At 32.4% G+C, this 144179-nt stretch overlaps 6 protein-coding genes across 8 annotated transcripts in view; 1 reads left to right on the top strand and 5 right to left on the bottom strand.

The window, feature by feature from the left end:
* Positions 1-1007, bottom strand: part of LOC136269616 (uncharacterized) — a 10459-nt gene extending 9452 nt beyond the window's left edge. Inside the window, exon 1 of the mRNA XM_034476106.2 lies at positions 345-1007. Within this exon, the coding sequence (XP_034331997.2) occupies positions 345-638 (294 nt within the window). The 5' untranslated portion in view covers positions 639-1007. The remainder of the gene's footprint in view (positions 1-344) is intronic.
* A 15384-nt stretch (positions 1008-16391) lies between these two features.
* On the bottom strand, positions 16392-53597 carry LOC105334145 (uncharacterized). Of its 2 annotated transcripts, XM_066070820.1 has the most exons (13): positions 53210-53597; positions 52985-53069; positions 52036-52209; positions 50553-50703; positions 44772-44923; positions 44561-44671; positions 44309-44459; positions 43624-43775; positions 34292-34411; positions 34068-34218; positions 29137-29285; positions 19714-19836; positions 16392-17081 (listed from the first exon to the last, which is right to left on the bottom strand). In XM_066070820.1, exons 1-12 carry the CDS (start codon positions 53540-53542, stop codon positions 19727-19729), a joined length of 1839 nt encoding a protein of 612 aa, XP_065926892.1. In that variant the 5' UTR covers positions 53543-53597; the 3' UTR covers positions 16392-17081; positions 19714-19726. The 2 variants fall into 2 exon arrangements, with proteins under 2 accessions (XP_065926892.1, XP_065926891.1); XM_066070819.1 differs by lacking the exon at positions 16392-17081 and having other exon boundaries at positions 17696-19836.
* Positions 37587-39767, top strand: LOC136271245 (uncharacterized). The gene is made up of 3 exons (XM_066070823.1): positions 37587-38140; positions 38312-38430; positions 38542-39767. The coding sequence occupies exons 1-3, from the start codon at positions 37681-37683 to the stop codon at positions 39598-39600; spliced, it is 1638 nt and encodes a 545-aa protein (XP_065926895.1). The 5' UTR covers positions 37587-37680; the 3' UTR covers positions 39601-39767.
* On the bottom strand, positions 39862-42413 carry LOC117692991 (uncharacterized). 2 transcript variants are annotated; one of them, XM_066070822.1, is made up of 4 exons: positions 41960-42413; positions 41485-41587; positions 41213-41377; positions 39862-40898 (listed from the first exon to the last, which is right to left on the bottom strand). In XM_066070822.1, exons 1-4 carry the CDS (start codon positions 42381-42383, stop codon positions 39977-39979), a joined length of 1614 nt encoding a protein of 537 aa, XP_065926894.1. In that variant the 5' UTR covers positions 42384-42413; the 3' UTR covers positions 39862-39976. The 2 variants fall into 2 exon arrangements, with proteins under 2 accessions (XP_065926894.1, XP_065926893.1); XM_066070821.1 differs by having other exon boundaries at positions 39864-40898; positions 41485-41611; positions 41960-42411.
* Positions 53598-71010: 17413 nt separating the features above from the next.
* On the bottom strand, positions 71011-96276 carry LOC136271244 (uncharacterized). Its single transcript, XM_066070818.1, has 12 exons — positions 95886-96276; positions 95661-95745; positions 94710-94883; positions 89633-89783; positions 82829-82980; positions 82618-82722; positions 82366-82516; positions 81662-81816; positions 79814-79933; positions 79272-79422; positions 74833-74984; positions 71011-71392 (listed from the first exon to the last, which is right to left on the bottom strand). The coding sequence occupies exons 5-12, from the start codon at positions 82830-82832 to the stop codon at positions 71265-71267; spliced, it is 966 nt and encodes a 321-aa protein (XP_065926890.1). The 5' UTR covers positions 82833-82980; positions 89633-89783; positions 94710-94883; positions 95661-95745; positions 95886-96276; the 3' UTR covers positions 71011-71264.
* Positions 96277-113427: 17151 nt separating this feature from the next.
* LOC136271445 (uncharacterized) lies at positions 113428-142862 on the bottom strand. The gene is made up of 10 exons (XM_066071494.1): positions 142841-142862; positions 141413-141563; positions 135309-135460; positions 135085-135204; positions 134841-134991; positions 133960-134114; positions 130778-130897; positions 130554-130704; positions 119303-119451; positions 113428-113804 (listed from the first exon to the last, which is right to left on the bottom strand). The coding sequence occupies exons 1-10, from the start codon at positions 142860-142862 to the stop codon at positions 113695-113697; spliced, it is 1281 nt and encodes a 426-aa protein (XP_065927566.1). The 3' UTR covers positions 113428-113694.
* Between the last annotated feature and the right edge of the window lie 1317 nt (positions 142863-144179).

The following is a 144179-nucleotide window of genomic DNA, read 5'->3' as shown; positions in this document are numbered from 1 at the left end:
TTCTGCGGATCTTTATTTACTCAACAATGTGATAAATCGGAGAGAAACTCACACGCAAAATTAATTTGAGTGTCAATCTCAATACTTTTAAAACTAATTCTTAAGTGTTCCTTTTCCTTTAAAGGTAATTTATATCTATAAAGTTTGAAGATGAATACGCCTGCATATATTATAAACAATACTAATATCAAATATGAAAATTCATCTTCCGTACAATTATTTCAAATAAAAAAATATATTTTGAAATTTCTTTTCATAATTAATTCATAGTTAATTTAAACCACTATTGAATACAACTAACTGATTTTTTTTCAATGTATATTGAAATTAACAGAAACATATACTTGTGGTATTTGGTTCCTTCCCATGTAGATAAACTCAGAGTCTGAAGTCATGTTAGATGGATTTACTGTGACGTCACTATAGGACAACTCACACTCTAATCTTCCGCGGTGGAAATTAACAGAAGCGCAGGAAACCCTTTTCGAACATTCTCTAACACACATATCCATTCCAATCGGAGAAATTTTTTCCATGATGAATCCAGACAATCGTGACGCCGGCGTAAATAAGCTGTAGATCCCTGCTTCAGAAGCATGGATGGACAGGAGAACGAAAATGGCCGTAAACTTTGTCATCTTATGATAATTAATTTCCGTTAGGTTCTAAATTCACGAAAACCTTCAAACGGAAAGCAGCATAGGTCCTATATTTTATCGCATTATGAAGAAAATGCGTGCGTTAGTTAAGTCCTTGCAGCCAACTAATGATTGGTTCACGATCACAGAGGAGAGAAAAAGGTAGAATATGATGCAAAACCTGTCAATACTAAAACTAGCTGCGGATAGTTAATAGTCATTTGATACGGCATCAATTGTTCCTTGTAAGTCATGCTGTGTGTACAATCATGCATTAATCCAATACTCTTTTAAGTTTGATAAAGAGACTTGAGAAAAGTCCATTTAAATTCAAATTTAAACAAATAAACACGTCATGGTGAGGTAATATACAATACTCTTTTAAGTTTGATAAAGAGACTTGAGAAAAGTCCATTTAAATTCAAATTTAAACAAATAAACACGTCACGGTGAGGTAGTCTACAATAACAACCAAAAAGAAAAACGAAACAAAAGGGAAAATAAACATATGGAATCGTGTTAAAGAACAATAGCCCTTTAGATAGTTTGTCTGATGCGATATGTCAAATACAAAAATAATCAAACGATTCGACAGACCTTCAGGGAGTGCTTTGAAATTGACATATCCATATTTAACCGTTTTATATTGATTCCAGACTATTCATAATGGCACAGATCAATAACCAATATTGCATGTAGTGTAAACTTTCAGCTATTTAATTTTTTTTATGTAACTTTTTGGTAATTTCACGGTCCAGTTATCAGTGACTTTAAATTTCCATCTTCTTCATAACCTTTGTCATTACTTGGCATATATAAAAAGGAAATTCGCCATATCAACAACTCCTGTGTTCTAGATGAATATAATTGCAACGAAACACGATTTTTACTATGATTGTTTTTTTTACTATTGTGTTTTTACGACTCTCAGGGCAAATTAATCGTTTATTTTAAATGTATTTTTTGACATTCAATGTAAATAAACTTTGTACCGAATATACGCTGCTATCAGTTGAAGTAATTTTTTTGGTGCTAAAGAAAAAAAAATCACGTGCAATTAACGGACACAAATCTCACGTTTCCTTTCATGAAAGCTTTTAATTTTTTAGATGCCATGGCGCGTCATAAAATTTTGATTTGCGATTCCAACATTCGAATATACAAAGTTGTAAAATTTTAAAACATGAATCGTAAATAGATTGCTTAACAAGAGGCCAATGGGCCACATCGCTCACCTGAGGAACAATAGGTATGATAAAATCAGCTTAATTGACTCATTCAGTATACAATGTAATACAAACTATCTGGACAATGCCGTATAATACATATTGATCCTGTATAAATAAAAATTCATTTGTTCCCCCTGGATATTCTTAGCTTTATAATCAAGTCCCTTTTCTAACATGATGATTTTATAGTAATATCACATGTTGAGCATTACAGTTCTCAAAAATATCCTAAACAATTGTTTATATAGTTACATGTATGGGATATAAACATACATAAAACTCTGAACCCCTTGTGAGGCCCAAGAATCATTCAAGATCCAAAGTTATTTTTAAAGAATAGCCTTATTGTCCAATTTTAAAGAATCAGCAATATGTCAAAATGCTTCCATATAAGTAAACCCACATATCATAACATTTCAGTTTTTTTTAACATCCTTTGTATAATCGGATCCCCAATATGATCCCAACCTATTCCTCCAGATTTTGATTTGAACGAATTTGAATCTACATTATTTGAGGATGCTTTCACTAAAGTTACAGCTTTTTTCACCGTGCAAAATTCACTGTTTAATTATAACTTTATTTTGGACTTTTCTTTTAAAATTCAACATCTGTTTCGTAATATTTTCTCAAGGTTTTTTTCTTACAAAGTTACTTATTAATTTAGTAATTGACACTTTTCGGACTCTTAATGTGATTTCAAAGAGACAGAGTGTCATGTCTCAAGGACTGTTAATCTCTTAAAACAACATTGTGCAATGATCAGTTTTTCATTTCTTGGACATCAAAGACTCATTGAGTTTATTTAATTATTTTATATCTGTGAACCTTTCACTCAGCTTACTTATGTCATCACTTGTCAATTTATACTTATTGTTCAGGTTCTTATAAATAGTTATGTACAATTGTCAATCGGCAGTCTGGAATACGATGGCCAGCCTCGGCCACGTCCGACTCATCCAGAGTCTTGAGTCCGGAGGTCACTACTGGCCATATCCGACTTGTTTGTAATATGTCTGCCTGTTAAATTGTTATAATGTTGCCATCGTTGAGTCTCGACAAATAAAAAACGGAATCCTGCATCAATTGCCTGGATATGTGATATTCTCTGGAACTGTATACTGGTGGACCTTCGGGAATACGGCAAACCTACCCTTCGTTTTTACCTTACGGCCCACAACGCGCCACAACCTTATTCTTTATACCCTTTACGCCAACATTCCCTCACCCGGTTCGTACTGCACACGCCCTATGCAGATCCAGAAGAATTCTCTAGCACCGTACAATCTACGCTGTTACAATTGGTGGAGAATCCGGGTAATTACAACGCCCGGGCTGCTGCATATGTTTTGCAGTAGTCAGATCCTAAACCTCTTCAGCCAGCGAGTTTCCCGCATTGAACATCAACTCAGTCTCAACGTAACAACGATGGACAACAAAACTTCCAGCAGCCATGGACTATGCAGACAGTTTTCTCTGTTCATCACCAGGAAACAACGGTCAACTGTAGAAACTTCAGCTGTCCTCAAACGTCCGTCACCGGTGGAAGAAAATCAAAGAACAGAGGAAGAAATGTGATATTCCAATCAAAACACGAGGACGTGTTTTCCCCGGAGCGGTGGGAAAATATCACCGTGCAAAATTCACCGTTTAATTATAACTTTATTTTGGACTTTTCTTTTAAAATTCAACATCTGTTTCGTAATATTTTCTCACAATTTATTTCTTACAAAGTTACTTATTTATTTAGTAATTGACACTTTTCGGACTCTTAATGTGTTTCAAAGAGACAGAGTGTCATGTCTCAAGGACTGTTAATCTCTTAAAACAACATTGTGCAATGATCAGTTTTTCATTTCTTGGACATCAAAGACTCATTGAGTTTATTTAATTATTTTATATCTGTGAACCTTTCACTCAGCTTACTTATGTCATCACTTGTCAATTTATACTTATTGTTCAGATTCTTATAAATAGTTATGTACAATTGTCAATCGGCAGTCTGGAATACGATGGCCAGCCTCGGCCACGTCCGACTCATCCAGAGTCTTGAGTCCGGAGGTCACTACTGGCCATATCCGACTTGTTTGTAATATGTCTGCCTGTTAAATTGTTATAATGTTGCCATCGTTGAGTCTCGACAAATAAAAAACGGAATCCTGCATCAATTGCCTGTTTATTTCTCTGGAACTGTATACTAGTGGACCTTCGGGAATACGGCAAACCTACCCTTCGTTTTTACCTTACGGCCCACAACGCGCCACAACCTTATACCTTATACCCTTTACGCCAACATTCCCTCACCCGGTTCGTACTGCACACGGCCGATGCAGATCCAGAAGAATTCTCTAGCACCGTACAATCTACGCTGTTACACTTTTATCGGCAAATGGTTTTTAGAAGCTTTTAAAATATTTTTCTCTATTTATTTCTTTGTAAATGTTTGCCCCCCCCCCCCCCCGCCCCGTTGTGACCACATCCTCCTGATCGTCGGGGATGGTATCAACCTCTAATGATAAAACGCCGCCTAATGATACAAATATCATTAAGCGTTTCAATTGCAACCCCTAATGCGATATTTTTTTCTTGCATTAACAGTTGACAATATCAACCACTAATGATAAATCGCCGCCTAATGATACAATTTTATCATTAGGTGTCGCGAATGCAAAGCAGACCCAACGCTTAATGAAACTAATCTGCAATGGACGTCCGACTTGTTGTGAATGTCTTTAATGTCTATAGTGGTTATAATAGAATATAAGTAAACGTTATAAACACCTTTAAAACTCAATGAAAATCGTACTAAAGTCTTTTTTTTAAAATCATTTATAGAACTCCTCCCCACCTTATAATGCATTATGATGGTACTGTACATGACAACATACACGTGTATATGCGTCCTCTTTTGACTTAAACTAAAATCTTTAGTAAAGAGATATTAAACATAACATTCTTTTAAAACGATTACAATGGTACATGAATGTAATTAAACTGCGCTAGTCTGATTGAAACATTAATATTGAAAAATATTTGCACAGTATTTCCTTAAAAACAATAATTTATATAATATAACATCTTTACGTAGAGATAGGTTAAAGAAGTTTTTATTTATTTAATGCACCCTGGTTCTTAAAATAGCATTTGTTATCCCTAAGAGAATGATTAAAGATTTAATTATTTTATACCCGTTAAATGATAGCGTCAGTGATATATTCAAACCCAATATGTATGTTTTAAACCTCTTTATCTTAAAAATGCTGCTACAAGTTACTAAATAGCTATCTATGCTACGGAATAACAAATTTTCTTTGATCTCCAAAATTACAGTAGAAATGAGTGTCATATTCAGAGGTAAAATATTGTCCCCAAGCCCTTTAATTTGAAATGCATTATATCAACAGACTTACTTTGTAATAAATGGTTAAATTATATAAGTCTGACAAAGTCAGTTGGCATTCGATAATGCCATTCATGACTAAAATAATTATCTAAAAATAATTTTTTTGTCTTAGTTAGATATTCATTTGTATACATTTTAATCATATTGCAGCCAGAAAGCTCTGGATGTTGACAGTCATCATGAAACATTTATCTAATAATATTATAGCATGCAAATACTGGCTGCTGACATTCACCTTTAAACATTTTTTTTATTTTAATTAATTACAATGCTTTAGAAAAGATTTCTAATGATAAACTAAAATGTGAGTGTCAGTCGTACAGTTTTAAGCGAAATACAGAGCTCACAATTCTTTACTTGTAAACAAGGCAGATGCCATGTTTTAGTTGACATTGGTTCAATATACCGGTTTTTCAAGCTGAATTTACTCTCTCTCTCTCTCTCTCTCTCTCTCTCTCTCTCTCTCTCTCTCTCTCTCTCTCTCTCTCTCTCTCTCTCTCTCTCTCTCTCATAATTCGTTTTAAGCATCAAAATCGTTCATAGCGTTTATCACATTCAATTTAGGTCTAAAAATGTATTTTTCACTTCGAAGTCCAAACTTACATAATGTAAGCTTTGTTAACATGACACAAAGAATTGTGAGCTCCGTATTACGCTTATAACACGGCGACTGAAACTCAATTTTTGGTTGACTATTTTAAAAGATGTCTTTACTAAAGTATTGAAAATACATGTAATAAAACTCGGAAGAATAATTTTTTACCAAAATCGAGACCATTCGTGTAGCTTGCAATTAATAGCTATCGACATATCAAATAATATTTATGCATGTAGTACTGGCTGAAAAAATCCCCAATAAACATTTTGTTAAATATTGTAGCTTGCATATATTGGCTATTGATATATAGTAGCCGGTGAAAAATAGAAAAATGACCCCCGTAGAACAATGGCCGGGTGGTATTTTTTGATGTAGAATAATGACCCATTATGAATATTATTCTACGTAGAAAAATGGCCCTTTTGCCTGAAGAATAAGTGTCATGTTGATAAAAATGAGCACACTCTACATGAAAAAAAGTGACCCCTGTAGAATAATGACCCCGTATAGATTAAAGTTTTTCAGTATAATATTTTTATTATCTGTGAAATAGTCTTTACAATATTGTAATCTTTACTGCAGTTTACAGAAAGTACAGGAAAGAAGGGGGTATATCTAAGAAAACAAAATCCTTCCTTATAACAAGACACTGACGTATTGTATCGAGGAACCGGTGTGGTTGTCATCTTAACGATTTATATGTACATTTACATATATCTCATTATTACGAGCGATAACACATTAGAATTATTTCGAGATACAAAACACTATAAAACAAAATTTTGTTTATTGGCGATGAAAGAGTAGACTCGATATTGTTCATGAATTATACTTGCATTGACGGTTTTCCCCGACTACAAACTATTTGATATGAAATTGCATCACTAGAAAAAATGATGACAGCCAAATTATGAAAAGTTTACTCCATTGTTAGGCATAATAACCATGCTGAAGTTAGCAACCACTAACAGCATCCATTAAGCCAGAAGAAGCTAACGGCCAATAAGAAAAATCATCAAAGAACTGAGAGTAATTGAAGAGAAAATATATTATACTTTATCATCGGCATACTTTAATTACTATCAAGATGATTAATGCATCAATTATTTGTAGGAGCATTGACAACTTCGGAGGGAGTCAAGATCGCCTGGATTAAAATTGTAAATGCGTCTTGGGATCAAAACCAAGGGAGATATAAACCCCACGAATCCACCTGGTGGTATCCGTACAGCCCAAATTTGAAAACTGAAAATAATACACCTATAGGTCTCCTGCACTGCCCTGTAACTCGAGTGATGTACACTTTAAAGAAAAGAGAGATAACGGCCCACTATTCACCACAACATCGTTGTGAAAAGTTCTACGAAGGTCATTATTCTTCTTTACACGTGCATTATTGGCTGCAGTATATGCTCTCTAAATACGGTAAATAGATATTGTAAGAATAACCTCAAAAGCAAAGTCTTCAAGGAAGATCTTTCTTGAAATCATACGATGTGTATTTTGTATATATTATTTCATAATGCACGATTGTATCTAAAACAAAATGAATAAAGAATACCTAGAAGAAATTTATTTTGTACTCATTTATCCCTATGTAATTGACCATGAAAAATAAAATGTTTGCTCTTTATTTTCCATTCATAGTTCACCAAACTTCCTGACTATAATTTGACCTAATAAAAAGTAGTGATAGATTATACAAAACGCTTAGATAACATATCCAGTGGTAGCAACATTATTGTTGACAATCGACACGCACGATACACAAACGATCACGCACGATACACAAACGATCACACACGATACACAAACAATCACGCACGATACACAAACGATCACACGCAATACACAATTGACCACGCACGATACACAAACGATCACGCACGGTACACGGACGATCAATTACTAACTAAATTTTCACGATACACGAACAAAAACGATAAAAACACGCAACCAAACGATTATACACCATTAAACACGCAAAATCAAAATTAATTTGTAGGATTAGAATTAAGGAAAACGTATTGCTTTAATTTGTATTGCTTTGTGTTTGTGTTTTGTTGAAAAGCGGCATGTACTTTAGTCATGCACTGTTTTATATTTTACGAGTAAACAATGTTACACATTCATACACAAATTTATAGGATTCACACACTAATTTTTTTGTCTCCATAACGAATATTAACTTCTATCATAAGTTAAAGAAATTAAGTGTAAAAGAAATGAAGATAATGCATAAACTACACGAAATGATTTACATACGAATTGACTGGTTATGTAATCCAATTCCCTTACGAACGATTTAATTGTTTGGAATAGAGATAAATTTGTTACCTTGTTCTATAGAATTTCGATTTTTCACATCCAATTTTTTCATAATTTACAGTACATAATTGATTTATTTCTATATATTCTATATTTTAAAGCGTCTGAGTAAATTTCATTTAAAACAAATGTTTATACAATGTACCCGATAGGAATGCGAATCGTATTCTCATTTGAAAGAAAACGTTGAGAGTAATCGTTTAGTTTAAAACATGGAATCGGTAAGCTTGACCGTTTTCATTCAACGGGTCGCTCTTGCTAATGTGATTAAAATTCTATGATAAGACACAATGGATGCTGATTAAAAAAAAATTATGCAAAACTAACTCGAACGAACGAAGGATTGAATGAGCTATGAAATTACTTACTAAATGTATTTAACGACGAAGGAGAGAATGAATGTTAACAACTGTCAATGTTTGTCTATAAAAAAGTTTTAAATTCACATTGTTTTACAAAAACTACTTGTCGTTGTTTTGTGTATGAATCCTGGCATTCCGTAAAAAAGTAACAAAAAAAAAACCCCTCACGAACACGCACGAACACGCACGGTAAATAACGCAAACCAATTTTCCTAATACACGCACGATCCCGCACGTTACACGAACGATCACCCATGTTACACGAACTATTTAACACGATTGGTCTGTCAACAATAACGTTGTAACCACTGTAGAAACAAAGTAAACAAAATATCTAAGGTTATACAATTTTATATCAGCTGACCCGAAACCTCAAGTGAGTTTTTCTGATAAAAATTTGTCTGTTTTCTGTCGTAGTCATCGTCGTTGTTGTCTTTGTAAACTGTTCGAATTTACGTCTCCTCCTACACAATCACTAGGTCAATTTCAACCAACTTGGCACAGATCACTCTTGGGCCAAGGAAATTCAAGTGTGTACGAAAGAAGGACCACACTCTATTTCAAGAGAGATAAATAGGAAATAATGAAACTTTATATGCATTTTTGTATAAACATTAGGTCGTATCATGAGCATGGGGTAGGTTGGGGCCACGGATGTGGGGGAGGGGGTTAAACTGTTACATGGTAGTATATCGTGAAAATCTTCACAGGATGAATCTCTGTCATTTAGTCAACTGAATAATAACTGAATGGTCTGGAAAGGTCACTGAATGGTACACATATGCCATTCAGTCACATTTCAGTTACTTTTCAGTCACCTTTCAGATTCATCCTGTGCTTTAAAAAATCTTTTTACCAAGAACCGGTTGAAACATGTGTAAACATCTCTATGTAGTTTTATGTAGGGCCTCTAATTTGTTGATCTTGTGGTGTTTAACAAATGGTAAAAAGTGGTTGAAAAGGGTTTGGTTTCTTACATAAAATGTCTTTGAAAAATCAATTTTGTGCCTCAAAAATTTGTTATTCGATTAGCGAAATATATTAAAAAACATGCATAAAAAATAGAATTTTGAAGATAAAATATAACAGACTCTATATATTTATGATGCATATATTCAATCTGAAAGTGCATTAAACCCTCTGACATTGATAAGGAAATAAAAACAAGATACCTACGTTCATAAAGCACTGGCAAGAGCACGAAAATACACTGTTAAATAAAAGAATTATGTATACCATTCTATTTCAGCACATAATATGTGTTAAACTTCAAACACCTACCAAGAGGATTTAAAAAAAATTTAATATTTGCTATATTCATTTACAAAAAAGGATTTTTTAAACAAAGTTTAATTGAATTTGAATCATTTATCTCCTTTTGTATAAGTTTTGCAGTTATTTTACTTTTGGAAAAAAAATGGTATTAAACGTAAACAATTTAAATATTTGTATCCATAATGATCATTTTTACTAAATTTAAGGATATACAGGACACTGATAACGTGAATATCATTGTTTTGCTGCTTTGATTTGCTAACTCTTTTATAATTACATAACTGATTTTATTTTATTATGCTTTGATGTATTTTATGTATGACATCAAACATGATTTGTTAGATTCCCCTACCCCGTACTTTACGGCTCTTAAGAAGTCATTGTGACAATGTCTAAAATTTTTTTTTTTACATTGTACAAATTTAAGTCCTAAAACCTATACAATATATAATATCATACTTTAAGAAATATACTGTTTTAGAAAGACTGCCGGAATCTGGATTTATTTTATTTGCTCGTAACAGAGAAACATTTTTAAATTCTAAAAAAGGATAGGTGCACAACTTATAACAGTATCCCCCATTAACAAGGCCGGGTCTAATTTTTGGATGAAATTTTTTACATAAATTTCTACTGATAGATAAAGAGTATTACATGGCAATTTTTATATACCATCCTATATTAGCCCGAGGTCGCTGTATATTAGCCCAAGGGCCGTCAGGCTCGAGGGCTGATATACAGCGACCGAATGCTAATGCATGTCATAATTCATAAGATTTTTTATTTATTTATAAATCAATCTGATTAAAATCAGATCTTTGTAACGCTCCGAAATTCTGATAGTCGCTGAACAAAGTGTAGCGACATCAGAATTTGTCGGAGCGGATCAAAGATCTGGTCGCACGCCAGTATATGTATAGAATTTATCTCAGATAAAATGTTGTTGAATAATAAAGATTTTAACATAATGTACATTGCAGTTTATTTCCCCTTTTCTTGCAGCAGACATTTTTCTTAAACGTACAAATAAAAATTGACTTATCACAGACCCCCCCCCCCCCCCCGTTTAAAAAAAAATCAAATTTACGTATAAAAAAATTGTTGATCACATAGGAAAATGGATCCCCCGGGAGCATGTAATACCGTAAATAGTAGTGAAAATAAAGACACCTTTGAGCAGCTAAAGAGCTAAAGGCATACCACGCACTCCCCATTCCTCACCCCGATTAGAATTTTCCTGATTTTGAGAACTTTATTTTTCTTTTTGCTTGTAAAGATTTATCGAATGATGTTGCCACGCCCCATTTAAAAAACATCCCTGGAAATTACCGTAAATAAAGTGAATAAAATAAATGTAAGCATTCATCCAAATGAGAGCGAGTTACAGTTGTTTCCTGTCTCTGAAGAAATATCCCGATTCGTTAGCTCTGTAAGATTTTGAGAAGATTTTGGTATTTACATTTCAGCAGATTTACAATAACTACTTAGAGTCGTTTCCCCTTATTGTGACGTCAAAGTATGTAGTCTGTCTCTTTGAAAACACACTAGAAAAAACTACGCGAAAAATACTTTTGTTTACTTAAAAAGCATGATGTTCTGGAAATTTCACAATTTATCTGTTTCTCAAAAGTTTTACTTTGATTCTCGCGAGATGGTATCCAGTCTAGTGAGGTCGGCCGACATTGAGGAATTGCATTGTGGGTCGAAATTTACTGACGCCGAAAAATTCTGTCGGATCAATGTGTAAGAAATCCATTGTGACGTCACTCGAAAGGACGATAACTCCGTTAGTCTTAAAAGTAATGGAAATTGGCGTTGTGTTATTTACAATGCATTCATGTACTTATTTAGTGCCATTCCATTCATAAACTGTACTAATTTTTAGAAGTGTTTTATTATTTGTAATATCTTTACAATGAAGAAAATTTCAATCGTGGAGTAAAATTTTATGGGATTTTTCTTGATTTTTTTCAAAAAATATTCAGTGGCCATTAACTCAAAAAGTATGTCATTGTCCCACTTTTTTGAAAGTGAAAAATAACACTACAATCAAAGGTTTCTAACATACAATAGATGGTTTTTCATTATCATCAGTGGATTATTTTTTTTCATTCTGAGTAAACGTCATCCTTAACGAGGCCGAGTATAGATCGAGTACGCACGCTTTCGCGCAGCGTTTCATTTGTATCGTGACGTCATCTTTTTGCTTGGTTGACGCCATGGCGTGATATTTTCAATTGCAGATATTCAGCGAAATTTGTTGAAAATAGCTCGTTTGATGAGTAAAATTGATATTATATCGTGGAATAAACATAATTGTCTCGAAGTATAAGCTATATTTGGGCTCAGGTCGAAAACGTGAAGAGGGTTTAGCAAGCCTATCCCTCTGTCACGTTTTCTTATCCCGTCTAAATATAGCTTAACTCATATATTTCTAAAGTGTAACCTCGTATTTTATTTAACTGATCATTAATATGTGATGGTGTATATTTATTTATTTCTTAAATATGTGTGAATGTTTTAATTATACTTAAAAGATTGCCATATCCGCCTTTGTCAAATAATAAATAGGCAATATCTGACAAATCTGGAAAATTGGGCACACAAAAAATAACTTTTATAAGACCCCTGGAACAAACCAGGAGGTAAAAGGGTCTTTTTTATTTGACCATTTGAGGCCTTTTAGCAATAACTTTAATATGTAGAACAGAAAAAGAAATCCCTAGGGAAGACGTTTTTAAAAAATGTAAAAAATGTGCAAAATTGATACATTTCAAGCAAAATCCCATAAGGTCCTATGTTAAAAATTAACAAACTTTGACATGACCCCTTAAACAAAAGATGTGGTAAATTTCTTATATTTTAAATTTAAAATAATAATTATATCAGTAGAAATTCATGTAAAAAATTTCATTCAAAAATCTAGGGCAGAACAAAGTAGACCCGGCCTCGTTAAAAGAGGTCGTGAAGTTTATAGTTCACACCTTTGCAGTAAAAAAAGAGATATTTTTTTATGTTGCTTTTTATGAATTTAAGAGTCTAAAATGGTAATTTTGAAGTATGTGTTTTCATTAGTTTTTGGGCTCATCATAAATCAAAGCCAATGTTCTAGCTGATTTTAAGTATATTGCTATTTTTATTGAATTTTATAAGATATGACTTTAAAGTAAGTATATTCAGTTTTTAAACAGGAAAAAACTGATTGAGTAAAAAAAAAATCCCAATTTCAGTGAATCAAGATAAAAACGTGGCAATGAAATTAATATATTTTGCGAAGGACATTCTAGTGTCTTTAACTTTGAAAAGTAACAAATATATATAAAGTAATGAGTTCCACCTTCCTGTTCCTTCTAAGCTGAATTTGATCTAGTGGCTCTTAAGAAGAAAAATAAAACCCTGCATTATATCATATGAAACAATATTGTAGAATATGATATGATATTGCATTGAATCATGTGATGCGATATTGTAGAATATAAAATTTTATGGTATAATCTGATACAATATTGTATCATATGATACGATATTGTATACTTATATAAAATTTGATTTAGTAATGTATTATATAATGCAATATTGTATAATATGTATGATATATATCCCAAAATCTTATTTTTATCTCATATAATATGATATTGTATTATATTAATTATATGATATTGTAACATGATTTGATATTGTTATGTGTAATATGTTACATTACGGTATTGTTCCAAATGATACGACAATGTATCGCATAATATGTTATGATAAAATCTTCTTTCTGTATCTCTAATTTGCCTGCCATCCATCTTTGTCTTATTTTTTTTTAAATGGCGTGAGGTTGTACATTTTGGTTTGTTATTATATCATTAAGAGTGCAATTGCAACGCTTAATGATAAAAATGTTTGTATCATTAGGGATTGACCTTGTAGCTTTTTGCTTGTTTCATTAAGCGTTAGGTCTGCTTTGCATTCGCGACGCCTAATGATAAAATTGTATTATTAGGCGGCGATTTTTCATAAGTGGTTGATGTTGTCAACTGTTAATGCAAGAATTTATAGCATTAGGGGTTGCACTTGCAACGCTTAATGATATTTGTATCATTAGGCGGCGTTCTATCATTAGAGGTTGATACAGGGGATCATGATCATGATTTGAACAAACTAGAATAAAACTAACTGAGGATGTTTCCATACAAGTTTCAGCTCTCCAGGCTGATTAGTTTATAAGAAGACAATTTTTTAATGATTTACTTCCTATTTCAAAATTCGACCCCCCCCCTCAAATTGTGCCCCAACCCTACCCCCGTTGGTCATGATTTTTACAACTTTGAATCGACTCTACGTGAGGATGATTTCACAACAAGTTTCAGCTTTCCAGCCTGATTACTTTATTAGATGAAGATTTTTGATTATCTACTCAATATATTATATGCAAAAATTCAACCCCCGATTGTGGCCCAGACCTACCCCAGAGGATCATGATTTTCACAATTTTAATTCAAAACTACATGAGGGTGCTTCCACACAGGTGTCAGCTTTCCTGGCCAATTGGTTCACGAGAAGATTTTTGAATATTTACTCCTGCGATATATTCCAAGAAAAAAATGACCCCCTATTGTGACCCCACCCTACCCTTGTGGGTTCTATTTTCCACAACTTTGAATCGACACTACCTGAGGACAGTTTTCCCATCTTCGCTAGCCAAGGGTTTTCGGTCCACTTCGTTACCCATAAACCCTTGGCAGATCTCACTACAAAAAATCGGTGGTTCGGTGACGCTATGTAGCGAGCATCTTGAGGTGCGCCCCTTGTATATTTACCCTTAATCGAATGAAACAACGGGTTATATACACGCTATGGCATAAATACAACTTGAAAACACGTTGACTAGCGAAAAAAAGAATTAACGATGCTATTCAATAGGAATAAAAATATAACCTTGAGAAAGCAAGGAAGGTTTACTTATAGTGTTTGTAGGGACCTGTACATACCAAGAAAGGAAAATTCGCTATATATAAATCCATTCAAGCCATAAAACCAGGTATCGTTGTCGTTATTATTGGACAAAAGAAATTAAATAAAATACAGCCCATTGAACCTTTAAAAGCAATAACCATAAGCAGGGACGTATATACTGACGGTGTAGGCAACTTCTTCATTCGCCATGTTTAACTTTATTTCCCTTATATGATCACACGGGCCTTGACGAGTTTGTAAACATTTCTTCAATCCCATGCAGTAAAAAACATTACAGACGTAGTCTGGGGATATTAAGCATTTTTTTTTATCAGTTTATAGCAATTATTTTCAATATACGTTACTTCTGTTTCAATCAACACCAACATCAGCTTTAACAAACGTTTTAATACGGGCTTGGACTTTGGGTTGTTGTGTCAATCAGCAATGTGACGTAGCCTGTCTATCTGATTGCTGGCCACTCAGCCATGGCTTTTTTGAAATCAGCAAGATTTTTCTAGCTTTTGAGCTAGAACTACGCAATCTGTGCATATTTTCTTGAAATCAGTGCATTTTAAATCCATTTTAACAAATGTTTGGACTTTGGGTAGTTGTGTAAAACAAGCCATGGGGTTTTGAATTCCACAAGATTCGTCTTGCTTTTGAGCTAAGACTGCGCAATCTGTGTATTTTTTACTTGGAACCAGCGTCAAGAAAAGTTAATTAAACCCTCTGAAAGTCTAAAGTCTTGTCAAAATGGTTCTACATCTGTTTCAATCAACGTCATGTAGCATAAATCAAGATTTTTTCTCTCCCTATGTTGAATTCTATATGCAAAATATTTCTCTTGCATACATGTATTATTATGTCGCTTAAGTCAATCAAATTATCATCATGAAATTTAAGCGTTGTAATTTCATGCATCCCTTACATCCGATATTGTTGTTCCGGAAGTTTCGGATTGCATTGCCTTATCCTGGCTGTAAGTTAATGCTTACGAGTTTTTTAAAGGAGGACATGATCCATTTCCTTTCCAAATATCAAAGCTCATTGCTAAATTCATCAATTTTAAATATTTCGAGCCGAAAACTTCAGACATTATATATTGACAGAATAATAGAGTTTTGTTAGAACTTTTGCAGTGGACTTTTGGAAGCACAAAATTGATAACAACTACGATTTTTTTTTATATCAGTCATCCGAAAAATAAAAGTCATATCCAGTATGATTGTTACAATCAATTGGAAACCAATGAACATCAATGCATGAAAATATCAAGCTGCGATATTTTTAGCTATGATTTGATATATAATTAAACGAATAGGCAATCGAATTCTACTCATGTTCTGCAGTTTAATTAACAATACAATGTTGCTAGTTTTTAATTATTTTTTTTTGCACATACTGAGTAATATTCTTTCACCTTACCGGATTTTTTTCTATTTAAACAGCTACATAAACAACATGATAGAAAGATGAAATAGCTATTTATTATAAATTAGCTAGTTATAATACACATAATATTCTGTATATATATATATATATATATATATATATATATATATATATATATATATATATATATATATATATATATATATATATATATAACACAGGTGAGTGGAGATCCATGCGCGGATCCAGGGTTTGGATCAGAGAAATATTTAAATTTCACGGCCGGGGGTCCGTGGCAATTAAGGGTAATTTTACAATCTTTATTTGGGGCATTTCAATTTTCCGAAACCCCCCTTCTAGATCCGCGCATGAGATCAAGTTACCAGAATACATCAATTATAAAATCAAAATTAATAAATTTAATAAATTGATCTTCACACTGTATCCTACTACATTTATTTAAACAATAAAATGCTTTCTTGGGTGATCAAAAAAAAATACATAACCTGCGTTATCAGGTTATGTAAATTTTTTCTGCAATGATCACTACCTTCATAACCCGCATTAATCATCAAAAAAAGACTTTTATTGTTTATAATTATATCTTTCTTTTAACTAATTAACGAATTGATCAATAAAAGTTAGTACAGTTCACTAAATTACTGTTAATGTAGACAAGTACGTTAGCCAAAAGAAACAGCCAAATCGTCTCTTGTGAGACTTTGAGTCTCACATCATCATGATATTTTCGTGCAGTCCGAATTTTTTTTGGGGTCGCTGTAGGTTTCGACCAATCGATAAACAGGACGTGTCGGTTTCAATACTGTCAGTTTCCTGTTAGTATATGCCGCTGTAAATGTTGCCCGTTGACCAACGTGGCATGTAGATTTCAGTCTGGCTGTTACTATAGAACTATGAATTAACTATAAGTTTACATAAAAAATGGAGGGAATCATACTCAGTATATGTAAATATATTCAAATTAAACAATCCAATATTAAAAAATCTGTGAAAAAAGGTGGCAGACAAATGTTGCAGGAAGTTGTACAAAATCGAATACATTTTTCATCAATAAAAAGTATGTAAGCAAATTTACGTATTTAACATCACACACCAGAAAATTAAATTTACTCTACACCTTACCTCGGTAGGTCATGCATTTTCACAACTTTGAATCAACACTATCTGAGGATGCTTTCATAAAAGTGTCAGCTTTCCAGCCTGATTAGTTTTTTAGAAGAATATTTTTTAGATATTTACTCTATATATTCTTATGCAAAAATTCGATCCCCATTGTGGTCCCGATCTACCCCATGGGGTCACGATTTCACAACTTTGATTCAAAACTACTTGAGGATACTTCCACACAAATGTCCTTTTTCCAGGCCAATTGGCCCTTGAGAAGAAGATTTTTAAATATTCATTCCATATATTCCTATGTAAAATTTTGCAAAGTGTAAAAAGCAAAACACACGAAAGGCGCCAAAAATAGAGAACAAGTCAGAAGAAGAATGAAGCGCCCCCCCCCCCCCCCCCCAAAAAAAAATCACAGCTACAGACCGTCGTCCTCAGGCTGAGCAACTCGAGAAGCTCCGAGATCTGATCAAGAAAGAGGAAGTTGAAGAACATTTCCTTCAGATTGCTCTGCGCGAGGAAAACCCTACAGACAATTCCTCTGATGTACCGGAAGAAGAAAAATTTGTCGGTAATAAAATTATCTTAAGTAAGCTATGCGAACAATTATTTATTTAAAAAATTACGTTAATAACAAACCATTATTTTTTTGATATTCTGCTATTTAAATTCAATGTATTGTTTTCCTTATCTTATAATTTCGAAGTAATCAAATAGCAACTAAACGACATCGTTGTACAACATACCTACTACAAATAGTGATGATGACAGCTGTTATATTTTTGATGATTACTTTACTTTGACTTTTTTTTATCGATTGACAAGTCATACACATATTGTACATCACAATCACTGAACAAAATGACACCATAATTCTTAAATGCCCACAACCGTCAAAACCGTATGACACCTCGGCCCCTCCAAAAAGAGTAATATATACAAAACTATTAGAATTATGGACTCGACTTTTGTGCTTTAATAAAAAATCGGATAAGATCTGTCACTTGTTTTAGATATTAAAAACATTGCATCAATCTTAATTATACCGATCGGGACTTTTATGTTTTATTGCTGTTGAATAATTATCAACAAAGATTAGTCCTAAAATCACGAAATCAAATTCATTTCATCTTACTCAATTAAGGCTATGAATGCACAGGTTAAATCCTTTGGTTATATAAAAACTACAAGTTCTTTTAAAATTTACCAAGCAAACACATTCATTTAAACATATATTCTATCAAAAGCGGTTCTATACATAAGGGGAAAATTATGAAGTGTCTTTAACAATAAGAATCTTTCCTGGGTGGTTCATGGGCGTACAGAGACAGCACGTAATGCATATCAAGTCCAATACCTATCCCAACGCCTTTAGTGTGCAAAAAATTACATTAAGGAGACTGAATGCTAAACAAAATATCCATCTGATCTACCTTAAAATTCTAAATGTAAAGTTTAGCAAAACACTTTATTATCAAGTAAAGTATAATCGCAACATTTTAGGCTGTAATTTATATATTTGAATATACTCTAAACGTCCAAAATTAACATAGGCAGAGCATATTTTCTTGTTGTGTTCTGATATGTGTCAGTCACGCAAAGTGTATAAATTTACAGTAACTTACGCAAAAATATCAATATAATATTGTTTAATAAAATGGATATACTCTGTTCTGTGATTCATTTTTGATTTCCAAAATTATGATAATTTTTTTCGGGAAAAAATCCCGGTCGTCTTGAAATTACATGAATTTCAATTTGGGATTCATATTTCTGAGAGGGTTACTAAAAAAATCAGCATTTAAACATAATTTACTTACGTCTATGAACTTTTTGAGTGTAACTCTATCATTTAAAACTAAGCGTTCGGTATTTGAATTAATTTAGGGCCGAGTATAGGACTATCTTGGTTGAGTAATTTACCAGATTTACACAAGGAAAAGTAAAATACACGAAGATAGATTTGTATCATGCAATTATAACTAAACTATCAAAGCAATATGAGCTGTATTTTTTAGAATTTTATTTTGTTGCAAAAACCTCCTAGTATGCTAAGTCTACATGTCATTTTAACTTTTATGAAAAATAAGATTTGAATTTGAATCATTAATCATTAAAGGAATATATAGCAGTTCAATTTTTGTATGAGACGACAATAATTCAATTTTGCTTCAATTAAGGCTTCTTAACGGCCTTTTCCCACAAAAAAGGCTATGGGAAATTAAAAAAAAATGATATATTTTGTCTTTTTAGTAGAAAATAACATTTTGGTAAAAAAAAAATCAGCATGAAAATTGCAGCTCAGATTCTTTAAAACAAGTCACTACCGAAAGGTTTAAATGCGAACACCATTTTCTTCCCTCCCTATAAAATACTCTTAGTTATCATAGAGAAATGACGTATCACTTACACAAACATGATATCTAGACCACAGTATTTGTCCCGGGGATAGAAACTCCACACTGTAAATAACCGGTATATTCTTCTATCCATCCATACGAAAAAGTTTGGCCCACAATCGACCTGTAATAGCCTGTAAATAAAACATCGGGAAAGTCATCAGTTCATACTCATGTGCCGTAAAGGTTACGTTTTTAAGCCAGGCGATTGCTTTAGAGAGCAATTTCCTGGCCATAAAATCGATGGTACCAAATGGTGATGGTACGAAATCGCAATAAATGTATTTGATACACATACGTTACACATACTTTATAAATCCCATTACATTTGTTGAGAAAATATTGTACATATTTGTGCATTGAAATAATAACGCAACCCTATTATATCTTTTCCTCATTTTCAAATACAACATACACAATTTTCGAACATGCTGTAACATAACGTTTCCTTCTAAAATGCCTTCGACTGATTTTATATCTGGAAACCCTACTGAATTCAAAATCCACTGATATTCCCAAACATTGACTGACATTGTCTGACATCTACTGTATAACCACTGTACCCTACTGTAAATCCACTGTACACCCACTGTACAGAGCTACTGTACCACACTGTATCCCACTGTACCCCACTGTACAGAGTCACTGTATTCCACTGTCTCCACTGGACAGCACAGTACATACCCACTGACCAGCACTGTACCTCACTGTACACCACTGTACGGGGCACTGACCAGCACTGTACCCCACTGTACACCACTGTACAGGGTACTGACAAATACTGTACACCACTGTAACCCACTGTACCTAGTATGTTTTTATAAGTTATTATGTTTAAACAATGAATTGAATATTTACTTTATTTGAGACCAAAATCTGGATTTGTTTTGATTCTTTCCTATTGCTTACAAGAGAGAAAATGGGCTTCTATTTCTTGAAGTTCATATATAATTATATGCGCGGTCAGAATTCTTTCCAGAAAAAGGGCAGGGATACTTGTTTTCTGGGGGAGCTTAGACATATTTTGGATAGTTGTACATGTACTATGTAAGTTAAAAAAAATTTAAATCATCCTCTGACCCCCCCCTCCCCCCCAATCCTCCGATCCACGCATGTATTTATCTAAAAACGCGGAATCCAATTATCATACAAAATATAGCAACTTCTTCAATAAAAAGGGGAAAATATTTTTATAAATTTCAAAATCAATGTTTTAGTAACTAAATGTCTAGTTGGTTTTTTATTTACAATGAATGTCATTTAATCAATATTGTCAAATAAATATTAGTATATATGTTACATTAAAGTTTAAAAATTAAAAGAATTTAAAACTATGAATTACAATTTATAGATACATGTACAATGTAGTTTTAAATTATCTGAATTTTAAATCTTTAATGTAACATATATGTGGAGGAGGGACAACTTTTTTAACGATAAAAAAATTCCGCCATATTGCTCAACATACTGATTTTTTTTTTTCAAAAGAGAGAAGTTAACTGGTCTGGACTTTAAAATGTCTTTGAAGTTTTACTTCACAGGAAGATCAGCGAGTCAGTATCTGTGTATAGTATACATACTTTCAGTAGATCAAAAGGTGTGAATGTCCCAATATTCAACCTTGTAAATTGTCAGTCTGACACCTTGTTCAAGATATTACGTAATTCCCTTATAAGGGTATTTGTGGTCTTTAGATTATTAAATCCATTTGAAATATATTTTTTTAAAAACATAACATGCATTAAAAAACGAAATACTCTTTATTAAATATTATTAAATTATCAAATAGCATACACGTCTCAATCACACATTGAAATATATTTATTGAGAAATCTGGCAAAATTGAAAATTAAATCATCTTTAGAGCGTATAATGAAGTAGGCGTAAGTGTTCAATTATACCACAACAAGCATTCATTTCTCAACTTATTTTTATTGTTTATATTTAATTGAAAATGAATAAATAACTAAATATATAAATTTAAAAAAAAGTAAAATTAATAAAATTAGTACTACAATTGAAATCGTTTACTACCATATATTGGATATTTTTAAAATCTATATATACATGTACCTTAAATTAATTGAGGTTCGCTCCTCTCTTTTTTGGTAACTATTTTACATCACCACTTATCAAAAAATTGTGCATCATATATTGATGCTATTTGTATGTCTATATTTTACAGTGCCAAATAAACTGTATTGAATAAAATTGTTAAAAGAAAACTATATAGTTACAGAGTTTAGTAAGGGACTATTTTTGTGGCGAAAAGGTTTTCAAGACGAAAATGAACAATTTTCATAACTCAGTGGTTGTAGAGTACTCTTACTTTAGCCTCCTTATTTTCAGCGCAGACCAAACTTTCAGATAGTTTGTGTTTTACGATGTAGTTATGCTGTTGTGAAAAACATTTTTGAACAATATCATGATATTTCTATCGATATATTTTGGCATATTCTACTTATATTTCATAGAAATCAAGAAAAAATTAACTCCAATTTTTGCCCAAAATTAGCTTATTGCATTTCATTTCTCATTTTTTTTTTTTAGATGAGCCCCTACTATTTTTACTTATATATGAGACATTAAATGTATGTCTCTTTATATGCAAAGTTTTGGAAAGATGGCATTACTGTTGTTTTTATATTTGCGTTGTAATTTGATTCCTCCAAAAGAAGATGGGTGAATAAGGCTTGTAAACTGCCCATATGTGGATAGATAAGATATTATAAAATTAAAATATGGGCAAATCTTATAACTTCTTTCTAAATTATTGAAAACAATGTATAGTTACCATAACATCGATTAATTACCTTTAAACATGTTAAATATTTAGAATAAGTTGATTAAAACTGGAGTGTGCGTGTCAAAACCTTCAAATAGTGTCATTTTAAGAACTTCATTGCCTTTTCTTTTATAGAGTGGGTCTGGGATCCATATTTTTGTTATGGTCTATTTAAGCTTTAAAGGAAATCAAACCGATTCCAATCAACAAAAACGTAAAGAGATAACCCACTATACCTTAAAAATGCCATTTTGTATCCCAACAATTTAACGTTTTAGAGAAATTCGTTGAAGTTGCATTTAGCATTTCACAAAGAAGTATGTTGTGTCTGAAATGGCTCACTGGTTAGAGCACCAGACGTTAGGTAACATTATAGAGCTCATTTTCGCTAGCCAAGGGTTTTCTGTCCACTTTGCTCCCCATGAACCCTTGGCGGAGTTCATTACGAAAACTCGGTGACAAGTTCCGTTTTATGATTGGCTGCAGCTGCGAGTAGCTGATCCAATCGCAGTGCTGGTAAATATAAACTTTAAAAGAAAACATAAGTGTGATCTTTGGTCAAACAGTCGGTGCTTTTATCATAAAGGATATCCTATAGAAATTGGTTAAAGTACACGCGGTAAATAGATAACGTATGTTTATTTATGTTCATGGAGAAATGTGTTATTAAGTCCAGTGATGAGCCTGTTGATGCCGGGTCAGAAATCTAAATAAAACGCTTCTACTGACCACGGTGCGTCAGATCATTAGTATGCACTTAATCGCATTTACTTATAAGGTCCGGAGATTGGAGGTACAGTGTCCGTGCGTATAAAAAGGAGGTGTGGGGAAAGCGGCTCTCCAGTAGTCAACTGGAAGCTGTCTTTTGCCTCCTCTTTTTATACAGGTTAGATCATATTAAGATACTTAAAAGTTAACAAAAATGATTCAGAGGGTTCAAGTAAATATAATATCTTATTTTCAGAGTTTTTGTAATCAAAGTTTATTGTTATTAATTATACATTATATTATATTGTGGAATTTGATTGGAATGTTTTATTATTAAAATTGAATAAAAGAAGTAGTCAACTGGAAGCTGTCTTTTGCCTCCTCTTTTTATACAGGGAAAGGGCTACTCCGCAGGTCAACGAGGAGATAAATCTGGGTTATATAACGTGGCACAGGCAACGCCATGTGTCTGGTCAAGGACGAATAAGATCCCGAGGATCTAAATAACTGAAATATCGTATTTTGCGAAAGCCTAGTACGATACTTTTAACAAGTTGAGACACAAGTTCTCGAGTACAGTGCCTCCCAAACGATGGTCTAACCAGATCGCTTTAAAAAACCTGTATGTTTTGCTGAAAATGAACATAGTTCTACAAACTTGTCAAGGCTCGCTTGATAGCATGGTAAGTAAACATGGCGAATGTAGAAGTTGCCTATCCCGTTAGAATACGTTCCTGCTTATGGTTATTGCTTTTAAGTGTTCAATGAGCTGTGTTTTATTTAATTTCTTTGGTCCACGACAACGATACCTGCTAATTGCTAATTATGTTCCGAAATACGGTAGTCAATATGTTTTCAAGTTGTTTTAATGCAGTAGTGTGTATATAACCCATTGTTTAAAATGCAAATATGCAAAGGGGCGCGACTCAAGTTGCTCGCTAGATAGCGCCACCGCATCACCGAGTTTTTGTAATGAAATCCGCCAAGGGTTTATGGGGAGCAAAGTGGACCGAAAACCCTTGGCTAGCAAAGATGTATAGAGCTAGGGTTTTTAGGTTGTGGCTTAGGTACTACAAAAATTTTTAACTTTATTAAGGTCTTCCGTTTCCAACGGAAGACCTTATTGTTATTGCTTTGTTTCTTTTTCCCTTTTATTTTTTTTTTTCTTACGCTTTTTTGTACAAGCGATTTTTTGAAAACGACTTGACCGATTTTCGTGAAAATTTCAGATCTTGTAGATATTAATAAAAACCTTATATGTAATTTTTTATTTTAATGACGTCATTTCCGTTCGGGAGATATTGACGTTTTAGTGATTTTTAGAGGGTCATTTTGTCCTGCTATCTCCTCCTAAACGAAAAAAGATATTGAATTAACATTTTCAGGGATTGTAGACAAAAGATTGAAGATGTGTTTAAAGGCATTTGTGGTTGTCTGGCTTCAAAGGCGTCGAAGCTCGCCTGGACCCAAAAATCGAGTTTAAAAAAACGACGTAATTTTTAATGGTTTTCGTTCTTTATCTCCTTTCCTGAAAATATTTTATCATGACATATAGAGCAAATAAGGACAAATATTTTGAAAAGCAATATAGAATAAAAGATGCTTAGAATGATGTTTTAAACAATATTCAATCATAAAAGTTTCGTTATCTGGCCCCAATAAGGAGATTAGGGTCGGCCCCTATAATGTCCTACCCCAGATAGCTCAAAAACGGCAAAGAATTTCCAAACACTTGTTGAACAAAATATGTTTAATATCAAAAGAACTTTTGTATGATACCAAGAAAAAGGGGCTGGCCCTTCCAATTAGGGGCCAAAAAGGCTCTAAAGTCTGTCTTCCATAGCACTTTACTGAGAAATGTTTTGCAATATGTTTAAGAAGCAAAAATGTTCATCTTTTACTAATAAAACTATACATTATAAAATTTTTATTATGCGTTACGAAATTAGGGGTTTTAAGGGTCCAAAACTTCGATCGAATATATCTCAAAAAGGACAAATATTTTGAAAAAGCAATATAGAATAAAAGATGCTTAGAATGATGTTTAAAACAATATTCAATCATAAAAGTTTCGTTATCTGGCCCCAATAAGGAGATTAGGGGTCGGCCCCTAAAATGTCCTACCCCAGATAGCTAAAAAACGGCAAAGAATTTCTTAACACTTGTTGAACAAAATATGTTTAATATCAAAAGAACTTTTGTATGATACCAAGAAAAAGGGGCTGGCCCTTCAATTTAGGGGCCAAAAGGGCTCTAAAGTCTGTCTTCCATAGCACTTTACTGAGAAATGTTTTGTAATATGTTTAAGAAGCAAAAATGTTCATCTTTTACTAATAAAACTATACATTATAAAATTTTTATTATGCGTTACGTAATAAGGGGTTTTAAGGGTCCAAAACTTTGATCGAATATATCTCAAAAAGGACAAATATTTTGAAAAGCAATATAGAATAAAAGATGATAAGAATGATGTTTAAAACAATATTCAATCATAAAATTTTCGTTATCTAGCCCCAATAAGGAGATTAGGGGTCGGCCCCTAAAACGTCCTATCCCAGATAGCTCAAAAACGGCAAAGAATTTCTAAACACTTGTTGAACAAAATATGTTTAATATCAAAAGAACTTTCGTATGATGCCAAGAAAAAGGGGCTGGCCCTTCAATTTAGGGACCAAAAGGGCTCTAAAGTCTTTCTTCCATAGCACTTTACTGAGAAATATTTTGTTATATGTTTAGGAAGCAAAAATGTTCATCTCACATTTATTTAACAACATATTATAATTATTTTATCATGTGTTCTGTATTAAGGGGTTTTAATGGGTTTTAAGGGGCCAGAAGTACAAAACTTTGATAACATACCTCAAACAGAACAAATATTTTAAAAAGCATTATTTTTAAAATCAATATAGAATAAAATGCTGAGAATGAGGTTCCTAACAAAATTCAACCAACAATTTTTTTTGTTGCCCCAATAAGGAGATAAAGGGTCAAATATCAAAGTCAAGGTCATATAACCTTCAAAAAATCGCACGGAAGACCTCCTCGTTGCTCGCAACGAGATCGTGTCTAGTTTTTTTTTTCTTTTCGTTTGTTAAAATATTCAAAACTGAATATAGTTAGAAATTGTGCTTTTGTAAACTTGTAATATAACATCATCTAGTATATATGGTTGGAAAAAAGTTAATTTGAAATTGTTTTTTTACAATAAAACCAAATGGGCTTCCGTACACCGCAATGATTCGGATCGAATACATTTTTAACAATGAATGATAAATGAAACATGTACATGTAAATGTCAAGTTAATGTAGCCGGTGTCGGTAGAATAAAAATTGACGTACTTTTTAAACATAACTAGTAAACACATAGTTTTTAATGGTATATTACAAGAATATAAGTAAATAATAAGAAAATAAATTTTAAAACGTCACTTGAGTAGGGCCATATTTTAATTATTTAGTTGTATTTGCTGCTTAAAATAATATAAAAATTAATCCGAAAATAAATATGTGAGCTATAAAAAGATTATTATTATTTTGCATATACGGAATTATGCCAAACAATCGTTTGCAAGTTGTTTTAAAAGATAATTTATGAATTTCTTCCAAACTTACCACTATGTGCAAGATCCTCAATAAGTGTGTCCCTGAATATTTATCCCAGATTATTCCTTATACTAGGAGTAATGATTCTGCATATAGAACTATATATGTGTGTATTTTTCATTAATTTGCATGGCATTCTCCAATAATCATTTGTTCATAAATATATGGGAATGGAAATTATCAAACAATATCACACATGTATACAAAAAAGGTATTGAATGGATGCAGAGGCGGTAATGTAAAGTTTAAAACAGAAAAGTTATGTAATTAAATTACCCCCACCTTTAGATTTGTGGTACTTAATTACCTGCAATTACACCCCTTATTTTTCATAAAAACACAGGTAAATCTCAAGTGAAAGACGTGCTATAATTGTTATCACAACACAATTAATACCTCTTGTTCTGAACCTATATAATAAGGCTATTGCTTCAAAGGCTTCATAAAAAAACCCAACGAAACGAAAAACCTTATACAAACGGCGCGGTGCATACATAAATGCAAACACCGTTTCAATGTTTTGTACAACTTATTTCAATTTTTATATAGGTTATAATTAATTTCAAAGCAATAATAGCACGAGAAAAATATCTTAATACAGTGAGATGTTTCGCTTCGAGGGAGGTGCGAAACATCGAGGTGCGAATCATCTCAGCGCGAAACAGAATAGGTGCGAACCATCCCGGATTCATAATTTCGGTCGAAGCGTGCATATCAAATCTATCATAAAGCCCTTCAAGCTTTATTGGATTTCAACACGCACCAAATTTGAATAATGAACATAAATCTGCCAATGCAAGCGTTTAAAGATGTCGTATACATCGGTAAAAGGCGATTAGAATAGCAAATTTTAAAATCGTTTAAAAAGAAATCTGATTGTAACAAAATAAATACGGATACAACTTACTAATCTACGATACTTCAAATAACTAGATACTTCAAAACATCAGACCTATATCAATCATTTTTGCCGTAAAATCGAATTAATTTTGTATAGCTTTGTAAGGAAATTTTCCTCGTGTTGACCTCGTGACGTCACTGAAGCCTTGTTATCGCCTAATTTCATTTTCTCTTGATTAGATTTCTAAAAGCAGGTAAAAATAGGCACTTTAAAGAAGCGTAACCCCATTATTTTTGCACCGATGTCAGTCCGGTTTTCGCATTAAATTCTGGTAAATAAATTCTATGACATAAGTTCGACATTGGCTTGGCTGCAAGTACCATTTAATAAATTGGCATGCTCATTGTTAATAGCATTGACTTAACAATTTTTGGGAATTTTGCGCAGAAACCCATCGAAACAAATCTGTATATCCTGTATGGTATTTTTGGTGAAAATGCGTTGCTACATATATAGCAATTCCTAGATATTTTGTTTTTATCTATGTAGGAATTCTAGCAAAGACGATAAAGTAAGGTGTCTTTTGGAATTGTTACATCTGTTACCATGGTTACAGCAACAGCTGTGACAATATGTTCCTCCACTTTTATTTTTACGCCAGTTTTCTTCATTTACCATTTCGCCGTTTAACGCTGATCAATTAATCGGCGCATTTCGTCGTATGCCAATATGAAACAAATGAAGTAAGTCCCGTTTAATTTGTTTCCCAAAACATGGAATTTGTTACCACATATTGGATGAAATAGGTTATGACCGATTTAAAAAAACCGAAATTACGAATTAAAACTTTGAAATAACGAATTCAAGAATTTATTATTTCAAATTTAATTTGTTAAAACAGATTTCAAAATTTGAAATAACGAATTCAGCGAATTTGTTATAACAGATAAAATTCGTTATAACGAATTCCTAAAAATTGTTATAACAAATTTAATTCGTTATAACGGATTCAACAATTCGTTATAACGATTTAAATCCGTTTTAACAAATTCAAGAGTTCGTAATATCAAGTTCAAAAATATTTTTTGATAGGTCTTAAATGGGCTTCCTTATTAATCACAATTGCGAGCAATTTATTGCTTAAAAGTTTCAAATGTTCAATCAAAATGAAACTATATTTAGAGCATAAGTATAGTGATTGTACATGAACATATATATTAATTTTATAGAAAAAATGAAGAAAAAAATATTTGGTTTTTATTATCTGAGCATATAGACCTGTTTATTTCAATGCTTCTACGATGATTTTGGATTGTAATCTGCATGTTTCATTTCTAGGAAACTATTACATGTATTTCATTTTACCCCACCCTTGTGTGCATGCGTTCAAGTTAATGGTTGTGTTTCCTCTGAACAGAAATATACACCTTTATACGTCATAAGCTTCACAAAGGACGTTCATATTAAGAAAGTAAGTCTTTGCCCAATTTACTCTACCTCTAACATACGGTGATAAAGGGTACTCTCCTGCTACTGCATTAGCTTCAGTTCCGCCGACGAGTTCACAATGATCTTCGCCATACCCACCAGTGTCTCTTATGCTTTTGAACGTAGCCCCTAAGCTCGAACCGAGAAATAACTTGTACCTGGAATTAACAAAGCATTGACAGTTAAAGAGATGGGAGCGGTTAATAACATGTATGTAACATTTTTTTATGACGTGTTTTCCCTCTTTTAGATAATATACAAGTGTGTGGGTGGGTAGGTGTGGGTGTGTGTGCCTGTATCTCAAAAATAAAAAAAATAATAACAAAAGGAACTTGTTCAAGTATTTGTGAATTGACTTAACATGAATGTTGAGTTAATGATTCACCCAAACACTTACTGCATGTATTCTTTTCTTGTTATTCCAAGGGCTCAATGCAATGTACATGTGCTAAGCATTAAAAAATCTGACACGAGATAAAAAATTCTTTTACTCTTACGATGGCATTGGATAATTAAAAGGAGTGTTTAAGTTACATGTACAACATGTAAAAAGGTACAATTTAAAAAAAAAAAATAATGATAATAATTAAAAGAGATCAAAATATAAAGTGAATTCTTCAATATATTTACATTTTCCAGTGTCTTTGCCTGTGATAACACTACGTATCGATTGTGTACTATATAACCCATAATACAAATGACGCCAAATTGAGGCGCCAGCGGGGTTTGCTAATTTATATTTATATATTTAATCGTACGATGGCTTAAAATTATATAAATATAGGTAATAAGGAATCATTCTTTGAATATTATGCGGTGATAATTTCGGTCGGGGCGTGATCAACTCTATCATAAAGCCCTTCGGGCTTTATTGGATTTGATCACGCCCCGACCAAAATTATCATCTCATAATACTCAAAGAATGATTCCTTATTCCTTATGTAAATCTGCATATAATAAAGACTGGTTTAAAAACTGCATGAAACAACAAACACTTCAAAGGACAAACGAATTCATTCGTAGATACGGACAATTTTACATCGAGCGACCGAAGAGTCTTTCCCTGGTATTACTACAACAAAATTAAATAAATTTCAGATTTTGACATTTTTGTCTTCATGTTTATTTTGCATAGTGGTGCATCTCAGTACCATGTATGAAAAAACCTGTTTAGATAATACATGTATGTTAAACCGTGAATCAAATTTGTAACGATTATAGATAAGTAGTAAAACAATAGTTACAAACATTGATACTGTAGGTCACTGAAGGAACGTCATTAAACATTACTGCAAGGACAAGTGGGACAAGTGGGACATGAGGCCACATGATTAATATTTCTGGTTTTAAGGACCATTAAACATGTTTAACCGACAGTATAAATATCATATTTATATATTATCATATATCTTTGCCTATGATTTCGTTATTCAAAATTACTAGCTGTGTTTCCTGAGTAACACGACGTACATTTTTTACTTGCTACACTGTACACATTGGGCTTTTGCAATTTGCTAATTTTAGCGTAATAAATTGAATAATAAATGATGATCTATTTTGAATAATATTTGGTCACATTATCAAGGTTGTTATTAAAAGTATTGTTTGTCTATTATGTTACAATCAAATATCCATCATGTTACTTAATAAAACGAGAGGATCTTAATCAATAGTGTCTTAAATGAATATCATAAATTTAATTGTTCAAAAATAATAAATATTTGGGCTCACTTTCATCGAGAGCTGCCATTGGAGCCTTGAGTATTATTTTAAGAAATTATTTATAAACACATCTAAAGTCTCTGGTGTTACATACTGGTAGGGTGACATGACAGACAATATCATTACTGACATACATTTACGTCAAATTATTTGACAGAAAAAGATATACACTGGCTTTAGAGGACTGGTGGCTTTTACCCAATTAAAATTTCTTATATTTTGTCAATATGTTTTATTTATTTTTAAAAAATGACTGCCTTATATTTCTTCTCTAAAAGACACACATCTCTTTAAAAGATTTTATACATCGGTTAAAAAAATATGAAAAGATGATTTAAAAAAAATAAAATGTCTTATTGACATTTCTGGACATGATGTATTAGATATTAATACAATCAATTTATTCACACCAAATATTAAACTACACAGTGTGTTTCTTGCAACCAAAACAAATTTTCCACTTTCTCATTAAAAATACAAAAAAATTCGTATAAAGTAATTGAGATTATAATTATATCTCTCTTTGAAAAACAAAATCATGTTTTAGAAATGAAACCTTACCGACCTATAAAATAAAAAGAAGGGTTCCACGTTGAGAAACTAGGACGAGTGCAAATAAGGCGTGGTGGATGGACGGATGACTTCAGCACATGTGGCGGAAAATCTTAGTCCTTGACTGAGTTAATTTGAATAATAGTCAAGATCTAGTAAATGAAATATTGTGAAAATTTGAAATATGAGTTCTTCAATGATATCATTGAAGAAACTCATATTTCAAATTTTCGCCATCTTTCATTCATTGACTATTATTCACATTTACTCAAACCCGGTAGACCTTTAAACTAGGCTATTGTATGAAGCATTGATTCTTCATACAATAGCCTAGTTTAAAGGTCTACCGGGTTTGATTTTAATTAAAGCTATACACGCTGTAATTTGCGTCAACTTTGAATGACGGGGAAAATACACATTTTTGTTAACTTACCTTTGTTCTGTAAATAACAATGCTGAATTATAAAAAAGATAACAAAACTTAAATGATAAAAAAAAATTATATTTCGGCCAGGAAAGTAATGCCTCCTTTCAAATATAAATAGATCACGTGATATCGACGGCTTACATGTAGTTTAGACTATTATACAAAAATGAGTGGAGGGTCAACACCTTCATGATTTTTATACATTGTTTAAACAGTGAAAGACTATGATTTTTTCAACAAACTTTATGGGAGTACGTGACCAATAAGGGACTTACACATATACTCCTCTGTTACAATGAGGTTAATAGAATCATTCATTATTACGAGTGTGGGATAGTGAAATTCCACCGAGGGGACAAGATTCACTGTCTAGGACGAGGCTTTGCCGAGTCCTAGACCATGAATCTTGGCCCCGAGGTGGAATTTCACTATCCCACACGAGTATATAATGAATGATTATTTTTCTCGCATTATATTAGCTTAAAAAACGATGTTTGACAACTTTCTGTTATGACGTTCAAAAGATTACTTTCGGTTTATCCCTCCGCGTGCTTCAAATAGTGCAAGTTAAATGAAAGCATACGACAGTTTTTTCTTTTAAAATATGAAAAATTGTAATTGATTATGCAACACAATTACTTAATGGATAATCTCAATGCACCATGTTGCATTTCCCTACAGCAGACAACGTTTGTTTACGTTTTAAAACAGCGTAGTAATACACAGTGTAAGACAGAAAAATCTCACACTGCTGTCTCACACCAGACAAACCGATCTCACACTGGTGATAATGCGAGAAATATGTTTCCCCATTAAGGCTATTTTTAGTTTGCATGAGTGTAATTCTATTAAAGGAGACCGAGTTTAGTTTTCATTGCGCATGTTTTTACGCATACTAGTGAAATACAGTGTATTTATTGATTTTTTTCGATATCATTAATTAAATTGAACACAATACACAAAATACAGATATAAATATAGAGATTTTTTAAAGAAAATTTTATTTTTTTTAACAGTTTTTCCGTTGTATGGTAGGTGAGCGTTGCCTTTGTGCTATTATGACGTTATGATAAAATGAAGCTTTGTTTGAGTATGATATAAGAAATAACATTAAAAAAGTGAAAATTGTACGTCGTTGAAATTTTATACACAGAATAATGCTATCCTCGGGTTTATTTTTCTCAATTTTTGGATGAATCCATTGTACCAATCTACATTTGTAATGCTTCAAATCTATAGCAAAGTTTGGTGCATTTTGATAATTTAAGATGGCCCTTTACTAAAAGCCAGACAGTAGATTTTTTTTTTTACAGATAAAACAGAAAATGATATTCCTTATTGCATATTGCAGTTTGAAGAAAATCGCAAATCGCTATTGTAGTATTTTTTAAATCTGCTTCGAAGTGCAAAAAATGACACTTCCCTACATATTTCTATAGTGTCTGTACATGTATTTTGAGATGGTCCCAACAGAGAATTAGATTGTCGATTTTCTTTAAACTTAGCAAATATACTAGAGTTAGTGTAAATTACATATGGTTGAAAATGAAAGATTGTTGCTATTGTGGTTTTTCCGCAACCCCCCCCCCCCCAAAAATGGACTCCTTAAAACATGTTAAAGTAATGCTATCATGAATAACAGACCTAACACCCTCATACATGCATGATTGTTTTTCAAATCAACAACTCTTAAGCATATACAAAATCGTAACCTAACTTTCCACAGACGTGCGCAATGAGGTTGGTTTCGCTCTTTCTTCATCAATATTCATTAAAAGGCATTACTTTGCTGGCAGGAAAAAAATTAAAATTTTATTTCTCTGTAACGAGATGAAACTCAGCATTGTTATTTACAGAACAAAAATCACTTTTAAAGGTAAACACACAACATGCGATTTCAGGTGTAAATAAATTTGGTTTTGTTAATTTTTCATTTAAGTTCATAATGAATTTATTACTTTCTTTAATAATTAAATTATTAGTTTTTATCTCGGCCATACAAAATCCAAAAGAACTCTAAAACTTCTTTATCATTCTAAGCATTATATATGTGACAACATTTATTCTTAATAAGGTCTGTCACACAATAAGGTGACCATTATTTGAGAAAATCTTGAATTGCCATTGAGCAGACAAATAAAGAATATAGTCAAGAGTTTTTGCCATTGAATTTCAGTGTTATAACACAATTTTAACATAAACTCATTTTTTTTAAAGCAAAGGAAAAGACTTTAATAACCTGGTACTATTGCACAGCTGCACGGCGAGATAGGGAGCCGATGTGTAGTTGGTTCTCTTGACGAGTAGCTGTCCACCGGTACAAGGACTAAATGTGTTGTCTACTGACACGTTGAGGGCGTACCAACAAGGGGGCGTGGCGCTCATACAAGCTGTGAGAATAAGAAGGCATGACATTTGTTTCATCTTTTAATCCCTCTGTCTCTCTCGTTGAACATTACTAACCTGGTTCGTGAGGCCAAGGTATCTGCACCCCACACTCATACCACGGGTTACTATGATAACTAGTGCCCCCTGCAATGGCTTGTATGTTGAATTCATTGCCCACATGTAGTCTTGCATAACCTGAAACGAGAGACGACCTTTGGTTTGAATATGAATAATCGATTTCAACAAAAAATCGTTCCAGAAGGTCGTTTTACTTCTTATTTAGGTTTTGATTGTTTTTGAGAAGATTACATTTTTCACACACATTTTTGGCTTAAATTTTAATGGCAAAAACCAGTGAATACATGTATAATTCTTCATATTGACCCAAAATAGCGTAGACAGGACACATAGCTGAAAAACTGTTCATTGCAATTTCATTAGACTTATATGTTTTCTTCAATGACTATTTGGGAATTTGAAACATTCAAATCAGAACTTTATTTATTTCTTGAAAAGAATAAATAGTTAGAAACAACAAGTTTTGTAAGGCGGCGCAATAAACAACGTCGAAAATTTCCAGTCCAGTCCAGACGTTGTTGCTAGATCCTTCACATCATTTACGATAACATTTACGTTTTACTAAAATATCTTGAAAAGAATATTTTCTTTGAACATGTACTCTGACTGCACATTCAACATACAAATCTAACTTTGCCATGTATTATTTGTTGTCTTAACTTCGTCCTACTGAAATGTGTCGTTCAGCATTTTGACGTCCATTTCTAACGGTATGGGTTTCTTTTGTCACTTATTGGAATCATACGCTTCGAAATATATTCAATGTTGTTGGACTGATAATTCACATAATGCATTTCTAAGCGATTTTGTTAATATTTTTAAGTCGCTTGGGATTTGTTTTAAGGTCTTTACAAAATTAAACGCTGAAGTCGTCATTTTATGACGAGTTGTCAATTTCAACTTGTCACAAAATGCACTATAAAATCTTTAACGGTTATGTTATAGCCAAAATATTTTCTTAGAAAAAAAAATAGATTAACAAAAAAAATGTATTTTTTATTTGAAGTTTTTTATTTGAAAAGTCCGTTTTCTCGCAATTTTCACTTTAATTTATCATAATTTAACATAATAGGTTGAGTTTAACTTTTCGGTTTTGACATTGCGCCGCATGTCGAATTTATATAACATTCTTTTATTTCACTTATTTAATCTCAAACAATATTTGATATCAAAACATAATTTGAATGCAAATTACTTAAACCCTTTGTGACACAAGTTTCATCTTGCTGTGTCTTCGATTAACTGAGTAACGCCACTTGTCTACGCTATTTTGGGACAACCCTCGTAGATATCGATACGTGTACACATAGCCTGAATTAAGAGAAGTAAACGGTAACAGATGACTCATTTACATCATTGAAATAAGAAATTAATGTAATTCCGATGCTCTGCACTAAATGGCCTCAATCATTAAAAGCTTAGTTTTAAATGATAGATATACATTCTAGCAATACATATAGATAAGAAAAGATAGGAAAATACATATGTTTACATGCTATTTTTGTTTTGTTCTCAGATCGATATCTCAGACAGGTTTACCCCTTACAAAAATATTGATAATGATGAAAGTTGCCAGATGCCCGTTTTTCCTAAACAAAAGTAACCAATTTTGGGGAAATTCCAGCTGGATATACAAAATAGAGTGTAAGCATTAATTTAAACCATATCACATCATTATTTTTTGCGCAAATTGTTGCAAGTACATGTAAGTACGTTTTATTGACCTAATGTATACAAAATAATGCAATACATATACATCTTCCTCCACTTATATTGAAATTGCTTAATTTGAAATAGAAATAAATCCCCAGTTTGATATAACGGATATAATGAAATCGGTTATTTTAAAATATCGCTTATATTGAAGCCATTGATCGATCCCCATAGGTGATAATTAATTGTTTTTATAACGGTTATATTGAAGTACTCCCTGGCGGTTGGTGACAGTATTTATGCCAGACTGACCGGTTGATATACAGAGGTGTGAATTGATAAGTTCTCATCATGTGTGTTTTATACTTCTTTTAAAAAGTAAACTTTATTCACTGTTGAATTTTTTGTTTTTACGTATACGGATGTATTGAGGCTAGACGCAATATGGAAACCCCACGGAAAGACAAACCTTTTCTTCGGACACTAAATACGAACTAGTTATGGCTATTGATAAAAGGACAAAGCCTAAATTCGAAATAGCTAAGGGTGTTGAGATTATCGCGAGTACACTTACGATGATATACAAGCAGCATTTAGCAGTACTGATTTGAATCGTTTGAGTATTGTGATTTTTTCTCTAAAACGTAAAAGAATGCGATCGGAGATTATGATGATGTTTAAGTTAGTAAACAAAATGAAACTTACAAAACTTACGGATATAATTTTAATCAAACTTTCAAGGACTAATATTCCATGTAATCTGTTCACTGTATAATAAATTCATGATGACCAAATAATGTGTTCGGGTTTGGTTTTCTATGCTTTCATCAGGATTGAGCTTTAAAAAATTGCGGCTTCACGTCAGTCAATTTCGCTTATATTGAAATACGGATACATTGAAATAATTTGCATGGTCCCCTGAATTTCAATATATCCGGAGTACGCTGTATCATGTTTGGTCATTTCTAGGATGACCTAGACTCAACCTAAATCTAGGGTGATTTTTATATAAAATGACTTCTTTGCCTATGACCTATTTTTGTATTCTTATGAAGCAGAGTTTATTAAAAACTTGTACGTAAAAAAAAACCACTCGCTGTGGCCTTTAACTCAACAATCAGGTATATTGACGACGTATTATCTATTACCAATTGTTATTTCCATACTTACGTAGACTCGATATATCCAAGTGAACTTGAATAAAAGATACCACTGAGTCTGCGTTATCTGTTTTATATTTGGATATATTACTGGAAATGGACATTGATGGTGCAACCTAACAACAAAACTTTATGATAAACGCGATGACTTCAATTTTTCTATAGTCAACTTTCCTTACTTATGTAGCAATATACCTTCATCATCTGCTTATGGTATTTTTGTCTCTCAGTTAATTCGATACAAAAGGGTATGCTCTTCGTATGAACAGTTTCTAAGGCGAGACAAGCTACTGACAAACAAGTTGATAAAACAGGACTATCAACAGTCTCGTTTGAAGTCATCTTTTCGTAATTATAGTTCTATGGTCGATACAATGACCTGTTATCTTCCTATGGGTCGCATTTGACGTTTTTCATGCTAATTGTTAGACCATAATACTTCCGATTTCCACTAACAGAGAGTTAAGTCCCTTATGGCGCTCTTCAATCACCGGAGTGAAAAAACGTATAGATCTCGCGAGATTTTCGGGACAAACATTCCTTGTTGCGAATGACGCTACTGCAGTGTACGTTATGCCTGCGCGACATTGTATTGCTGTCGGTTGTACTGCCGATAGTCGAAGCAGCTCAAATATACTCTTCCACCAGTTACCCAAGGTAGAGAGCGAATTGAAAAAGTGGCTAAGTTTGATTAGGCGAGAGGGATTAAAAATAGACAGTTCTTGCGACAACAGACACTATGTTGTCTGTTCCAAACACTTTGTTGACTCCTTTCCAACACCGCAAAACCCTTACCCAACTTTGTTTACATATAATCAATATAAAAAATCAACTCCACGGAAAACGAAGAATTCTAATTCAAGCAGGTCGTCTTCAACAAACGTCAAACAGCATGATCAGCCATCCATCAAAACTGTTCACCTCGTCAAATGTGAGCCAGCCACCGACAAAACACAGATATGTTATCCGTATGTAGTAGGAGAATTAGACATTCCACAAACAGATGTCAACAATAACAACGGAATTAAAACAGGTTCGTTTAACAATTGCATGTAAATAGGTTATATTTTGTATATATATTAAATAATAAAAATTAACCAGTAAAATATATGCATATATTATACATGTATATACATTATACAATATTGTTACTATTTTATACAAGTATACCAGTTCCTTATCGGCATGTTTCAAATTATTTTAGAGGTTGGATGTGATATTCAGTGTCAAAATATACAGCATGACCATCATTATATCTGCTGTGACCCAGAGAAGAAGTATTGTGGGGAACATGACCTTTTGGAAAGAATAACATCCTTAGAGGTGAGTTGACACTGACAAAATATTATACATGTACATGTTTTCTTTTTTTAAAATGATAATTATGAACATGAGGTTGAATAAACAATTTTTTTTTACTTTTTTAACAAATAGGCTAGGTGTTCGGAGCTAGAAAAAGAAAACAGAGAACTGAGAGAGGAAAATCAGACATTGCAAGCCCTGAAAATGCAGAAAAATGACTTCCGGAATGATCTTATAGGAAAAATTATACAAGATGATAACAACATCAAACACTTTCTTGGACTGCCATCCCTCAGCTTTCTCACATTCTTCCTTCAGTTTTTGGCACCATACTACAACAAAGTTTCATTTTGGAAAGGGGCTGGGAGGTCAGGATCCAAGAAGTGGCAAGAGAAGAATCAACAAAAACCTGGCAAACAGAGAAAACTAACCATGAAGGAAGAGTTTGTATTAGTTATGCTAAAATTAAGACTCGGTTTAGACAATGCAACTCTATCTGTTTTATTCAATGTGTCCGTTGGATATGTCTCGACCTTGTTCGGCACATGGATTAATTTCTTAGCACAAATTTTAAATCCTGTTATCAAGTGGCCATCCAAAGAAAAAATTCTGAAACACATGCCTTTATCCTTTAAGCTGAAATACCCTAATACTACATCAATAATTGACTGCACCGAAGTGTTCATTCAAAAACCCAAAAACTGTTCAGCTCAGGCAAGTACTTGGAGTAATTACAAGTCACATAACACTCTTAAGGCTCTGGTGGCTATCCAACCCAATGGAGCTTTTACATTTGTTTCCAAATTCTGGAGTGGTAATGTCAGTGACCGAAAAATTACTGTGGACAGCAAATTTCTTGACCTTATTTCCCCAGGGGATGAGGTGATGGCAGACAGAGGATTCCAAATAAAAGATCTTCTTACCCTGAAAGGAGCATATTTGAATATGCCACCTTTTACCCATGAGAGAAGAAATGGGAAGGGAAGAGTACTCTCATCTAAACAGATTCTTGAAACTCGTAAGATTGCTTCTCTACGCATCCATGTCGAACGGGCTATCAGAAGACTCAAATCCTACAAAATGTTAGCAGGAATTCTCCCATTAAATATGAAAAACTTGTCATCAGCCATGCTACGAGTTGCAGCAGCATTTTGTAACTTCATGCCACCTTTGTCAAAAAAATTTAAATAAGGAAAATTACTGTTGTTCATGTGTACCGTTAATTTGATGGGCGGTTTTCTTTTCCAGCAACATAAATAATTGTATCAATTGGACTAAGTGCTCTAAAAATGTTTTAAGCTAGTGCATTTATTCATGATTGCACAATATTTCAAATAATCATATGCCTTTTTTTATTTACTTAATGTTATGATGAAAAATGATTGAGATAAATACATAAATTTCAAGAACTTTATATATTGCTTATGATGAACAATAAATTGTGAAATTATGGTACAGTGTAATCCATACAATGGTTTTTGACATTCATCAACTTTTGAATTAGCACAATAAAGCAAACACCATAATCATTAACCTTATTCAAGTTTTCTGATGCATATACATGTACTTAGACCAATTTTGGTAAAACATATTGCACATAAAAACTTTTGAGTTTTTCAAATAACAGTTCCCAATCTGCTTGTGAGAAATTAACTCTTTCTACATAAATATCTTTTTGTGTGTACAATACAAAATCACAGTAAGATAACTTGCAGACTGCCATTTGGCCAAGCATTTGGACATAATAGGAGGAGGAAATACTCTTTTTCAATGCATAATTACCATTGACAATTGCACATGATGAATTTTTTGACATAGCAACCTGACAAGTTTCATTTTGTGAACTATATGGACACTTGATTTCAACAAGACCTTTGCCACAGCATTTGCATTCAGAAATACCATCAGGGGATGCAGCAAGAAAGGGGAAATCTTTAAAAACAAAGATTCCAGTCTCTGAACACTTAAATGAAGGATGAAAACATGTCATGTGATCTACATATTTCTCACGTGCAACAGATTCATTAATTTTTCCATATTCAACTGACTTCGAAGTAAAATTATATTGACCCATAATACTGCGCACAATATAATTGTCTGCTTTATCCCCTCTATAGTGATAAGCTTTGAAAAAATTTGAAGCAGTCAATCTTCCCTTTCTTTGGTACTGCCACATAAGGTTAATGGACTGTCCTTTGGTAAATTCATTAACTTTCTTAACATAAGAATCGTCTACTTTCACATTTTCTTGACCAAGCATTGCCACTAAATCAATAATATTTTTGGGCGTGTCCTCAATACACATGGACATGTCATTGTCATCATCAGAGTCTGACATTGTATACAAAGCCACTGCCAATGTTTTGCTCTTCTTTAGGACTTTAACAATATTCTTTTCCAATGACTCCATATCAAAATCTGAAGACTTAAGTGGCAAATAACCAGAATCTTCAGATGGTCGTGGTTTATCTGGTACATTCACGACAGTCCTGTAATTTATATGGAATTATTATAACGCATTATAAGTAAATTTCTAAATAACGCACATTGTAATTGCAAAAGATTAATTCTAAGTTAAAGGATATTAAACAATTCAGTTTCTTAATTCATTCTGCAAGATTTGCTTGGTTTTCGAATGAATAAAAGGACTGGCATAAAATTAAAACTGAATATATAAGCACAATACATGTACATGCGAGCAGCGCCAGAAAAGAAGAGTTGAATTGACAATGTTTATCAAATAAGTTAATTCAATTACTGGGTAATCCCAAAAAAAAGAACATATAAAAATAGGGTAACACACCTGATATCTAAGTCATGAACAGGCACTGGCCTGCATACTTTCCGTGGTTTATCCCAATATGCTGCAGTATCAGTAACTCCAATTGAACTTCGATCTTCCATTGAAGTGATGTGATCTATTATGCCAAACAGTAGGGCAACAACATGCTTACATGATCCATCCCCTCTGTTAAATATTAATAATGTGGTTTTGAAAAATGATAATAAAATAGTATGACCAGCTTTGCTTCAATAAGATATACAGGGAAGTGAAAATCTAGAAAATAAACTTACGCAACACATGTACATTCAGCTGAAAATATGTGTCCTGATTTCTCAACCAGAATCCATGGGATATAGGGATCACTGGACTGCCTTGTTTCAGGCACACATTTGCCTTTAACATAGAACACATCTTCATCTGAATTGAAAAGTGATAAATTATTTTCTGTTCAAATATTCTAAATTCCTTTTTGTTGACATTGTTGTTGACAATACATATATTGCTTTTAAGATTTGTTGCATGACTGTCTCTAATCATGTTTGATAAATCAATAAAGGTATGTCTTGGTATGACATTAATTTCCAGTCCCTGTTTACTGGGTAGAAAACTGTTGGTCAACAAGATTATGTTTCTGTTGTAACATTCATATATTGCTTATATCGATTTTGACAACAAAATTTATGAATATATGGGTACTACTAGTATTTTCATATTTCAATGTCAATAAAACTATAAAATGGTATGCTTTACGAAGTTTACAAGTACCTAACATTGCCATTGTGACATCATGAATGTGGCCGGAACAATGTAGCTTGTAGCCATTGTCCGATTTTCTCCTCCGCAGGCGTTCTTCAGACCATCCGCAGTAGTTCTGGAGAAAAGATGTCACATCAAACGTATCAATGGTTGGGATGGTAGCTAGATTACGACTCCAGACGATTCCAGTGTCGTAACATGGATGTTGATAAGTTTTCCCCCGAACCGTCCGTCTCTCGATTGAAGCCTCTTTCTCGCTATCGTTCTGGTCGATTCCAGGCAAATTAAGAGCATCAGCGCTTTCACATAAGTCAACTAAATCTTGTTTTCTTTTGTTCGAAAAAGGAATGCCTTTAGTTTTTAGAATATGCTTTAGATCGGCGCATTGTAAATCTTGATAGTTGGCGTCCATCACGACAAAATTTTGTCCCATACGACCCTACTAATCGCGCCTCCAATGTGAAGAGCGCACTAATGGAAATCAAAAGTATTAAACACCTAATTGTCTACTTTTCCAGCTTCCCCCCGAATACGACAAAGAGCACACGGCGGGTGTGATGCTCACTCCTCCATGTCACCTGATCCTATCTCTATCTTTTTAGAAGTCCGTCTTGATCTGCTTTGAATTTGTATTTCGTTTTATCGATTTTTGAGAGGATTGACAGTTTGTTGTTGTCATTTTTCATTTCTTCTTAAAAAGATTTTGTGAAATAAATCATGTGTTGACGGATAATTCGTCACGCTGTAAGCTCTAAACTAAGTTGACACTTAAAAAAAATTCCTTAAAAATTACAATTTGCTACAGTTTTCTTTTGAGGCGTTTCAACAATGTCAAATATCGTTTAAACATTATTTAGTCGACAAAAGAGCGTCTCTCTGTAAATCTTAACCCATTTTAGTGAATGAAAAAAAGTAATCTTTGAAGGGGGGGGGGGGGGGGGGGGGGAGGAGGAGGGTCAAAACAAAGAAGATATAAGCATGTATCGGAGTTCCTGGTTAATCAGAAATTTTGTTTTTCATTTTATTTTAACAAAATCGAGTGTCTAAAAATTAATAATTTTCCATCTCTCATAAAAATCATACAATATCCTTTTAATTGCTTATTATTGCTATTGTTTACAGCAGCGATTTAGAGCAAAATCAATACCGGATAGCTAAAAGTTAAAACGGTATGTAAAAGTCGAAACAATATTGTAAAAACCGAATTATGACGTAGTGCAACTACTTTATATTATTATTTGCTAAAACAGTTAACAAACTCATTAACTTTGTACAACGTTATCTAGTTTGAGGAATTTTCATTTCTACCAGATCAACACAATATGCAAGAGATGAGAAAATTCGCTAGAAGTCAATCATACATGTAGGAGTTTCTTTTAGTAGCTAGATAATTATATCCACACCATGGGTCAATATCTAATACCGTATATACCTGTACACTTTTTATCACTCATAATAAACTTAGGTTGTTCAAATACTAATACAGCCGCCAATTGAGGGATATAAAATCAAATCATTCTAAACACGTAATTTTTTCGAATGTATTTAAATTTGTAAATGCTGTTATACATATGTTTTAATATACTTGGTTGTTTTCACGACAGACATCTAGTAGCCAACCGTAAAGATATACAATATTACAATATCTTCTCTCTGGCTCAAACATAGTTTACCTGTGAGTGCAGGTGCGTTGCGGTAGGTCCCAGGGAGTACTGCATCAATCTCTTGTCCCCCAACCAATTCACAGTGGTCTTCTCCATCGCCCGAACCATCACCAATGTTAAGAAATTTATCTGTTAAATATCCTCCCAGAAAAATCTGGTACCTGTCATCAATTTTTAAAGGAAAAAGAAAGGGGAAATTATCCAAGATGTAAATATACAATATTCAATTTAAATGATATGAAGCTGTACCTGCCCTTAAAATAGGCTGTTTTTTTAAGGTGATACATAATCTGATAATAATGTAATCCTATTTATGGTTCACGAGTTCTATTCTCATTAATTTCAATTGCTCTAAAAGTACCATGTTTTTAAGTCACAATGATACATATTAATGTTGACTCTCTGTTCACTTTGGAAAATAATGCAACCATTTTTTTTTTATAGAAATTTGAATGGGTTATGCCTCTTGTTTGAAGATTGACGGTAAATACATATGTTGGTGAGGTACTGACATGATTATACAATTACAGAAAAATAATAAAAATTGAAAATTAAAATAAAAAAAAACATAGCAGAACAAAACAAAACAAAAGGAGTACCTAAACCAATAACTAGTAAAACAAAATAAAAACAAGAAAAAACAAAATGATAACAAAATAAAATAAAATCCCTAGTATTGCTTTCAATGGCTTACCTTGTTGAATTGCAAAGTTCTACTCCGACAATAGGAGCAGAGGTATATTTGGTCTTCATGACGTATCTCTTCCCGCCTGTACATCCGTTCCACGCAGTATCATGATCAAAACTATACTCATACCAACATGATGTCGTAGTGTTAAAACAGGCTAAAAGGTGGATTATATTAAATAAATGCGATATATTATATACAATGTTTTATATGATTGTTGTTCCAACGATCTTTTTTAGTTATTCTATTTCGACTCACGAGGTTCTGGTGGTGTCACTCCGCATTCGTACCATGAATTGTATTTGTAAGGGGTCGAGTTGCCTATCGTTCCAACCGTGAAAGGTTCACCCCAGTTAGAACGCCTATATCCTAAAAATAAAATTATTCCGATACAGAGACATATTATACTATAATTTTTTGCAATGAACTTCACTTTGAATATATAAAGGAACTTCCTGTCTCAAAGTACCCGTAACAGTTGGAGCTGTTGTATAATCATTTGCCACTATAGCCTCAGTTTGGTATCCGCCTACAAGTTCACAGTGATCCGCCCCTGAACCATTACCATCGCCAACGCTGAGAAATGTATCCCTAAAAGCGGACCCCAAAACTATCTTGTACCTGAAAAATGATTTCATTTGAACATATGTTTATTGCACATAATTAAAATTGGGGTTAGTTCTTAAACTTTGACCGCTCTCTCCCAATGCACATATATAATATACTTGAAATTGATGTGTACACAACATAAATAATGGTCAATTGATATAATAGCAGTCAACATATACACTCAACAAAACTTCTTAGTGTTCACCCTAATAAATAGACGAACTTATAAACAATGAAATTAAAAATTTTTAAGATATTTTCAACATTTCGTAACTGATAAGATTTTTCGTCAAACACCTATATAAAACAAGACAACAACGATTGAAATTAATTTCCGGTAACGAAACGAGAAAACACTGTATTTTTCTGCGCGTGTTTAAATAAGATTGATAACGTTTTGTGATTGATATTAGTCTTTAGTGATAATTTCAAACGAAAAAAACTTAACATGGCCAAAATGATCATGGAGAAAACAACCTCTCAGCTCTGAGCAGAATTTAACCAAATAAGAAGTGTTTATGATAATTAGCAAAGGTCTCAGGTTGCAACCTGAGGTCAAGGTCAATGCATCGTTCTTAATTATTTGAAAGTTAAGTGTAAACCAGTCACACCAACGAAAAGACAAATGAATATGCTTAATTGATATTATATAATAGTAAATATATTTTAATGGATGAACACAAGTTTTGTTGAGTGTATGCGAACATATAGTTTTAAGTTAAATCATTCTGTCTTTTTGCTGTAGTTATAAACTAATGTAAATAAATGTTTTCATTGTCACCTTTATATTTAGACTGAAGCAGATGAAGAAAACATCTTAAAAACATTTCAGCAAAACTGCAATTATTGGACGAAATTCGAAAACACTGCATAAGTGTGTGCTGAAACTTATTATGAAGTACTGCAAGGAAGATTCAATCCATCAATTTGTCATTTTTAGGGAATTAGAGAAATCGTATCAGTCTTGCAATTTGCAACTTGTTCTTTCTACATTCTTTCAGCTGTAAGAATTTGGTTTTTTTTAGTTTTGAAAGGAATCCATAAAGGACATGAAAGAATGATTAAGTGTCAAAAATAGGTAAACAGGGATTTACATATGACAGAGAACTTAATAAAACGTTGTTGACTATGTGAAAAATTGACCTGATCATGTCTAGCATCTACGATTGACCCAATTCCAAGACAGGCAATAAAAAGAAATGTTACCTAAAAATAACAGCTATTTACTAGTACAGTAATGCTTTTATAAAAGTTTGTCTTAACATGAAAAAAAGAAATTTTCTTTGCGTAGTAAACAAGACACCACTTTTGTATTTGATAATTGATCCACACTATGTCAGCTGAGTCCTCCAATAGACTTTTTTCCAAAATGGATGTCATATTTTTATACGGAATTATCGAGAAAATGACAACCAAAAAAAGATACCTCCTCAAGGAAAATGATCCCACACTGTAACCTACTTGCAGACTATCAAAAACTGTTACCTGGTGCAGCAAACATTTATAATTTACCAATTTGTAAACAGTGTGACTTAGGGCCGCGCGTATTTTTTTGTTTAAACAAAGCTAGTACAGTTAGAATAATATTCTTGAAAGACACACAATAGTATCCGCCTGTCTATATTCTGTCCCATACATATTTATGCAACACATTTTCTAATCGCGAGTATGTTACTGGTACTGTACATGTACCAGTTATCGGCTAAGACCAGTTATCGGCTAAACTGAGAGTTCGGGTTTATAGCGCGGGACAATCCAAGATTTTTTAATTCAGTCTTCTTTTTTGAATAAAGAAAAGTAGGTTTGCTTGAAAACTTTCTTGAATATGTTTTATACATGAGCTTAAACGATCATTGTTTACCGCTGATTTTACGTCTTTGCACTTTCAGCAGTGGGGAAAATGACGTAAAAAGTTAAAAATAGAATATTACCTCTTTGTGATCGTTATTATATCCCTTCTTTGATTTGACATATAATATCAATACATATAACATGTATAAACAATAGGAATTCATTAATTTCCGAGAGATTTGTAGCGCAGTTGAACGCCCGATTGCACAATTATGTATTGAGTAGTGTACGATTTGGTGCATTACCGTATGATAATAAACGAATAATTTCATGAGTTTTGTTTATAATGTATCACAACCCCGACTACTTTAGGCTGACCCCACAAGGGACATAATTCAAATTTCATTTAGCAGAGTATAAAATCAACATATACAGGGATCTTACTATGTTATTATCACGAAGCTGATAACTGATACAGTAAATCGTAAAACCTCTGCAAATTCGGGGCCTTATAAAAATCACAAAACAAGATGTTTGGGTTCTAAAAAAATGATATAAAATAACAGATTGATAAATAAGGAGTTCATTATTTAAAGTATGGCACGTTTTATCCAAAAATATCAAGAAATAAGAAAAAACGAAAAGAAAACGTTAAATTTTAGCCGATAACTGGTACAGTGCCAGTATGGCTTCCCACAGCGATGTGTAGAAAGTCACTTGTCTGTACTTCGCACAATATGACGTCATAATCAACTTTGACATCACGATCTACATTCCTTTCGATAGTTCTCAGGGAATGTATCGTAACGTTAAAATTGAACTAGATTAAAACAGTTTACTGTAAAAAAAACCTGTTTGTTTTCTTTACATAGATGCTGCCTTTTTTGCTAGATGTACAGAATTCATTCATATCAAATATCAGTATTAAATAATCTGTAGATTTAAAGCTTCATTTAAAGTAAAAGTCTATTTATGAATAAGTGGTTAAGAGACTCCCCCTGTTATGTGTAAACAACTGAATAAAGAAATGTTAATACATGTAAAAAAAAACCCAGCTTGGCGCCGTCGAGGGATAATATTACAGTTTTTGAATATTTTAGGTAAAATTGGTAGAGAATACGGGCACCAAAGTTAATCGTGCTTGGAAAACCTATGGATTTATCCTAATTTTATTTAAATAGCATTTAATAAGGAAAATCTGCCTTATTTCGGTAATTTGACGAAATGTTTTAACAATATCTTTAATTAAGAAAATATCTATTTGAAGCCCAAGCAAGAAATTCAAAGTGTATGACACTACAAAGGATTTTTCTTATAAAATATTTCTGATTTAAAGCCATTAATCACCTGCGCAATTTAATCAGACAATATGCAATGTTAGAAAATGCACGTCACGTGACAGCAAAGTACATATGACGTCCAAAAAATGCATCAAATATTATGTGTGACAGTTGTCAATATATGATATAAAAAATCTAAGAAATTCTCCCAGTCAAACTATTTTTTCGTTGATTTAAAGAATTTCGTTTTTCAGCCGTATTTTTGTTCCCGGACACCTTAACATTGCTGCGATATTATTATATGTTTTTAAATACCTCAGGGTTCAACCGATTTTTATTGAAAAGTATAAAAAATCCAAAGATCTCAAATTTCTTTTCTCTTGCTTGACGTGTTTCAAAAAACGGTTAACAATAAAAAAAAATATCTACGATGGATTTTGCATTGCAAAAGACATTGCGAGTGACTTTCAAATAGATAAACGGTGTCAACATATCATGGATGGACTTTTTTAGAGCAATTGTGTAAAGAGTACCTGGTTATAGTAAATCTTAAATAAATAATAAATGCTGATCGAAGATAATAAGAGATTATTTCTAAAAGTGTTGGTAAGGGGTTGGGGCTCATTTACTGGTTTATACCCGCCTTGATTATGATCACACGAACATCAAAACACAAGCACTAAGTAAAGACACTTTCTAAATATTTATAACAAGCGTCTGAGGGCTTCTATCATATCTAATGTGTCCTTTTAGCTCATTAAAACTTTTTATTTTTTTAAACTTTTCACAACGAAATTGATGTTGCTGTGCGCACCTTTCCCTGTAATGATCGGCGTCAAACAAGGCTGCTATATACTAGGTTTATTTTTCTTATTGTAATAGACTATGATATACAACAGACAGTCAAAAGAAGAGAGAACAGGGATCCGATAGCATTATAAAACATTGACTTTGCGGATGACATTGCCCTACTGTCATCAACAATGAACCATCATCAGTTCCAGACAATAAAACTTAAAGACAAGTCAGCAAAGGGTGGGATGAAGGTTAAATGCTTAGTTTTGCAAAGTGCTGAAGCCAAACAGCAAGAGTGAAGTCAGTCTGACAGTCGAAAAAGGGAAGAGTGGAATTTGCACCAATGTCACTTAATTATAAACTGTGGAGGTACCACTGACATCAGGAGAAGAAAACCGATGATTGATGTATCCTTTAGGAGGTTAGCCAACATCCTGAAAGCCACGGGTATCAGCAGAAAGACCAAAGTCTCCGTCTTAAAGAGCCTAGTCCTGCCTCTTTTGTAATTTGAATATAAAACTTGGAAACTCACCAAGACGGTAGCAAAGAGTATTGGTACATTTCAGACCAAGTGTTAGAAGGATTGTGAGGTCAGGTGGCGGTAACATATCCAAACATAAAAGTTCTGAAGATGAAATGAGCCAAAAAAAAATCAATTGCAAGGTGAAGAGCAGGAGATGGAACAGGATTGATCACATAACAGGGAAGGATCTAGAAGATTACTGTGCTGTAGCCCTCGGTCGGGCAACTTAGGAAAGAAAACATGGTGGCAGATGGTGGATGATGCAGGCTGGAGCTCCTGAAACGCTCCACGCTGTGCTGCCTTAGACCGGCTCCATTGGAGGAATGATGTTTCAGTCTTCTGTTTTACTCCTGGCAGGGAGAGAATCATGTAGTTAAGTGTATAAGTATTTGCTGTGTGTAATATTAAGAATCCTGTTATAGGAAAGAAACATTGTCGATGTAAAATCTTGCAAGCCAAGCTAAAATATATGTGCAAAAATGTTCATTCGACAGAACAAAGAATGTACTATATTGTCATCATGCTCAGATGTCGTTAATCACAAGCTAATGGCAAATTGCTCGTATTAAGGAATACTGAAGTGTGTATTTAATTTGGTAGCCAGGGACTAATCTAAAACAGATGACATGGTGAACAGTTGTTCTGACACACTCATACTGAACATTTACGATCGACCAAATTACGAGACAGGCCGTGTGTCACATGAAAACTATTTATATTGAACTAGTGAAGTGGAAACTAGTGAAGTGGAAAACGACATCATACAGTCCATCGTAAATAAATATAACCCTTTGGCATAGTATATCAGATACCTGTTATACTTTGATGTCTGATTAAAGAACATGGTGTGTCAGGTCACCTCCGGTCTTCCGGACTTTTTCGAAGTCATTATTGCGGATTTACTGGGGATGGAAACGACTTTTGGATTAACTTTAGTATGATGTAAATATAATCACTTTACTGTTATTTACTCTGATATGTTTGCATAAAGGTGGGTCATTTCATATTTCACTGTGCTATAATGCTCTTCCTATCATAGTCAATACGCTGTCGAGGGTAATATAAATTGGTCAAATATACATTTGTCATATGTATCTGTTCACGGTAAAACAAGCAGAAATAGAATCCCCGTAAAAAAGCTAAAAACAATTAGTAGGATAATTGAATACTGGAAAATCTCTTCTGACACAAATAGTGCGATTCTAAACTTGTTAATAGTAAAACCAAATGCCTAAATTGATTGGTTAATCACCTGGTAGGACTACATAGAACCACGCCCACATACGGGGCGGAAGGATACTGAGTTCTCCGGACATAACGGGTTCCCCCGGTACATCCGTCCCACGTGTTGTCGTAAGTGAAGTTATACTGGAACCAACATGAAGCCGGTGTTTTGAAGCAATCTAAAGAAACAAATAAATTATTTAAATAAAGCCCGTCAGAAGTCGATTAATTTTATCATGTTTAAACAATTTAATAAATTAATACTTAGTTAGATGCAACACAAACCTGATTTAAAAAATATTATAAACTAAAAATAAACAATATTTTCAAACCACCATATTCTATTTGATTACTTTTATCGACTTCGCTATGTATGAATTTTAAATTGAGTGGGTTTTTATATAATGGATAAAGACATATAGAAATAAAATTAAAAAAAATGTATGCAATATAGTTATATCGATATAATTTGTTTGTTTTAAATAACGTAAAGTCACAAAATATAAAACAAAAATATAAAACTAGAAGTTAATTATATTTTAGATAGTGACAAGACAACAACACGAAGGAAAATAAAAATGTTGCATATTGTATGACACAGCGAGCAAAGCAATAGGCTGTGTTTAACTTTCTTATAATTGCTGCAGGTTGGTGATGCGATTATCAGATTTAGGTTATTCTTAAATATTTACATTTTCAACCGTCTTTGTTTGTGATAGCATTACGAGAGTAATTTTAAAGCCTATAGCCCATTAATTTTATGAAAGATGAGCGACATAAAATTGTAATAATTTTGGTCAAAACTTTGTCAAATCTATCATAAAGCCCTTCGGCCTTTCTTAGGTTTGACCACGCCCCGACCAAAAGTATTACCTCATATTAATCAAAAAATGATTCCTTTAGTTATTACTTAATTTAAAGAAAACGACACAAAGTCTTATTAGGTTTTATTCAATGAAAGAAAATAGAAATTGTTAGCTGGCTATTATATGTTTTTGTCGTCTTTAATTTATTCCATTTCGCTTCGTATTTACGCAAGTGCAGGTGAGTGTAAATACTGCAGCGTGACACATATCATGAACAAGCGGCCTAGTCTTTCAGTGAGGCCCGGTGCCTTCAATAACTTAATTAATTGTAAAATATTTTTAAAAAATGCACTCTCTATGAATGCATATTTCTGACTATAAACATCATTTAACATCAAATTCTATCTATTTCTAATTTTAGACAGCAGTTGCAATCATGCGGCACTTTAATCAATGTCAAAAACATCGGTTTGTTTACACACGTAATATGGATTGAGTTTATCATTTTGTAAGCTGATAGGTGTTGATTAAGAATGCGTGATATCCACAGTATAATAATATTTCTTATATTTCTTCTTATATACATTGTCATTATCGAAATTTAAAATGCTCTCTTTGAGTACAACTAATAATGATAAACTATCATGCAAACAAAACACCAATGATTTGTCAAATTAACAGAAAGGTAAATCACTTGGCTTTTACCAGGTATATCTAGGCATAAAGAAGCAGAAGATGTCCAAGTTCCATTCCCTCTGCATTTAGAGGTCAAGACAACTGAAGTATCCGAGTTGCACGTGTAATTTAGGACAGTTCCGACCTTGGTGGATGTGACCTTGACCCCAGTGGAATTGGTGTCAGGGTGATCAATAGGACAATCTAAAATATAGCTCTAATTAAGTTTTTAGTTTTTTAATGTTGAGTTAAAATAAGATTCCATAAACCAGTTTAGAGTATTCAAGCATTTCATGTTTATTGAATCAATGGTAAAGCAGCGTGTATGAGTGTTCAAATATTTCCGATTTGCTTTTCATTTTTCTAACATCAACAAAAGTACAATTAATTTATTAAGCATGGTTCCAGGTTTTAATAATGAACGAGTTTATATTATAAACTTGTTTTCAAATTTTCCAAAAAGAAGTTCTTATTGTTTATGATCATACAGTAGAACATCGTAGTTTATATCATTAGTTTACCACATCAAAATACAGAATACATGTTTGGTATATAAATGTATTTTGAAAGAAAATATTTACGAGAATAAGATATAACGGGAATGTTAATTCTGGGGGTATGAACAGATGTCAGCATATACTTTTTTTTTTTAAAAATTCTGAAATATTTTAATATGTTAACATTGCTATCATTGTTACATTTAAGTACATGTAAATCTTCATATGTTACCCGGGATTGCCTATTGTCAGAATGCATTATTGTTGGAAATTTTATATATATATTCCCAAGGCAATACCAATATCGCGTAGAAGTAGTTTGAATATGATTTCCATATGCTTGAAATATTTGCTTTTATTGTATTCATGACATATATATTTTTCATTCTTATAACAATATTTTCCATTTTTTGATTCTAGAAATAGTACACGCTAAGAATAAAATAAACGAAAGTATATTTTTATCAGACTATTATGTAAACCTGATTTGACGCATTTAGGTCCAGTTGCTGTGCTGACAGAACTGTCTCTAGCTGGACAGGACGCAGTTTTTGAGTCAAAATACTCCTGAAGATGAAGTAAAAAAGGTATACTGGTAATACTCTCGTAAACTTTTAACTTTATAACAAAATAATATATAAATTTCTCTAAAATGCATTTTGTACACATATTTTTTAAAAGTTATATTAGTTTGAAGTAAATATCACCTGTGGAATTTCATTCCTTCCAATGTAGATAAATTCAGGATCCGACGCCATGTTAGATGGGTCTGTTAAGACGTCACTATGTGACAACTCACATTCTAACCGTTTTCGGTTGAAATTTAGCGAAGCACAAAAACGTCTTTTCGAACATTCTCTAACACACATGACCATTCCAATCGGAGAAATCTTTTCCATGATAAATCCAGATAATCGTGACTCCGGTGTAAAAAGCTCATAAAGTCCTGCTACAGAGCCGTTTATTGAGAGGAGAACAAATATGATTTTTAAAATTGCAGTCATATTTGTCAAATGGGGTTTATCAAACCAATCTAGCATTTAATAAGAGTCCTTTAAAAACTCAAATCTAATCGTGATATACGAAGAAAGAGAGGCGTTTATAAAGTTTTGCAGTCATCATTGATTAGTTCTAGACCACTGAGAATCATGATTGATGGGCCAAAAACCTATTTAGAGCAAAACTTACAACTGAGAATTGATTTACAAGGAGTCAATATCAATATGCGTATGTTGATTAAATTAATGAAAGAAAAGACAAAAAATTGAATGTTAGGATTACGTCTAATGAAAAAACCGAACAAACAAATGTATATAATGAAAATAAAAATTTAAACATTCGTAATTAAAAAAAAGGTTATATATTTTTTTAAACTTATAACCTGAAAATATTACAGTTAAAAAAAAACGTGATATATGAATACATTTTACATCAATTTTTAATTATGATTTTAATTATTGAAATATTTTTTTTATTTAATTACAGGTGCAAAAACTATATATATAATCACATTTCCCCCGGAGGAAAGGACTGAAAAGACATACAGTTTTCACTGAGGGGATCTCACTCTTAATACAGGTACTGGTTTAATTGTATATAAGATAACAGGGTTGTTATTACATTGTTCTTTAGAAGGAACAATACAGTTAATCCCTGGGGCCCGTTTCTCAAAAAGGCATAGGTCCAAACGTACGCTTAGTCCGGACTAAATTGGGGACTAAACCTCAAAACCAGACTAAGTTGCGTTTCACATAAAGGCGGAAACTTAGTAGGGACTAAATTTGGGTTTAATTATGCGCCTGCTAATGGGACGGCGAAAGTTCTTAGTCTGTGCACAAAAATGGCGAGTGTTTTGTTTCTAAGGCAAAATAAACACAGAATGTTAATTTTGAGTTGTTTTTCTTTGTTATGAGGGAAAACATTCACATTTATTAAAATATTTGTACATGTACGTATAACTTTAAAAATGCCTATTGTTCGATAACTGTTTCTATTTATAAATTAATCAAGATTTGAACAATTTGAAAAATAATGGTTTGAACTTATTAAACGTATGTAATATACATTACTACTCGTTAATGAAATTTACCTAAAGTACAAAGAATTATAAATCGGTATACCCCGATAAATGATATAAGCACAATATTTAAGAAGATGCTAAAATTCTAAATTAAACAAGATAGATGTATATAAGCACGAATAGCTTATTGATTTTTAAATCATTACTCAGTAAGTATAGACTAGAATTTAATGTTTCTAATCAAATTTGAACCTTTCTAACGAACTTTTTTGCAAAATATTGAGAATACTCCTAGAAATAGGAGCAACTCAAAATGTTTACAGATGTAATTTGTCCTTGTGTGTGGTTGTATGTTCCTTATCTATAACCTACAATTTTACAACACGTATACGTTTTCATTTTCATTTTTTTTTACTCCTAGTATCTTTACAAAACCGTATAAAAGCTACATGTTATTTGAAATGTTTATGAACTCGCATTTAGATAAAATCAATTTTTGTTTGGTAAAATATCACTTTAAAATATGTTTTAGAATGCAGAGTGTATATCAATTTTAGATCTATTTACAAGCGCTTAGACATTGAAAATCGACAAGTTTTAAATTTGCCAATGACAATGAGAGTGAAATATTTGAATATAAAAGGGGGTGAATAGTTCCCTGTATACGTATAAATGAATTTCACCCCCCCCCCCGAAAAAACTCAAAAAACAAATCAATCAGTTGATTAAACAAAAAACAAAAAAGGGAGTAGGGGAGAGCCTGGTCTCAAATATTGAAAAATTCCTGTGTTTTTAATTGTTGGCAATATCTTTTAAAACTATTATCATTTAAATCGCAGAAAATCATGAATCGTTTCCATGTCATTGTCTACATTCTTTCAATAATGGAACAAAGGATGGAACTTTTCTTCCTTCTGTAGACAAGGTTCATGTACATGATATTACACAGTAGATATTTTCGATTTCAGTTGGTTGCTGTTTAACTAATGGACATGTTATTTTCTATGAATAATTTAGTTATATGATAAAAAGAATCAAGCCTTATCCCAGCATCTAAAATTGTCTAAATATATATATAAAGCATGACTTATCAATCTGCAGACGTATGCCGGGCATTATGCGGGCTTATATACGGTACCCTGCCCCTGCATTCTAGAGATATTTGAATTTTACACGAATATTGTAGTTAATTTCTATGCATTGTTTCGTTCAATTAATATGTACGATTGGTCTCAATATCGTCTACAATACATGCATTTATTTGTCATATATTTGGTTTCTGAAACCTCTTATATCAGCCTCTTTCATATCAACTGTACTTCTCTAAAATTTCATTATGTTAAGAAGTGTAAAGGCATTTGTTCTACTTTCATAAATATACACTATTATGAATAACTTGATCAACCATGCATATTCGGTGGTAAAGTATAATAGTGATATGTGTACTCTCGAGTACATGTACTATAAATTGAAAAATCAATCCACCACATATAATCATAGCCTTAAAGCAAAACAAAATAGCATATGCGCATGCTTAATACCCAGCGGAGATATCTAAATTCTGGGACATTTAAACCCTAACTTACGCCTCTTTCAGAAACGCAGTTTAGACCCGACTAAATATTGGCGCATCTTTGTTAGTCGGACTAACTTAAGCCCAAATTTACGCCTTTTTGAAAAACGGGCCCCTGATATCTTATTTATAATCAAAAAATTAATAACAAGATTTCATTTTGCCTATCTTCAGATCCCACCAAGGGGTAACAATGATTTTTGCACGTTTCACCCTTATCAGTATTATAATACATGTACCTACTAAGAATAACTTGAATCTAAGTTAATAGTGACAGTTGAAGAGTTTGTCGCGAATTATTTATATCAAATAACATTTAAGTTATTTTCCCTATCTTACACGTGCTCTCCTGGTGCAAAGTTGTGCAATGGAAGTTTCTTGTCAATTGATATTTTGGTTAAAAAGGAAAAAACTGATATTAGGTACATAAAAGTACAAAATGAATCAGTTAATGAATATTTAAGAAAATATATCCATCCGATTTTCTATAAACCGAGATTTCAACACCCTCGAAAATAAATGTTGATATTTTAAAATATCCATTGAATTTTATAAACTAATTTTTTTCTAACAGTTTTCCTGTCCGTTAATACTGGCATACTGTACACGTAATACAAATCTCTGTGTTTTCTTTATAGCGATTTTGGGTGTAGGAAACTCCCGCCAAATCAAGTTAATCGCCAAATGTCAACTATGTTTGTACGGATATAAGCACATTCATAAACGCGCTAATTCAGATCCATGCTAACATGTTCCAAAATCGTTTACCGCCAAATATTGTACACGCTAAATATGATATGTGTACATCATTCAACATATATATCAAGGGGGTGCTAATTGTAATATTTTACTTGTTTTTCAATGTTTCATTTCTTCACGGACAGAAATATTTCATTAATTGTTATTTCCTTTTTAACTTAGAATTTTATTTGAAAACTTCAAAGTTGACAATTTCCAGTTGTTTTATAATTAAAGCAACAGTATCGATTGAATTGGTTCATTTTAAGCGAGTATAAACTTTGATTTTCCACAGTCATTGGTTTCACTTTCTCATGTTAACCCACGTAAACATATTAAGTACATTAAATATTTTTTCAATGAATCATGTGCAATCCTAGTATCAAACTTTTAAGGGACAGCTGGATACCGTATTTTAAATAAAATCAATTATGAAATTGTCAAATATCAGACTTTAACTGATACCAACGGTGTCAAGCATTTTAGTCATCCGAACGTTATATTGGAAAGCATGATTAATTATTTGTGTAAAAGACTCGTTTTGCTGCAGAGCATCACTTTGAGATGTCAAACCGATTTAAAAAAAAAAGAAAATTAGAATTATCTGCAAAACCAATACTTTGTTCAACGATACATGTACAATGTGGTACAATTTGGGCTTTACGCCAAAATGGACCTTTAAAAGATGACAAGATTGTATTTAATTTCATGAATTTAACGAAAAATAAATATGTCTTCTTTTTTTTCTTTTTTATGTTTAAATATGATAATGAATGTAGTACTGGCGTGTGTGTACAATAGTGTTTTGAAGTTTTAGCCTGTCGGGATGTGTTTATAATTGACTATGTTTGTACTTTTGTCTCGTGACATGTAACAATGACTTCATTAGATATTTTATGTACTTAAACTGCCATGTTCAATAAAAAAAACCAATGTTGCTGTCTATCATATATTTTTCATTAAATTCATAACTAACAGATTAATTTATGCAATAATACTTATTTAATCGACATACGAAGTTTCAATGAAAAGGTATTTTTGTTACCTTATTAAAAAAAAAAAGAACATGTTCTGTCACTTTGGTGCACAGTAACGTTGAAAACTTGACGTCAAGATTAGGCACAAACACTTAATAGAAATATTTAATATTTATATCACCTTGAGTTTTTTGTGCTTTTCGCAATACAATTTAAATCGGCACTACATCACTTGACGTCAATTTTTTTAAAATTTGTTCAAAATCATAAGTTCCTCGAAGTTTTCTTACTCTTAATGCATTTCTCTTCGTTTACAGTAGGAAAATCCCTGAATGTCAGATGACGTCATCTATTCTTTTGATCATTTTTTAAACAAATATTCTACTCTCTTTTCTATTGTTTAATGTTCAAAAAACACATTAACCACAACCTCATCAAAATGTGTTGGAGTAAAACACAAATAAGCAACTAATTTTTGACTCATTTTTTCCACCATTGAGCATTTTCACAATTTTAATCGGCTCTTTCCATAGGTCAATTTGTACTGTTTATACTTTTCGTTTTTCATGACGTCCGGTAAATAATAAAAAAGACAGATTCTGTTAAGTTCATTTTGATAATTTGGATTATGTGTGAACAACTTAATCAAACAAACCTGAGTCAGCTAAATTGTCATTTTAAAACATCACTTCCTCCAATACTTAACTACTTTTCTCATAGGATTGGTAAAACATAAAAGCCACTCAAGAAATGGCCAAAAGGTATAACTTTAGGCACAACATACTTTTGCAAACATTTTTTGATTTTCCATTATGGAATCCCAAATATTGACAATGATGCTAAAATATTTCAAAATAGTTATATACTAATTTCAGATGAAAGCTAAATGATTATTTATCATAAAAATACATCTAGCCATTTCCATCGAAAATGCAAAGTTATGAATACAACTATTGATGTGCCAACAGTCTTACACTAACTAGGGTAAACTTGCTTTATTGATAACGTGAGTCAAAGGATAACAAAAAGGAATATTCCTGATTTCTGTTTCAAATTTTGTCAATGAGCCTTTGTATCTGGAAACATATTTTTATATTATCCCTTACAAATTTGTTATTGTCCAAACAAACAATTTTCGAATAAGTCTTAAGGAGTCTCGGGGAGAATGTTTCAAACATACGATTTCCTTTAATTTTTTTACAGTGAAATGCCAACTTATGAGAAAACTATGTGCAAAATATTAAGTAAATTGACCGGATAGTTTATCTGTTTGCCGCGATCAAATTTTGGTCGTATGTCCGATTCATCACCGACATTCTATATAGGATTATATAGGAAAATGAGGGTTTTCAATTTCAATTTCATATTTAAAAAATTACAAACATACGATTTTCTTTTTATTTTCAGCGATGTAAAGGTTAACGTATAAGTAAACATTTTGCCAAATTAAAACGGAATTGACCGGATTGTTTTTATGCTATCCGCCCTCATATCCTATAAACGTGCCGTGCCAGCCATTTTACATAATATAGAAATGTATAAAAAAAAAGGATGCTTACGAATCAAATTCAATTTTTTGTAGTTGAAGAAAAATACCTTTCCACTCACACAGAACGTAGAAGGATCGCGTTTGTTTTTATTTTGAAAATTATAGTTTTGATTTTAATTATTGACGCTGCAATAGAAATTGCACGACGTTTATTTTTGTCAATTGTTACGTCAGCGTATCAACTGACGTCATCGTAAGACGTTGATTCCGACGACAATAACGTCGATTTTGAAGAAGCGGCGAGATGATTAAAATACTTCTGACATTATTCTAACGATTCTTTTCACTAAATATAATTTTTTGATAAGTCATTTTTTTAACATAAAAACGTTACATGATAATCTGTAATTTGAACATTTTATTTTACATTTGCGTTTTACGACAGTAATGCGCAATACCCTGCGCAGAGGGCGCAAAATTTTAAACCCGCTACCGACCTTAAATAAGACTTTGTGTCTATGCATTCAAAACTGCTAGCAATTCTTGAATCTTAGTTAAATCAATGTCTTTATTTATTCACTTCTTGCAATATTTTGTTTAATTACTTTCAAGCGAGCCGGTATCGTTACTGTTGTGAGTTAATTCCTTTTGAAGTACCCCCCCCCCCCCCCGATTTCTTGTTGTTTTTATATCACTTAGACTGAGTTTGCAATTGGTTTGGTTTCTCAGGACATGGGTTGGAGCGTTTGGCAACTCTCGGTGCATTTTTTCCTCTTCGTCCAACGCTAGTTCAAACTGTGTATTACTTGATGGTAAAGTCGGTTCAAGCATATCTTTTACAACATACACCATAGCATAGCACAGCATTGAAATCTCATAGCATAGCATCAGAATCTCATAGCAAAGCATACAGTCTCATAGAATTGCATTCGTCATATCATGCCATAGCATACCATAGCATAGCATACAACATTATTTTAACTCGGTTTTAAATGTTTTTATTTGAAGAAATAAATGTTCACATAATAGATTTGTGGTAAACTTTGGCTTCTTATTATTTATTTCGAAATGTATGGAACTCGTCTGTGTATGGAGGCGTTTTCGTTCAAATCTTATAGAATACCATAGCATACCATAGCATAGCATACCATATCATTAAGCTCTTCATTTCAATTTCTCATAGCATAGCATACAAATCTCATAACATAGCATACAAATCTCATAGCATATCATTAAAATCGCATACCATAGCATAGCATAAAATTGTAAAAGATATGCATGAAATGACTGTAAGCCATCTTGTCTTGGAAAAGTCTGCCATTTTGATTAACTTTTGTCGTTGGTAAATAGTTTTAATGAGACGGGTAGTTGAACAAATTACCTATAATATCTATTTGCAAATTCTTGGCATGGTTATAGCATAAGCTATAATTTTTAGTGTATATAGAGATATTCCATTGTTTTACTTTCAAATTTCACTAATTAAATGAATTAATGAAATTATGATATTAAAATCATAATTATTTTAAAAGAACGGTAGAAGGCGAAATATCTGTGCTATAGGAACAAATTACATACAATGTCGGATTTCAGGTGATCGACTTCATTAGTTTTTTTGGGCGTGTTTTTATGCATTCTAGAAAAACATCGTGAGCTTAAATATTTTAAGAATATTGTTTCAGTACCCTTTATAAGATTAAACAAAATAAAAAAATATAAATGAAATATTTACTTTTCCGGTTTTCGTTGTTCGGTACATGTAAGTTAGCGTTGTCGTTATGCTTTTGACCTTAAAGAAAAGATTTTAAGAAATGACTTGAAAGAAAAAGTAAAAGTTGTACGTGTAAAAGTTTAACGAAAAAAAAATATGCTTCCCTCAGTATACAATGACTAAAAAGCAAAATTTTGGGATGAATAACTTTTACAACCATAAGGTAGGATTTAGTTTTTTAACACTTTATGAAAATAAGTTAGAAAATGATATCACTAAACATATATAACAATTTGAGGAATATGTTCTAAGATCTGTTTTCATAATCATCTTTGAAGTGTAAAAATTGTGCTTTTGTCTATGATGGTAACATCATTTATATTTAAACATTTACAGGTAACTAAAAGTCACAAATTGTAACAGGAAAAAATGATGGGATATTTGGCGGTTTGTTATGTTCATTTTTCAGTAACATGAACTCTGTTAAGCACATGAAATGTGCTTTGGAACTTTGGAAGTTGTTGCATGTTTTTACATATAATTTAAACAAAATTTATCAGCTTTGATATAAGCACTTTCGTTATTCATAAACACTAACAAATACCAGCGAGGGGATTTGATTACAGATGAATTTACACTCCTGTTTTATTTTTCCCCTTTCGCTCTCATTGTCAGCGGATGAATTCCAATCAATATATATATATATATATATATATATATATATATATATATATATATATATATATATATATATATATATATAGAGAGAGAGAGAGAGAGAGAGAGAGAGAGAGAGAGAGACTCAATTTGCACATGAATTCAACATACTTTTTTAAAAGGTCGTTTAGCTTGTTAAAGAGAAAGTCTGGGGCAAATAAAATGACGATATCAGTAGTAAATTGCCTGAAGAATTCAATGGTACTTATTTTTCTACAAAATATGAGTGGAAATAAGGTTTATTACTCCAAATATAGCACATTTTTTGAAAGAATCTGTACCAGAACTTAATTTAACACCCTACTCTATGAAACTGATGGGAAGCGGCCCCATCTCTTTTAAAATTCTTAAATTGTTATTGATGTAATGTTAATACATTCGAGGTGTTGAAGCTCTGTTGGGAAAGCCAGAGATGTCGATCGAGATACTCACTATCAATGCTTATATCCCATCTAAAATCATTTACATTGTCTTTGAATTATAAACAAGAGGCCATGTGCCATATAGCTCACCTAAACAACAGCTCCTTGTTGATTCTAATTTTATAGCGTATGTTATTTCTATTTTAAACTTGCAACCCCTTTCTGGGGTCTAGTATTAATCCGGGGGTTGGTTTAAACAATTTAGAATCTACACTATTTGAGAATGTTTTCGGAGTAATCTCCTAAATGGTAGCAATGTAGTTCTTGAAAAAAAGATTTTTTTAAAACATTTTCCCAATGTTATTCTATGTTAAACTTTGAACCCCTTCAGGGGCCCCAATGTTGGTCTGGGGTCATGGCTTTTACAATTTAAAATGTTCACTGTTGGAGGATCCTTGCATACTAAACTCAAAATTGTAGTTCTCAAGAGGAAAATTTTTAAACATGTTTCCTTTATATTTCATTGTTAAACTTGAAACCCCTCTCGGTGCCCCTGTATACACCGGGGAAAACGTTTCTAACAATTTAGAATCGACAATAGCCAAGGATGTAATCAAAAGAAAATCCCAAACTGTTGCATTGTAGTTTTCAAGAAGAAGATTTTTAAACATTTTTCCATATATGTTGAACTTTGAACCACGCATGGGGCTCCAGTTTTGGTCCAGGTGTCACGATTTTTACAATTTAGAGTCGTCACTATATATACAAGTTTTTGTGTAAATATTGGTATTTTTGGTGCAGTGGTTCTTGAGCAGAAGATTTTTAAACATTACTCCTATTCATTTCTATGTTAAACTTTGAACCTCGATTGGGGCCTAGATTTGGCCCAAAGGTAACGATTTTTACAATTTAGAAACTTGACTATATATACAGGCTTTTGTGTAATTATTGGCATTCAGGTGCAGTGGTTCTTTAGAAGAAGACCTTAAAAGACATTAACCATAAACTCACTGTTTTGCAATTATCTTCAATTGAAATAAAGTTTAGCCATGTATTTTGATAATTTAAAATTGTCTTCCCATACGGATGCTCTGTACCAAATTTGGTTAAAATTAGTTCAGTGGATTTTGAGAAAAAGTCAAAAATTTAAAAAAGTTTACAGAGGGACAGACAGACGGACGGACGGACGGACGGACAGACGAACGGACAACAGGTAATCAGAAAAGCTCACTTAAACCTTTGGTGCAGGTGAACTAAAAATATTACATTGCATCTTTTTATCACTTGCCAATCTTAATAACTAGTATCTATAAAAAAAAAGATGTCCAAATTTCAAAAGAAATTGATAAACTTAACAATAAAGATACGGAAATTTTATTTTAAAAAAAGTTTTTTGAATATTTATCTATGAAAAAAAATCAAAGCAAAGTAATTGAATAAAGATCGAAAATAAATAACGGTAAATTTCACGCACAGATTTTCCTACCAAAGATATTTACTTATCGGTGTCCGTATTTGTAAATAACACACAATAATGTACTAGCAGCATGTACAGAAATCATTTCACAAACATATGTGTTTAGAACACTTTAATAAGTTTGGTTTTATAAAGCAAAAATTGTTAATCGATAGAATTGTCTTCTACATTTCTTTTTATAAAAATGTCAATAAACAGCGGCAGCAGTTTTGCGAGAACGGACACTAATATAAATAAACCAATATCATTTTGTAGGTTTTCTTACATATACATATAGTGAAACACTTTTGAAACATCTAGTCTGGAAGAAGTTTAACATTACACTGTATCAGTTAATTGCAATTATTTCAAGAGTATGTTACCTTTGTTATACTTAACATCAATAAGCATTTATAACCATTTTAACAGGGTCTTGTCCTTTGTTGTGTCAATCATGATCAGCAATGTGACGTAGACATGTCTATTTTATTGCTGGTCACTCATCCATGGCTTTTTGAAATAACTTTGTTTGGGGGGTTTTTCAAGCTGAGGCGACGCAATTTAGCTCTGTGCATATTTCTATGAAATTCAGTGGTATTTTGCATCCATTTTAACAAAACGTAGACTTTTGGTAGTTGTGTCAAACGGCAATGTGACGTAAGCTTATTTCATTGTTGGCCACTCTACCATGGTTCTTTGAAACAAGAACATTTGTCTGGCTTTTAATGCAATCTGTGTATATTTCAATTGAAACTAGCTTGAAACTAGCGTCATTTTTACTTGAAATTTGATTTGATGCAGGAAAAAAGACAATTACATCCCACTGCAATTCCAAGGTTTTGTCAAAATGGTTCTACATCAGTTTCAATAAACATCATGTTGTATTAATATAGGGTTTGTTCGATGTTGAATATTTTTGCAAATTATTTCTCTTATATTTATATACATGTATTATAAAGTCGCTCGGGTCCGTCAAATTATATTCGTAACATACAATTGTGGTAAATATTCCTTATATAATCGGTATTGTTGTTCCAGTTTCGGTAAACAAGTGCCTTACCCTGTCTGTAACTTAATGGTTCCGTTTTTATAAAAGAAATCTTTGTGGAGAGAATTGGAGTTCTTTTAAGGAAGGAATAGTCACTTTCCTTTCCAAGTATCAAATATCGTTGCTTAATTTATCAATTTTAAATATTTCAAGCCGAACACATCAGACATTATATTTTGACAGAATAACGGAGTTTTGTTATAACCTTGGCAGCGGACTTTTGGAAACACAAAACTGAAATCAATCATCGATTTTTTGGGCATCAGTAATTCTGAAAATAACAGTCATATTCAGTATGACTGTTACAATATATGAGATCCATTGAACATCAATGCATGTAAATATCAAACTTCTATATTATTATGTCTAATTAATCAAATAGGCAATCGAATACAACTCATGTTCTGCAGTGTAAATAACAATTCATTGCTTGTTTTTTGTACCAAAAACTAGGTAATATTCTTTTACCTAACCGGATTTTCTCTATTCCAAAAGTCACACAAACACCATGAAAGATAGATGAAATTGTTATTTATTTTAAATGACGACAGATATTTATAATATTTAGAATAAAACCATACAGTGGAAATTCATGCGCGGATCCAGGGTAGGGGTCCGAGGGATATTTAAATTTCTCGGGGGTGGGGGGGGGTCTGAGGCACGTGTAGAGTAATTTTACACTGTATATTTCGTAATTTTAGTTTTCAGGAACCCCCTTCCCCTAGATTTGCGCATGTGATCCCCTTACAGAATACATCAATGATAAAATCATAATTAATTGATCTTCACACTGTATCTCACTACATTTATATTCAAATGAAACAATCTAGTATCAAAAAACAAGCTGTGAAAAAAGGTGGTAGACAAATGTTGCCGGAGCATCTACAAAATCGAATACATTTTTCATCAATAAAAAGTACGTTGGAAAATCTATCTATTTAAGGTGGTATGGGACATCTGTCGATATTAATGTGGATTAAAGTATATTATAATTGAAATACTTTCACTGGTTTAGAATTTTCAAATTTTAAAATATCTAACCAAAAAATAGCTTTTAAAAATATTTCGAAAGGTAAAAATTGTAAAACCCACAGTGGGATTGGAACTCATGACTTACAGATTCGTAGTAGACCCTTTAACTCATTGCGCTACGCTGTTAGATGACAATATTGGGAAAGAAACTACTTTTATAACTGCACTTAATTTCATTGTTTATTTCGATAAACAATACGTCACAACATGGAAGTGTCCCATACCACCTTAACATCACACACAGCAATATAAAATTGATAGAAGTGGAAAGAATGTCAGGTGTACTTGTAGACAAGAAACCGAATAATGGTTATAAAAAAGTGTTTTGGTTGCATGTATGTTCACGGTTTGTTATGTCACAGTACACGAACCGGAAGGAAGGATACGGGTGTTATTTTATAGTGCAAGAACCGGAGAGTAGGGGGCATGTGTTATTTTATAGTGCACGAACATAAGGGTAGGGTTAAGATGTTATTTCATTGTGTACAAACATGAGGGTACTGTGTTATTTCATAGCGCACGAACCGGAGGGTAGGGGGTATGTGTTATTTCATAGTGCAAGAACATTAGGGTAAGGTTAAGGTGTTATATCATTGTGCACAAACATGAGAGTAAGGGCCATGTGTTATTTCATAGCGCACAAACCGGAGGGTAGGGTTCAGGTGTTATATCATTGTGCAAGAACCGGATGGTATGGGTCAGGAAAGAACGTACAATGTACAATGTTCCCCGTGAGGTGCACCTTATGAACTCTTGTTCCATGAGAGTAAACATTTACGTTTAAAATGCATTTTTGAGCATTTTGTCTCAATTGACCGAATTATTAGATTTTAAAAACTATTGTTTCAAAACAAACTTTTACCTTTTCCTTATACATGTTCAGATAATAAATGAGTTTATTTTGACTTATATACTTTATTCGATTACCCAATGAGTTAAAATGAATCACCAAGTGATTTAATGTTTCACCCTTCCATGTTTTGTGCTAAGTGTGACGTAATGAAAAGTAAACTCTTTTTAGAGATGATCTCAAGTATTTGAAACCGAAATAAAAGTTATATTTTTATATGTACCAATGGTAAACATATGACCTTAGTTTTGAACTTTAAAAAAAAAGGAATTTACTACTATATGTCGATCTGAAAACTCCAAGAAAACTATTTATTGCACAAGCGATTGGGAATACAATTCTAAACATGCATAATAAATGTTAATTGATTAAAAGATGATAAAAATAATACTCTCTTAACTTGCTTTTATCTTAACCCCGCCCCTCCCAGATAATGAGTTTGTTTTATATTTTCTTTGCATTTGAAACAACTTGTGTACTAAATCAAAGGTTTTTTCCCTACATATAGGTGTATTCTCTTAAATATTTTTTAAACTTCATTGTAAAATTTCAAATTAAGCAATGGAAAACTATCACCTAATTTGTTTGCAAAACTTTGCCAAATGTATTTAGTTCCTATGTGAGTAACTAAACTAAGTTTAACTATGTAGAATTAAATTTACAAATTGCAGTTAATACGGTTAGAATACAACCGCGATGAAAATGACACGATAGTAACAATGGTTATAATTAAGAGTACGCATTTAAGAAATAAGAAATCATTCTTTGAATTGTATGAGGTGACCAAATACGGTCAGGGGTGATCAAATTGAATAAAGACAGAAGGGTTTCATTATAGATTTGAACACATCAAACCGTATTTGATCACTTCATAATATCCAAAGAATTATTCCTTATTACTTATATTTATATAATTTTAAGCAATCAATTTCTTGTGTTCTAGCTACAATGTATATACATGTATTTACATTTTCAACTGTCTTCGTATATGATAACACTACGAATCGATGTCCATGTAACTCAAATAACCGTACATATAGATTATAGACATCAACAAGTGTTGTTAATATTAACATTCTATCAGGTCACTCATATGATATCAAGATACAATTATTCAGATATCTTCTTAATCTAGTCAGCTACCAGTCCCTTTCGTTTCAAATATCTCTATTTTAAAGACATTTCTTTCGTGTAACTTAAGTAGCCGTACATTAAGATTGAAAACATCTTCAAGGGTTGTTAATATCAACATTGTATCAGGTCATTCACATGATTTTACGATACAAATATTCAGATATTTTCCATAATCAAGTCAGCTACCAGTTCCTTTTGTTTCAAATAATATAGATTTGGGATATCTACGAGTGTTGTTACTTTCAACATTCTATCAGGTTATCCACATGATATTATGACAAAATTACTCTGATATCTCTTTTGATCTCGTTAGCTACTTGTGGATTTCGTTACAAATATCGCCAATTTTTTAACAGTAGTGTCCATATAACTCAATTAGCTGTACATATAGGTTAGAGATAGCTACAAGTGTTGCTCATTGCAACATTTTAATAAAGCATCCATTGATATTACGACACAATTACCCATACATTCTCTTTATCAACTACTAGTACATTCGTTTCAAATTTCTCCAGATTTATTTTTTTTGTCCTTTTAACTTTAGTAGCTGTATATATAGATTGAAGATATCTACAAGTGTTGTTAATTTCAACATTCTATTAAGTCATCCACATGATGTTTTAAAACAATATTCTTGAGGTCGCTCTTTATCTCGTAGGCTACTAGTGGGTTTTGTATCAAATATCTCTAGCTCTAGACAGTTCTAATTACCTCAAGTTGCTGTACATATAGATTAAAGATAAGTACAAGTGCTGTTAACTGCAACAATCTAATAGGTCATCAATGTTTTATCACGAAACAATGACTCAGATATCTCTTTTAATGTCTTCAGTATCCAGTGCATTTCGTTTCAAATTTCTTTATTTCGAAACAGTTCGGTCCATTTAACTCAATTAGCCATATATATATATATATATGTGTGTGTGTGTGAGTGTGTGTGTGTGTGTGTGTGTGTGTGCGTGTGTGTGTGTTTTAATCAATTAATTTTTAATAAATATGTTTGTTTCATTACTTTTGAATTTCAGTACAACATGGTATTTTTAACTTTTGAGACTTGCGCTGAGTTTATACATGTTTTTGGGTAGTGTTTGGCTTGTCTTGAAGTTCTATTTTTTGATCAAAATATGTTTGGGCAGTAATTCTGGTCAGGTGATTCTGTTGGAGGGAAGTTTCTCTTGTTCTAGTATTATTTGCTTAGGCTTTAAAGAAGGAGGGTGGATTTTTTTTATTGATTAATAGTACATGTATTTGTGGAAGTTGGCTGCTCATAAATAGGAGAGGGTGTGGTCATCACCAATGAATCGCCATTAGTGCGTGTGTCCCTGCTCCTGTCCCATTCCTGTCCCTTAAAGATCTAGGAGGCAAACTCCAAGCATTTTCATTCCGATTGAGCATGCTCCATCATTGATTTTACATTTGTTTTCTGTTTGCATTCAGTTCGAATTTGCTTTCATTTAGTTCGAATTTGTTTTCATTCAGTTTGAACTTATTATTTTCATCAGATTTTCAAATTTGATTTTGTTTTTGTTTTGTTGGACTAAAACATTGTTTATTTTGTCAATTATTTTTATTATTTCATTCTAATTTTGATTTGATTACTTTTCTTTAGGCCTACATTTGTTTGTTTACATTTGCATTTAAAAAAAAAAAAATTTTTTGTTTGCCTTAGATTTATTTATTTTTTTCTCTTATTATCCCCTTATACCCACATCCTGAAAGATAGTGGATTGAGAGTTTGAATTTTAGTGAGTTAATAATTTAAATTTATTAATTAAAATTTAAATAATAATAATTCAGGTGTATACTTCGAGACTTAGGCAGTTCTCAGTATAAGGAACTGTGATCTTTGATCTTGTATTTGGTTTGAATTTTCCATTGGTTTTTTTTAAAAGTTTGTTTGTCTGTTGTTGTCAAGGTGTGGGGTTGATTGTGTTTATAGAGGTCAGATTTGAGAGTCTTTGAATCAGTTTGTGGTCAGGTGAATTTCATCTTTCAGTCAAAGGCTATTGTCCTTTTATGATTTATCCCCTGAAACTTGCATGGTATTGATATTTTGCATGGTATGTTTATTTATGTAGCATTAATTGTATTGAATGCGTCTTGCTCACTTCTCTTGAGAATTTACATACGCGCTTAGAGTGCACTCGTGTAGAACACGACGGTTTCTTTGAATCTGAACTTCACAACTTTTACAACTTGAGATACGTCGTAAACAAAAACATGGCAGAGATAGACTCGGATGATGAAAAGAATATTATTGAAGCTCTGAAAGCTATGAAAGTTAAACCAAAAGCAGACACACCAGAAGAGTTCATGACATGAATGAATGAATTTGTTGAGAGTAAGAGAGCAGGTAAACCACCTATTCCTCCAAAACCTGTTACAGTTCCTATCCAACAACCAAGAATATCTTTCTTTTCTGGAGAAAACGCAAAGGGAGAATTAGCATTTGATCTTTGGAAGTACGAGGTAAAATGTCTAATGATGGACAAGTCATATTCCTCAGATGTTATCGGTAATGCCATCAAGAAATCATTAAGAGGGGAAGCAGGCAGAGTCGCCATGCAATTAGGACCTTCAGCAAGCATTGGTGACCTTATGGAAAAATTAGAGAATGTTTATGGCACATTAGAATTAAGGGAATGTATTTTAGTGCAGTTGTATAGTTCTAAACAACAGTCAGATGAAAGTGTTATTAAATGGGGTTGTCGATTGGAGGATATTTTAGCTAAGGCCATTGATAAGGGATTAGTTGAACAATCAAAAAGAAATTAGAAACATGTTTTGGACTGGATTAAAACAATCATTAAAAGACATTTCAGGTCATAAATATGATACCATAGGTGATATTGACAAACTTCAAGACAAGCTAAACACTACCCAAATACATGTATAAACTCAGGGCAAGTCTCAAAAGTTAAAAATACTATGTTATACTGAAATTCAAAAGTAATGAAACAAACACATTTATAAACAAATTATATGATTAAAACAGATATAACACACACACACACACACACACACACACACACACACACACACACACACACACACACACACACACACACACACACACACACACACATATATATATATATATATATATATATATATATATATATATATATATATATATATATATATATATATATATATATATATATATATATATATATATATATTATAAGAAAAGTGCCTTTTCCGTCATCACCTAACCTGGTCTCCGCTTGTAGGCGTCCTTTCAATTCTTACTATTTAGTTCTTCACATAATCCTGCGAAGGCGCGGCATATTGATAATCAATTATGAGTCATAATTTTGAGATATTTGTAACGAAATCTATCGCCAAAAAATGAAATGAAATGAAAATAAAATATCTGATCGTCGCCTATAAAGTTTGAGGAGTATGGTGGTAGAAAGGGCATGATTTTGACAATACTTTATCTCCTTTTTAAAATTTTTAGTGTAAAAAAATATTTAAAGGATGCTGAAAAAATTACCCATCAGATCTACCTTAAAATTCTAAATAAAAAGTTTAATAAAAAAAACTATATTATTTTGTTACGAATATTCTCAGTATTAGGGGTTAAATTTGAATATTTTCCCATGCCTTTATACCGAGCTTTTCTTCTCAAGGAGAATAATATATATGACATCTAGACCACAGTGTTTGTCCCGGGAATAGAAACTCCACACTCTATATAACTGTTGAACCAATAACTGTTATAATGATAACCTATCCACCCATACCAAAACTCACTGCCCACGTCCAACCTGTAATAGCCTGCAAAATAAAACAAAGTTAAGGTCATGAGTTAAACTAAGTGTCGTCAGGCAATTGCTCTACTAAGATTCTAACTCTTCTATGATTCTAAATTATCTCCCCTTTAAAGAGAGTGTGGACCATCATTTGAAGGAATTTTAATTCCCTTAACCCAGTGATACTTTGTGAAAAGTTTGGTTGAAATACGCCCAGTGTTTCTGGAGAAGATGGATGAAAATGTGAATGAGTTACGACAACGACTACGCCGACACCGACGAAGACAGACAACGGACAAATATTTTATAAAAAGCTCACTTGAGCCGTTGGCTCAGGTGAGCTAAAAAGATAGTCATGCTATTGCTTTACAATATCATTAGTTTGCTTTTTGTAAAATTAGCAATTTCATGTAAATTCTTTACAACTCATATAGGAAACAGATGAGTTACTGATATTTTTGGAGTCGTGAATAGCGGCTGGGTGGGTGGATGGGGTGCGGGGTTATTATTGCATACTTACTTTTGTTTCCAAATAAATTATGTTTATGTTTTCTCATGCGGCAAAAACTCACAGTTTTGTAGCAACACTCATCGTGCGATAAATTTCTATTGTAAAATTATACCCCCTAGTTGTGGCCCAATCTTACCACCGTGGATCATAATTCAAATCAACTTAAATTTCCTACACAAGTTTCAGCTCTTCTGGCTAAATGATTTTTAATAAGATTTTGAAAGATTTTTCTCAATAAAATTCTTTGTAAAATTCGACCCCCATTGAGGTCTTATCCTACCCCTGGAGTTCCCTATTTAAAACAAGAGGCTCATGGACCACATCGCTCACCTGAAAAACAGTTCCTGGTAAATTCTATTTCATAGCATATGTTTTTTTTTTTATTTTAAACTTTGAACCCCTATCTAGGGGCCCAGTATTGGTCCAGGGGTTGGCGGAAACAATTTAGAAATACACTATTTAGGGATGTTTGCGTAGTAATCTTAGAATCTGTAGCAATGTAGTTCTTAAAGCTGCTTGGTCCGACTTTTTTGTAATTACAGTATCCAAAATTTTTTCATACAAATCATTTATCCTAGAAAGTTATGGACTTTCTCCTATTTACACCAGCACAATCAGTCTCCTTTCAAGGTTAGAAATATTCAAAGTAAATAAAAATAATTTCTCATTGGGCAAACGGAAAAACAAACCAAAATGCATCACGGGAATGTTTAGAAAAGGAAACCGCTTGGTTTCGTCCCCCGAATGATTGGGGTTATTCAACCCGCATGCTATGCATCGATTGTAAAGAAAGCAGACTTCGGAAATATTAGCGAACAAAAGGTACACATGTTTATTTGTAATTTGTCTGATCATTTCGACCTTTATTTAAAGCGATGTCAAATTCGTAACACAACCATACCCGTCTCGTCGTCAGGGGTGGAATTTAACATGAGGCGAAATAACGCAGTACCTTTTAATGTCGTTTGTTTTGTTAGCAAAATTTGTACGTATTTTTCTTATTGAAATTTGGCATATTGACGGGTAAAACTACTGCCATGTCTATTATTATACATATACTAAGCATAGCCATCGTTTAAAAGAGTGCATAAAATTTGATATAAAATCGGACCAAGCAGCTTTAAGAAGAAGATTTTTAAACATATTTTCTAATACACTTCTATGTTATTTTTTGAACCCCTTCTGGGTGCTTAGTGTACTTAGTTTATGGGCTTAATACCCAGGAGCAGAGGATAACATTTTCAAAGAAATAATGCATTTCACTATATAATCATTAGAGCCCCGCCCTTTTACCTGAACCCCTGACACAGGGACCATGAAATTTACAATTTTGAAAATGACACTCTTCTTCATCATTACTATATACTTAGTTTATTGGTTTATTATCCAGGAGCAAAGGAGAAGAGTTTTAAAGAATTAATGCATTTTTACTATATAATCATTAGAGCCCCATCCTTGCGCCAGAAATACCTGACCCTGGGGCCATGAGACCTCAATGCTTATTACAATCATGCTAGCAGTTTGACTGCTTGATGTCCAGGAGTAAAGAAGAAGAGTTTTTAAAAAATTGCATTAATTTTGATGGCTTTGGGCCCATCCCTCAGGCCCCGGAGAGACAGGGGCCATGGATTTTAAAATATTTACTCCCCTTCACCCAAAAATGCTATGTGTCAAATTTGGTTGAAATTAGTTCGGTTGTTCTAGAGAAGAAGCTAAAAATGTTCAAAAGTTTATGACCGTTTGTTTGACTAAAACCGTTGGAGAGATAATATGCTAAAGTTAATAGATTGAAATTGATAAATTGATAAATGCTACAGTTTATTGAAAATATGTTGGTAAAGTGTGCGATATTTACAAAGACGACATTTAGGTTAAATATTTTGTTCGCAAAATGCAGTGTCAATGGCCTTCAAATAAATCGAGATTGGGGTGATCATGTCTGAGGTACTTTGTGCAATCGTACTGATGCACTAATTGCAACTGGAGCTTTCTAGCCGTATATTCAAGCCCGAGAAGACATCAAACAAAAATGACATAATTCAAAGTTTTAATGAAGGAATACTGGACCACAAAAAGTAAACATTGAGAGAAGTAACAAAAGGTTGTACTTTTAATTAAGAAACAAAAACGTTTTCTTTCAATTAGATAACACATATTGTAATCATTTCATAAGAAAGATTTACATTTTGACAAACAGATGAGGAGAAACCAAAAATGATCAACGAATCATTTAAGATTATTTAATTGTGTGTGGTTTTCATGATTATCTTTGTAAATGTTGTTACCATCCTTATTTTTTTTCTAACTGGATACATATCAATATAATTTGATCAATGAAAATAGTCCGTAGATCGAACCGATACGTGACCGTTTCTCGGATTTCACTTGCCGAACCATTTCATCAATGTGGCACTGAATTTTTTCAAGTCAACATTTATTGTGTCTAATATGTCAAATGCTTTGTCTTGAAAATGGACATAATAATCTTATCAGCACTGATTAAAACTAAGATAAATGAGTGCACTCAAAGAATTCTAATTTGAGCGACTTCCTGTTATATTGGAGAATGAGACTTTCATGATATGCTGTAAGCATTTGTTAATTACATTTGTTAATTTTCTAAATTGACAGATTGCATGTAATGATATCGCGCGGAACTATCAACCACAGCATCTTTAAATCTTGTCCCAATTTTTTAAAATATTATAAACCCCCGGTATTGTATCTATTTGACATATTTTTTCACTACCCACGTTAAGCAAACTGTATTTCAACATCTGAAGCTAAAAATGATCAGCCACCTGGTGGAAATAAGAATATAATGTAATATTTTATTTTAAAACACAGAACAATGAAAACTTGAGAAGATTGATTGTCATATATTTTGAATACTTGTATACACAAATATTGTTATTTAGTTGATAATTCACCATGTATTGCGTACTTGATTGTACCTTTAACTTTCGGGGAGTTCCCGTAGTCTCCTGCTACGGCCGCACTAGATTCAGATCCACCCACGAGTTCACAGTGGTCTTGACCCGATCCGTCACCGTCCCCGATGTTCATGAAGGTAGCTTCTAAGCTAGAGCCAAGGAATAACTTGTACCTGTAATACACAAAGCATTGGCAGTTGAGGAGCTGAAAGCGGATAAAATAACATGTAACATTATTAAGATTTCGTGTTTTAATGGTAGAATATTATTTTAAATTCTTTTACAATTTTGATGCTACGTAAATGGTACAATAAAAAATGGAAATCATCCATCAAAGAGACTAAAAAGTTCATTTTTTTTTGGTCATTGAAAAATGCAAAACCTTTTGGAAAATAATATTATCGTAAACGACAAGCTTTTAAAATTTAGGTCGATGTAAAAACAAATGTCGTAAAATTTGACGTAAACATTTTTAAAATAAAGGCTGGTTTAAAAAAAAACAACAACAGTCACGTCGACGGTCACCTGAGTACCATAGCCCTTTTAGAGTATAAACCTCTTATCTGAAACTCCTCTGACTGTTACCCCATGCCTATTATTACATGATGTTTGAAGAACATTTATTCATAAAAGGGTGGTGGGATGGGCAAGAATCTGGGAAAAAAAACCCTCAAATTATTTATATTCTAGCAAAAGGTGCCAACAATTGTAGACCTTTGATATAAGAGACCTGCAAGTCTTTAATAGTCAATCTTTTATAATATATCTATACATTTTATGGTAAATGTAAGTAGATTTCCAAAAATATAAACTTAAAACCAATTCAACTGCCATGAGACTAGTGAAAGAGAACCCCAATACAGAGGCCATGAATTAAATAAATTAGAAGCCATAACCATGCATTTAGTTGTTCTCAAATGTATATGAAAGTTTTCTAAGATTAAATACATTTTCACTACATGTCCATAGAGGCCCCGCCCTACGGCCTGGACTCCTGGCCCAGGAACCATAAATTTCACAATTTTGGTAAAGGTTTCATGGACATTATAACAATGCATATAGTTTTTTAAAAATGTATATGGGAGGAAGATTTTCTATGATTTAATACATTTTCAATATGTGTATATATTTGCTCCGCCCTGGGGCCTGGACCCCTAACCCAAGGGCCACAAATTTCACAATGTTGGTAGAGGGTTTTTTTTTTTTTAGACATAATAACAATGCATTTAGGTTTTTTCAAATATTTGTGGGAGTACAAAAGAATTTTTTTTTTTACTTATATAGTTCATTTTGCTTATTTGGATCCCTCCAGTGTGGCATGATCATTTTCACAATTTTTATTTCTATTATCTTAGAGATGCTTCAGACTAATAAAAAGTAACAATTGGCTTTGTTAATTTTAAAAAAAAGTTAAAAATGTAAAAATGTGACGTTCTACGGACGACGCACGACGACGGAGATAGACCATTTGCATCTGATCTAGGCATGATCTGAGTGACACAGATGACCTGAAAATTTAAAATACAAACAAGTTCAATCCGTAGATACGGACAATTTTATACTGGGTGACCGAAAAGTTTGTTACTAGTGTCACTACAACAAAATTACATTATTTTGGAATTGGACATATTTTATCTTCATTTTATGAGAAAATTACATTAAACAACTTGAAATTAAAACATAACCGAGAAGTATGTAAAACTTTTTTTTTCCTTTAAGAGTAGACTCAGGCTTGTAATATGGAAAACCTTACTTTAGAGTGTATTTATATTATTATGACATTAAATGAATTTGCACAGGAGTGCATCTCATCAATATGCAAAAAAATATACATGTATTACAAACCATGAATAAATTTGAGACGATTAAAGACCACTGCCAAAAAAAACCCCCGAAAAACTTAAAACATTGAGAGGTAGCTAGAGGGACATCATAGAGATGCTACAGGGCAACACGATGGATAATAATGATTTAAGGACTCTTAAACATTTTAAACCGACACTATAATTTACATGTATCATATATTTTCATGGTCACCAACTAATCAAGATACTGAAGATGACAACGGAACATTTTTTTAACTGTGCATCCATTTTCTTATTTTTTAAAGGAACATAAAAGACAAAAAAGGGAAAAAATCAAATCTAAAATTTATATGAAACATGCTTCAGCATTCAAATACAGCGATTTTTTCCTCAAAATACTTATTTAGATTAACTATTTATTAGTAAGAGATTTGCGCCTTTTTTCATTTTTAACATTGTATTTCAAGTTCATTTGTTCTGTTTCCTGAGTAACACCACGGACATTTTTTTTAATTGGTATACTGTGCACTTTAGACTTTCGCAAAGAATTAGAATTTACAATATAAGCATAATCACTTGAGTAAAAAATTGTGTTTCATCTTTATATAATATCTGGACATGTTATCGATGTTGTGTATAAAAGTATTATTTGCCTGATAATTATGTTAACATCAACCGTCCATCATATTATGAAAACGAGAATATTCTATTATTAATCAAATGTGGCTTGAATATAAAAATATAAATTGCTTAAAGATACGTAAAGTTGTAGGACTCACTTTTATCGCAGATTGTCATTGTCAATCTTGAGTATTTGAAAAGAAATTATCTAAAAAAAACATTTTATGTCTAAGGTGTGCTGGTCGTGTGACACGATATAGTATATTATTATATGATTAATTCCTAGCTCTCTTATTGGCTCAAATCCAACTATCTCGACAAAACAGAACGTTATATTCACGTGCACGTGACCTAGGAGGTCAATAAAACATTTGATTTTCTCTACATTGGACTAAAAATGGATTGTAAAATGAAACATCGCGTTTCTAAATTTGTTCGGCAATGGCTTCAAACGAAAACATTGCTTGATAACACTCAATTTAATATACGTCTGCATCAATTTGTCGCTTAATCAATGATAAAATAATTATTGCTGTTTTTTTTTAGATCAATACTAAATAAGAACAATGTCTATTTGTGAAGTATGTTTACTAAACAATGAACACAGTCATCTGAAAGAGAAGAAGTAATTCAAATATAAGTAATAAGAACTTGATCGTTGAATGATACATCCATCAAACAAACTATAAACAAGTGCGCACCTACCTAGGATAGCATGTGTTTAAGACAAAGTAAAAGTCAGAATTAAACGTATCAATCTGGATTAGTCTGAATACCCTCTATCTCCCTCACCCCCCCCCCTGCAGTGTTTTTGGATATGGAATTTAAAAAAAATCTGGTGAATCAAGACTAAAGTTGGAATTTTGATATGCATTTCATAATCTGTGCGCCATTTTGGGGTGCGAGTAGAGCGCCCTGAGCGGCGTGGAGTCGTCTCAGTTGCTGGAGGTGCTTGGTGAGGTGTGAGATGACTTTCAGTTCGTGGCTCCACTTTATTACCATCAACTGATGAGGTTTGACGGTCCGAGGACGTCTGCTCCTGGATGTCAGATCTGTCCTTTGCGGGCGATCTAGGAGGTGAAAGGTCTGGTTCTCTTTCAACAAGAACAGTAGGTGAATCAGTTGTTCTGGGACAAGGACTTGAGATGTTCGGAATGGATGCTGGTGGCATGCCAATGTGGTCTGGCCATGATTTTACAATTGGCTCCTTGTCAATGTGTTGAGGGAGTACATGTACCTTATCATATGCCTGCGGCCTTGTGGTGCAAGTCAGTGTCAATGGTCCTTGTGGGTTCTAGTGACTTTATAGGGATCAATTTTTTGAGGAACTTTCTGTTCCGTATTGTTACCCTTACCTGAGCCATCCATTGTAACAACATATTGGTGAAACTGGTGGACCTCTATAATGGTTCCCGTCTTGTCCCACTTGAGGGGAAGTGGACCGGTTTGGTTCTGGATACGTACATGATCACCAATGATCAATGGTGGAAGGCGCTTTGTGTGTTCCGTCCAGCGTTCTGCTGAGCGCATGTGGCGGATGCGAAGAGCCTCTTCCCTTGCAAACATGGTCTCTTGCCAAGTGTGGTGAGGTTTGTATTTTCCGGGTGGGATTGGTATTAAGTCTCGGATGGGGTGGTTGAAAACACACATGGCTAGGGACAACTTGATGTCTCTGTCAGGGGTATTTCTGTATTGGAGCATTGCAGGTTGAAACGGATCAGTGTTTAGATCACCAGCTTTTTATTTTATTCCATATCCAAAAAGCCATGGAGTATCGTTTACGCATAATTATCCGGCTTTTTATTTTTAACAAACATGATATATATGCGACATCTGTTCATTTTTAATGAGGTCATTAACACAATAAACAAATGATTATTTGAACAAATTTTATATTTACCATACATCAGGCAAAGAATAAAAACAATTAAGCGTTTTGGCCATTGGATATTAGTGGTCATGTATATTTGAAACGCATACACTGCATTCTATATTTATGCACATTGAAAACATAAAGTTTATTTCTGTAATGACCTTGTACTACTGCACAGCTGGACGGCTAGATAAGGAGCCGATGTGTAGTTTGTTCTCTTGACAAGTATCTGTCCACTGGTACATCCATTGAAGCTGTTGTCTACTGACACGTTGTGGGCGTACCAGCAAGGGGGTATGGAACTCATACAGGCTGTAAAAAGTTGATGGCATTACAATAAACGTTACATAAGTTGAAGGGGGGGGGGGTGGCAGACATCCTATATCTTGACAAGCAAAAAAATAAATAAATGAATAAAAAATTAGGAAAAAAACATGTTCACCAATCCTCAGAATTATAATCCATGGAATGGGGTGGGAGTTAACCCTATTATAAAATAAAAAAGTAGTTTTGAAATGCTTCTTCTCAGGTTCATTGTTTTCGGATTAAAACACTTAGAGGTGGAATTTGCAAAATGATTGATTGACTCATTAAGATTACGTCTGTCTTTGCCAAAAAAAATCTGCCCAATGCCCCCTGGTTCTAACGCCTATGTGATTATATCTTCTCTTTCTCTCTCTTTTTTTCGTAGAAAATTACTAACCTGGTTCGTGTGGCCAAAGTATCTGCACCCCACACTCGTACCAAGGTTCACTGTGCCAACCAGTGCTCCCTCCAATGGCTTGTATGCTGAATTCATCGCCCACATATCGTCTTGCATAACCTGAAACGATACACGAACTTTGTTTTGAATATGAATATTCGATTTCAACAAAATTCGTTCAATAATGTCGTTTCACTTCTTTTTTAAGTTTTGAATGTTATTGAGAAGATTAAATTTTTCACACACATTTTTTGGCTTAAATATAAAAGGCGAAAACCAGTGAAAATAATTCTTCATATAGCATATTTAGATAGAAATATGTGTACACATCGCCTAAATAAAGAGTAGTAAACAGTAACAAATTAAAATGATGACTCATTTGCATCACTGAAATAAGAAATAAAGGTAGTTCCTAAGCCCTGCACTAAATGGGCTCTATCATTAAAAGCTTAGCTTTGAATGATATAATACATTCTAGCTATACATATACATGTAGATAAGAATAGATTAGAAAATATATATGTTTACATGCTAGTTTTTTTTTTATCTCACATCTCAGACAGGTGTACCTCTGGCAAAAAGTATTGACAATGATGAATTATGCCAGATGCCCGTTTTTACCTAAAAAGATTTTTATCAATTTTGGAAAAATGAAAGCTAGATATAAAAAATATAGTGTAACATCATTATTTTGGCGCAAATTGTTGCTAGTAAGTATGCTTTATGGAACTGATATATACAAAATAATGCAATGCATATACCATGTTTGGTCCTTTTTAGGATGTTATAGATTCAAACCTAAATCTGTGGTGTTTATTCTATAAAATTACTTCTTAGAAAAGATTTGGTGAAATAAATCATATGTTGACGGTTTACATTTATGCTATAAGCTCTAATCTAAGTTGACAGTAAAAAAAATGTCCGTTTAAATCACATTTTGCTACCGTTTTCTGTTGAGGTCTGTCAACAATGTCAGATATCATTTTAGCATGAATTAGCTTGCGAAAAAGCTTTAAATTCTAACCAATAATGGTGAAAAAAAGTAATCGGAGGGGGGGGGGGGGGGGTTAAGAACAAGAAGATATAAGCATGTATTGGAGATCCTTGTTAATCCGAAATTTTGTTTTTCATTTTATTTTAACAAAATCGAGTGTCTAAAAATTAATCATTTTCTATCTCTCATTCAAACATTATCGTTTTAATTGCTTATTGTTGTCATTGTTTACAACAGCGATTAAGAGCAAAATCAATACCGGATAACTAAAACGCTATGTAAAAGTCGAAACAATATTGTAAAATCCGCATTATGACGTAGTGCGGCTACTTTAGCCTGGTTTGAAGCTAATAAAATCAAATTCTTTCAGTCTACTGTTATATCGGTATTATTTGCCAAAACTTTTAACAAACTCATTAACTATGTACAACGTCATTATCTAGTATAGGGTATTTTCACTTCTTCCTGATCTACACTATATTCAAAAGATGAGAAAATTCGCAAGATCGAGCTTTCGTCTTACTAATTGTTCGTCAATCATACATGTAGGAGTATCATTTAGTAGAGAAATATATCAACACCATGGGTCAATGTCTAATACAACGTATACCTGTACAATTTTTACCACTCATAATAAATTTAGGTTGTTCAAATACTACTTAACTGCCAATAGACGGATATGAATTCAAATCATTGTGAACACGGAATTGGTTTTCGTATGTATATAAATTTCCGTATGTTTTTATACATACGTTTTAAAATGATTGGTTGTTAAGACGACAAAATCTAGTAGCCAACCGTAAATATATAATACTATACTGCAATCCTTTCTGTCTGGCTCAAGCATAGTTTACCTGTCAATGCAGGTGCGCCGCTGTATGTCCCAGGGAGAACTGCATCAATCTCTTGTCCCCCAACCAATTCACAGTGGTCAGCCCCCGCCGTGCCCTCGCCATCACCAATGTTAAGAAATTTATCTGTTAAATTTCCTCCAAGAAAAATCTGGTACCTGCAATTATTTTTAAAGGGAAAAATTATCCAAGATGTACATGTAAATATACGTTATTTATTTCAAAAGATATGAATCTGTACCTGCCGCTTATATAGTGATACATAATCTGATAATTACAGTTGTAATGTATGTAATCTTATTTATGTTACACGAGCTATATTCTCATTAATTTTGATTTCTTTAAAAGTACCGTGTTTTAAAGTCACAATGACACTTATTAACGTTACCTCCGAGTTTACTTTGAAAAATAATGCAACCATTTTTTTTAGAAATTGGAATTGGTTATGCCTCTTGTTAAAAAACTGACCGTATAAGCATATACTGGTGAAGTATTGAAATGTTTTTAACATGTTGTTATACAATTAGAGAAAAAATAATAATAGAATTTGAAAATTAAGAAAAAATAACAGAACAAAACAAAAGTAAAGAACGGCAAACAAATTAAAACATAAAACAATAACGAATAAAACAAAAGAATAAGAAGAAAAAGTAAAAAAAAAACAACAAAATAAGATAGAATTCTCAGCATTGCTTTCAATAGTTTACCTTGTTGAGTTACAAAGTTCTACTCCGACAATAGGAGCGGAAGTATATTTGGTCTTCATGACGTATCTCTTCCCGCCTGTACATCCGTTCCACGCAGTATCATGATCAAAGCTATACTCATACCAACATGATGTCGTAGTGTTAAAACAGGCTAAAAGGTGGATTATATTAAATTAATGTGACATTTTCTATACAATGTATAAAATATGCTTGTTGTTCCAACGATCTTTTAAATATTTTAATTCGACTCACGAGGTTCTGGTGGTACGCATTCGTACCATGAATTGTACTTGTAAGGGGTCGAGTTGCCTATCGTTCCAACTGTAAACGGTTCACCCCAGTTAGAACGCTTATATCCTAAAAATAAAAATATTCCGCTACAGAGACATATTATATTGTCATTTTTTGCAATGAATTCCCTTTTTTACATACACATGTAAAAGAACTTCCTGTCTCAAAGTACCCATAACAGTTGGAGCTGTTGTATAATCATTTGCCACTATAGCCTCAGTTTGGTATCCGCCTACAAGTTCACAGTGATCCGCTCCTGAACCATTACCATCACCAACGCTGAGGAATTTATCCGTAAAAGCGGATCCCAAAACTATCTTATACCTGAAAAATGATTTGATTTGAACATATTTTTATTGCACATTATTAAAATTGGGGTTGGGCACAAGTTCCAAAACTTTGACCGCCCTCTCCCAATACACAGATATAATACAATTGAAATTGGTGTGTACACATCAAGGTCACTGGATATAATGGCAGTTTACATATACACTCAACAAAACTTTTTAGTGTTCAACCTAATAAATAGACGAACTTATACATATTGAAATTAAAAATTAAGAAATTTTCAACATTTTGTAGCTGAGAAGATTTTTCGTCAAACACATAAATTAAACAAGACAACAACGATTGAAATTGATTTCTGGTGTTTTTCAGAAGGTTTTTAAATAAGATTGACAATACTTTGTGATTGATATAAGTCTTTAGTGATAGTTTAAAACGAAAACACTTAACATGGCCAAAATGATCATGGAGAAAACAACCTCCGAGCTCTGAGCAGAATTTAACCAAATCAGAAGTGTTTATGATAAATAGCAAAGGTCAAGGTCTCGGGTTGCAACCTGAGGTCAAGGTCAATGCATCGTTCTTAACTATTTGAAAGTTAATTGTAAACCAGTCACACCAACGAAAAGACAAATGAATATGCTTAATTGATATAGTAAATACATTTTACTGGGTGAACACAAGTTTAGTTGAGTGTATGCAATCAATATGTATATAATAAACAATGGTGAACATATAGTTTTAAATTAAATCTTCCTATTTTTTCTGCTGTAGTTATTAACTAATGTAAATAAATGTTTTTATTGTCACCTTTATATATAGACTAAAGCAGATTAAGAAAACATCTTAGAAACATTTCAACAAAAATGCAATTATTGGACGAAATTCGAAAACACTGCATAAGTGTGTGCTGAAACTTATTATGAAGTACTGCAAGGAAGATTCAATCCATCAATTAGTCCTTCTTAGGGAATTAGAGAAATTGTATCAGTCTTGCAATTTGCGACTTGTTCTTTCTATATTCTTTCAGCTGTAAGAATTTGGTCATTTTGAGTTCTGAAAGGAATCCATTAAGGACATGAAAGAATAATTAAGTGTCAAAAATAGGTAACCAGGGATTAACACATGACAGAGGACTTGGTTAAATGTTGTTGACTATGTGAAAATTTACCTGATCATGTCTAGCATCTACAATTGACCGAATTCCAAGACAGGCAATGAAAAGAAATGTTACCTAAAAATAAGGCTATTTACTAGTCCAGTAATGCTTATATAAAAGTTTGTCTAAACATGAAATAAAGAAATTTCATAGTAAACAAGACACCACTTATGTATTAGATAATGGATCCACATTACATGTATGTCAGCTCAATCCTCCAATAGACTTTTTTTCCAAAATGGATGTCACATATTTTTATACGGAATTATCGAGGAAAAAGACAACCAAAAATGATACCTCCTCAAGGAAAATGATCCCACACTGTCACCTACTTGCAGACTATCGAAAACTGATACCTGGTGCAGCAAACATTGATAGTTTATAATTTGTAAACAGTGTAACTTGGGGCCGCGCGCAATTTTTTGTTTAAACAGAGCTAGCACAGTTTTACTAAAATTCTTGAAAGGCACACAATAGTATCCGCCTGTCTATATTCTGTCCAACACATATTTATGCAACACATTTTCTAATCGAGAGTATATTATGGCTTCCCACAGCAATGTGTAGAAAGTCACTTGTCTGTACTTCACACACTATGACGTCATAATCAACTTTCACATCACGATCTACATTCCTTTCGATAGTTCTCAGGAAATGTATCGCAACGTTAAAAGTGAACCAGATTGAAACTCAATCTCTACCCAGAGTTATCGTTCCTTCTTTGCTCCACTTATACTTATACTTATACTTAAATATCATGATTGAGAATGGGTTTTGCCAAGATTCTTGGCATTTAGACGTTAACAGAGGTGTTGTAGCGCAGCGTAATACGCCCTCTGGTGAGAGATTGATTGAAACTGTGAAAAAACTGCTTGTTTCCTTTACATAGATGCTGCTGTTTATGCAAGATGTACAGAATTCATTCAGATAATTATCAGTATTAAATAATCTGTAGATTTAAAGCTTCATTTAAAGTAAAAGTCTATTTATGAATTAGTGGTTTAGAGACTCCTCCTGTTATGTGTAAACAACTGAAAAAAGAAATGTTAATACATGTAAAAAATAGTTTGGCGCCGTCGAAAGATAATGACAGTTTTTGAATATTTTAGGTAAAATTAGTAGAGAATACGGGTACCAAAGTTAATCGTGCTTGGGAAACCTATGGATTTACCCTAATTTCATTTAAATAGCTTTTAATTATAAAAATCTGCCTTATTTTGGTGATCTTTAATAAAGAAAATATCTATTTGAAGCCCAAGCAAGAACTTCAAAGTGTATGACATAACAAAGGATTTTTCTTATAAAATATTTCTGATTTAAAGCCATTAATCACCTGCGCCGATGCGATTTAATCAGACAATATGCAATGTTAGGAAATGCACGTCACGTGACAACGAAGTACATATGACGTCAAAAAAATGCATCAAATATTATGTTTGACAGTTTTCAATACATGATATAAAACATCTAAGAAATTCTCCCAGTCAAACTATTTCTTCGTTGATTTAAAGAATATCGTTTTTCAACCGTATTTTTGTTCCCGGACACCTTAACATTGCTGCGATATTATTATATGTTTTTAAATACCTCAGGGTTCAAACGATTTTTATTCAAGAGTATGAAAAAATCCAAAGATTTAAAATGTCCTTTCTCTTGCTTGACGTGTTTCAAAAAACGGCTAAAAATAAAAAAAAATCTACGAGGATTTTTCATTGCAAAAGACATGTTTTGCGAGTGACTTTCAAATAGATAAACGGTGTCAACATTTCATATTAGTAAATCTCCGTACAATATCTGTTTTCGTTCTTGTGAACTTTTAAAGAGTGAAATATGATAATAAGTTAATGAAGAAATCGCGAATTTTTTTCCTTTTACCGATTTCAATTGTAATTCTTTCACAGGTAAATGTATATGTATTTTTTTAAACATAGTCCAAAAATTGACAAAACAATACCTTAGAACAGACAAAATAAGCCAAAATAAACTAATCGTCGAGTGCTCAGTTTACATTGTTACGTCATCTTTTATATGTATGTAATAGATATGTATATTAATCTCGTTCTCGTTCATGTTAAACATGAAGAAAAATGAATCCTGCTGTAAACAAGAACAGAAATAGGTTACCCTTGTCGCGGGTTCACGAAACAACCGAGAACCGCGGAACAATATGTTCGGTTGGGTTTCGGTTCTGTTTTACCGGATTTCGGTTCGGTTCCGATTTGTGTAATAGAATCCGTATCATATTAAAAATGGCGTCGAAATTGAAAGACTCAGTAGTGTGGACTTGTTTGTTTTTAATAAACATTGACATGTATACCGATGTTTATTCACGCATCCTAAATAAAAGTTCATTAAACAAAAATGGAAGCTTACGATTCGGACATCACATGTTGTCAATTTTTGTTAATAGAAATGTTTAGGGTAGGAATTTTCTAGACTAAATAAAAGTTAGACTTAATTAGAAAAGCTAGAAGTCAAATCCATGCAAAAACAAGATGGGGAATTCTGCGTGGTTACAGAAAACAGAACACGATGGGCATTACCTGCAACTCGAAAATACTTAGACTTTACTCGTTTCAAATCATAACTAATACGTACTTTGTTAACATATTCAATTTGTCAAATTTCCTATAACCATTTATTAAAATAAGCATCAAATTATATCTTAAAAACAAAAAATGTATTGAAAAATCGGCCCCTGGTAAACTTATTTTTAAAACAGTTTACACTGATTTTTTTTAGTAATTAGTAATATTCCTTTGTATTAGGCTTTAATAAGGCTTCAAAAATGTTCAGTAAGTTATCTATGGTAAAAATTATACATGAATTAAAATAGTTTTTTTAAAAAAAATCTAATCTAAAAAAAGAGACACAATTAACAATGTCTCTGTTTAAAATCATCATATCATCATATAAAATCATCAATATATATATATATATATATATATATATATATATATATATATATATATATATATATATATATATATATATATATATATATATATTGTATTTGTGATCATGAATGAACGTTTTTAGAGCAATTGTGTAAAGAGTACCTGGTTATAGTAAATCTTAAATAAATAATAAATGCTGATCGAATATAACAAGAGATTATTTCTAAAAGCGTTGGTAAGGGGTTGGGACTCATTTACTGGTTTATACCCTCCTTGATTATGATCACATGAACTTCAAAACACACGCGCTATGTAAAGACACTTTCTGAATATTTATAACGAGCGTCTGAGGGCTTCTATTATATCTAATGTGTCCTTTTAGCTCATTAGAACTTTTTTTTTTTAATTTTCACAACGATATTGTTGTTGACTCAAACAGGCGTATACGCATCAAAACCTGCAACTAGTGTCAATTTTTAAAACTACAAGGCATTTTCTTTCATAAAGTGGGTCTGTGCTCCATATTTTTCTCATAATGTAAATAAAGTATAATGGAAAACAAACCTATTTCAGTCAACAAAAAAGTGGAGAGATGACCCACTATACATTAAAAATATCATTTTGTGTTCCAACAATTGAACGTTTTGAAAAAAATAATACAAGTCCGTAAATTCGTGGCCAAAGTCACACATAGTATTTAAGCATAGCATTTTAATGTGTCTGAAATGGCTCAGTGGTTAGAGCTTATATATCTAGGGTTTTTATGTTATGGGTTCGATACCACCAAAATTTAATGCAACATTTCTTTTATCGTTTGTTAAATATTTTAAAAACTGAATATAGTTAGAAATTATGCTTTTGCAAACTTGTATTATAATATGTTTATATATTGGATTTGAATGGGGAGAAATAAATTTAAAATTGTATTTTCCGACTAAACCAAATGGGCATTTGCGCTATCTTATCTCCTCATCTTCTTTATAAATTTGAAAATGGTTTTGGAGCAATATTGCACTCTGTTTTTCCACTGCTGCTTTTGAGAAATTGTGGGAAATTGCCAATATATGTGACGTCATAGAAGCACGTGGAATGATCGATGTTATAAAATTTCAAGATATCTAAAACTTGTTAGTTTTTTGTTCATTAAAATATATACGTGATATGACTTTCGTAAACATGGGGGCAGAAGTAAGACCTTAACGATTTTGATTCTTTAAATAAGAATTTTTCGTTACAATGTAAATCTTTTAGCTCTTAACTAGCGTCAAATAAAGATGTTCTAAGATAACATGCTATTGTCCTTAATACACTAACCTCTAGAAAACACAAATTGTATTTGCTGTGAGCCCGTTTGCTGTGCGCACCTTTCCTTGTAATGATCGGCGTCAAACAAGGCTGCTATATACATCTACTAGGTTTCTTTTTCTTATTGTAATAGACTATGAGATACAACAGACAGTCAAATGACGATAGAACTGGGATCCGATAGCACTATAAAACAATGCTTGAAAACATTGCCTTTGCGGATGACATCAACAACAACTGTCATCAACAATGAACCATCATCAGTTCCAGACAATAAAACTTAAAGACAAGTCAGCAAAGGGTGGGATGAAGGTTAAATGCTTAGTATTGCAAAGTGCTGAAGCCAGCTCCTGAGACGCTCCACGCTGTGCTGCCTTAGACCGGCCCCATTGGAGGAATGATGTTTCAGTCTTCTGTTTTACTCCTGGCAGGGAGAGAATCATGTAGTTAAGTGTATAAGTATTTGCTGTGTGTAATATTATGAATCCTGTTATAGGAAAGAAACATCGTCGATGTAAAATCTTGCAAGCAAAGCTAAAATATATATGTAAAAATGTTCATTCAACAGAACAAAGAATGTACTATATTTTCATCATGCTCAGATGTCGTTAATCACAAGCTTATGACAAATTGCTCGTATGAAGGAATACTGAAGTGTGTATTTAATTTGGTAGCCAGGGACTAATCTAAAACAGATGACATGGTGAACAGTTGTTCTGACACACTCATGCTGAACATTTACGATCGACCAAATTACGAGACAGGCCGTGTGTCACATGAAAAATATTTATTTTGAACTAGTAAAGTGGAAACTAGTGAAGTGGAAAACGGCATCATACAATCCATCGTAAATAAATATAACCTTTTGGCATAGTATATCAGATACCTGTTATACTTTGATGTCTGATTAAAGAACATAGTGTGTCAGGTCACCTATAGCTAGTCTTCCGGACTTTTTCTAAGATTTTATTGCGAATTTACTGGGGATGAGAACGACTTTTTGATTAACTTTAGTATGATGTAAATATAATCACTTTACTGTTATTTACTCTGATATGTTTGCATAAAGGTGGGTCATTTCATATTTCACTGTGCTGGAATGCTCTTCCTATCATAATCTTTACGCTGCCGAGGGTAATATAAACTGGTCAAATATACATTTGTCAAATGTATCTGTTTATGGTAAAACAAGCAGAAACAGAATCCCTGTAAAAAAGCTAAAAACAATTAGTAGGATAATTGAATACTGGAAAATCTCTTCTGACACAAATAGTGCGGTTCTAAACTTTTTAATAGTAAAACCAAGTGCCTAAATTGATTGTTTAATTACCTGGTAGGACTACACAAGACCACGCCCACATACGGGGCGGAAGGATACTGAGTTCTCCGGACATAACGGGTTCCCCCGGTTCATCCATCCCACGTGTTGTCGTATGTGAAGTTATACTGGAACCAACATGAAGCCGGTGTTTTGAAGCAATCTAAAGAAACAAATAAATTATTTGAATAAAGCCCGTCAGAAGTCGATTAATTTTATCATGTTTAAACAATTTAATAAATTAATACTTAATTAGATGCAACACAAACCTGATTTAAAAAATATTATCAACTAAAAATAAACAATATTTTCAAACCACCATATTCTATTTGATTACTTTTATCGACTTCGCTATGTATGAATTTTAAATTGAGTGGGTTTTTATATAATAGATAAAGACATTTAGAAATAAAATTTAAAAAAATGTATGCAATATAGTTATATCGATATAATTGGTTTGTTTTAAATAACGTAAAGTCACAAAATATAAAACAAAAATATAAAACTAGAAGTTAATTATATTTTATATAGTGACAAGACAACAACACGAAGGAAAATAAAAATGTTGCATATTGTATGACACAGCGAGCAAAGCAATAGGCTGTGTTTAACTTTCTTATAATTGCTGCAGGTTGGTGATGCGATTATCAGATTTAGGTTATTCTAAAATATTTACATTTTCAACCGTCTTTGTTTGTGATAGCATTACGAGAGTAATTTTAAAGCCTATAGCCCAGTAATTTTATGAAAGATGAGCGACACAAAATTGTAATAATTTTGGTTAAAACTTTGTCAAATCTATCATAAAGCCCTTCGGCCTTTCTTAGGTTTGACCACGTCCCGACCAAAAGTATCACCTCATATTAATCAAAAAATGATTCCTTATTACTTAATTTAAACAAAAGGACACAAAGTCTTATTAGGTTTTATTCAATGAAAGAAAATAGAAATTGTTAGCTGGCTATTATATGTTTTTGTCGTCTTTAATTTATTCCATTTCGCTTCGTATTTACGCAAGTGCAGGTGAATGTAAATACTGCAGCGTGACGTATATCATGAACAAGCGGCCTAGTCTTTCAGTGAGGCCCGGTGCCTTCAATAACTTAATTAATTGTAAAATATTTTTAAAAAATGCACTCTCTATGAATGCATATTTCTGACTATAAACATCATTTAACATCAAATTCTATCTATTTCTAATTTTAGACAGCAGTTGCAATCATGCGGCACTTTAATCAATGTCAAAAACATCGGTTTGTTTACACACGTAATATGGATTGAGTTTAACATTTTGTAAGCTGATAGGTGTTGATTAAGAATGCGTGATATCCACAGTATAATAATTAAGGTCTTCCGTTTCCAGCGGAAGACCTTATTGTTTTCGTACTGTTTCTTATTAAGGTCTTCCGTTTCCAACGGAAGACCTTATTGTTTTCGTTCGGTTTCTTTTTCCCTATTATTATTTTTTTTTTTCTTACAAATTTTGTGCACGCGATTTCTCAGAAACGGCTCGACCGATTTTCATGAAACTTTCAGATATAATAGATAGTGATCAAAACCTTTAAGGTTTTTAATTATATTGATGACGTCACTTCAGTTTTGGAGATATTGACGTTTTATCGATTTTTAGAGGGGTGGCTTGTTACTCTAACTTCTCCTAAACTATAACAGATATTGAGTTCAAACTTTCATGGAATGGTAGACAAAAGATTGTAAATTTGCAATTTTATTTTCATTTTGAACTAGATTGAAAGGCGTCGAAGCTCGCCTGGACCCGAAAATTTAGTTTAAAAAAATGTCGTATTTTTTTCTTCTTTTCTTTGTTTATCTCTTTTCTGAAAAATATTTTGTTAAGACATGTAATGTAAGAAAGGTTAATATTTACACGACCTTTTATTTGATATCAAGAAAAAAGGGCTGGCCCCTCAAATTAGGGGACCAAAGGGCTTTAAAGTTTTTAATCTGTAGCCCTTTACTGAGAAATTTTTTTGTGAAATGTTATAGAAGCAAATATGTTTATCTTACAGTAATGTATCCAAGTAATGTAATGATTTTATCATATGTTACGTAATTAAGGGTTTTAAAGGGCCAAAAGTCAAAAATTTTGATCACCCATATCTCAGAAAGAAAAAATATTTTGTAATGCAGTACAGAAGAGAAGTTGTTCAAAATGATGTTCTCAACAAAATGCAACCGTCAAAATTTCGTTAAACTGCCCCTAAAAGGAGTTAAGGGATCGGCCCCTAAAATCTTCATTCTCATATATCTCCAAAACGGTAACGATATTTTAAACACTTGTTGAACAAAATTTGTGTAGAATTAAATGACCTTTTATTTGATACCAAGAAAAAGGGGCTGGTCCCTTAAAATAGGGGACCAAAGGCCTCTAAAGTCTTTAATCTGTAGCCCTTTACTGAGAGATATTTTGTGAAATGATGTAGAAGCAAATGTGTTTGTTTTATAGTTATGTATTCAAGCAATGTAATGATTTTATCATGTGTTACGTAATTAAGGGGTTTTAGGGGCCAAAAGTCAAAAATTTTGATCACCCATATCTCAGAAAGAAAAAATATTTTGTAATGCAGTACAGAAGAGAAGTTGTTCAAAATGATGTTCTCAACAAAATGCAACCGTCAAAATTTCGTTAAACTGCCCCTAAAAGGAGTTAAGGGATCGGCCCCTAAAATCTTCATTCTCATATATCTCCAAAACGGTAACGATATTTTAAACACTTGTTGAACAAAATTTGTGTAGAATTAAATGACCTTTTATTTGATACCAAGAAAAAGGGGCTGGTCCCTTAAAATAGGGGACCAAAGGCCTCTAAAGTCTTTAATCTGTAGCCCTTTACTGAGAGATATTTTGTGAAATGATGTAGAAGCAAATGTGTTTATTTTATAGTTATGTATTCAAGCAATGTAATGATTTTATCATGTGTTACGTAATTAAGGGGTTTTAGGGGCCAAAAGTCAAAAATTGTGATCACCCATATCTCAGAAAGGAAAAATATTTTGAAATGCAGTAAAGAAGAAAAGATACTCAGAAAGATGTACTTAATAAGATGCAATTTTCAAAATTTCGTTAAATGGCCCCTATAAGGAGTTAAGGGATCAGCCCCTTAAACGTTCTTTCCCATATATCTCAAGAACGGTAACGAATGTCTAAGCAGTTGTTGAACAAAATGTGTTGAGATTCAATTGACCTTTTATTTGATATCAAAAAAGGGGCTGGCCCCTAAAATTTGGAAACTAAAGGGCTCTAAAATGTTTCATCTGTAGTTCTTTACTGAGGGAAATTTAATGAAAGGCTATACAAGCAAATATGTTTATCTTACAGTTCTGTATCCAAGTAATGTAATGATTTTTTTCATGTGTTATGGAATAAGGATTTTTTAGGGGTCAAGGGTCCATAAACTATGACCAGCTATATCTCAAAAAGGAAAATGTTTTGAAATGCAGTGTAGAAGAAAAGATACTCAAAATGATGTACTTTACAAAATGCAACCTTCAAAATTTGGTTCAGCGGCTCCAATAAAGAGATAAGGGACTGGCCCCTAAAACTTTTTTTTCCTCAGATATCTCAAGAACGGTGACGAATTTCTAAACACTTGTTGAACAAAGCTCTTATCCCTGAAACAAAATAGTATCTGGCCCTTAGAATGTAGACCCCGTTTTTCTATTCTAAATCATGTTTAACAAAATATAGATCTAACATATATCTCAAATTCTAAAATCAGACGGAAGACCTCCTCGTTGCTCGCAACGAGATCGTGTCTAGTTATAATTATTATTTTTTTTCCCCAAATTTTGTGCACGAGATTTCTCGAAATCTATTCGACCGATCTCAACCATTTTTTCACAGATGGTTGGGCGTGATCTAAACTTAATACTTTTTTCTTAATTTTTTCGTAGTCACTTCCGGTACCGAATTGTCGGCCATTTTGTAATTTTTGACGACTCATTTTGTGCAGCTATAAACTCGAAAACCATTTGAGATATGAATATGAAATTTTCAGGATAGGTAGACTATAGTTTGAAGTTGTGCAGCATGTAGTTGTTTAATGCCTGTTGCGCCATTTGTTGGAGCTCGCCTGGGCACGAAAATTGGGTACGAATTTTCATTCAAAATTTTCACACGTTTTGATTTATATCTTTTTATCAGTTGATATTTTGTGAAGACATATATCACAAAAGTGGTAGAAATTAAAAGTTCTTTCTAACAAAATCAAGAAAAAGGGGCTGGCCCCTTTATTTAGGGGCCAAGGCACTCTTAAACTCTATTACAAATAACTTAAAAACGATAAAGATTTTGTAATGCATTATAGAAGCAAAGTTGTTGATCGTACCAATATCTATTAGAAAAAATTATTGCCACACCCATTTATTACGTAATTAGGGATTTTTAGGGGCCAGAGTACTTAAACTTTGACGCAATATAACTAGAGAAGTAGACATATTTTGTTAGACATCATAGAAGAGAAAATGTTTGAATTTATGATTTAAATCGATTCCACATATCAAAGCACGAATTTCCGTCCCCATTAAGGATCTAGAGGGCTGGCCCCTAAAATAGTAAAACATTTGTATCTCAAAAATGATAAACAATTTTAAATGGGTGTAAGAACAAAAAATGTAAGTATTCCTAAGACATTTTCAAAGAAATCAAGAAAAAGGGGCTGGCCCCTTAAATTAGGGGCCAAGGCACTCTTAAACTCTATTACAAAAAACTTAAAAACAATGAAGATTTTGTAATGCATTATAGAAACAAAGTTGTTGATCGTACTAATATCTATTAGAAAAAATTATTGCCACGCCCATTTATTACGTAATTAGGGATTTTTAGGGGCCAAAGTACTTAAACTTTGACGCAATATAACTAGAGAAGTAGACATATTTTGTTAGACATCATAGAAGAGAAAATGTTTGCATCAATGATTTAAAAAGATCGTATCTAGTATTTCTTATATTTCTTCTTATATGCATTGTCATTATCGAAATCTTTGAGTACAACTAATAATGATAAACTATCATGCAAACAAAACACCAATAATTTGTCAAATTAACAGAAAGGTAAATCACTTGGCTTTTACCAGGTATATCTAGGCATAAAGAAGCAGAAGATGTCCAAGTTCCATTCCCTCTGCATTTAGAGGTCAAGACAACTGAAGTATCCGAGTTGCACGTGTAATTTAGGACAGTTCCGACCTTGGTGGATGTGACCTTGACCCAAGTGGAATTGGTGTCAGGGTGATCAATAGGACAATCTAAAATATAGCTCTAATTAAGTTTTTAGTTTTTTAATGTTGAGTTAAAATAAGATTCCATGAACCAGTTTAGAGTATTCTAGCATTTCATGTTTATTGAATCAATGGTAAAGCAGCGTGTATGAGTGTTCAAATATTTCCGATTTGCTTTTCATTTTTCTAACATCAACAAAAGTACAATTAATTTATTAAGCATGGTTCCAGGTTTTAATAATGAACGAGTTTATATTATAAACTTGTTTTCAAATTTTCCAAAAAGAAGTTCTTTTTGTTTATGATCATACAGTAGAACATCGTTGTTTATATCATTAGTTTACCACATCAAAATACAGAATACATGTTTGGTATATAAATGTATTTTGTAAAAAAAATATTTACGAGAATTAGATATAACGGGAATGTTTATTCTGGGGGTATGAACATAGGTCAGCATATACTTTTTTTTTTTTAAATTCTGAAATATTTTAATATGTAAACATTGCTATCATTGTTACATTTAAGTACATGTAAATCTTCATATGTTACCCGGGATTGCCTATTGTCAGAATGCATTATTGTTGGAAATTTGATATATATATATTCCCAAGGCAATACCAATATCGCGTAGAAGTAGTTTGAATATGATTTCCATATGCTTGAAATATTTGCTTTTATTGTATTCATGACATATATATTTTTCATTCTTATAACAATATTTTCCATTTTTTGATTCTAGAAATAGTACACGCTAAGAATAAAATAAACGAAAGTATATTTTTATCAGACTATTATGTAAACCTGATTTGACGCATTTAGGTCCAGTTGCTGTGCTGACAGAACTGCCTCTAGCTGGACAGGACGCAGTTTTTGAGTCAAAATACTCCTGAAGATGAAGTAAAAAAGGTATACTGGTAATACTCTCGTTAACTTTTAACTTTATAACAAAATAATATATAAATTTCTCTAAAATGCATTTTGTACACATATTTTTAAAAAGTTATATTAGTTTGAAGTAAATATCACCTGTGGAATTTCATTCCTTCCAATGTAGATAAATTCAGGATCCGACGCCATGTTACATGTAGATGGGTCTGTTAAGACGTCACTATGTGACAACTCACATTCTAATCGTTTTCGGTTGAAATTTAGCGAAGCACAAAAACGTCTTTTCGAACATTCTCTAACACACATGACCATTCCAATCGGAGAAATCTTTTCCATGATAAATCCAGATAATCGTGACTCCGGTGTAAAAAGCTCATAAAGTCCTGTTACAGAGCCGTTTATTGAGAGAAGAACAAATATGATTTTTAAAATTGCAGTCATATTTGTCAAATGGGGTTTATCAAACCAATTTAATAAGAGTCTTTAAAAAACTAAAATCTAATCGTGATATACGAAGAAAAAAAGGCGTTTATAAAGTTTTGCAGCCATCATTGATTAGTTCTAGACCACTGAGAATCATGATTGGTAGGCCAAAATCTATTTAAAGCAAAACTAATAACTGATAATTGATTTACAGAGAGCCATTATCAATATGCGTATATTGATTAAATTAACAAAAGAAAAGACAAACAATTGAATGTTAGGATTACGTCTAATAAAAAACCCCGAACAAACACATGTAAATAATAAAAATAAAAATTTAAACCTTCGTGAATAAAAAAAGGTTATATTTTCTTTATACTTATAACCTGAAAATATTACAGTTTAAAAAAAAACCGTGTTATATGAATACATTTTACACCAATTTTTAATTATGATTTAAATTATTGAAATATGTTTTTCTATTTAATTACAGGTGCAAAAAAGTATATAAATAATCACATCTCCCCCGGAGGAAAGGACTCAAAAGACATACACTTTTCTCTGAGGAGGGTCTCACTCTTAATACATGTACTGGTTCAATTGTGTGTAAGAAAACATAGTTGCTATTATATTGTTCTTTAGAAGAAACATTACAGTTAACCCCTGGGGCCCGTTTCTCAAAAACGCATATGTCCAGGCGTAAGCTTAGTCCGGACTAAATTGGGGAATAAACCTCAAACCAGACTAAGTTGCGTTTTACAAAAAGGCGGAAGCTTAGTAGGGACTAAATTTGGGTTTAATTATACGCCTGCCAATGGGTAGGCGTAAGTCCTTAGTCTGTGCACAAAATGGCGAGTGTTTTGTTTCTAAGGCAAAATAAACACAGAATTTTAATTTTGGGTTGTTTTATGGTTATTAGGGAAAACATCCACATTTATTAAAATATTTGTACATGTACGTATTACTTAAAAAATACCTTTTGTTCGATAACTGTGTTTATTTCTAAATAAATTAAGATTTAAACAATTTGAAAAATAATAACGTATGTAATATACATTACTACTCGTTAATGAAATTTATCTAAAATACAAAGAATTAAAAATCGGTATACCCCGATAAATGATATAAGCACAATATTTAAAAAGATGCTATAATTCTAAATTAAACATATATTCCAGAACAAGATAGATGTATATAAGCGAGAATAGCTTATTGATTTTTAAATCATTACTCAGTAAGCATAGAATAGAACTTAATGTTTCTAATCAAATTTGAACCTATGTAACGAAACTTATTTCAGAATATTGAGAATACTCCTTTAAATAGGAGCAACTCAAAATGTTTACAGATGTAATTTGTCCTTGTGTGTGGTTGTATGTTCCATATCTATAACCTACAATTTTACAACACGTATGCATTCTCATTTTCATTTTTATTTTACTCCTAGTATCTTTACAAAACCGTATGAAAGCTACATGTTATTTGAAATGTTTATGAACTCGCATTTAGATACAATCAATTTTTGTTCGGTAAAATATTACTTTAAAATATGTTTTAGAATGCAGAGTGTATATCAATTTTAGATCTATTTACAGCGCTGAGACATTGAAAATCGACAAGTTTTAAATTTGCCAATGACAATGAGAGTGAAATAGTTGAATATTAAACGGGGGTGAATAATTCCCTGTATACGGTATATATTACTTTCACCCCCCCCCCTCCCCCCGAAAAAAACCCCCCAAAACAAATCAATCAGTTGATTAAACAAGAAACAGAAAAGGGAGTAGGGGAGAGCCTGGTCTCAAATATTGAACAATTCCTGTGTTTTTAATTGTTGGCAATATCTTTTACAACTATTATCATTTAAATCGCAGATAATCATGAATCGTCTCCATGTCATTGTCTACATTCTTTCAATATTGGAACAAAGGATGGAACTTTTCTTCCTTCTGTAGACAAGGTTCATGTACATGATATTACACAGTATATATTTTCGATTTCAGTTGGTTGCTGTTTAACTAATGGACATATTATTTTCTATGAATAATTTAGTTATATGATAAAAAAGAATCAAGCCATTTGAATTTTACACGTATATTGTAGTTAATTTCTATGCATTGTTTCGTTCAATTAATATGTACGATTGTGTCTACAATACATGCATTTATTTGTCATATATTTGGTTTCTGAAACCTCTTACACCAGCCTCTTTCATGTCAACTGTACTTCTCTAAAATTTCATTATGTTAAGAAGTGTAAAGGCATTTGTTCTACTTTCATAAATATACACTATTATGAATAACTTGATCAACTATGCATATTCGGTGGTAAAGTATAATAGTAATATGTGTACTCTCGAGTACATGTACTATAAATTGAAAAATTAATCCACCACATATAATCATAGCCTTAAAGCAAAACAAAATAGCATATTCGCATGCTTAATACTCAGCGGAGATGTCTAAGTTCTGGAACATTTAAACCCTAACTTACGCCTCTTTCAGAAACGCAGTTTAGACCTGACTAAATATTTGCGCAACTTTGTTAGTCGGACTAACTTAAGCCCAAATCTACGCCTTTTTGAAAAACGGACCCCTGATATCTTATCTATAATCAAAAAATTAATAACAATATTTCATTTTGCCTATCTTCAGATTCCACCAAGAGGTAACAATGATCTTTGCACGTTTCACCCTTATCAATATTATAATACATCTACCTACTAAGAACAACTTGAATCTAAGTCAATAGTGATAGTTGAAGAGTTTGTCGCGAATTATTTATATTTAATAACATTTAAGTTATTTTCTCTATCTTACACGTGCTCTCCTGGTGCAAAGTTGTGCAATGGAAGTTTCTTGTCAATTGATATTTTGGTTAAAAAGGAAAAAGAACTGATATTAGGTACAAAAAAGTACAAAATGAATCAGTTAATAAAAATTAAAGAAAAAATATCCATCCGATTTTCTATAAACCGAGATTTCAACACCCTCGAAAATAAATTTTGATACTTTAAAATATCCATTGAATTTTATAAACTCATTTTTTTTCAACAGTTTTCCTGTCCGTTAATACTGGCATACTGTACACGTAATTCAATTCTCTGTGTTTTCTTTATAGCGATTTTGGGTGTAGGAAACTCCCGCCAAATCAAGTTAATCGACAAATGTCAACTATGTTTGTACGGATATAAGCACATTCATAAACGCGCTAATTCAGATCCATGCTGACATCTTCCAAAACCGTTTACCGCCAAATATTGTACACGCTAAATATGATATGTGTACATTATTCAAAATATATATCAAAGGGATGCTAATTGTAATATTTTACTTGTTTTTCAATGTTTCATATCTTTCCCGGACAGAAATATTTCATGAATTGTTATTTCTTTTTTTACTATGAATTTTATTTGAAAACTTCAATGTTGACAATTTCCATTGTTTTATAATTAAAGCAACAGTATTGATTAAATTAGTTCATTTTAAGCGAGTATAAACTTTGATTTTCCACAGTCATTGGTTTCACTTTCTCACGTTAACACACGTAAACATATACAATATTAAGTATTTTTTCAATGAATCATGTGCAATCGATATCCTAGTATCAAACTTTTAAGGGACAGCTGGATACCGTATTTAAAAAAAATTAATTATAAAATTGTCAATTATCAGACTTTAACTGATACCAACGGTGTCAAGCATTTTAGTCGTCCGACCGTTATAAATATTGGAAAGCATGATTAATTATTTGTGTAAAAGACTCGTTTTACTGCAGAGCATCACTTTGAGATGTCAAACCGATTTAAAAAAAGAAAATTAGAATTACCTGCAAAACAAATAATGATTGAATTGGTTCATGTTAAGCAAGTATAAACTTTGATTTTCCACAGTCATTGGTTTCATTTTCTCACGTTAACATACGTAACATATACAATATTAAGTATTTTTTCAATGAATCATGTGCAATTCTAGTATCAAACTTTTAAGGGACAGCTGGATGCCGTATTTTAAAAAAATAAATTATGAAATTGTCAATTATCAGACTTTAACTGATACCAACGGTGTCAAGCATTTTAGTCGTCTGACCGTTATATTGGAAAGAAAGCATGATTAATTATTTGTGTAAAAGACTTGTTTTACTGCAGAGCATCACTTTGAGATGTCAAACCGATTTATAAAAAGAAAATAAGAATTATCTGCAAAACCAATACTTTGTTCAACGATACAATGTGGTGCAATTTGGACTTTACGCCAAAATGGACCTTTAAAAGATGACAAGATTGTATTTAATTTCATGAATTTAACGAAAAATAAATATATCTTCTTTTTTTTAGATTTAAAAAGTAAGATAACTCATTCCTTTTTAATTGTCCATACCTGTAATATCTTTGAAAAAAAAACCCTGTACGAGCTAGCATACACCTTCTCTTGATTTAATATGATAATACATGTAGCATTGGCGTGTTTGTACAATAGTGTTTTGAAGTTTTAGCCAGTCGGGATGTGTTTATAATTGACTATGTTTGTACTTTTGTCTCGTGACATGTAACAATCATTAGATATTTTTATGTACTTAAACTACCATGTTCATTAAAAAAAAAATGTTGCTGTCTATCATATATTTTTCATTAAAGTCATAACTAACAGATTAATTTATGCAATAATACTTATTTAATCGACATACGAAGTTTCAATCCACTTGATGAAAAGGTATTTTTGTTACCTTATTTAAAAAAAAAAGAACATGTTTTGTCAATTTGGTGCTCAGTAACGTTGAAAACATGACGTCAAGATGACACACTAACAATTAATAGAAATTTTGAATATTTATATCACCCTGAGTTTTTTTGTGCTTTTCGCAATACAATTTAAATCGGCACTAAATCACTTGACGTCAAATTTGTTTACATTTGTTCAAAATCATAAGTAAGTTCCTCAAAGTTTTCTTACTCTTAATGCATGTCTCTTCGTTTACAGTAGGAAAATCCCTGAATGTCAGATGACTTTTTTTTTCTTTTGATCATTTTTCTTTTTACAAATATTCTACTCTCTTTTCTATTGTTTAATGTTCAAAATACACATTAACCACAACCTTATCAAATTGTGTTGGAGTAGAACACAAATAAGCAACTAATTTTTGACTCATTTTTTCAACCATTGAGCATTTTCACAATTTGAATCGGCTCTTTCCAGAGGTCAATTTTTACTGTTTATACTTTTCGTTTTTTGTGACGTCCAGGTAAATAATAAAAAAGACAGATTCTGTTAAGTTCATTTTGATAATTTGGATTATGTGTGAACCACTTAATCAAACAAACCTGAGTCAGCTAAATTGTCATTTTAAAACATCACTTCCTCCAATACTTAACTACTTTTCTCATAGGATTGGTAAAAAATAAAAGCCACTGAAAAATGGCCAAAGGGTATAACTTTAAGCACAACATACCTTTACAAACATTTTTTGATTTTCCATTTTGGAATCCCAAATATTGACAATGATGCTTAAATATTTCCAAATAGTTAATATATACTAATTTCAGATAAAAAAAAAAATGATTATAAGAATACATCTACATTTCCATCGAAAATACAAAGTTATGAATACAACTATTGATGTGCCAACAGTCTTACACTGAGGTAAACTTGCTTTATTGATAACGTGAGTCAAAGGATAACAAAAAGGAATATTCCTGATTTCTGTTTCAAATTTTGTCAATGAGCCTTTGTATCTGGAAACAATTTGTTTTTATATTATCCCTAACAAATTTGTTATTATCCAAACAAACAATTTTCGAATAAGTCTTAAATAAGATTTTGTGTCTATGCATTCAAAACTGCTAGCATTCATTGAATTTTAGTTAAATCAATGTCTTTATTTATCCACTTCTATATCAATATTTTGACTAATTACTTACTTACCGACGAGCCGGTATCGTTACTGTTGTGAGTTAATTCCTTTTGACGTAACCCACCCCCACCCCCCGATTTCTTGTTGTTTTTATATCACTTAGACTGAATTTGCAATTGGTTTGGTTTCTTGGGACATGGGTTGGTGCGTTTGGCAACTCTCGGTGCATTTTTCCTCCTTGTCCAACGCTAGTTCAAACTGTGTATTACTTGATGGTAAGCCATCTTGTCTTGGAAAAGTCTGCCATTTTAATTAACTTTTGTCGTTGGTAAATAGTTTTAATGAAACGAGTTGTTGAACAAATTACCTGTAATATCTTTTTGCAAATTCTGGGCATGATTATAGCATAAACTATAATTTTTAGTGTATATAGAGAAATTCCAATTTTTTTACTTTCAATTTTCACTAATTAAATGAAAGAACGAAATTATGATATTAAAATAATAATTATTTTAAAAGAAAGATAGAAGACGTAATATCTGTGCTATAGAAAACAAAAAACAGTCAATGTCGGGTTTCACATGATCGACTTTATTAATTTTCTTGGGCGTGCTTTTATGCATTCTAGAAAAACACCATGAGCTTATAACTTTTTTTGAATATTGTTTCAGTACCCTTTACAAGATTAAACAAAATAAAAAAATTGCAGATAAAATATTTACTTTTTCCGTTTTCCGTTGTTCGGTAAGGTAGCGTTGCCGTTATGTTTTTTGACTTTAAAGGATAGATTTTAAGAAATGACTTGAAAGAAAAAGTAAAAGTTGTACATGTTTAAAGTTTAACACAAAAATATGCTTCCCTCAGTGTTATTTGTCTTGATTTTTAAGTGAGTCCATTGTATTAATTTACGTTTGATATACTTTGACTAAAAAGCACAATTTTGTGCATTTAATGTTATTTTGAAACGACTACCTTTTACAACCATAAAGTAGGATTTATTGTTTTAACACTATATGAAAAACAAGTTAGAAAATGATATCACTAAACATATATAAGAATTTGAGGAATATGTCCAAAGTAGTGTTTTTATAATCATTTTTGTAGTGTACAAATTGTGCATTTGTCTATGATGGTAACATCATTTATATTTCAACATTTACAGGTAACTGAAATACACAAATTGTAAATGCCAAAAAATATTTGGCGGTTTGTTTTGGTCATTTTTCAGTAACATAAACTCTGTTTAAGCATATGAAATGTGCTTTGGAACTTTGGAAGTAGTTGCATGCTTTTACACATAAATTAGACAAAATTTATCAGCTTTGTTATAAGCACTTTCGTTATTTATAAACACTAACAAATAACAGCGAGAACATTTGATTACAAAAAATATACACTCCTGTTTTATTTGTTTTCCTTTTCGCTCTCATTGTCAGCGGACATATTTAAGAGAGAGAGAGAGAGAGAGAGAGAGAGAGAGAGAGAGAGAGAGACTTGATTTGCACATGAATTCAACATACTTTTTTTTTAGGTCGGTTAGCAGTCTGGGGCAAACAAAATGACGATATCACTAGTAATTTGCCTGAAGAATTCAATAGCACTTATTTTTCTAAAAATAAATATGAGCGGAAATAAGGTTTATTACTCCTAGTATATTTTGAAAGAATCTGTACCAGATCATAATTTAAAAACAACCTACTCTATAAAACTGATTGGAAGCGGGCCCATTTCCTTTAAAATTGTTTAAGTGTTATTGATGTTATGTTAATACATTCGAGGTGTTCTCCGAAGCTCTGTTGGGAAAGCCAGAGATGTCGAGGTACTCAATATCAATGCTTATATCCCAGCTAAAATCATTTACATTGACTTTGAATTAGAAATAAGAGGTTCATGGGCCATATAGCTCACGTGAACAACAGTTCCTTGTAAATTATATTTCATAGCGTATGCTATTTCTTTTTTAAGCTGTCAACCCCTTTCTGGGTTCTAGTATTCATCCGGAGGTTGGTTTAAACAATTTAGAATCTACACTATTTGAGAACGCTTGCGTAGTAATCTTACAAATGGTAGCAATGGAGTTTTGGAAAAAAGCTTTTTAAACATATTTCCAATATACTTCTATGTTAATCTTTGAACCCCTTCAGGGACCCCAATGTTGGTCCGGGGTCACGGCTTTTACAATTTAGAATGTTCACTACTGGTTGATCCTTGCATAATAATCTCACAAACTGTAACAGTTCTTGGGGCCTAGATTTGGTCCTGAGGTCACGATTTTAACAATTTAGAATATTCACTATGTATTTAAGATTTTGTGTAAATATTGGCATTTCAGGTGCAGTGGTTCTTAAGAAGAAGATTTTCAAACATTTTTCCTGTGCAATTTTATGGTAAACTTTGAACCGGTCGCCGGGCTCACGATTGTTACAATCTAGAATCTTCACTATATATAAATGTACATGCTTTTGTGTAAACATTGGCATTTCAGGTGCAGTGGTTCTTGAGAAGAATATTTATAAAGACATTCAACATAAAATCTCTGTTTCGCAATTATCTTCCTTTGAAAAAGGAATATGCAATGTATTTTGACATTTTAAAATCTTCTTCCCATAAGAATGCTTTGTACCAAGTTCAGTTAAAATTGGTTCAGTGGATTTTGAGAAAAAAGTCAAAAATGTCAAAAAGTTTACAAAGGGACAAAATGACAGACGGAAAGACATACGAACGAACAACCGACAACGGGTGATCTGAAAAGCTCACTTGAGCCTTCGTTAAGGTGAACTAAACAATATTACTTTACATCTTTTTATCACTTGCCAATTGCAATCTTTATCATTAGTATCTGTCAAAAAAAGATGTCCAAATTTCAAAAGAAATTGATTAACTTAACAATTAAGATACAGATACTTTATTTTAAAAAAAAGTTTTTGAATTTTTATGTATAAAAAAATCAAAATGAGGAATATACATGCAAAGTAATTGAAAAAAGATCGAAAATAAATAACGGTAAATTTTACGTATCGATTTTTCTACCAAAGATATTTAATGGAGTTTTGTTATAACCTTGGCAGCGGAGTTTTGATAAAACAAAACTGATAATAAATATCAGGATTTTTTTTTGCATGATAATATCACGCCGCGATATTTTTAGCGATGATTTTAATGTCTAATTAATTGAATAGCCAATCAAATACAACTCATGTGTTGAAGTGTAATTAACAATTCATTGCTAACTTTTGTTGTTGCAAAAACTGGGTAATATTCTATTAGCTAACCTGATTTCCTCTATTCAAAAAATCACACAAACACCATGAAAGACAGATGTAATTGTTATTCATTATAAATGACGACAGCTGATTTTAATAAATATAATACAAACAGTATAGTGGAAATCGATGCGCAGATCCAGGGTTGGGGTTCAAGGGATATTCAAATTTACCGGGAGGAAGGGGGTGGGGGTCTGAGGCATATGAAGGGTAATTTTACTATGTATAATTAAGAAGTTTTAATTTTCCGGAACCCCCCTTCCCTAGATTTGCGCATGAGATTACCACACAGAGTACATCAATTATAAAACCATAATTAATTGATCTTCACACTGTATCCAACTAAATTTATATTTAAATTAAACATTCCAGTATTTGAAAAAAAATTGTGTGAAAAAAGTTGGCAGACAAATGTTGCCCGAAGATATACCAAATCGAATAAATTTTTCAACATTAAAAAGTACGTAGGCAAATCTATGTATTTAACATCAGAGACAGCAATATAGAATTGAAAGAGGTGGAATGAATGCCTGGGGTAATTGTAAACAAGAGCCCGAATACTAGCTGTTTATAAAATAGTGTTGTGTTTGCATGTATTACGCCAAAGTGATGTTCACAGTTTTTTTATTTCACAGTGCACGAACCGGAGGGTAGAGTTCAGGTGTTATTTCATAGTGCACGAACATGAGGTAGGGGTCAGGTGTTATTTAATAGTGCACGAACCCGAGGGTAAGGGCCAGGTGTTATTTCATAGTGCACGAACCGCAGGGTAGGGGTCAGAATAGAACGTACAATGTACCATGTTCCGCCGTGGGGTCACATTATGAATTCTTTGTTCCATGAGAGCCAGACTTTAAATTTATCGTTCACTTTTAAGCATTTTGTCTCAATTAAACGTTTTATTAGATTATAAAAACTATTAGTATCAAAACAAACTTTTTGCTTTTTCCTTATACATGTACATATGATAAATGAGTAAATTTTGAGTTGCAAACTGTATCCGATTTCCCAATGAGTTAAAATAAATCATCAAGCGAGTTAATGTTCACCCTTAATGTTTCACCATTCCATGTTTTTTTCTCATTGTGACGTAATAAAATGTAAAATCTCTTTGGAGATTAGGGCCTATTTCAAGTTTTTGTGACAAAAATTAAGATAATATTTTTTATGTATCAATGGTTAACCTATGACCTCAATTCTGGACTTCTTTTTATAAAGATTTACTACTATATATCTATCTGTAAACACCAACTATGTATTGCGCAAGTGATTGGGAATGCAAATTTAAACATGCATAATAAATGTAAATTAAATAAAAGATGATAAAAATAACATTCTCTTAACTTGCATTTATCTTAACCCCGCCCCTCCTAGATTATGATTTTGTTTTATATTTTCTTAGCATTTGAAACAACTTTTGTACAAAATTGAAGGGTTTCCCCCCCTTCTACATATAGGTGTATTCTTTTTAATGTTTTTCAAACTTTGTTGTAAAATTTCAAATTAAGTAATGGAAAACTCTAATTTCCATTGTTTGCAAAACTTCACCAGATGTATTTAGTTCCTATGCGGAAACTAATTTTTACTATGTACATGTAGAATTATATTTACAAATTGCAGCTAATGTGTTCCTATGTGGAGAACTAATTTTAACTATGTAGAATTGTATTTGAAAATTGCAGCTTATACGGTTTAGAATAAAACCGTGGTGAGAATGATAGGATAGTAACAATAGTAATAATTAAGAGTACATATTTAAGAAATAAGGAATCATTCTTTGAATTGTATGATGTGACCAAATACGGTCAGGGCTGATCAAATCAAATAAAGACCGAAGGGCTTCATTACAGATTTGAACACATCCAACCGTATTTGATCACTTCATAATATCCAAAGAATGATTTCTTAGGACTTATATTTCTATAATTTTCAGCAATTAATTAATATAACTGGTGTTGTAGATACAGTACCGATCTGACCCAACCTAACACCAGAGTAAAGCCCAATTAACCCGGGGTTTACTTTCTGGGTTTTCTTTGGGTCAACTCGGGGTTTACTTTGGGATTACTCGGGGTTTACTTTGGGTTTACTCGAGAATTGCTTTCGGGATCAACTGTATGAACTGAAGTGTGAAGCAAACCCGTATTTCATCTCACCATCTTACTGCCTGTGATTCCTGCCCCTTGTATATTCCGAATACACATGTAGTGTCTGCTTTCAGGGGGTAAACTTCTGATCGGGGTTTAATATCTGTGTCCACTCTGGGTTTACTTTGGGTTTACTCTGGGTTTTCTCTGGGTCAACTCTAGTAAACCCAGAGTAAACCCAGAAAGTAAACCTAGGGTTGAGTTGGGGTTAACTTTCTGTAAGGTTGGGTCTGATCGGTACTGTACAATGTATATATTTACATTTTCCACTGCCATTATCGGTGAGAGCAAGATGTATATATTTTGTAACGTAAAGTTTTATCAATGACTATTATGATATCGATTTTTGCTGTATAGTTGCAAAAATTAATATAAGTATAAGTTAAAAAAAATATGCACTTTATGCCCGACATATTTGCGTCGGTTGTTTCAATGGGTATGCAAAAATTAAAAAGATATAAATTATAAAAAACGTGGCTTAGCCTTTTTTTATTTGTTTTGTTGTTGTTGTTCTTCTTTTGCTTAGTTTTGTTTTCTTCTGGGTTTTTTTATTGGCGGGGGAGGGGGGGGGGGTTACCAAAATAAGAATTGTAAATTTTAATAATTCCATTTTTTTTCAAATTAGTTCAGTTACACAAACAAGACCTTTGTTTTGATTTTGATTATCCCTGCAGCAACATTAGATGATGATGATGATGATGATGATGATGATAGCAAAGATAGACCCTATAAACGAGAACGAATGAATGACCAAGAAACGAAGAAAGTGGACATTGAAGCGTCACAGAAAGATGAAATGGATGAACAAACGTCGTGAAATGATATATGTAGGTGACTCGGAGGAAGAGAACCCGGATAACACGCACACCAGCCATGATGAGGGAAACCCAATGGTGATCCGTAGAAGGTGGTTATGTGGAAAAAGCAAAAAAAACACGAAAGGTGCCAAAAATGGAGAACAAGTAAAAAGATGGAAAGAGACACCATAAAAAGTCACATCAACAGGCCGTCGTGTTTCTGTTCTTCAGGCTTAGCAACCTGAAAAGCTCCGGAATCTGATAAAAAAAAGAAGGACTTGAAAAGGATTTCTCTTAGATTGCTCCGCGCTAGGAAAATCCTGCAGACGACAATTCGTCTGTTGTGCCAGAAGAGGACGATGTCGAAGATATGACAGAGGAAACCGAAGACGTTAATGATGGTGATGACTTAATCATCAATCGATGATATGATTTTTGAGGACAAATCAGAGGATATGTCGAATTATCCATAAAATTATATCGTACGCAATGTAACTTTAAAATCATTTTTCCCCTGTTTTGCAAAAACATGTTTTATCGCATCATCATTTCATTTCTTTTCATGTTTAAATTGTATGTTTTTCATGTGATAAAATATTTTTTTATTCATTTTACATTTATTCCGTCATATTCAGTTACATTTGTATGCACTTGATAACATTAATGGGATGTCACTTCTTTGGACCTATGGTCTGATATTAGTGAGATGATTATATGTACAGACCCTGAAACGTACTACTACACCAAAAAAGCGTGCGACTTTCGTGCGAGAAACGTTTCGTGTAAACCGTTTAGCGTTTCGTGTAAACCGTTTAGCGTTTCGTGTGAATCGTGAAGCGTTTCGTGTAAACCGTTTAGCGTTTCGGACAAAGCGTGCAGCGTTTCGGGCAAAGCGTGTAAATCGTTTCGGGCAAAGCGTGCGAGAACCGTGTGAAACGTTCATCAGATTTCATTCGGAACTCTCTGACAATTTAATTGTTTCAAAATAGCGCTCGTGTTAAACATTACTTTAAACTGATTGGCAAACCTCCTTTGAGATATTCTCGTGAAAAAAATCTATAAGAAATGATATACTTATCTTTTTACAAAATTGAATTAATTTTTAACAAACAAAAGAAAAGTACGCGTATTGAAAGAAGACTAGTTACTGAGACTATTCGGCTGTGTACAACCAGTACACATAACCTCGGACATCGGGTAAGACCTGCACCTGGCTGAACCTGTCAATCAAACTCTGTGTATTCGTTTTCATTGGATGGTCACGCGTCTCTTTTTTTGTCAATAGCCAATAGAAATTTAATGACTTCAAGGTAGTCGGAATCAGTATTTGATGATGCACACAATTTCAATGATAGATTATTTAACATTAATTTAAACAAAATTAAATGTAAACATAGAAAGAAAATATTCTGTTCATTTGTATGAAATACGGGAAGTAAATTCTTCTGAATCCAGATTAAAAATATTTCTACAAGTTATTATTTTAATTATTTAAACACTGATTACGGAAAACAACAAGTAATTAACACACTGAAATTTTCCTAAAATGTACACATGCAATTAATTATTATGGGAATATATATGCATGGTATTTAATTCAAATAGATTATGATAGAAATATTGTACGCCGTTATGCGGGGCGCCGGTTATGTATACGAATATTTTTTTATTTTTTGTTGTTTCCGAAATCCAAAACAGTAATGACAACTTTCTTTATTGTTTAATCCATTGATTTTTCTCTGTGATTTTATGTACGGAACATTTATTTACGCGAATGATTCGACATAAAAAAAATTAATCGGTTGTTTTATAGCATTTTTCTAACTTATGTGACTAATTTTATTTTACATAACTTTCAAAATTATCAATGTAAATAATTACAGGTTTATTTACAGTTAGTATTTTTACATCGTATTCTATGAAACCAATAAAAATATTAATGTGAGAAGAAAAAACAAATCCCGCCGAATACTGAAAAACCAAATTATCAATGTAAATAATTACAGGTTTATTTACAGTTAGTATTTTTACATCGTATTCTCTGAAACCATTAAAAATATTAATGTTATTAATGTAAGAAGAAAAAACAAATCCCGCCAAATACTGAAAAACCGATTTCAGTTTGTAATCATGCATACGGATTTTATTTTTGGTATTGAATATTATGTTACGGTAACTTTTTTCTCTAGAATTTTTATTATTTACGGGACTAATAAGAATCATGGATATTTCTTTTGAGCAATAAATATATTTATAGAAGTAATATTTTGGCTAATTCTGTGAATAAATAATTTTTTGCTTTAAATATAAGTACCAAATTAATTTAATTAATCAATTCAATATTTATGTACATATATGTTTCTAATATCAGTATTTCTATTATTTCGTGTTTACTTAAAATTGATTTTTACTAACAGAGTCAGGGTAAAAATCAGAGAGGACCCGAATCGATTAGGATAAAAGCGTGTCCAAAGCGTGTGTAAAGCGAGCAAATCGTTTCGTGTGAGAATCGTTTCGTGTAAACCGTTCAGCGTTTCCTGTAAATCGTTTAGCAATTCGGGCAAAGCGTGCAGCGTTTCGTGTAAACCGTTCAGCGTTTCGTGTGAACCGTTTAGCGAGCGTGTAGCGAGCGTGCAGCGAGCGTGTGGTGTAGTAGTACGTTTCAGGGTCTGTACTAAGTATTAAACCCTTTACAACTATAACATCTGTTCGTCAATTAAAATTTGACTTATCTTCTTTGAAAAGGTTGAATCTTGTCTGTACTTTTTTCCACACAAGGAATAAATCGACCGGATTTTGGACGTCTTTTCAAATTGTTAATGAAATAAAATTAAATGATTATTGCACCTCACTACAATTAGACTTAACATCCCTTTGAGGAAACTACGTCATAAGTTGGTGATTTAAATGTTTTGTTAATTTGTTTGTATCAATCGTTTAGGTTGTATACCGTCTTAGCCCAGTGGTTAAAGTTTCGGGCTACTGAACTGCAGTTTACGAGTTGGAGTCCGGCTGGGGCTTTTTTGCATATTCACTGAAGTAAATTTTTGAAAAGATGATTTTTTTAATTCAAAAATTGCAATTTTTTCGCCCATTTGACTTGTTTACATCTTATCCAACCTGTTTTCTATATAATAAAGTAAGTTTCTGGTGATTTGAAAAAAAATAATTAAGTGTAGTGAGCCACTTTAAACTGAAAGAAACATCTTTGGTGGAGTTTTCTTTGTTGTTGTTATATAAACAGGTTATAAACTCATCTCTCTGCTGATGAATATTTTTTTTTTATGAAAAAAAAATCAAAATAAAAAAATTAATATTAATAAAATTTAACGAATATGTCAATAATTAAGTAAATTGAGGTGAAGTTAACGAATTTGTCAATAATTAAGTACATTAAGATGAAATTATGCGAACAATTTATTATGTTCCCCTTTTGGATAGTGAGATTTCCCATTTGGTCAGAGTCTATCTTGACTCTGCTTTTAGCGTGGTCCTTGATTTAAATTTTTGTGTTTTATTCAATCTGATTAAAGTTTAATCATGAAAAAGAAAAAAAGAGAGAGAAAACATCACAAAATTATCCTTTCTTGACACTATGTGATTTGAATTCAATGTATTGTTTGCCTTTTTACAATCTTTTGATTTTTCTAGTCATCAATTAGCAACCTAACAACATCGTTTTACACAACTTATCTATTACAAAAAATGTTTAAACCTTTAATGATGACAAATGTTAAACTTTTAATAATTACTTTGACTATTTCCGTAACCGATTCACAAGTCATAAGCATTGAAATCACAAAATGACACCATTTTCAACTAAGATAATTCTTTATAAAAGCTACAACCGTCCACACCGTATGAAATCCCCCCTCCCCCCTTAAAAATGATTCTATACTACATCAATAAAAATTATGGAGTTTTGTGTTTTAACACCAGTAAATCGGGTGTCAAGTGTTTAAGACATAAACATTTACCAAACATTTACCAAACTTTATTATACCAATCGGAACTTACACAATTAATGAATTATCAGCAAAAAAAGTCCTTAAAACCCGCAATATGAACCGAACTAAATTTGAACATCGAAAAGACCTGAACTTCCGCTACACCTATAGTAAATGAAGCGGATCCACATTTTTTGGTTTAAACCAACTATAACGAGGGGATCTTGCTGTCCATCAATGTGTAAAGAATAAAAAATAACTCATGAAGACTAGAAATACGAATGTACATATATTTTTTAGGACAGAGCACCCTAAGATATATTTAAATATACGGTGAAAATGCTATCTTAAACCATATGAAAAGAATATTCGGAGGGGGGAGGGTCAAATCCATCCAATACAGGGAAGGTGGACTCTTTTCTAATATCTTTGCTTATCAAGTCCATAGAAAAATCTTTTGTAGAGAAAGGGTGGTAGAAAAGGCATGGACGTAACAATGTATTATCTCCTTTTCCAAATTATGCTCACCTTACTTGATCAAACTGTGCACGCACAGATTAAATCTAGTGTTATATAAAAACTATGACTCATGAAAAAGAATTCTTTTAAAATTAGCCAAGCCATCAAACTCCTTTAAACATGCATTCTATTAAAAGCAGTTCTATACATAAGGGAAAACCACGTAGTGGTGTAAACAATAAAATTCTTTCGTGGTGGTTCAGAGGGATTTAATGACAGTGCGTATTGCAGATTAAGTCAAATACATATCCCGCCTCATCGCCTTAAGTGTACCAAATATCACTTTAAGGAGGATGAATGCTCAATCAATTACCGATCAGATCTACTTTAAATTTCTAGATGTGAAGTTGAGTAACAAACTATATTATTAAGTAAGGAATAATTTCGATATCTGAAGTTAAAATTTGAATATTTAAAAATACTCCAAACGACCAATATTGACATAGGCAGAACATTTTTTCATGTTTTGTTTACGTTTTGATATGTCAGGTTCGTGAAGCGAATTAATTTATAATGATTTATGCAAAACTATCAATATAATATGCTTTAATACAATAGTTATACTCTGTTTTGTATATCAATTTTTAATTTCCTAAAAATTGATACCTATTTTTTAATTTGGGGAAAAATCCCCAGACGTCTTGCAAATATTACAATTGTCATTTGCGCATGGGGTGCATAGTGCTGAGAGGAGGATTACAAAAAAATCAGCATGTAAACATAATTGATTCGATTGTAACTTTATCATTTAAAACTAAGCGTTCGGTGATTGAATTAATTTATTGCCGAGTATAGCACTATCTTGGTTGGAACATTTACCAGATTTATACAAGGAGAAGTAAAATACATGAAGATAGATTTGTACAATGCACATATGATTAAACCACTAACAAAAGCCACTAGCGAAATGTTTAAACTCGAACACTCTTTCCTTCCTCCCTGTAAAATATTTTTAGATATATATCTTCGAGAATGACGTGCCATTTATCTAGACATGACATCTAGACCACAGTGTTTGTCCCGGGAATAGAAACTCCACACTGTAAATAATCGGTATATTCAGATATCCATCCATACCAAAAGCTCTCGCCCACATTCGACCTTCTATAGCCTGTAAATAAACATGTGAAAGTCATCAGTTCAAATTCATGTGCCGTAAACGTTACGTTTTTAAGCCAAGCGATTGCTTTACAGAGCAATTTCAAGGCTATAAAGTCAATGGTACCAAATGGTTATGGTATGAAATCGCAAAAAATGTATTTGATGGCGTTACACATACTACATTAATCCCTTTACATTTGTTGAGAAAATATTGTACCTATATATGTATTGAAATAATAACTCAACCCTATTATATCTTTTCCTCATTTTCAAATACAATATACACAAATTTCGACCATGCTGTAACATAATGTTACTTTCTAAAATGACTTCGACTGATTTTGCATCTTGAAATACCAAACATGTACATGTATCAATCACACATTGAAATAATTGTTTATTGAGATATCTTGCAAAATTGAAGTAACAAGTATTCTTCTACTTATTTTTATTGTAATTATTTAATTGAAAATAAATAAATAACTTTAAAGTAAATCCACCCTCCTGTGACGTCATACATTTTACATAAACCATGAATTCATTAAAATTCTTGCAAGTAGAGTTATTATAGGTGCACATCAAAAACTCAAATCAGTGTTTACTTGGAGATATTTTATAAGCGTTTTTCATCCTTTTATTCGACATAATTCAATAATGACAAAGGGAAATACGTAACTCTTTTCTATTTTTCTGTAAGTGATATATCTAAATGCTATAATTTTTCTAATGTAAACAATTTTTTTTTTTTAAATTAATTTTAGTTTTCTGGCATAGTAAGCAATAAAATTTAAATATATAAACAAGTATCCATCCACTTTTATTTAATTTTTAAACAAGAAAAAGTGTGATTTTCAGATGATAATTTCAGCCTTTGGTTTTTATCACCTTACATCTTAAATAGTATGGATATATATACATATTTTATTTATTTTTTGATGAAATTCAAGTACAATAAGTTAAAAAACTTAAGTTTTTTAACTTTGAACCCATCATTTTATAGGTACGGAGTTACCTTAAAGATAATTTAAAAAAATACAAAAAATAGTACTACAATTGAAATAGTTCATCTAACTTATTCTGAATATTTTTTTAAATCTATATACATGTACCTTTAATTAAATGAGGTTCACTCCTCTCTTTTTGGGCAACTATTTTACGTCACCACTTATCTAAAAATTGTGCATTATATATTGATTATATTTTTAATATATTTGCCAAATAAACCAAATTATTTAAAATGGCTAATAAAAAAAATATATATTTACAGAGTTTAGTAAGGGACTATATTTTGTAGCGGAAGGTTTTCAAGACGAAAATGAAGAATTTTCATAACTCAGTAGTTTTAGAGTACTGTTGCTTTTGCCTCCTTTTTTTCAGCGCAAACTAAACTTCCAGATACTAAATAATAATTCAGACTATAAATATGTGTTTGCTTTCTTCAAATAATCAATTTCCATGCCAAAGAACTAAGTTTGAAACAATACAAATTGTAATTACTTATAATGTAGGGCACAATATTCTGCTTCTATGCATATGAATTTTTTTCACTTCGGCCCCACCGTTTAGCACATGCGCATCATCAAACATACTATGATCGTTAAAAATAGCTGAAAATTATAGATTTTACTGCAGTTTTTCCCAAATTTGAATGTGGCCACACTTGAGTACCTCTTTGAAACTTTTAAAACTGAGAGATATTGCATAAATGCTTCTGCCTGCAAAATTTCGTAGAGGTACTCAAGTGTGGCCAATATGTATTTTACAAATTTTGAAAATTTTAGTAACAGAAAATAAAACAGACCACTCTTTTAGGGTAATTATTTGCTTCCTTTTTATTGAAATAGCAGAATTTAATTAATAATGATAAAGAATTATTTGTGATTATTTTCAAAATCATCATTTCATTAAATATTTGAGGAAGAAATGCATATAAACTGAACTCTAACATGTTTTTTCTAGTAATTTTATACTCTGTTTTCATGCTTACATCGTGCATCATCAATGACGTCATAGTTAAACGTTTGCGACGTCAGTTAAATCTGTACATGGAATCTTGAGTTCTTTCAGTATTTTGCCAATAGAATTTACCAGCAAAGTCTGCATTTTTAAAAAGCATTATTTCTATGTACCACGATATTATTCAATTGCAGTAGAATATGAGATACATGAACATTGCTAACAAACAGAAAAAAACTAAATTATGGCAAAGATAACATTGTACGTACGTAAGTAAATATATATTCCTATACCTTTATATGTAGAATAATCGATAGCATGTATAAGTAGCTAGTTGTGGGTTTTTTGTCAAACGGTGAAATACATTAAACGAATGGAAAGATGCAAGCGGTTTTTTTTTTACACAAGTACGTGTTCCTGAATTCCGCGGGAGAAAGACAGTCGACATCACGTGTAAACATGTACATATAATATATGATAAACTTAACTTCTTCCGTAAAAAACTTGATTATTTAATTCCTAAGTACAGCTGTAATTGAATATTAAGCCATCGCCCCTTGCATAAAAACACTTTGCCAATGCATACGTCTTTTCTTTATCAGCCACCTGTTGATCAGTGTTGATTCGTCGCGTGGTCAATTTATTTCCGGTGAACCGTTACATGCAGTTACACTCCTTTCTGAAAAGATCGATTTTGTCCGTTTCGATGAAGACGGCTTTTGGTATACACAGCTTAGAATACATTATCAGCATGTGCACTATATAGAAGTCTAATTATAATTGCGATGTCTTTATTGATAATTTGTCCAAAAAAATAAGAAATCACCCTAAATGTGTGTACATCGATGACTTACTTTTGCCTATAAAATTCTCGATTATCTTCGATTATTTTATGCGTATTAAATCTAATTAAAGTTTTTCTTGTATGGCATAGAGAAAAAATTCAGATTGCTGGGCCCTTTCTTTTAAAAAAACCCAACGATGATTGAGTACAGAGAGATTTAAAACATTCAACCCCCCCTTCCCTTCCTCTCTGAAAAAATCGATTTACGGCCGAGTTCATTACATACTATATATATATATATGATAACACAAATTCTACATGCTTGCTATGAATTCGACTTTTCAAGACAATTTTATAACATTATTTATGTGCTACTGCTTGATGTTTTAAATAAAAATGTTCATTTTAACCTATCTTCGCTTCAAAATAGTAAACCCACATTCTCTCTCTCTCTCTCTCTCTCTCTCTCTCTCTCTCTCTCTCTCTCTCTCTCTCTCTCTCTCTCTCTCTCTCTCCGAAATATGATCTTAATTCTCATAACATTTACGGATAGCTTATCACTTGTAACAATTCTCAAAACAAATAAATATCACTAGAAAAAATGAAATGTTAATGAATAGACGTTATGGCATTTATAAGGAATAATTAACTCATAAAAAACATTTTTAAAGAAATCGATATTCTTTTTTCATTTAATTAATGAACATTAAAACACTGCTGTAATGTCATTCCCTTGTTCCAGCAGTCAAGAATTTAATTTTTGTGAAAGTCCGATGTATTAGTGAGCTTCTTATCGATAATATCAGACCGTTACTAGTGGTTACAATACTGTTATTCTTTAAAATTGGACTGTCTCAGGAATCAACAATGATATTCAATGGAGTTATTTAAGTACTATATATGCCTCAAACACTTCAGTATGAAAAAAATATCACAGTTCTCGGCCCTATAACGGGCACCGAAACTGTTTTATATTATTTCATACAGAACTGCTTTCGGCATACTAGTATATCTATTACATATACACAGTCGCTAAAAGGTTTTTTTTTTCACTTAAACAGTTCGTGAACGGTGAGCGCACAGTGAGGGCACTCTAAACGAACGGTGAGTGCACGCTGAGCCGAATATTGGATAGCGCTTATGAACGGTGAACTGTGAGTGTAAGCAGAGCGCAAGCTCAATGTGAACGGTCAACAATATATGTACTCTATGTGAACGCAAGGTGAACGATTTATTCGGAGTGCCCCGGGAGGTATTGTTACATTGTAGATGTGTTGGTAATCAGGAATTAAATAATAACAATGAACTACATTTTTGTATTGTTATAAGTATCTGACTAAACAATAAGTGAACACTTAACGAACGCAGTGAGCGCAAGGCGAAATCTTTGTGAACGCACGGTGGGCATTTTGTGAACGATGAGCGGGAACGGAGCGGAGCGGAGAGCGCAAGTGAACGCACGGTGAGCCCACGGGAAAATGGGAATATAAAACATTTCAAAGGACTGAACCCTGGCATCTAACTGCTGTAAAGCGTCAGAATTGGGTGAAAATATCGAAGCCTTTAAACAAGTAAAATAATCATGTAGAATAATGTGCACAGACTGTTACAGTAATGCATCAAATTTCGAGATGACATATATCTCTGTTAAATTCAATTACCGTATCTCTGTCATATTTATATTTCTAATAATTTGTGATTACATTGGTAGAATTCAATAATTAATTCTCAGTTATACACTGCGCATCATCAGCATTACTTCATGCAGTCATGCAGTTTCAAATTGCAGAAAAAAGAACTTTTAAGACACCGACATATTTAAATGTACCGCCATTATATTGACCTTCAGCACTGGTCCCTGTGATATTTTTAATCTTTATTGTAAATAACCTTTTCATGGTATTTTCATCAATAAATTTATTTTCATAAATTAATTATAATGTCTACATGATAATTTTATTTGTTTTTTGTTTATTTTATTAGATTCAAGTCATACGTAGTTTTATCATTTCATGACGTTACTTTTTTCATCAAAACAATGCCATATTGTAAACTCCGTTAATAAAAAAGTATGATAGATATTGAAAAAAGAAAAACATTTATGAAAAGCTAAGATTCTACCCTATATTTTACCAAAATATGGTAATTTTTAATGATAGGGCAATTTTTGATGCTTCGTGGCTTTAGCTCTTTAAGCAATTAATTCAGGAAAATTATCATTTCTTTTTGGGGCCCCATATTTCCAAAAAATTGCCTGTGACACAGGTCACAAATAAAATAAATGAACATCTTAGGTCTCTATATTTATGTCCAAGATGTTTTTGGATGATTGACATTACTTGTATTTCAGGGGCCAACCTCCTTAAGTCGGTATGATAAATTTTGCATTGGGAAAATCTTTAAACACAATTGCGAGCTTATTATTGCAATTCAAAGTTTGAAATGTTCAATAAAAATGAAATTATATTTAGAGCTTAAGGTGTATAGTCATTAAAATTATACTTGTACATGAACATGTATATTAATTTTTTAGAAAAAATGAAAAAAGAAAATATTTTGATTTTTATTATCTGGGCATATAGACTTGTTTATTTCAATGCTGCTACAATGATTTTGGATTTTAATCTGCATGTTTCATTTACATGTATTTCATTTTACCCCACCCTTGCGTGCATACGTTAATTGTTGTGTTTCCTCTGAAGAGAAATAGAAGTACGTCCTTAGCTTTAACAAGGACGTTCATATTTAGTAAGTCCTACCCAATTTACCTCTAACATTCGGTGATATGGGGTTCTCTCCTGCTTCTGCATTAGCTTCAGTTCCACCGACGAGTTCACAATGATCATGACCATACCCGTTAGAATCTCTTATGCTCTTGAACGTAGCCCCTAAGCTCGAACCGAGGAAGAACTTGTACCTGGAATAAACGAAGCATTGACAGTTAAAGAAATGAGAGCGGATGATAACATGTATGTAACATTATTTTTATGACGTGTTTTCCCTCTTGTGTGTGTGTGTGTGTGTGTGTGTGTGTGTGTGTGTGTGTGTGCCTGTATCTCAAACATGAATAAATACAAAAGGAACTTGTTCAAGTATTTGTGAATTGATTCAACATGAATGTTGAGTTAATGATTCACCCAAACACTTACTGCATGTATTCTTTTCTTGTTATTCCAAGGGATCAATGCAATGTACATGTGCTAAGCATTAAAAAAATCTGACACGAGATAAAAAAAATTCTTTTACTCTTACGATGGCATTGAATAATTAAAAGGAGTGTTTAAGTTACATGTACATCATGTAAAAAGATATAATTTTTTTTTAAAAATAAGGATAATAATTAAAAGAGTTCAAAATATAAATGTGAATATTTCAATGTAAACCTGCATATAATAAAGACTGGTTTAAAAACTGCATGAAACAACAAACACTTCAAAGGACAAACGAATTCAATTTCGTAGACACGGACAATTTTACATCGAGCGGCCGAAGAGTATTTCCCTGGTATTACAACAACAAAATTAAAATTAATTCAGATTTTGACATTTTTGTCTTCATATTTATTTTGCATAGTGGTGCATCTCAGTACCACGTAAGAAAATACCTGTATGGATAATACATGTATGTTACACCGTGAATCAAATTTGTAACGATTAGAGATAAGTATAGTTACAAACATTGATACTGTAGGTAATTGAAGGAACATCATTAAACATTACTGCAGGGACAAGTGGGACATGAGGCCCCATGATCAATATTTCTGGTTTTAAGGACCATTAAACATGTTTAACCGACAGTATAAATATCAAATTTATATATTATCATATATCTTTACCTATGATTTCGTTATTCAAAATTACTAGCTGTGTTTCCTGAGTAACACGACGTACATGTTTACTTGCTACATTGTTCACATTGGGCTTTTGCAATTTGCTAATTTTAGCGTAATAAATTGAATAATAAATGATGATCTAATTTGAATAATATTTGGACACATTATCAAGGTTGTTAATAAAAGTATTGTTGGTCTATTATGTTACCATCAAATATCCATCACGTTACTTAATAAAACGAGAGGATCTTAATCAATTGTGTCTTAAATGAATAACATAAATTTAATTGTTCAAAAAAAATATTTGGGCTCACTTTCATCGAGAGCTGCCATTGGAGCCTTGAGTATTATTTTAAGAAATATTTATGAACACATCTAAAGTCTCTGGTGTTACATACTGGTAGGGTGACATGACAGACAATATCATTACTGACATACATTTACGTCAAATTATTTGACAGAAAAAGATATACACTGGCTTAAGAGGACTGGTGGCTTTTACCCAATTAAAATTTCTTATATTTTGTCAATTTGTTTTATTTATTTTTTAAAAATGACTGCCTTATATTTCTTCTCTAAAAGACACACATCTCTTTAAAAGATTTTATAAATCGGTTTAAAAAATATGGACAAAAGATGATTTAAAAAAAATAAAATGTCTTATTGACATTTCTGGACATGATTTATTAGATATTAATATAATCAATTTATTCACACCAAATATTAAACTACACAGTGTTTCTTGCAACCAAAACAAATTTTCCACTTTCTCATTAAAAATACAAAAAAAATCGTATAAAGTAATTGAGATTATAATTATATCTCTCTTTGAAAAACAGAATCATGTTTTAGAAATGAAACTTTACCGACCTATAAAATAAAAAGAATGGTGTAGTATTCCACGTTGAGAAACTAGGACGAGTGCAAATAAGGCGTGGTTGATGGACGGATGACTTCAGCACATGTGGCGGAAAATCTTAGTCCTTGATTGAGTTATTGTGAATAATAGTCAAGATCTAGTAAATGAAAGATTGTGAAAATTTGAAATATGAGTTTCTTCAATGATATCATTGAAGAAACTCATATTTCAAATTTTCGCAATCTTTCATTTACTAGATCTTGACTATTATTCACATTAACTCAAACCCGGTAGACCTTTAAACTAGGCTATTGTATGAAGCATCGATTCTTCATACAATAGCCTAGTTTAAAGGTCTACCGGGTTTGATTTTAATTAAAGCTATACACGCTGTAATTTGCGTCAAATTTGAATGACGGGGAAAATACACATTTTCGTTAACTTACCTTTGTTCTGTAAATAACAATGCTGAATTCTAACAAAGATAACAAATCTTAAATGATAAAAAAAATTATATTCCGGCCAGGAAAGTAATTCCTCCTTTCAAATATAAATAGATCACGTGATATCGACGGCTTACATGTATTTTAGACTATTATACAAAAATGAGTGGAGGATCAACACCTTCATGATTTTTATACATTGTTTAAAGCTGCTTGGTCCGATTTTTTTTGTAATTATAGTATCAATTTTTTTTTCATACAAATCATTTATCTTAGAAAGTTATGGACTTTCTCCTATTTACACCAGCAGAATCAGTCTCCTTTCAAAGTTAGAAATATTCAAAGTAAATAAAAATAATTTCTCTTTGGGCAAACGAAAAAACAAACCAGAATGCATCACGGGAATGTTTAGAAAAGGAAACCGCTTGGTTTCGTCCCCCGAATGATTGGGTTTATTTAACCCGCATGCTATGCATCGATTGTAAAGAAAGCAGGCTTTAGAAATATTAGCGAACAAAACGTACACATGTTTATTTGTAATTTGTCTGATCAATTCGACCTTTATTTAAAGCGATGTTAAATTCGTAATACAACCATACCAGTCTCGTCTACAGGGGTGAAATTTTACATGAGGCGAAATAACGCGGTACCTTTTATTGTCGATTGTTTTGTTAGCAAATTTTGTACGTATTTTTCGTCTTTGAAATTTGGCATAATTGACGGGTAAAACTACTGCAATGTCTTATTATTATACATATACTAAGCATAGCCATCGTTTAAAAGCGTGCATAAAATTTGATATAAAATCGGACCAAGCAGCTTTAAACAGTGAAAGACTATGATTTTTTCAACAAACTTTATGGGAGTACGTGACCAATAAGGGACTTACACATATACTTCTCTGTTACAATGAGGTATATGTTTCCCATTAAGGCTATTTTTAGTTTGCATGAGTGTAATTCTATTAAAGGAGACCGAGTTTAGTTTTCATTGCGCATGTTTTTACGCATACTAGTGAAATACAGTGTATTTATTGATTTTTTTTTCGATATAATTTATTAAATTAAACACAATACACAAAATACAGATATAAATATAGAGATTTTTTAAAGAAAATTTTATTTTTTTAACAGTTTTTCCGTTGTATGGTAGGTGAGCGTTGCCATTGTGCTATTATGACGTTATGATAAAATTAAGCTTTGTAGAAGTATGCTTTAAGAAATAACATAAAAAAGGTAAAAATTGTACGTCGTTGAAATTTTATACACGGAATAATGCTAATGTCAGGTTTATGTTTCTTAATTTTTGAATGAACCAATTGTACCAATCTACATTTGTAATGCTCCAAAAATGTTGCATTTTTATATTTTGAGATGGATCCTTACTAAAAACCAGACAGTAGAATTTAGTATTTTTTTAGCTCACCTGAGCCAAAGGCTCAAGGGAGCTTTTCTGATCACAATTTGTCCGTTGTCTGTCGTTGTCGTCGTTGTCGGCGTTGTCGTCTTTGTCGGCGTTGTCGGCTTTGTCGTCGTCGTCGTTGTAAACTTTTCAAATTTTCATCTTCTTCTCAAGAACCATTGGGCAGATTTCAACCAAATTTGGCACAAAGCACCACTAGGTGAAGGGGATTCAAGTTTGTTCAAATGAAGGGCCACGCCCTCTTTAAAGGGGAGATAATTGAGAATTATTGAAAATTTGTTGGTATTTTTCAAATATCTTCTTCTCAAAATCTATTCGGCCTGAAAAGCTTAAACTTGTGTGGAGGCATCCTCAGGTAGTGTAGATTCAGGTTTATTCAAATCACGGTCCTCGGGGGTAGGGTGGGGACACAAATGGGGGATCAAGTTTTACATAGTGATATATAGAGAAAATCTTTAAAAATCTTCTTTTTAAAACGTTTAGGCCAGAAAAGCTCAAATTAAAATGGAAGCATCCTCAGGTAGTGTAGATTCAAGTTCGTTCAAATCATGGTCTCCAGGGGTAGGGTGGGGCCACAATGGGGGGATCAAGTTTAACATAGTAATATATATAGAAAATCTTTGAAAATCTTCTTCTGAAAAAATATTAGGCCAGAAAAGCTCAAATAAAAATGGAAGCATTCTCAGGTACTGTAGATTCAAGTTGGGGGGCCACAATGGGGGGATCAAGTTTTACATAGGAATATATATAGAGAAAATCTTTAAAAAAAAATTCTTTTAAAAACTATTTGGCCAAGAAAGCTCAAATTGGCGTGTAACCATCCTCAGATAATGTACATTCAAGTTTGTTCAAATCATGGTCCCTGGGGGTAGGGAGGGGCCACAAGAGAGGGATTAAGTTCTACATAGGAATATATAGATAAAATCTTTACAAATCTTCTTCTCAAAAACTATTAGGCCAGGAAAGCTCAAATTAAAATGGAAGCATCCTCAGGTAGTGTAGATTCAAGATTGTTCAATCATGATAACCGGGGGTAGGGTGTGGCCACAAGAGGGTGATCAAGTTTAACATAGGAATATATAGAGAAAATCTTTAAAAATCTTCTTCTCAAAAACTATTAGGCCAGGAAAGCTCAAATAAAAATGGAAGCATCCTCAGGTAGTGTAGATTCAAGTTTTTTCAAATCATGGTAACGGGGGGTAGGGAGGGGCCACAAGATGGGGATCAAGTTTTACATAGGAATATATAAAGAGAAAATTTTTTAAAATCTTCTTCTCAAAAATTATTCAACCAGGAAAGCTCACATTTGAGTGGAAGCATCCTCAGATAGTGTAAATTCAAGTTTGTTCAAATCATGGTCCCCGGGGATAGGGTTGGGCCACAATTGGGGGATCAAGTTTTACATAGGAATATATAGAAAACAATCTTTAAAAAATTTCTTTTAAAAACTATTTGGCCAAGAAAGCTCAAATTGGCGTGTAATTATCCTCAGATAATGTAGATTCAAGTTTGTTCAAATCATGGTCCCTGGGTTTAGGGAGGGGCCACAATGGGGGATACATTTTTATATATAGAGAAAATCTTTAAAAATCTTCTTCTCAAAACCATTAGTCCAGGAAAGCTAAATTTGAGTGGATGCATCCCCAAATCTAATAGATTCAAGTTTGTTTAAATAATAGTCCAGGGGTATGGTGAGGCCACAATGGGGGATGAATTTTTATACAGGAATATATATAGAAAATCTTTAAAAATCTTTTTTTAAAGACTATTTGGCAAGAAAACGCTTAAACTTGTGTAGAGGCATCCTCAGTTAGTGTAAGTTCAAGTTTGCAAAATCACAGTCCCTAGTGATAGGGCTGGGCCGTGATGGCGGTTTGAATTTTTACATAGGAATATACAGAGAAAATCTTTAAAAATATTCTGGGAAAGTTTTCAGTCCAAAACTCAGTACTTAGTGTGAAAGCCCATGTTATGCAGATTTAAGTTTGATGAAACCATGAAAAGTGGGGCCACGAAATAGGGGGGGGGTATATAGGAATTGAGAAAAATCTTCTTACAGGTACAATAACAAAAAGGGCTTGGTATTTACTAATAAAAAAGAGGTGGATAAAAATTGGCAGATTTTCAAATTTTTTTTAGCAAGATCTATTGTACTTAGTTGTCAAGATATTTTGGTACTGTAATTCTAATTTGATCAGAATTAAGGCAATTGTTGCTCAGATGAGCGATGTGGCCCCTGGGCCTCTTGTTTACAGATAAGGCAGAGACTGATATTCCTAATCACATATTACAGTTTGAGAAAAATTGCAAATCGCTATTGTAGGATTTTTAAAATCTGCTTCGAAGTGCAAAAGTGGTCGATTTTCTTTAAACTTCGCAAATATACTAGAGTTGGTGTAAATTACTTATGGTTGAAAATGAAAGATTGTTGCTATTGTAATTTTTCTGCAAAAAACCAAAAATAGACTCTTTAAAACATGTTCAGGTAAGGTTATCATGAATAACAGACAAAATACCCTCATACATACATACATGATTGTATTTCAAATCAATAACTGTTAAGCATATACAAAATCGTAACCTAATTTTCCGCGGACATGCGCAATGAGTTTGGTTTCGCCCTTTCTTCATCAATATTCAATAAAAGCCATTACTTTCCTGGCAGGAAAGAACAATTAAAATTTTATATCTCTGTAGAAATGAAATTCACATTGTAAACAGAACAAAAATCATTTATAAAGGTTAACACACAACATGTTTTTGCAGGAGTGAATATAATTGGTTTTGTTATTTATTTTATTTAAGTTCATTATGGATTTATTTCTGTCTTTAAAGGGGCATAGTCACGATTGTGGTCAAATTCTATTTTTCTGTATTTATTTTTAACAATGCTTTTGGAAAGCATTTGACCAATTGGAAAGTCAGTAGTGAAGTTATATGCAAGATACGGGGGTCACAATTCATTGTCATGTAAACAGGGCTCGTGTCCTGTTTTTATTTACATTAGTTAAAAATACCGGTGTTATATAGTGCGTTTTCCCCTAGCCATCTTTCCCCCCGGAAAAATGGCTATATAGCAGTCCCCCCCGCCCCCCGGAAAATGGCTATATAGCAGTCCCCCCCCCCCCCCCCCCCCACGGAAAGCTGACTATATAGTGGGTTTTCCCCCTTTTTATAGCCAGATTACCCCCACGAAAAACCTACTACATAGTAGATTTCCCCCTTTTTTAAAATTCCGGTCATGTTTATGGCGGACCATTCGATTGATGGGTTTCTAAATCATGGGTAAGGGTTATTATAATTGATTATGTATTAAAGGCATGTGTAAAGTTAGTATTTACAACTTTGTTTTAAAGTCAAGCATATTCATATTCATGTTTTAAAGCACATTTTTTACGAAACGCGAAGTTTTATGATGTAAAGATTTTTTTAATGTTACTTTCCAACCAGAACAAAGTCGGTATCTTTGCTGGTTACTCTGAAAAATGTGAAATGGAACCTGAACTAACTTTATGTATATATTATCATTCACTGCATGCTAATTTACCGCTTTTTATTTTGCAAAGTGATTTATAAATATAAAATTTTTCGGTTGCTATTTTTATGAATAAAAATTTATTGATTTATTTATTTAGTTATTTATTATATTATTAGTCATCTTATGAATTGATTAAATATTTTGAAGAATAATGATTTTACCCGCGTACCTTTTTAAATATTTTTGTTCGTAAATTTAAAAAGAAAAGCAGAATTAAACGTAATTTTAAACCATTTTGATAAGGACATATATAATTGAGTGTGTATTTTCAAATGATGTTTTTACTTTCTAATGACCGTAAACATATGGTGATGTTTTCATCTCGTTTTTTTTTTTTAGATATATGACCCTAAAAATACACTATTCGTAATAATTGGATTTTAAACATCGGGCATGGAAACATTAAGGGCCCCTACCCTGGGGACTAAAATTTTCAGGGTCATATACTAGTGCTACAGTACCCGCAACGTTATTTTTTACAATCCTATCCTATCGTATCGTGTATCAATCCTATCGTATCGTGCGTGTATACTTTTCTATCGTGCGTTAATCCTATCCTATCGTGCGTTAATCCTATCAGGTTAATCGTTTAATTTCAACAATTCTTCCGTTTATCCTATCATGGTAATCGTTTCGTGCCTTTTCATAAGCAAGTAAATTTATTACTTAGTTGCAACTCGTTCGGTGCGCCGTATACGAATATTTATCGAACAAGACTTGTAAAATCCTATCCAACATTCTGTCAGGATTCTAATTTTTTAATTTTTTGGATCAAAATTAACCAATATTATATGTAAATCATATCTATTAACATTGAAAATGAAAAACGAAGTTCTTAGGAACAAGATAACATATTTACTTGTATATCGAATATATTAAATCGTACGCAGAGTGTACAGTCTGGGCGGACTCCGAAAACGGAGTATTTGGCACCGTCATGCATTGCGATTTTCTCAACTTCCGTTTTGTAGCTAATGTAAATAATGGAGAGTTGCCTCCCTTTCCCGTAAAAAAACGTGATTGAAAAATTGAAAAAATCCTTCAGGAGAGTAAAAACGACTCAGAAATACTTAATTTTAAAATTATACCTCCAAAGAAATGTGGAAATGTTTCGGTAAACAACAGGGAAAAAAATACAAAAATTTAAACTCACACATTGTCGACCAGGCATAGGATAAGAAAATCAGACTTCAAATTAAAACTTGGAAGTAAGGAAATGGAAATTTAAATGTTGCACTCATGTAAGTATTTAAGCCTTTAATAAATGTGATGTTTTTTTTTTAAATACGACAAATTACGATGTATACAAGGTTTTAAGAAATGCCGACTGGGCGAGTCATCGCGTGATCAAAAGAACGGTGTATTGACTACAAACGGGATATAAAACTCACAATAATAGTTTATTTCACACCCTAGCACATAACTAATTTTTAATAATAGTGAAATCATGGAAAAACATTAATTTATTCACGTTTATTGACATCGTCATCGGAAACAGAATTGACCAACTTTGAACAGCAAATAAAATTTGATTTGCCATACGAACGTATATTTTTGCCAAATACATTCTCTTGAAACATGTCTTATAAAGCATTTAAACGTATTTTCAGACCTGCATATGAATAATCCGCTTTGCACGATCAATTTTCCTGAATGCCCTGTTTTCACGTAAAAATGTGATATTTTGATTAACTGCGCATGCGTCGAACTCCTTTTTCGGAGTATTTTTACTTTTGAGAAATCACTTCCGTTTGCTCCGTTTTCTGAGTCCGCCCAGACTGGTGTATACCTGCGTAAACATTAACTTTTATGCAATATAATATTTTACAGAAACAAAACTATTGATGATATAATTTATATTTAATTAAAACCCGATCTTGTATTTTGAACCCGTTATTTTCCGTGTGATATTTTATTTCAGGCTGAAATGTTCTTGTCAATCAGCTAGGATGTGTGGTAATGAAAACAATGTTAACATGGTTAACAAATCGTACGCGGAATGTGTATCTGCGTAAATATTTAGTTAACTTGTCTGAAATAATTCGTTTTTAATGCATCATTTTCACATACAGAAAGAAATGTTCTTATGATAGATTTTATATTTACTTTATACAAGTGTTGGATTTATATAATTAAACCCGCTATTTTACGAGTGATTTAATCTCGGGCTGAAATATTCGCGGCGATCGGCTAAGGTGTTCGGTAATGAAAACAATTTTAACATTACAGAACATTTATTGATCATTAAAGCTCATAATTTTAGTAAGAAAAAAAATTAACTGGTCATTTTTATACATTATATAAATTGACTCGGCAATTGTTACTAAAAAGAAATTCCACGTAAATCACATTCAGCCATTATCAGTTTGTTCGTAAATATCGTTTAAAGCGATCATACGTTTATCATGAACATCGTTTATCCTTTCCTATCGTGTATCAATCCTATCATATCGTGCGTGTATACTGTTCTATCGTGCGTTAATCCTATCCTTTCGTGCGTGTATACTGTTCTATCGTGCGTTAATGCTATCCTATCGTGCGTGAATCCTATCCTTTCGTTTATCTTGTAAAAAATAACGTTGCGGGTACTGTACACCACTACCACTACCACCAAGATATGGTTAAGTGGTCATCTCTATAATTTTATATTCGGGCCCCCACTTATAAAACACTATTCAATCATTATAATGAGGTTTTAAACATTGGGCCCTGAAACAATGAGGGCCCCTTACCTTGAGCGCTCAAATTTTCAGAGACATCAACAAGTGGTTAACCACTGCCACTGTGAATACATGGTGACGTGGTTATCTCTAGTTTATGAGATATGGGACCCTTAAGAATATGCACTATTTTCATTATAATAGGATTTTAAACATTGGGCTCTGAAACATCGGAAACAAAATTTCTCAAAAACAGAGGTTTAGCCTGAACAAAATTTGCAGACGAAGTGATAGATTAATTAAAAAATTTTCAAAACATTTTTCACTCACAAATTCAGAACACAGAATTATACATATACATGTAAGTGTATATCTTGTAAAACCAAGTACTTTTTTCAATTAATTACCTTAATTAATTAAGTTCTACGTATTATTCCATTACACACATGTTCAATTTTCGGCATTGTATATAAAAATAATCAATCGGCAAAACGAAACTTAACCTGTACAGATGAATGCAGATATACAACCTGGAGGTGTAGAAACATTGATTTTAATCCTTACTGGGATTCCATGAATATTTTTTTATAAAATCTGAACCAAAAACGTGAGGGAGAAACCCTACTATGATGGAAAAGCTACTATATAGTAGCTTTTCCCCCCAGGGGGAAAGTCTACTATATAGTAGGTTTTCCGGGGAGAGAAGCTACTATGTGGGAAAACTGCTATACAACACCGGGAAAAGTTCTTTTTCAAGCTGATTTTTCCATCTTCATATTCATTTTAAGCATAACTAAACAGATCTTAACGTTTACCACTTTCATATTTGGTCTAAAACTGGAATTTTCACTTCAACGTTCAAAATTAGAACAAAAGCTTTGATAACATAGTAAAGAATTGTAAGCTCTGTAACTCGCTTATAACTCAACGGATGACACTAAAATTCTGGTTGCCTATTGAACATGCCTTACTGAAGCATCGTAAACACTAAAATCGGGAAATAATGTTTGACCAAAATCGTGACCATGTCCCTTTAACAAATTATTAGTCTTTATCTCAGCCAAACAAAATCCAAAAGAACTCAAAAACTTCTTTATCATTCGAAGCATTACAGATGTGACACCATTTATTCTTAGTAAGGTCCATCACACACTGAAGTGACGTTTAAAACAGTCAAGAGTTTTCGGCCATTGAATTTCAGTGGTATAACACAAAATTAACACAAACACTCCTTTTTTAAAAGCATATGGAAAGAATCTAATAACCTGGTACTATTGCACAGCTGCACGGCGAGATAGGGAGCCGATGTGTAGTTGGTTCTCTTGACGAGTATCTGTCCGCCGGTACAAGGACTAGGAGTGTTGTACACTGACACGTTGAGGGCGTACCAACAAGGGGGCGTGGCGCTCATACAAGCTGTGAGAATAAGAAGGCATGACATTTGTATCATCTTTTAATCTCTCTGTCTCTCTCGTTGAACATTACTAACCTGGTTCGTGAGGCCAAGGTATCTGCACCCCACACTCGTACCATGGTTCACTGCGCCAAACAGTGTTCCCTCCAATGGTTTGTATGCTGAATTCATTGCCCACATATCGTCTTGCATAGCCTGAAACAAGACACGAACTTTGTTTTGAATATGAATAATTGATTTCAACAAAATTTGTTCCAGAAGGTCGTTTCACTTCTCTTTAAAGTTTTGATTGTTATTGAGAAGATTAAATATTTCACACACATTTTTTGGCTTAAATTCAAATGGCGAAAACCACTGAAAATAATACTTCATATACAGTTTAGCATATATAGATATAAATATGTGTACACATAGACTGAGAGTAGTAAACAGTAACAGATGACTCATTTACATCAATTAAGGTAGTTCTTATGCTCGGTACTAAATGGACTCAATTAGTAAAATACATAAAGTTAAAAAAGACACTGTTATTTAAGATTATAGATATGGGGGGTTGAAAATGATCGACTTCAGTAAATTTATAACTGCACTAAAATCCAGATGGATCAGACGAATACTGCATTCAAATAGTAAATGTGTTCCATACTCCAGTCAATAATTCATTGTAATTCTGGTAATATGTGAAAAAGAGGATCTTCGTTGGTTTTTGATATATGTAAACTACTGTAAATCCTTTCTGAAAGAAGGGTTTTCTATGCTGGACTCATTTTAATGAAAATACCAGTAAAACAAAAATGAACAATTGGTATGAACAAATATGGGACAACCCACAGATTCAAATCGAAAATAAACTTATCTCTCTTAAACATTACTTCAATGCAGGCATTTTCTTATTGTTTGATTTATATAACCTTGATGGAAAATTTTTAAATTACGAGCAATTTTTAGATATGAATATAAAAACAAACTTTATTGAATATTGTGGAATTAAAAAGGCAGTATCCTCGAGAACAAAACAGATAGCACTTTTTGATAAAACCTTCGGACTACATATTCCCTCTTCTATAAGAATATTTCTTAAAAATGAAAAAGGATGCAAAGATATGGATCAATTACTGGTATATGCTTGCAAACAAGTTATTACAGCAGTACAAAATGGCAAGCTAATGGAAATAATTATTCAGAAAAAAACATGGAGTAGAATATTTGAACTTCCTTTTATAGTTACACAGGAAACAGAACTTCGGTGGCTTTAATTCCAAATACTCCAAAGAATAGTTCCAATAATTGGATATCTCTTCAAGTTAAACATTTTGAATTATTATTCATGCACATTTTGCAAGAACTATATAAAAACAATTGAACACCTCTATGATTGTGTACATGTAAAAGAGGTTTGGTTTAAGATAGAAGAATGGATGCTAAATAAATGTAATATCTCTGTTTACTTTGATAAAATATCTGTCTTGTTTGGAAAATATACAAATAGAAACATTTTATTTTTTGTAGACTGCAGAATTATATATATATATATATATATTTTTCTTTAAAAAAGTTACCAATTTTAGGAAAATTAAAGCTGGATATACAAAATTTAAACTAATTGCATCATTATTTTTAATTAAATTGTTGCAAGTAAGTACACTTTATGGACCTGATGTAACAAAATGATGCAATGGATATAATATGTTTGGTCATTTTAAGGATATTATGGACTCAAACCTGAATCCATGGTGTTTATTCTGTAGAATGACTTTTTAGAAAAGATTATCTGAAATAAATCATATGTTGACGGGTTACTCTTCACGATATCAGCTCTAAACGAAGTTGACGCTCGAGAAAAATTTCGTAAAAATCACTTTTAACTACAGTTTTCTGTTGTGGGCTGTCAACAATGTCAGATATCGTTGTAACATTATTTTAGTTGACGAAAAAGCTTATGTCTTCAAATTTTAACAGATTTTAGTGAGAGAAAAAAGTAATCCCCGAGGGGGGTGGGGGGTCAAAACAAGAATATATAAGCATGTACCGGAGCTCCTGGTTAATCAGAAATCTTGTTTTTCATTTTAACAAAATCAAGTGCCTAAAAATTAATCAATTTTCATCTTTCATACAAATCATACAAATGTAAAGGGACTTAGACACGATTTAAGAACAAAATTCTATTTTTTAATTCTTATGTATAAAATGGTTTACTTTCGAATTTTGAATGATTGACCAAAATTTGAATGTTAGAAGTCAAGTTATAAGAGAGATATCAAGTAAGATCCATTGTTATGTAAACAAAGATCGAGTCTTGTATTTGTTTACAAATAATGTCAAGGACAGAATTACCATTTCCTTGACAAAAAGGGCCGTGACAAACAGGATAAACTGATTAAATTTGTTAATAAATGATATTATTAACAGAAAAAAGCAACTTTTATTCGAAATTTATTGCAATAAACCAGTTATGTAAACAATAACAAGGCCAAAGTTTTTTTTTACACAACAAAGAATGTCACCTTCTGTATTTTCCACATAACTCAATATTTCACTTTCAAATTTTAACAAAGCATTAAAAATGCCCATATTAATTTTTCCAATCATTAAAAATTGGAAAACAAAAATATTTTTTTAACTTCATTCGTGTCCAAGTCCCTTTAATTGTTTATTATTGCCATTGTTAACAACAGCGATTTAGGGCAATATCAATACCAGATGTAAAAGTCGAACCAATATTGTAAAATCCGCATTATGACGTAGTGCGACTACATTAACACAGTTTGAACTAATGAAATTAATTCCTTTCAGCCTACAGACTCAATACATGTAACTTTGTACAACCCCATTATATAGTATAAGGAATTTTTACTTCTTCCTGATCAACACTAAATGCAATAGATGAGAAAATTCGCAAGATCGAGCTTTCGTCTTAATAGTTGTACGTCAATCATACATGTTGGGGTATCATTTAGTAGATAAATATATCTACACCATGGGTTAATACATAATACAGTATAAACCTGTACAAATTTTACCACTCATAATAAGTTTAGGTTGTTCAAATACTACTACTAGTATAACTGCCAATTGACGGATATGAAATCAAATCATTGTGAAAACGGAATTGGTTTTCGTATGTATATAAATTTCTATATGCTTTTATAGATACGTTTTAAAATAATTGGTTGTTTACAGGACAGAAATCTAGTAGCCAACCGTAAAGATATAATACTATACTGCAATCCCTTTTGTCTGGCTCAAGCATAGTTTACCTGTCAGTGCAGGTGCGTTTACGTAGGTCCCAGGGAGAACTGCATCCATCTCTTGTCCCCCAACCAATTCACAGTGGTCAGCCCCCGCCGTGCCCTCACCATCACCAATATTAAGAAATTTATCTGTTAAATTTCCTCCAAGAAAAATCTGGTACCTGCCATTTTATTTTAAAAGGGAAAAATTATCCAAGATGTAAATATACGATATTCATTTCAAGAGATATGAAACTGTACCTTCCCTTATAATAGGCCGTATTTATATAATGATACATACGTGTAATATGATAATTACAGTTGTAATGTATGTAATCTTATTTATGTTACACGAGCTCTATTCTCATTAATTTCGATTTCTTTAAAAGTACCCTGTTTTTTTAGTCACAATAACACTTATAAACGTTACCTTTGAGTTTACTTTGAAAAATAATGTAACCATATTTTTTTTAGAAATTGGAACAGGTAATATCTCTTGTTAAAAAACTAACGGTATAAGCCTATAATGGTGAGGTAAATGCTTTTAACATATCGTTACTGTAAATTCCTAATTAAACGCGTGGAATTTATATCAGCGTAAAATCGCGAGAAGCTCGTCTCGCGAATTTTAAAATCTCGCTTTAAATATTCCGACATATGTAAACTACATGAAACTATGATAAAATTTCGGCATTCGCGATTTCATGTTCTCGCGATTTGATGGAGAATCGTTGAATCGCGGAATTAAGTTCTCGCGTAAAATGTGGAATCTACAGAATACAATTAGAGAAAAAAAGACAAACAAAAAAATACATTAAACAATAACTAATAAAACAAAAGAAAAACAAGAAAAAGCAAAAAGATAACAAAATAAGATAGAATCCCTAGCATTGCTTTCAATAGTTTACCTTGTTGAATTGCAAAGTTCTACTCCGACAATAGGAGCGGAAGTATATTTGGTCTTCATGACGTATCTCTTCCCGCCTGTACATCCGTTCCACGCAGTATCATGGACAAAGCTATACTCATTCCAGCACGATGTCGAAGTGTTGAAACAGGCTAAAAGGTGGATAAGATTAAATTAATTTCTATACAATGTTCCATATGTCTGATGTTCCAACGATCTAATTTAAATATTTTATTTTGGCTTACGAGGTTCTGGCTGTGTTGGAATAGTAATTCCACATTCGTGCCATGAATTGCACTTATAAGAGGTCGCTTTACCAATCGTTCCAACCGTGAAAGGTTCACCCCAGTTAGAACGTTTATATCCTAAAGAAAATAAAAGTATTCCGCTTCAAAGACATATCATATTATCATTTTTGCAATGAATTCCATTTTATACATTTAAAAAAAAAAATCCTGTCTCAAAGTACCCGTAACAGTTGGAGCTGTTGTATAATCATTTGCCATTATAGCCTCAGTTTGGTATCCGCCTACAAGTTCACAGTGATCCGCCCCTGAACCATTACCATCACCAACGCTGAGGAATTTATCGGTAAAAGCGGATCCCAAAACTATCTTGTACCTGAAAAATAATGTTAGATTTAGTCTTTAAAATTTTCTAATGTTTACTTACTAGTCCCTTCATCAATGATTCGATACAGAATACACGTAGATATACGAGACCACTAATACATGTCATGTTTCGGAAGAAAGGCAGTTAATTTACAATGAAAGTTAAAAAAAGCTTTTTAATAGCACGTAAAATAAAGCGTGCAAAAACTGGACTCTATCCTTGAGAATTTTAAAGTAAATTTTGAGTAGTGCCTGAGTAATGAAAAAAGTAGCTACAAGAAGTTTATAAAAACACCAACGAATGTGCTGAATCTGCGTCAAGCCACACAGAAATGTTGTTATTTGCCAGCTTGCGGAAAAAATAATTCATTACAAGAAACCATTTATATAACATACAGTAAGCCATATAATTTTGCAAAATTCTTTGGATGTTAGAATCTGTATGATACGGCCATAAAAATTTTGAGATTATAAAGTCTCCTCCAAAAAAGTGCTCCCAAGTTAACATCTACTTACAGAAAATAGAAATCTGTTATCTGGTGCAGCAAACAGTTATCGTTGCGCCGAGTGCAATTTTTTATTTTGGTTTAAACAGTACAGTTAGAATAAGATTCTTGAAAACCAAACAAAAGGATCCGCCTGCCTATATTCTGTCCCATAAATCTATACAGCACAGTTTCTAATACTTCATATTATTCATAAATACCTCAAGGTCTATGTTGCTGTTCATTAAATAATATGAAGAAATCCATATATGTTTACCTCCAGTGGTCAAAATGAGGTAGATTTAGAACCAAAAAGCGGTAGTTGTGTGCGCGGCCTTTTTCGTGCATATTTCAAAGCACAATTTTTTATATACTAATAAGGGTTTCTGATTAATAAATAACGATATTTAAAATATAATTTTTTTTGGAAATTTAGTAATATCAACACATGCAATAAAAAGGTTTGCATACATTTGCCTTCAAAATGATTAGTTTTTTTTTAATTTTTCTAACACATAAGAGAAATAAGAGCTAGTAGGAAATCGTATCTTCTTTTTCAGTAACAAAAACAATTGTTACTTGCTTATCACAAATCATGCAATGTTGCAATAATATAAACAACAAGTCTAGTTTACTGTTAATATTTAGTCATTGTTAAAGCCACGTGTGGAATTGCAAGGCTTCCTCCCTGGCAAAAAAAATATAGACATGTCTTGTAACTAACGTAATCATTAGAAGTGGCTTTTTTGAAAACTTGTTATTCACCCCGTAGGCGTCGGAGGGAGAATGAGTTAAAAAGCGGTAGACTAACACGGTAGAAATAACATGTATGAATATCCCAATTTTTTTCCATTTCAAATCTCCTTTCTTTAGCTTGTCATGTTTCCGTTCCCAGCTAAAAATAAAAAAATCTTCGGGGATTTAAAACTTCAACAGACAGGTATTTCGAATGACTTTAAAATAGATAAACGATGTCAACATTTCTTATTCCAAATCTGTTTTCGTTCTTGTGAACTTTTTAAGAGTGAAATATGATAATGTGTAAATGAAAAAAGTCGTGGATTTTTTCCCCACTCATCGATTTCAATTGTCATTCTTTCACAAGTATTAATTGTCTTTTCATAAACATTCGTCATAAATTAATCAAACAATAACTTGTGACAAACTTTAGTCAAAATAAGCCAAAACAAAACTAATCAACGTAGTCATCGCATACTCAGTCCACATTGTGACGTCAAATGTATGTAATAGATCAGTTTGTTATACATCTTTACATATTTTCTTTGTAAAATTACAACAAATAAATATGCTATTCTATCTAACTGTGAAATAGTTTCCGTTGATATCTGCCCATGGTGAACAGTCATAGAAACTATTCACCGCCGGAATTCGATTTTCCTCGTTTCTTTTAGTGTAGTCCATGTCGTTACGTTATATCAAAAGTCCGTAAACTCTCATTTCTTTACCATTAAAAAATATATATTTCACGAAAAAATATTTTAAATTTGTTTGTAACGCGCTTTCTGATTTGCTGAATAAAATCATTTTATTTTTTTATTTAAAAAACAAAAACCTACGTCACAGTAAGTCTTACGTCAAAAAAGTATTAATTCACCAGTTGATGTTGTGTTTGAACGATGTACAATTTATCCCCGAGTACATGTACCCAAACAAACTCCGTCACCATAAGCAGAAAACATTCCGCGTTTTTCTGTAAACCATTTTGTATGGTTTTAATCATTTGTAATCACTAAATATAACTTAAAACTTTATAATTTATGAAAATATTAACATTTTTTATCATTATTTAAATAAGCCCCCTGAATACGACGTTATAACACGTGCTTACAACTTATGAACCTAACTCCGTCACCCACATGTTCTATGATATGCCAGGGAAGACACATTTACAATTTAGTTTAAACTCAATTCGTATCTAGGCCAAGTTATAATAAGTAAAATTGGTGCATACAAATTAAATTGTATTTAATTTCATCGAAATGAAATTTTTTAAAAATGGGTTCTTGTAAAAACGATCACAATGACCTTTTAAAGGGACATGGTCACGATTTGGTCAGAAATTATTTTTCAGTTTTGAATGTTTAACAGTGCTTCAGTGAGTCATTTGTAAAGGTCAACCAAAATTTGAGTGTCAGTCGTCATCTTATAAGAGAGATACAGGTCATACAATTCTTTGTCATGTAAACAAAGCTTTGTTTACGTTTTAAAAATAGAAGTGAAAATTCCAGTTTAAGACCCAAAATAAAAGTAATAAACGCTATAGAAGAAATTAGAACAGATAGAATTAAGCTTGAAAAAAAGTTTACCGGTATATTGAACCAATGTAAACGAAAACGGGGCATGAGCCTTGTTTACATGATAAAGAATTATGAGCTCTGTATTTTGTTTATACCTCTGCAACTGACATTCAAATTTTGGTTTATCATTAGAAATGCATTTTTAAAGTTTTATAAACACTAAAAATAGAAATATGAAATTTGACCAAAATCGTGACCATGCCCCTTTAAGAATGTATGGATGCCGTTTAATTTCTGTACTAACATATTTCAAATATTTAATATCATTAATGAATATAAATGGTTATATTATTTATTTATTACACTATGTTTTGTAAATGTAGCATAACGTTATTCTAGATAGCAGCATATCTTATAAATATATATACGCTAAATAAGTAACAAAAAATACGACGTGAGCGGTTTGACGTTAGCATCAACTGTAGTGCATAAACGCTATTGCGGACTGAAAAATTGTATTCATAACCTTAATAAAGATGGATTAAATGTGAAATATTTCATTTTGACCTTTCCAAATATGACTTACTACCGTAAATGATCGAATGGGCCCGCATGTCAGAATAATTGATATTTTAGTGCACACGTGAAACGGTGTTAGCTGATTTCACGCAATTAATGGTGTATAAAATAAACAAGGTGTACGTAATATTGTTATGTTTGAACACATTCTTAAATTTAACCGTTGTAAATTGTTGACATTTGATTGAAGATTTTTGACATGCCAAAAATGAAGTCATATTCACACTTGATTTCAAACGCCGAGGAATTTCCCGAAAGTGACGGAGTTGAGGATCTATGCGACAAAGTCACTCAAGATTGAATTACACACTTGAGAAAAGGTACTCAAATTTACAGAAACTATTTGGTAATGAAAAATATAATGATTTATAAACTGTACATATCAGTTTGCTAAATAAGCGAAAAAATGCAGTTTGGGGATGAAAATAAATATCTAAAAAATTCAGTTCTGATCAGTAAGTAAACCCATGCGGGATTTTAACTCGGGGTGTACGGATCACATGCCCGACACTTTCGCCACTCGCGATCGTCTAATGAGAAAGTAACATGTTGCCCCCGATAGAATCCTTTTAATAATACGAAATGACGTAGAGGTCATCCATTTTGTGATGATGTATTATTCACATTTTAAGGTCAAAGGAACGTTTTAATGTACAACTAATAGCAAAAAAATAAGGAATAAATTCAATATTTACCCATTTTATACGTGATATAAAATAGGTTTGAACAGTTTACGCTCTTTTTATAAACCGTTTCACGGTTTATATACCCTAAACTGCCCCATCTTATTTTAAATTCGACTGAAAGCGATGTTTGACGCCAGCGACCTCATTTTCAGCAAGCGACGGACAGTGAGTCGAAGTAAAAAAGGGTCCCAAGGCTATAATACCAAGCCAATTGTTCAAACCGTGCTGCTTTTTAATGTTATCTATGGAGATCGACCTTATATTTTGGTACATGTGCAGTACTTATGTGAAGATTGCAGATTTTTTTTTTACCTTGATTGTGATAAAACTGATCGTTAATTTTGTGGAAAAAGTCCGGTTCTTTGATGTTAATGTTTTTATTTTCCATTAAATAATTTAATAAGACATACGTAAAGTAATACTCCGTCGAAAGTTTCTGTTTCCACCACATTTTGCATAATATTTAAAAAATCAATTCATTAATCTATTTGTACCTAAACTACGTTTATCTGCTAGAATAAAATAGTCCAGAAATATTTATTTGGAAATGCCCCGCGGCAGGTTTTGCTACATTACAAAAAATAAAGATGTTTACGGCGATTTTGTATTGCAAACGACATGAAAAGTACCTGGATGATAACTTGAAATTATGCGAGGTGTCCCAAGTATTTTTGAATGGAGAAAAGATATCTATCATAAATATCCGTAAGAATTTTGTTATCGTTCATGTTAATTGCTTTGGGTACAAATAAATGAAGTATCAATGAAGGAATTTACGATTTTTTAAACATCGATTTTAAATGTTTTCATTTTGAAATGTATGTGTACTTTGTTAAATGTTTTTCAAAAAGTTACAGAAACAGTAACCTGGGACAGGGAATAGTCCTGTTTTTATTTATTTAAGCACTGTTGAAACTTACCTGGTTTACATAGTCAATCATTTACCGAATTACTTTCGATTGAAACCTTTGAAAATTATTAATCCAATTTAGGGGCAATAAACATCAACGAGTGCCGGTATTTTAATTAATAATAATTAATTGCAAGTTTATTTATAACGCTTTTAAATTGCTGATGCATTTCTCAAAGCGCTTTTACAATTATTACCCCAGCAGATCTTAAAGCATTCCAGAGCCTTCTCAGTGCAGCAGCCGTTAAGGCGCTCAGACGCTTACATTCTGACAATATCTTTCACTGTCTATAGCCAGGTACCCATTTTACACTGGGGAGGAGTGAGGAAATACATGTAAAGTGTCTTTCCCAAGGACACAACGTCGACCTGCCGCGGCCAGGATTCGAACCCACAACCTTTCGGTCATGAGTCCTGCACCTTAACCACTCGGCTACCGACGAGTGAACTTTGTCGAACAAAATGGCTGCCAATATTGCTACGCCAAGGGGCTGGAAAACAAGTTTTTAGCCTCTCTTCTAGTACCTCTAATCCAACTTTCAATTCCACTTTTTTTTCAAGTACATGTATATACGTGGTACTGTATTAGGCCTCGCTTCGCCCCCACTCGCTGCGCTCTGTATAATTAACGATATACAATGCGTAGAGTAAGTCATATAATTTCTTTGTTTTTCAGTAGTCCTATTTCTGTTTGTCTATCTGCATGAACAGATGTATATATAACATGATGATAATTGGCCGTTGCCCTCAATATTCAATCAACCCTCCAGCGGAGTAAAATCAACGATAGGAAAAGCATTTCAAACACAGTTAAAATACCAGTCAAGCACTTTTTTGAGTATTTAAAAGCAAGATACAGTTTACAAAGAAACTTTGACCCTTTATTACATTATATGTAACAACTTAAGAATTCGTAGGGTCAGTGTAAATGTACAGGAAATTTTTTCTCTTCAGCTGGATGCTTTCGTTCGAGCTTGCAATGCTGCGCTCGCTGATGGTAAAACTAAATGTCTAAATTATACTGATTGCTGATTGTTCAATTACCTGGTGGGGCTGCATAGGACCACGCCCACATACGGGGCGGAAGGATACTGAGTTCTCCGGACATAACGAGTCCCCCCGGTACATCCGTCCCAAGTGTTGTCGTAGGTGAAGTTATACTGGATCCAACACGAAGCCGGTGTTTTGAAGCAGTCTGAAGTAAAAAAACCCCACATAATTTATAAAAAATTACAAAGCTCAGCGAGACGAAGCATCGCTCATATGAGACAACTATTATCGTCATATAAGAAAATAATAGTTTGATTTGATCTATATCATGATTTGATACATGTAATTTATAATATGATATAATATAACATAACATAACATAACATAATATAATATAATACATTTTGATATATTTGATCCCACTTTTTTCATTTAGATTATGTTAATTTCAGAATTTTTATAATATCATGATTGGTTTCATATAATTTTTTACATCATATTTTAATTTAATATCAATCCTATAATGCAAAATGACATTAAGCTACTTTATATATTTATATTGTATAAAATGATATGAAATATATTGTGTCATATGTGACAGTAAACAATAGTATCACATGTTACTATATCGTAAATAAATATACATTTTTTACAATTTCATTTCATTCGATTGTTACAATGGTATGTAATGTTACGAAAATGTTATGAAAAACCCCTTTAAAAACAACATTCTAAAGTGCGTAATATTTGGACCAAGTGAACGCACCTTTAAAAAGTTCTTATTTGAAATTGCGTTGATTAGTCGATATGGAGACACCTAAATAAAAATCTGCAGGGTTTTGTAGAAATACCTCAGGATTTTCAAAATGATTAACAATTATTCTAACCGTGTTTAGCTCAATAAGAAATATTTTAAAAGCCAAGATGATTTTAAAGCTAACCTAATAAGCTGTTTCTCGATGAAAAAGTTTTCTGATAAGATCATGAAATCAGCAATGTATACTTAAGCCATATTGTGAGAATTGCTATGTCTGATTAAAACAAGAACAGCATTGCGCAGCCGTCAAGTTCTTTTTTCAATTTTTAAAAAAATATCTTTACCTTTTAAATATATTTGCAGGAAATTTATTCTTTTATAAGGGATCTTGTATTTTGTTCAAAAGATTCTGCTATGCAATAAACCACAAGAGGCCAAGGGGTTACAACGCTCAACTGATTAACAATAACCATATAACTCAAAATAAAAATCTCTGCGGTTTCAAAATAAAAATACCTGGACAATTTAGGACAAGTTAGTAAAGTATAAGTCTTGTTTTGAAAGGTTTTCATTTTTTTCACATACAGTGTATTCTGTTGTAAGACGTTGAGCTTCTTGGTTGTTTCAGCTCTTGAATAAAATATTTAAATTTATTTCTATGTAAAAAGAAAATCTATTCCCACACCCCAGGGATCATGATTGTAACAAAACTTAGTCTACACTACCCTGAGGATGCTTCCACGCCATTTTAAGTCTTGCATGCCAAATGGTTTTTAAGGAGAATATTTTTAAAGATTTTCATTCATTTATTCCTAAATACCTTAAAGATAAATAAAATTGAGACCACACTATCTGAGATCTCTTCCAGCCTGTTTGTAAAAAAAGGACAACAAATTTTCGGGGATTACTAATTATCTCCCTTTGAAACAGGGCGTGACCCTTCGTTTGAAATAATTTAAATCCCTTCTACCGCAAGATGCTTATTGCAAAGCTTAAAAGTAGTTCTGAAGATGAAGATGAAAATTTGAAAAGTTACAACGTCAACAAAGACAGCACCAAAGACTATGACGAAAGACAGCAGACAAATTTTGATTAAAAAAGCTAATCTCGCATAAGAAGGTTTAGAAGATTAATGCCTGTCTGGCTAATGTTTTTAACGGATTTAATTTCAGTGCCTGTTTAGGAGGGTAAGAGTTGAATTTGAAACCCCGAGAAAACTATTTTTGACAATGGTTTTCAAGAAGTGTCAATTTCAACTCTTTCCTAAGCATGCACTATTCATTTGATTGTACTGAATGTCTTAATTTTTACAGAAAACTCTAGCTACTTTTAATATGAATGACGTGACTTCTATTGCAAACCGTACGCGCATAGTTTACGCGCATGTAACAATTCGTTGTGTTACTCGAGGGTAATAGTACGGATTATGAACTGCGTCTAACCCAATCAGATTTTAGTATTAAACATGAAAGAACAATTTTAAAAGTATCATTTTATTTTAGTTTTCCTTAAATATTTCATAGTTAAACATTGAAAGCCCTCTTGGGCCCCAATATTAGTCTAGGATCACAATCTTAACAATTTATAATCTACCCTTTCTAAGAATGCTTACATACTTATTGTAGCATTGTAGTTCTTGAGAATAGGATTTCTGAACATTTCTCTATATATTTCTATCTTAAACTTTGAACCCCTCTTTGGGCCCCATTATTAGTCTGGGTGTCATGGTTTCAACAATTAAGATTCTACATTTTTGAGAATGCTTGTCAGATCAAATGTTATAGCATTGTAGTTCTTGAGAAGCAGAGTTTTAAACATGTTCAATATATATTTCTATGTTAGACTTTGAACCCCTCCTGGGGAATCAGTATGATGGGGGGGGGGGGGTTCAGGGTTTTAACAAATTTAAATCTACATTGTTTGAGGATGCTTGCACAGTAATCTCACATTTTTAAACATTCTCCCTATCTATTTCTGTGTCAAACTTTACACCTCTCTCGTGCCTCAGTATTAGTCCGGGGGTGATGAGTTTAGCAATTGAGAATCTACTTTATTTGAGGATGC

The sequence above is a fragment of the Magallana gigas genome, chromosome 9 (genome assembly GCF_963853765.1).
Source record: "Magallana gigas chromosome 9, xbMagGiga1.1, whole genome shotgun sequence".
NCBI classification, from domain to species: Eukaryota; Metazoa; Mollusca; class Bivalvia; order Ostreida; family Ostreidae; genus Magallana; species Magallana gigas.
The sequence above is the reverse complement of the archived record's forward strand: the minus strand, read 5'-3'. Positions and strand labels throughout refer to the sequence as shown.

Excerpts from the sequence above, each read along its gene's own strand:
- LOC136271245 (XM_066070823.1), top strand. The coding sequence starts at position 37,681 with ATGCCTGCGCGACATTGTATTGCTGTCGGTTGTACTGCCGATAGTCGA. Across the intron at positions 38,141-38,311 it reads TAACAACGGAATTAAAACAG|AGGTTGGATGTGATATTCAG; the intron begins GTTCGTTTAACA and ends AAATTATTTTAG. Across the intron at positions 38,431-38,541 it reads AAAGAATAACATCCTTAGAG|GCTAGGTGTTCGGAGCTAGA; the intron begins GTGAGTTGACAC and ends TTTAACAAATAG.
- LOC117692991 (XM_066070821.1), bottom strand. The coding sequence starts at position 42,383 with ATGGGACAAAATTTTGTCGTGATGGACGCCAACTATCAAGATTTACAA. Across the intron at positions 41,612-41,959 it reads TGTCACAATGGCAATGTTAG|ATGAAGATGTGTTCTATGTT; the intron begins GTACTTGTAAAC and ends TTTTCAATTCAG. Across the intron at positions 40,899-41,212 it reads GTTCATGACTTAGATATCAG|GACTGTCGTGAATGTACCAG; the intron begins GTGTGTTACCCT and ends TATAAATTACAG.
- LOC105334145 (XM_066070820.1), bottom strand. The coding sequence starts at position 53,542 with ATGCTAGATTGGTTTGATAAACCCCATTTGACAAATATGACTGCAATT. Across the intron at positions 50,704-52,035 it reads TTTATGCCTAGATATACCTG|ATTGCTTCAAAACACCGGCT; the intron begins GTAAAAGCCAAG and ends TTGTTTCTTTAG. Across the intron at positions 43,776-44,308 it reads GAACTTTGCAATTCAACAAG|GTACCAGATTTTTCTGGGAG; the intron begins GTAAGCCATTGA and ends AATTGATGACAG.
- LOC136271244 (XM_066070818.1), bottom strand. Across the intron at positions 79,934-81,661 it reads CGGCGCACCTGCATTGACAG|GTTATGCAAGACGATATGTG; the intron begins GTAAACTATGCT and ends GTATCGTTTCAG. Across the intron at positions 71,393-74,832 it reads GAACTCCCCGAAAGTTAAAG|GCTATTACAGGTTGGACGTG; the intron begins GTACAATCAAGT and ends TTTATTTTGCAG.
- LOC136271445 (XM_066071494.1), bottom strand. The coding sequence starts at position 142,862 with ATGGCGTGGAAGCATCCTCAGG. Across the intron at positions 134,115-134,840 it reads GAACTTTGCAATTCAACAAG|GTACCAGATTTTTCTTGGAG; the intron begins GTAAACTATTGA and ends ATAAAATGGCAG. Across the intron at positions 113,805-119,302 it reads CATATCACCGAATGTTAGAG|GCTATAGAAGGTCGAATGTG; the intron begins GTAAATTGGGTA and ends GTTTATTTACAG.